This window comes from Pseudophryne corroboree, chromosome 1, assembly GCF_028390025.1.
Source record: "Pseudophryne corroboree isolate aPseCor3 chromosome 1, aPseCor3.hap2, whole genome shotgun sequence".
NCBI classification, from domain to species: Eukaryota; Metazoa; Chordata; class Amphibia; order Anura; family Myobatrachidae; genus Pseudophryne; species Pseudophryne corroboree.
Genome location: NC_086444.1, coordinates 408,605,170 through 408,749,348, shown reverse-complemented (window position 1 = coordinate 408,749,348; position 144,179 = coordinate 408,605,170). Strand labels below are relative to the sequence as shown.

The following is a 144,179-nucleotide window of genomic DNA, read 5'->3' as shown; positions in this document are numbered from 1 at the left end:
TATGGTAACACATTCTCACCGACTTGCTCAAATGTTCACGTGATATCTATTATTGTGCCAACTGTTAGTTGTCAGTTACGTTATGTGTCAACTTCATTGTTGTCCGTTATGTTATAATGTTATATGTAATTCTCCATTGTTCATCTTCTCTATCGCTCCTGTTCGGCTCAGTAAAAAACACTGAGGTACTATGGGAGTATGGAGGAAGGAGGAGAGTTACTAATTTAAATATTTAAATTGTGCCTATCCTGCTAACGCCCCGTCCATATCCCAGGAGTACTCCAGTGCCCCCTGTGGATTCAAAGAAAAGGATTTATCTGGTAAGTACCAAAATCCTATTTTTTGAGTATGAGTATGACTAGTTAGATAAGTGCCTATTGCATATGAGTCTGTATACATTTGCTGTTGTTTCTTTTGCATTGCGCCTGAATACGTTAAATCTGTTTAAACATGATCAGTAAAATGTTCTCTTACATAATTAAAAATGTGTTTGTAGTTGATGATGTGCTCATATTGCTAATGTATAACATGTGACTGACTGCTAGTGTGATTGCTGACTTTACTATATGTTTGTCAGTTGTGTTTTCTGATCCTCAATGCTGGTGCATGGGTAGGGTCAGATTGTATGTCACTGTAGAAGGTTTAAAGTTATTACAGTCACAAATTGTGTAGTACACTGTGAAAGTGCTGATTATTTATCATGTCTAAGAGCGGCAAAGGTGAGTAAGGTACACTCACAGCAACACCAACATTTATATTATGTTTGTCTTGCAAAACTGTATTATCCTCTCAGGATCTGGTTCAGGATGGTTTGTGTGCAAATTGTTTTAATTTTCAGCAAAATACAAGGCAGATCCCTGTACAATGTCAGGTACAGATGGAGCCACCTTGGGCTATGTTTGCACAGACCTTGTCCAGTATAGCTGAACGGATAATTCCTACAGCTTCTGTACCAGGAATGGGTTACACTATTAACCCTTACATGCAGCTTCCTACCTATGGTATATAATTTCCCTCAACAGCTTCTCAAATGAAACAAGCTGATAAACCAATGGTAAGTAAATCTTCACCTTCACAGGCTACACATGAGGATTCATTAAAAGATGAAAGCTCAATTAATTTTACTTCGGCATACGAAGAGGAGGATGAAGGTCTCAGCTCAGTGGATATAGCTGAGTTAATTAGAGCAATGAAAGCCATTCTATCCTTAGAGGATTCAGCAGAGCCTGTGTTAAAAACCAAGGCACCTGTGTTTAAACGTCCCAAAACAGTTAAGACTGAGTTTCCAGGGTAAGATCAGCTGACGGAAATCATGGTAGAGGCTTGGGCTATGCCCAATAAAAAATAAAAAATTCCAAAAAAATGCGATTCCAATAATCCTCTTCCAGCTGGGGATTGTTTGAAAAGAGAGGTGGCTCCTAAAGTAGATGCGCATGTGATTCGATTAGTGCAAAAATCTATATTACCTTTGCCGTCAACATCATTAAATGATGTCACGGATAGGAAGGTGGATGGGTTTCTAAAAACCATATTTTCCCTGTCCGGGACAGTAATAAGGCCAGCCATGGATTCAGCTTAGATAGCAAAGGCAGTGGCTGCCTGAGCTGAAACATTGGAGGGGGATTTTTCAGTAGCTTCCAGAGAGCAGAAATCCCATATAGCACATATAAAACAGGCTGCAATATTCTTGGAAGAAGCAGCATTAATAATAATAATAATAATAATAATAATATACTTTATTTAGTCATTAACAAAATCAGCAACGAAATGTCAATGAAAATACAATCAGAGCCTTACAATACCATAAGATAACAGTGAAGCTATGCCACATTTCGGAAACATTAGCACACAACCTGGTGATCATTTAACAGCCGAACAGCAGTTGGAAAAAAGCTGTTTGTCATACGATTTGTATGAGCGCGGACACTCCTGAACCGTTTTAATGATGGCAATCTTTCGAAGATCAAGCAATTTGGATGACTCTCATCAGTGAATATACTCCTAGCTTTCCTTAATACACTTCTAGTATAAGAATCCTTCATACTTGGCAGAGACACCCCAATGATCCTACTAGCAGTTTTAATCACCCGCTCAAAAGCTATTCGTTCCGCTACAGTGCAGTTTCCAAACCACACTATCATCCCGTACGTTAAAACACTCTCTACATTACTACAATAAAACCTAACTAAAGTGCTTGTGCTTAAACAAACAGCTCTAAGCCTCCTCAAAAAGAAAAGGCGTTGCTGCGCCTTTTTAATCAAAAAGAGACTGTTTAGATATGGGTACTATCGCCTCCAGTTTGGTTGCGTACGTGAAAAGCTGATTCAGAATCCAAGAAGGTTTTTGAATCTTTGCCTTTTTCTGGAAATATTCTTTTTGGTAAAGAATTGACAGATATTCTGGAGTCAGAAGCAGACTCCAAAAAGGTAAAGTTTCCTTCCACATACAACTACAAACCTAAAGCATCGGTTTTCCGGCCCTTTCGGTCTCAGGGAAAAGTTAAGGGAACAAGTGATTACAAGCCCCCAATACAACAAGTCTGGTAAGACTAAAAAGCATTGGGCTACCAGAGGACCGGTTGGGAAAACAGATAATAAGCCATCAGCCTGATGGTGCGGGCCTCCACCTGGGGGACCCCAGGGTAGGGGCGACTTCTTCAGTTTGCACAGATCTGGCAGCAGTCTACAACAAATGCCTGGGTGCAGGAAGCGGTATCTCTAGGTTATGCTTTTCCCTTCAAGAAGCATCCTCCTCAAAGGTTTTTCTGTACCAGCCCGTCTCGGGTAGAACAGTTAGCAGAATTTGCTATCCTTAAAGAATTAGCCTCATAGTCATAACTCTGGCGTATATGTTAGTGTGACAGGAAAGGCTCTGCCTCACCTCACCGCACATCGCTGGTTCACAGAGACTTTGGATAATGGGGAGTAACTATTCAGACAGATGTTCAGGATAAGATAAATAGCACAACACTTACTAAGAAGGATAGGCAATATGTAAAGGGAATTTGTGTTCCTGTATGAAGCTTCTTAACATTATTGGCTGTAATGCTTGGATACCATTGCTTTCTTGGCTAGGAAAATGGTATCTTCTAATGCATGGGTCTTAAACCTCAGCCCTCCAACTGCTGTGGAACTACACATCCCAGCATGCCCTGCCACAATTTTGCTATTAAGGCATGCTAAAGCTAAGGCAGGGGCATGCTGGGATGTGTAGCTACACAGCAGCTGGAGGGCCGAGGTTGAATGGGTTGGGGTATGTGGGCATACCGACGCTTGGATCCCGGCATGTAGATGCCCGGAGGGGTGGGGGCAAGTGCAACAAACCTCTTGCAGGCTTGCTGCGGGTTTGGTGGCAACCTGTGGTCGCCTCAGGTTCTATTCCCATTCTATGGGTGTCGTGGACACCCACGAGTGGGAATAGTCCAATCCTGACCATCGGGATTTTTGAGGGGGCATAATGTAGAGGGAGGTATTGTGACCGGCAGTCTCCTAACTACATCCAAGTTGAAGACTCATGCTCTAGTGGCAAGAAGAGCCCTCTGTCTACATCATACTTGCCTACTTTTGAAAAAGCATTTCAGGGAGATTGTGAAAGTAACACCTATTAGCGCGGGCGCATACTGCTAAATAGGAGAGGCGTGTCATGAAAATGACTTACATCCAAATGTAAATGAGCCCCAAAGTTAGTAAGATTTACTTGTTGAAGAAAAGACTCTTATATTTTGCAGGATTTGTTTGTGTATTGTGTCTTACAAGAGGTTCAATATATTGTAAGTGGCCATAGGGATCCATTGTGCCTTATAACCAATGCAGGGAAATGGCACTAAGGATCCCATTTGAATGTATGTATCTCTGATTTATTTCCCCCCCAAGAATGAGGGAGATTGATGGACTTTTCAGGGAGTGAGGGAGATTGCTGCTATTTCAGGGAGTCTCCTGCAGAATGAGGGAGGGTAGGCAACTATGGTCTACATCCTTGGACAGTTGATTAGTAGTCATCCAAATATTACTCAAATCTCTCATATGAAGTGGCTTTTTGCTTTGGAGAAGAATTACTCCTTGATACAAAAATATCATGGTAAAAGATTTAATGGATTGCCTCATGGATAGAGAAAGCCTTGTACATGATTGCCGCTTTAAAAAAAAAAGTCTGAATTCGTCCGGGAACACACAGCTCCGGCCAACTCTGACTTCATTACGTCCAGCCCAGAATCTGGGAACATCACAGTGATGATTGTCAGGATCAGTATGCCTCGCTGCTACCATCTGAATTTTACAATCTACAGATGTATTTTCCAACAAAAATCAGTGGTTTCTAGAGATTGTAGGAAACCCAGTAGTTTAGAGGAAATGTATTGTTACAGAATCTCAACAGACTTGGCAGAACTAGAAGATCTCTAAGACCATCTTTATAAAACTTTATACCAAGGCTATTGCCTCAGTTCCCTTAGATGAGAAGGGCACATTCTTGTATTGCTATTGTTTGTCAAGAAACCCTCAGAAGACAATCTCACTATTCTTGACCTGACAAGAATCAAAACAAGTTTTGCGTGGACTTTAAAGGACACTTTCATGTTCTTGTGACTATACAACAAAGAAAATTTGTATGGTTCGGGAGCCTTGGATGACACTTTCAGTACACTTGCCTGCCTTTAGAGCAGGCAACTTCTCAAGACCTTTCACAAAACTGCTACATTAATAGTGGAATTAAGAAAACCGGGTTTCAAGTTGTAGACCAGTTTGGATGACATGGTATTGGGAAAGATAGAACATCACAAGTGATGAAATTTTTTTGAGAAACATGGCTGCATTGTGAATCAGTCAAAAAGTAAACTCAGTCCTTCACAACAAATGAAATTTTAGTGAATAATGATAAATACATTCCAAAACAAAGTGACCTTGTCAGCATCAAGATGTTTGAATATTTAGTGTTTAGCATATCAAGTACAGACTCCCTGCAAACAAAGGTCTCAAACTGTTGGGAATGCTCTGTTCCTCAATAAGGGACGTCCCCAGGCCAAGATGATACATGCAAAATCTTTAGCTAGAACTCTTAACACTCGGGTCACAAGCAGAATTTATTTGATCAAAAGATCAAGTTATCAAGGAACACTAAGAACTAACTCTAGAATTACTCTGATAGATAATGCTAACTACAGACTTACAAGGTACATGATGGGGAGCCCCTCTCCTTGTGAGTAATACAAGTGGCAGAGCCTTTCTTGTCATACTAATGTTTGTGCCAGAGTTTTGACTGTATAAAGTATATGAAAAATAAAAAGAATATATTTGACATATTTTTTGATATATATTTTTTGCATTATTCTAATCATTTTTATAGCCAAAACTCTGGAGTAAAATGTCTTTGGCAGGTGAGGCAGTGCCTACCCTGCCTATCTTTTATTGCACATTTCTGATTAAAACTCACCAAATTTCCAGGAGTTTATACTGCTGCACCTGTGTATAATGCCCACATGTACCCTTTGGCTCATATATTGCATGTAAATCTGGCTCTGGTGCTAGCCAGTGCCTCCTGAGCCATTTAGCTCATCGCATGTCCCTGCAAGGGGCATGGTTAAGGGGGAAAAAAGAAATATGTATGCTAGAAATGATAGCAGTATGGAAAGCATTCCAACAGGGATGCAGTCACTATGTCAACACCACAATATCAGCAGTTATACTGTCAACATTGTTGATACATTTGCAGAATGTTGACATGTTCAAACTGTCGACATTCTGCTCAATGCTGGCATTAGTGATAGGCTGAGAGAGCAGAGCATTAGGGGCAATACACACAGTTGGGTGAACGCTATAAGTTCTCATCACTTGACCGCCGGTCCTAGAAAGCACTGCTGAAACCTCCGGAGACCTGCTAGCAAGTTAGTGATTACTGCACCACAGGACTGGTTTGTTGACATTGTAATCATGTTGACATTACAGCAGTGTCAACATGATGCCTGTCAACAAAATATACCAAATCCTTTCAACATGTTTGTTAGTAGTTGATGGAAAGTCATGACAGAATAGTCTCCGGCAATAGGGTTGTAGTGGCCATCATACATCATCAAGGGTGTGCCAGATGCAAAGAGATAATGGAAGATGTATCAAACATGTTATCTTGGTTAGAAAGAAACCTATAGTCACTTTCAGAATTCTGTGTTGCAGGCAAGGAGAATGTAGTGGCAGACTATTTTAGCCAAACGCAAGTAGATCTGCTGGAAATTGCCTCAAAAATAGGAAGTATTCCAGCTACAGTTTAAAAAAAAAAAAAAAAGGGGTCCTTCCTCAACAAAATCATATGGAAAAGGAGAAGATACACTCCCAATTCCATGGACGTTCCCTCCTTTCCATCTCATGTATTTATTTATTTCTTTAGTTACAGTTTCTTATATATCTCATCTCTCACATGCTGCAAAAAAATTGAGAAAAATAAATAAGTGATATCTAATCTTCCTTCTTTGCCCAGGTGTATGTGGTTCCTAGTAGCCTGGGCAATGCTATATGGGGAAAAAAATTACCTCTACTTAGTTGTCCAAATTTATTGCTCCAGGGTCCAATCCTTCATACAAACCGAGACATTTAGGGGTATATTCAATTTTGATGTCGGACTCAGATGGTCGAAAAGGGGGCCAAAACCTGTCGGATGTTGCCCCGTTTTCGACATCAACACGTGGATCGGCAGCTATTCCGCCGATCCACGTGCTTTTTGACAAGTCGAATTTATCGACTTGTCGAAAAATTTTGCAAAATATTGAATAGGTCGAATCTGGATTCGACCTTAAAAAGTCGAAAACTGCCGTCTTTTCGACAGACAGCAGTTTTCGACTTCAATTGAATATACTTCTTATTGGCTTTGATTTAAGAGGAACTGCTTAGAAACAAGTGTGTTGTAATGTATTACAGAGATTAGATACATTTTGTTTTGTTTTTTTCATTGTGTGAATCTAACTCAAATTACTATTCCTAAAAGCCTTGATTTTCTACAGGATGAATTTTGTGGGAGTCATGTCCCACCACAAGTTGTTTTGGTGTGGTATAGAAGATCTACAGTGTCTAGATCAGGCATGTCAAACTCAAAATCCCAACTGGGCTGAATAATCAAGGTCTAAGGGGTCTATTCAATTCATGTCGGATTCTCTCTGACGGAGAGGATCCAACAATGCAGTATTAAATTTGCGGGCAAATCCGACTGGCTTTGCTTGTTTTTGCCAATGCCAATCCGACTTTTTTTAAAGTCAGACTGACCACGTCAAAAACGGGACTAAAACCTGACGGATTTGGCCGCAAATCCAACAAAACATATGGATCCATGGCTAATCTACCGATCTACGTGTTTTCCGACAAGTCGGAAAAACGGCAGTAGCATTGAATAGGTCAAATCGTGATTCGACCTAAAAAAATCGGAAACTGACGTCTTTCCGACTAGACGGCAGTTCCGAATTCAGTTGAATAGACGATGTCTTGTGTGGGCCGCAAGAAAAAGAAAGAGTATTATATGCAAATTTTCAAAGTTTTTTTTAGAAAAACCAACAATAAAAGAGATGTCAAGTATCGTGAAGAAAATATTTACTTTAAAGCAGTGGTGCAAGTAGGAAAAATTTCTTAGTGGAACTGTGTGCATGCTCATTTGGCGCGCATGCAAAAAAATGTGTGTGTGATACACATATGGGGGCCAGATACAAATATGCCCTCAGTAGTGCAGTGCTAGATACACATATGCCACCAGAAGTGCAGCACCAGATACGCATATGCCCCCAATAGTGCCAGACACAAATATGCCCCTAAAAGTGCCAGATACACATATTCCCCTCACAGTGCCAGATATACATATGCCCCCACAGTGTCAGATACACATATGCCTCCACAGTGTCAGATACACATGCCCACACTGTGCCAGATATACATATGCTGCTGGAGCTTTGTTCCAGTAGATGTTACCACAGTGCTGATCTATAGTAGTTGCGACTGCAGAGGACCACAGAGCAATGACAGACAGCCGTATCACTGAGGACATGTCAGTGCCGCATCTGGCAGTCATTTCGTCTATAGCAGCCTGCAGGACAAACACATCTTGCAGGGTGACTAGCAGACAAGTGTGCAGCCCTGAACCCCAGGGAGTTCTCACCAGCAGGCAGTCTGGTGTTCACCTCTGACTTGTGGTACAGTAACAGGACATCTCAGTGAAGTGGGACTCAAATCCCTCCCCGTTAGATGTCAGCATCTGTTTTGCGTTCCACAGGTCTTCCTCTTTTTCGTTTGCCTTCAACTTTTCAAAGCATAGGGGTATATTTACTAACATTCGTAATTCTCCCGATTTGGTGGGAGAATAATCACGAATGACATCGAAAGTGTAAAACTGCAACTTTTTGAATTTATTACGACTAATTTACTAAGCTGCCGTATTCTGCATTTTCGAGTTTTCCGATGTCGATGTCATTCGTTTTTTTAGGCAGTGTTTTACGTGAGTGACTTGTAAAACACTGCCGACTTTAATACAATGAATCTCGGCCGGATCTGAGAGATCCGTGCTGGGCTTCATTGTGCACTTTGTTTAAAAAAAAAAAAAAGTTTAAATGTTAAAAAAAAATTGCGTGGGGTCCCCCCTCCTAAGGCAAACCAGCCTCGGGCTCTTTGAGCCGATCCTGGTTGCAGAAATATGGGGAAAAAATGGACAGGGGTTCCCCCATATTTAAGCAACCAGCATCGGGCTCTGCGCCTGGTCCTGGTTCCAAAAATACGGGGGACAAAAAGCGTAGGGGTCCCCCGTATTTTTAAAACCAGCACCGGGCTCCACTAGCTGGACAGATAATGCCACAGCCGGGGGTCACTTTTATACCGTGCCCTGCGGCCGTGGCATCAAATATCCAACTAGTCATCCCTGGCCGGGGTACCCTGGGGGAGTGGGGACCCCTTCAATCAAGGGGTCCCCCCCCCCCCCAGCCACCCAAGGGCCAGGGGTGAAGCCCGAGGCTGTCCCCCCCATCCAATGGGCTGCGGATGGGGGGCTGATAGCCTTTGTTGATAGTTATGAATATTGTTTTTAGTAGCAGTACTACAAGTCCCAGCAAGCCTCCCCCGCAAGCTGGTACTTGGAGAACCACAAGTACCAGCATGCGGCGGAAAAACGGGCCCGCTGGTACCTGTAGTACTACTACTAAAAAAATACCCAAAAAAAGACAATACACACACACCTTGAAAGTAAAGTTTTATTACATCCATCCACACAAACATACATACATACTTACCTTATGTTCACACGCAGGTCGGTCCTCTTGTCCAGTAGAATCCATGGGGTACCTGTTGAATAAATTATACTCACCAGATCCAGGGTACCAGGCTCCTCGGATAATCCTTTTGTAATCCACGTACTTGATTAAAAAAATAAAACGGAGACCCGAGCCACGCACTGAAAGGGGACCCATGTTTTCACATGGGTCCCCTTTCCCCGAATGCCAGAAACCCACTCTGACTGATGTCTAAGTGGGTTTCTTCAGCCAATCAGGGAGCGCCACGTTGTGGCACCCTCCTGATCGGCTGTGTGCTCCTGTACTGACTGACAGGCGGCACACGGCAGTGTTACAATGTAGCGCCTATGCGCTCCATTGTAACCAACGGTGGGAACTTTGTGGTCAGCGGTGAGGTCACTTTCGGTCAACCGCTGAGCAGAAAGTTCCCACCATTGGTTACAATGGAGCGCATAGGCGCTACATTGTAACACTGCCGTGTGCCGCCTGTCAGTCAGTACAGGAGCACACAGCCGATCAGGAGGGTGCCACAACGTGGCGCTCCCTGATTGGCTGAAGAAACCCACTTAGACATCAGTCAGAGTGGGTTTCTGGCATTCAGGGAAAGGGGACCCATGTGAAAACATGGGTCCCCTTTCAGTGCGTGGCTCGGGTCTCCGTTTTATTTTTTTAATCAAGTACGTGGATTACAAAAGGATTATCCGAGGAGCCTGGTACCCTGGATCTGGTGAGTATAATTTATTCAACAGGTACCCCATGGATTCTACTGGACAAGAGGACCGACCTGCGTGTGAACATAAGGTAAGTATGTATGTATGTTTGTGTGGATGGATGTAATAAAACTTTACTTTCAAGGTGTGTGTGTATTGTCTTTTTTTGGGTATTTTTTTAGTAGTAGTACTACAGGTACCAGCGGGCCCGTTTTTCCGCAGCATGCTGGTACTTGTGGTTCTCCAAGTACCAGCATGCGGGGGAGGCTTGCTGGGCCTTGTAGTACTGCTACTAAAAACAATATCTTACACTTTTACAAAAAGGCTATCAGCCCCCCATCCGCAGCCCATTGGATGGGGGGGACAGCCTCGGGCTTCACCCCTGGCCCATGGGTGGCTGGGGGGGGGACCCCTTGATTGAAGGGGTCCCCACTCCCCCAGGGTACCCTGGCCAGGGGTGACTAGTTGGATATTTGATGCCACGGCCGCAGGGCACTGTATAAAAGTGACCCCCGGCTGTGGCATTATCTGTCCAGCTAGTGGAGCCCGGTGCTGGTTTTAAAAATACGGGGTACCCCTACGCTTTTTGTCCCCCGTATTTTTGGAACCAGGACCAGGCGCAGAGCCCGATGCTGGTTGCTTAAATATGGGGGAACCCCTGTCATTTTTTTCCCCATATTTCTGCAACCAGGATCGGCTCAAAGAGCCCGAGGCTGGTTATGCTTAGGAGGGGGGACCCCACGCAATTTTTTTTCAACAAATTAACACTTTCCCACCCATTCCCACTGATATACATGCACGGATCTCATGGATCCGTGCATGCCTATCCAATCACGGCTCAAAAAAGCAGGTCTGTTTTTTTTTAGCACTTTTTTACGAGTTGTATTTTTTCACGGCAGTGTTTTTTTTTTTTTTGCTTTGCACTTCTTAGTAAATGACCGAGATTCATACTTAAACAGCCGCGTTTTGACCGATGGTGTATTCATTCGTATTTTTTTTGTTGGACTTGCAAAAAAATACGAATGGCCTCATCACTGCCGTGATTTCTGCTTAGTAAATTACCGAGATGACACTTTGAAGAAAAAACGGCATCTCGGTCAAAATCGGGACCTTAGTAAATATACCCCATTATGTCTTTCTCTAGGGATCTTTTTTTTTTTTGCGTGAGGTGTCCAAAGTAGGAAAGGTGCAGTCCTGTCATTTGTGTTATAAGGGAGAGATTTTAATATAATCCTGACCCCTGATAGATCAGGACCCAGACATGCCTTTCCGCAATGACACACCACAGATGCCTGACCAAGGCTGGTTTCTTTGATACTTGGAGGGCTTATAAGTCATAATACGACCTCCGGTTACTACACATTTTATTCACACCACCATGAATCCTATTCACAAATAGATATGCTTAAGGGCTGTAGTGTAGTATTGAATGTTCTGACAATGTTTGGTCAGATCACTGTATTGTAATTCCATGGCTGACCCTGTGTGCACACCCTGTGGTCACTCCTCTTGGATATTAAATAAGGGCCTCCTTCACAAGTTTAAGGATCTCCTCCGATCCTACATTCAGGAATACTTTGACCTCAATGTTGCCCCAGACGTCCAATTCTTTATGATCTGGGAAGATCACAAGGCTGTTGTACACGGAGCAGTGATTAAATATGCCATCCATGCTGCTTAGGGCCCTTGTGGACCCTGGGGGCCTGCCGACAAGGCATTTCCAGCGGACCATGGGCTTCACCGAAATTGTCCAAGTGGTTGGTTGACTGAGCTCCTCTGTGGTGTAACATGTGTAAGTGGCTCCTCTGTGGTGTAACATGAATCAGCGGCTCCTCTGTGGTGTAACGTGTATCAGTGGCTCCTCTGTGGTGTAACGTGTAAAAGCAGCTCATCTGTGGTGTAACGTGTGTAAGCGGCTCCTCTGTGGTGTAAAGTGTGTAAGCGGCTCCTCTGTGGTGTAACGTGTATCAGCGGCTCCTCTTTGTTGTAATGTGTATAAGCAGCTACTCGGTGGTGTAATGTGTATAAGTGGCTACTCTGTGGTGTGACGTGTATAAGCGGCTACTCTGTGGTGTAACGTGTATAAGCAGCTCTACTGTGCTGTGTAATGTGAATTGATACTGTTCTGTGGCCACGACCCTTCCCCGTGAAGCAGTGTCGGACTGGGGCATGAAGGGCCCACCGGGGGGATGCAGTTATAGGGGCCCATACTTAGGGGTGTGGCCAGCCTCAAAGGGTGTGTGGCCAGCCTCCACAGAGGCTTGAAACACACAAACGTTTAGTGCAGTGTAATGCAACATATCTACCATGTTTATTACAAGTGCACAGTCTGGAACCTGATCCCTAGAGGAAGGAGTGGGACCTCAGGCAGTGGGTCCTACCGGTGGTTTCCCTGGTACCCGTGTGGGCCAGTCCGACCCTGCCGTGAACCCACACCCCTATATATTTCACTAAGGGGCGCCAAAATATATATTCGTGTAAGGATGTGCCCTGTGGGCACATCCATGTTGCTGTCCCTAGCTGGGGGCAGCGCTGGGGCAGCTTGTCTGTCCCCAGCGCGGAGTGTGCGGCGGCGGGTGCCTGGTGCAGGGATCGGATGTTTCCCTGCACCAGGCTGTCGGCGGCGGAGAGCGGCGCGGCGGCGCTTTAAACTTGGCGCCGCTGGGGCCGCCAATGAGAAGCGCCGCCCGCGGCTTTTTGAATCCGGCGCCTCCAGCGAGCCAATCGCGGCTCGCGGGGCGCCGGCCAATCAGGAGCAGGCGCGGCGAGCCAATCGGCGCTCGCCGCGTCATAGGCCCCGCCCCCGGCGTCTGACGTCAGACGCCGGGCGGGAGCCTGGAGAAAAGGCCGCGCTGAAGAGCGGCGAGGTTCTGAAGGGACGGAGCGTGCGGAAGAGCGCGAAGAAAGAAGACGCCGCGCGGAGGAGAGGAGAAGAGCTCCGGTGGCCGCTGAAGAGGCCTGAAGACTCCAGCCCTCGGATAGAAGATGTCCAGCGGCAGCTGGACGCGGCGCGACGACGGCGGCGCCGCTGGCCAGGACGGGCCAGCGGCCGAAGATTAAAGAAGAGCGCCGGAGGGGTCACCAGGGGTGGGAAGCAAAGGGCTGCCGAAGCTCCCCCCTGGTGCCTCTCCCAGCGGGTCAGGTAGGCCCTTCTCAGGTGCCCCTGTACCCGCCCCTCCCTAGACCACCGGGTGTTCGGGCATTAGGCACGTGGGCAGAGTCAGGCCCTCTCGGCCTGTGGGCAATTAGTCGGGCCCTTCCGGCCCGTGGCGCATAGAGTCGGCAAGTCTGGGCCGAGGCCGCGTGTAGTCGGGGTGCCACTCGGCCCGCCGGTCCAGACCCGACCACTCTGTCATCCGGGGGTTCGGGCGTTAGGCCCGAGTCACCCTCCGCCCCACGGTAGGCGGGCACTAGGCCCGGGGGCACGTTCAGGCACTAGGCCTGTGGGAACATTAGAGGGCATTAGGCCCTAGTGCAATTTGGCCGACAGGGATATATATAAGGTGACCCTGGGCACAAGGCCCAGGTCACCCAACGGGCAGCGAGTTAGGCGGGCGCTAGGCCCGTGGGCGAAATCAGGCCTCCGGCCTGTGTGCAGCTAGGGGGGGCGCTAGGCCCAGTGAATTAGAGCCCCCGAGGTGAATACAGGTGGCCCTGGGCGCTAGGCCCAGGCCACCCCGAGGTATTTAGGAAGGCACAGGAGGTGGGTAGGCCGTGCGGTGCCCACCCCCTTCCAGCGGCAGGTAGGGATTTAAAGGGACAACACCGTGTGATATTGCATTCCGATATTGTGATGTATGTTGTTACCGTGCAGGGCAAAGTGACTGTGTTTGCATAGTTTTGTTGCACCACACCCACAGAGCTAGTTTGAGGGCTCTGCTGTTGTATTTAGTATAGGGTGTGACACTAGGGTAGAGTTTGGCCCTGCACGGCTGTTTCTCTTTGCCTCCTTACAGGGACCTGTAAGTGGAGAAGATCGGAGTGCAAGACTTGTGACGGTGAGTAGCATCCGTGTACGTTTGTCCCTTGTTTGTCCCCGAGCGCCGGAGTCGGGATTGCTCACGGACGTGAGAATCCTTTTCATCACACTACGTGCGAAAGCGCGAGTGTGTGAAATCTGGGTGGCTGAGGCTTTGTGCCGGTGATGACCATTCACCCAACCGGTGAAGGTCGCGGCCACCCCTGGGGTATCCCCTGTTCCAGTGGAAGAAGGGTCGATACCCCCTTTAATGTAAACCATTCTCTCCTCAGCTCGGTCGTCGGTCAGCTCCGAGAGGGAATCGCCGTGTCCGGATCCGAGTGAAGATTTCCAGGTCCGTTGAGGGTTCCGGTACCTGAAGGTGAGAGAGAGCGGCGCCTGGTGAGTACCGAGTCTACACCTGCACGGCAGCAGGCACCACACGCACCGCAGCCCCCGCACCTCTCACATTCGCATACCCAAAAAATTGTACATGCGGTAGAGAATATAGCTTGTAAGCTCCACTGGGGCAGGGACTGATGTGAATGGCCAAATGTTCTTTGTAAAGTGCTGCGGAATATGTGTGCGCTATAAAAATAACTGGTAATAAATAATAAAAATCCACTTGCTATAATCGACGGGGGGCAGATTGGGGAGCATACACTGACTGGGGGGCAGCATAATGGGCGGGGACCTGTCTGCTACAATTGGTGGGATGGCCACACAGATTTTTTTGAGGAAGGGGGGCCCTAAATCGGTGTCTTGCTTAGGGCCCCATGAGGTCTAAATCTGCCTCTGTCTGGGACACATATATTACTGCTCTAGGATTGTTGCCCTCTGCATCTCCCTGAAGGATATCATAGTGCAAACATAGAGGCATATTCAATTAGCTGCGAGGCTTACTGTGGGCTTGCTGCAGTGCCTGGGTCTATTCAATTACAGCCTGCAGGCTTCATTTAATGTGGGTTTCTGCTAACACCTTCCTGAGGTGCAAACATAAATCCACGGTAAATAGTGCTTTTTGCCTTTACCACAGCCCAGGGCCGGATTAAGCCTTGGGGGTGCATGGGGCACTTAAGACAGGGGGGCGTCTGTGGAAGGAGGGGGATGTATATTAGATGGTGCATGACTCCCATCCCAACATGTCCAATTTCAGGAGGGGCAAAATGCTCTTTACATGGACTTCCCCTTTAATATATAATTGGCGTCACCTATGTTGAAATATTTAATTGATAAGAAAGGTATTTCAACACAGGTGTTTGCAATCATAAATTAAGAAGGACGTCCAGGTAGAGAGCATTTTGTCCCTCCTGGAATGTGTCATGGTGGGAGGTATAGATTGTGTATATTAAATTTAAACCAATGGAGTATATTAGTTTTAAACTAATAGTTTAATAATGCCTGGGTACTGTTTATACAGTAACTCCACCTAATTGAAAGACAACTATTTTATACAATTTCTTGGAACAAAGACAACTTAAACAACCTTAAAATACACATAGAAAAATACAATAATTTATCTTGTCACATGCAAGAATAGCATCAGCCTCTGTACTACTTACATACTGGGACAGTACTCAGGAGGATTGTTTGTGTGTGTCTCTATCGCTAGACTCAAATGGTTTAGTTGCATAACAGTTTACACAGGACTGAGACACCCAGGCAGGGAGGAGGAGAAGCTGGGATCCCGTGTTACTTACAGCTCTCTCCGCCCTCCTATCTCTCCTCTGGTCATAAAGCTCCATCGGTAGTTCATGAAACATGATATTCCTGTGTCTTTGCCTGCACTGCATACTGTCCTGCTCGCATTCTGGATCTCGCATTAAGAGGGAAAGCTAGTGATATCAGTGTGCTCTGGCCAGAGGGGCCCCTGACAAAGGGGGGGCCGGGGTACAGTATGCCCTGCATCCCCCCCCCCCTTAATCTGGCTATGCCACAGCCGATCCGAGCAGGTTAACCCATAGCTCCTGGCATTTAACCCAGAACCTAGGGGTTTACGTGAATTAGCCGTAGGTTTATTGCAATGGGAAATGGGCTTAAAATTGAATAGATACGGGCATTAAAGCTTGAAACTATCCTCTCGCAGTAAGCCCTGCAGCTAATTAAATATGCCCCATAGAACACATTGTCTGCCTAGGGCATGAGCAATCTCACTTTATACAGATTCTCTCCTTCTTCAGGAGTTTGTGGAAAGACAACCTGGCAACAGTCCCTTATGACTGTTGCCAGTCCCTGTTAGGTCTTCTATCTAAGACTACACATCCTAGCTTCATGAAGGTGGGAGCTAAACACTGTAAAAAAAAGGAGAGGTGTTAGCTGAGGTGTGTGTTATGTTTGGAAACATTCTCAGTGTTAAGGCTTCTGCTGGGCTGAATATGATGTTATTGCTATTGGAGAGAGATACTGGTAGTCTATGTGGCCTGTTGAATGGTGATCATGCAAGAGCAGGGAAACCGGGCCTGAATTCTACCACCCTGGTAGAAGGGACAAAATGAGGCAAAGTAGCCAGGATGAAGGGACAAGAGAGCTAAAGTGACTGCAGTCCTTGGCCTGGTGCTGTGAAGGACAGAGTGTGGTAAATCTGCCTACCATTTCAGTAATCGGGTATTTCTAGCATTTGTGTACAATGGGTCCACCTGCTGCCGACGCGTTTCCACCCGAAATGGGTCTTTCGGGTGGAAACACATCAGCAACAGGTGGACCCGGTCACTGTGCGTGTTAGAACAGGGAGCTGACTTCAGGAGAGAAAAAGCGGGGAGATCGGCGATACAGCAGCACTTTGGGAATAGAAGGAGCTGAGACTGCAGGACAGCTAGCGGTGAATATGTTGGAGAGACCCCAGGTGAAGTAATTCCCGGTGGAGAGGGACATTGCATGTTATCTGTGTCCTTAAGGTCCGGTGAGCTCATTTCCCAGTTATATTACCAAAAAGCCGAGACTGTGCCGCATTGCTGTCTGCATGATTGAAAGCACCCTGCTAAGAAGGAATTTTTTATAACCTTTTTTTATATAATAAATCATTTTATTCAGATGAGATACTCTCTTGTGTCATATGGACTAGTACGAATCATAATTGATTACCGTGCTGTAATCTGTCTGTGTGGAGATATATTGCACGGAGTATAGGATGTAGAGTGTGGAGTGACAACAATATTTGTGGATATATCTATCTTTTGGAATACAGAATTGTGCCTTGTAGAGTGGCATTCATTAACTATATGGGAATAATGACATCCATATGATTTTATGAAACTAATTAAAACAGCACTGCAAATCCCCTTATTGTACTAAATTTGCACTCCTAATTTGTAAGCTACTCCTTTGTTTGGTATGTTTTTTTCTCTATGCTGTGTTTCAATAAATGTTACATTTTTACGCTATGAGAAGCAATTCTGTATTTTTTTTAGGTCAACAAACAGAGAGAACCTCTAATCCATACAGAGGCTAGAAGGAGGTAGTGACGATCATATATCTCATTTTCCGGTGCTGTGCATTTTGTCTAGTTTATTGGATCGTTTATCTGTTAATTTTTGTTTGTACCCACTAATTTGCGCCATGAGAAGTGGTCTATTTATATTTCTGAGATAATCAATAAACTAAATGTTTCTGTGGAGACACCTACTGGGACTATTCTTTTGAAGATAACGGTGGACCCATCTGTATTAAGGAAATGGAATTTGCATCATAAGGTCTCTGAGACAAAGTTCTTGGGTTGGTATAATTATCCCAACTGGGAACGCTTTTTCTGTATTTCTGTATGTTCTGTCTAATTGAGCACTGGTGATAACCGCTGAGAATTAAACTACACCCATTTCAGCCACAGGGAATCCCATCATTTTCTTCTTTAATTTGCTTCTTAAAGCCTGCCACTGTTTAAAAAAGAAAAGAAAATCTGTAGCATTGCTGCCTTATTAAAACACATCATCCTCCACTCTGGCACTCTGGACGAATATGTAAATACCGGGGAGCCCTCCATAGATGCAATAGAAAACTATTTTCCTGAACCTTTAGCGGGGTTCAGCTTGGAAAAGTAGAGGCGGCACTCAACTGATTTGTGGTAACAGTCTTGTATTAAATCACATCAGATATCAGAAACACAAACGTGCTAGATAAACAAGGTTACATCCCAGCATTATACACCTTGACAAAGGGGCGGGTAGGCCCCAAAACATTGGAGCTTGATGTAATTCTCTGTAATACACGTTAGTATGTAAGACCTGAGTGCCGCTGCTGTTTCCTTTCCCTGTACACATCGATCATCCCAGAGGGCACCGGAGCGCATTGTCCAGCACAAGGGAGTGCCAGTCCACAGACAGTTTCTTTATATATATATATATATATATATATATATATATATATTACATACGTTTTACCGGCGGACGGGATGCCGGCTGACAATATTCCGCCAGCGGCTCCCCGCCCACCAGAGTCCTGGCAGCGGTGTGAGCACTAAGAGTTCCCTTGAGGGCTCACTGCGCTCGCCACACTGTGGGCTTGGTGGCTCGCTGTGCTCGTTACAGGATCTGTTCCCACTCTATGGGTGTCATGGACACCCACGAGTGGGAATAGCCCTGGTACACGCGGAATTGTGGTTTGTGGCATTGTTAGCTGTCGGGATTTCGGCATCTGTATCCTGAACTCCGGGATCTTGACAGCCGGCATTTTAACTGCAACCCTCTAAATATATATATATATACTTTCTAATTTTGCACCACGAACAGAAACAAATTCACACAGACACATTGCAAAGTACTTGTAAATCTGGTGATCTGGTAATGAATGATTGTGTGGGAGACATAATGAAGAGCACAGGCATTGAAGAGGAAACACATGAATGATAATGTGAAAATATAAAAATATCATGGGGGGGCTGGGTGCTTAGAGACTAAAAAAAACGCTTAAGTCATATTAAGATAGGAGACGTGTTTGCAAGACAATAAAGAGGCATGGGGTTACATGCTTGGGTCCAGGAGCGTAGCCAGAACTTTGTGGGCCCCAAAGCAGCATTTTGAAGGGGCCCACGTCCAAATGCTTCTAGAGAGATACTTCTCTGCAGCAGTTGTTAATTTTATGCCCTATAATAGTGTCCTAGTTCATTTTCTGAACCATAGTAGAGCCTTATTTAATGTTATACCCCATAGTAGTCATACGCGCACGCAGGGGGGGTTTCCGAGTACCTGGAAACCCCCCCTGCCCGCCGATCCATTGGTGCTGCTGATTGATGAGTGAGGCTCTCAGGCAGGCTGTGCCTGTAGCACATCAGCCTTCTAACAATAAATGGGTCAGGGCTACCAGCTGTACAAAAGTACAGAGAGACAAGCGGGCTCCTCTCCTAGTTTACACTGTCCAGGCTGCCGCTGTATCAGCCGCGGCGCGTCTCTGCCTGTTATCCCCCTCCTCCCACGTGTCAGCCTGCCCCCCTCCTCCCGCATCTCTGCCTGTCTTCGTCCTCCCGTGTATCTGATATCCCACTGTGGCTGCCCATTGTTTTGCCTACCTGCGGGGACTGGGAGACATACAGAGCACTGCACACCCGGGGGGCTCGGCTTGTGTGACCATGGAGCTTCTTCCAGACCTGCGCCGGGACCTGCAAGTACTCGCTCTCTCTTCCCCCATGCCTCTTCCTCCCCCCTCTCTCTCTCTTTCCCAATGCCCCCCTCCCTCTCCCCATGCACCACCCCCTCTCTCTCTGCCTGGTAATGCTGCCTGTCTCACCATGCCTCCTCTCTCTACGCTTCTCCCTCTCCATGCCCTGTCACTCTACCAATGCCCCCTCTCTCCCTGTGCCTCTCTCTCCCTCCTCTCCATACCCCCCTCTTTATCTCCCCATGTCCCCCTTCTGTTTCTCCCGAAGCCCCCTCACCATGACTCTCTCCTCATGCTCGCCGCCTGCCTCTCCCTCCCTATGCTCTCCCTCTCTCTCTCCCCCATGCCCCACTCCCCTTCTCTCTCTCTCTCCCTCTGATTGTCTTCCCTGGCTCTGTATGTGTGCACAGTTGCACACACACACATGAGGGTTTATATATATGTATTCATATATCTATATATATCCAATGTTCAGTTCGGCACCCCACGTTCATATAGTAACTGTTACCTGCATGCCCTTGTCAGAATTATGCACAGTCCTAGTTATAAACACCCAGTGACGGGTGTATAGTCACGGCACGGCACTGCAGGTATTTAAAAAAAAATTGTTTCATTGTATGACGTTTCGGGGCTACACACTCCATGTCCTCAGAAGTGAAGTGTACCCCAAAACGTCATACAATGAAACAAGCTTCTTTTGAAAACCTACAGTGCTGTGACTATACACCCGTCACTGGGTGTTTATCACTAGGACTGTGTGTGTATATATATATATATATATATATATATATATATATATGTGATGTGCACCGGAAATTTTTCGGGTTTTGTGTTTTGGTTTTGGATTCGGTTCCGCGGCCGTGTTTTGGATTCGTACGCGTTTTGGCAAAACCTCCCTGAAATTTTTTTGTCGGATTCGGATGTGTTTTGGATTCGGGTGTTTTTTTACAAAAACCCATCAAAAAAAGCTTAAATCATAGAATTTGGGGGTCATTTTGATCCCATAGTATTATTAACCTCAATAACCATAATTTCCACTCATCTCCAGTCTATTCTGAACACCTCACACCTCACAATATTATTTTTAGTCCTAAAATTTGCACAGAGGTCGCTGTGTGACTAAGCTAAGCGACCCAAGTGGCCGACACAAACACCTGGCTCATCTAGGAGTGGCACTGCAGTGTCAGACAGGATGGCAGATTTAAAAAATAGTCCCCAAACAGCACATGATGCAAAGAAAAAAAGAGGTGCACCAAGGTCGCTGGATGGCTAAGCTAAGCGACCCAAGTGGCCGACACAAACACCTGGCCCATCTAGGAGTGGCACTGCAGTGTCAGACAGGGTGACACTTCAAAAAATAGTCCCCAAACAGCACATGATGCAAAGATAAATTAAAGAAAAAAGAGGTGCAAGGTGGAATTGTCCTTGGGCCCTCCCACCCACCCTTATGTTGTATAAACAGGACATGCACACTTTAACAAACCCATCATTTCAGCCACAGGGTCTGCCACACGACTGTGACTGAAATGACTGGTTGGTTTGGGCCCCCACCAAAAAAGAAGCAATCAATCTCTCCTTTCACAAACTGGCTCTACAGAAGCAAGATGTCCACCTTATCCTCATCCCCCGATTCCTCACTCCTTTCACTGTGTACATCCTCCTCCTCACAGATTATTAATTCGTCCCCACTGGAATCCACCATCTCAGGTCCCTGTGTACTTTCTGGAGGCAATTGCTGGTGAATGTCTCCACGGAGGAATTGATTATAATTAATTTTGATGAACATCATCTTCTCCACATTTTCTGGAAGTAACCTCGTACGCCGATTGCTGACAAGGTGAGCGGCTGCACTAAACACTCTTTCGGAGTACACACTGGAGGGGGGGCAACTTAGGTAAAATAAAGCCAGTTTGTGCAAGGGCCTCCAAATTGCCTCTTTTTCCTGCCAGTATACGTACGGACTGTCTGACGTGCCTACTTGGATGCGGTCACTCATTTAATCCTCCGCCATTCTTTCAATGGTGGGAGAATCATATGCAGTGACAGTAGACGACATGTCAGTAATCGTTGGCAGGTCCTTCAGTCCGGACCAGATGTCAGCACTCGCTCCAGACTGCCCTGCATCACCGCCAGCGGGTGGGCTCGGAATTCTTAGCCTTTTCCTCTCAGCCCCAGTTGCGGGAGAATGTGAAGGAGGAGCTGTTGATGGGTCACATTCCGCTTGACTTGACAAGTGTCTCACCAGCAGGTCTTTGCACCTCTGCAGACTTGTGTCTGCCGGAAAGAGAGATACAACGTAGGCTTTAAACCTAGGATCGAGCACGGTGGCCAAAATGTAGTGCTCTGATTTCAACAGATTGACCACCCATGAATCCTGGTTAAGCGAATGAAGGGCTCCATCCACAAGTCCCACATGCCTAGCGGAATCACTCCATTTTAGCTCCTCCTTCAATCTCTCCAGCTTCTTCTGCAAAAGCCTGATGAGGGGAATGACCTGACTCAGGCTGGCAGTGTCTGAACTGACTTCACGTGTGGCAAGTTCAAAGGGTTGCAGAACCTTGCACAACTTTGAAATCATTCTCCACTGTGCATGAGTCAGGTGCATTCCCCCTCCTTTGCCTATATTGTAGGCAGCTGTATAGGCTTGAATGGCCTTTTGCTGCTCCTCCATCCTCTGAAGCATATAGAGGGTTGAATTCTACCTCATTGCCACCTCTTGCTTCAGATGATGGCGGGGCAGGTTCAGGAGTGTTTGCTGGTGCTCCAGTCTTCGGCACGCGGTGGCTGAATGCCGAAAGTGGCCCGCAATTCTTCGGGCCACCGACAGCATCTCTTGCACGCCCCTGTAGTTTTTTAAATAATTCTGCACCACCAAATTCAATGTATGTGCAAAACATGGGACGTGCTGGAATTTGCCCACATGTAATGCACACACAATATTGGTGGCGTTGTCCGATGTCACAAATCCCCAGGAGAGTCCAATTGGGTTAAGCCATTCTGCGATGATGTTCCTCAGTTTCCGTAAGAGGTTGTCAGCTGTGTGCCTCTTATGGAAAGCGGTGATACAAAGCGTAGCCTGCCTAGGAACGAGTTGGCGTTTGCGAGATGCTGCTACTGGTGCCACCGCTGCTGTTCTTGCTGCGGGACGCAATACATCTATCCAGTGGGCTGTCACAGTCATATAGTCCTGAGTCTGCCCTGCTCCACTTGTCCACATGTCCGTGGTTAAGTGGACATTGGGTACAACTGCATTTTTTAGGACACTGGTGACTCTTTTTCTGAGGTCTGTGTACATTCTCGGTATCGCCTGCCTAGAGAAGTGGAACCTAGATGGTATTTGGTACCGGGGACACACTAACTCAATAAATTGTCTAATTCCCTGTGAATTAACGGTGGATACAGGACACACGTTTAACACCACCCAGACTGCCAAGGCCTGAGTTATCTGCTTTGCAGCAGGATGACTGCTGTGATATTTCATCTTCCTCGCAAAGGACTGTTGGACAGTCAATTGCTTACTGGAAGTAGTACAAGTGGTCTTCCGACTTCCCCTCTGGGATGACGATCGACTCCCAGCAGCAACAACAGCAGCGCCAGCAGCAGTAGGCGTTACACTCAAGGATGCATCGGAGGAATCCCAGGCAGGAGAGGACTCGTCAGACTTGCCAGTGACATGGCCTGCAGGACTATTGGCTTTCCTGTCTAAGGAGGAAATTGACACTGAGGGAGTTGGTGGTGTGGTTTGCAGGAGCATGGTTACAAGAGGAAGGGATTTAGTTGTCAGTGGACTGCTTCCGCTGTCACCCAAAGTTTTTGCACTTGTCAATGACTTCTGATGAATGCACTCCAGGTGACGTATAAGGGAGGATGTTCCTAGGTGGTTAACGTCCTTACCCCTACTTATTACAGCTTGACAAAGGCAACACACGGCTTGACACCTGTTGTCCGCATTTCTGTTAAAATAATTCCACACCGAAGAGGTGATTTTTTTTTGTAATTTGACCAGGCATGTCAATGGCCATATTCGTCCCACGGACAACAGGTGTCTCCCCGGGTGCCTGACTTAAACAAACCAGCTCACCATCAGAATCCTCCTTGTCAATTTCCTCCTCAGCACCGGCAACACCCATATCCTCATCCTGGTGTACTTCAACAGTGACATCTTCAATTTGACTATCAGGAACTGGACTGCGGGTGCTCCTTCCAGCACTTGCAGGGGGCGTGCAAATGGTGGAAGGCGCCACCTCTTCCCGTCCAGTGATGGGAAGGTCAGGCATTGCAACCGACACAATTGTACTCTCCTTGGGGATTTTTGATTTAGAAGAACGTACAGTTCTTTGCTGTGCTTTTGCCAGCTTAAGTCTTTTCATTTTTCTAGCGGGAGGATGAGTGCTTCCATCCTCATGTGAAGCTGAACCACTAGCCATGAACATAGGACAGGGCCTCAGCCGTTCCTTGCCACTCTGTGTCGTAAATGGCATATTGGCAAGTTTACGCTTCTCATCAGACGCTTTTAATTTGGATTTTTGGGTCATTTTACTGAACTTTTGTTTTTTGAATTTTACATGCTCTCTACTATGACATTGGGCATCGGCCTTGGCAGACGACGTTGATGGCATTTCATCGTCTCGGCCATGACTAGTGGCAGCAGCTTCAGCACGAGGTGGAAGTGGATCTTGATCTTTCCCTATTTTACCCTCCACATTTTTGTTCTCCATTTTTTAATGTGTGGAATTATATGCCACTAATATATATCAATAGCAATGGCCTACTGTACCGTACTGCTATATATATACTGGTGGTTAGCAAAATTCTGCACTGTCCTCCTACTATATACTGCGCACAACTAAAATGCAGCACAGGTATGGATGGATAGTATACTTGACGACAGAGAGGTAGAGCAGTGGACTACTGTACCGTACTGCTATATATATACTGGTGGTCAGCAAAATTCTGCACTGTCCTCCTACTATATACTGCGCACAACTAAAATGCAGCACAGGTATGGATGGATAGTATACTTGACGACACAGAGGTAGAGCAGTGGACTACTGTACCATACTGCTATATATATACTGGTGGTCAGCAAAATTCTGCACTGTCCTCCTACTATATACTGCGCACAACTGAAATGCAGCACAGGTGTGGATGGATAGTATACTTGACAACACAGAGGTAGAGCAATGGACTACTGTACCGTACTGCTATATATATATACTGGTGGTCACAGCAAAATTCTGCACTGTCCTCCTACTATATACTACAATGCAGCACAGATATGGAGCGTTTTTCAGGCAGAGAACGTAGATATTTTCAGCACACTGTACACAGATATTTGCAAGCACACTGAGCACAGATATTTGCAGCACACTGAGCACAGATATTTGCAGCACACTGAACACAGAAACTGAGAGAACGCAGATACGTCCTCTCGCTATCATCTCCAAAGCACGAGTGAAAATGGCGGCGACGCGCGGCTCCTTATATAGAATACGAATCTCGCGAGAATACGACAGCGGGATGATGACGTTCGGGCGCGCTCGGGTTAACCGAGCAAGGCGGGAAGATCCGAGGCTGCCTCGGAACCGTGTAAAATAGGTGAAGTTCGGGGGGGTTCGGATCCTGAGGAACCGAACCCGCTCATCACTAATATATATATATATATATATATATATATATATAAATATAACTTATCTGGAAACCCCCCTCTAAAAATCCTGCGTTAGCCACTGGTAGTGCCATAGTTTCTTTTATGAATCGTAGCAGTGCTTAAGTTCACCCTATGTCACATTTCAGAGCTGCCAGTACACATTATGCCGCACAGTACCCCCAATTCACATTATGATATATAGTGCCCTCGTTCATATTGTGCCTCATTACAGTGCCCTGGTTCATATTATATAACATTAAAATGCCCTCCGGTTCATTTTACACCACACTACAATGAGCAGGGGCATACCTAGATATATTGCAGGCCCCAAGGAAAAAGTTTGAAAGGACCCCTATGTACCACCCTGTGATGAAAAATGTATATAACACATGTATCTTTGACAGGGAAGGTGGTCCCTCTCAGCTCTGGGCCCCATAGCGGCTGCACTGCCTGCACCTATGGTAGCTACACCCTTGCTTTGGTCAGCAGATATAATAGGTGAGATGCAGCTAAATGCCATAGGACCCCTTCATGTGTAGGAGAGGAAGAATCTGGGTAGACAAAGAAGGCTAAATAAATGATCAGTACAGTATATAACCGTTTCTTTAAAGATGAGCTTGAGTAGGGTATTTCGTCTCACAGCAAATCTTTCCTAAAGAAAAATACTTTCCTACCATCAAATACAAATTGTGGGGGAGATGTATTAACCTGAAGAAGGCATAAGGAAGTGAAAAAGCAGTGATATGTGCAAGGTGATACACGCACAAGCCAATCGGCTCCAAGATGTAAATTAACAGTTAGAATCTGATTGGCTGGGGCCTTTATCACCTTGCACTTATCACTGGTTTATCACTTCCTTATGCCTTCTCCAAGTTAATACATCTGCCCCAATGTTCTGTTTGAGACAAGTGGGTATTGTATTGAATGGGTTAAAGGTAAAAGTTAAAAAAAAAAAAGTTACGTATAAATGCTGTGAGTTCTTTAGGCTGACTTTATTACTTCCTAGGGAAAATGGAACAGCGATTTTTAAGGCATCTCGTCATTGCTAGTGTCTTGGCCCAGCCAGCTGTTTACTTTGGCCTATCTCCAGTAGCTTTATAAACTTGTAGAGAATGTGAGGGGGCAAGATTGGGATTTCACATGAGCATTACCTGATGTTTGCTGGCTTTACCCATTTCTGTCTCAAAAAGTCTGCACATTGATTTCTCTGTTCTATTATATTGTATCAACTCACAAACTATTAACCATTATTTCAAGGTATTTAAGAACAATGCTAAGCAGCAAGTACATTTGTAGAATAATCAATTTCCCTTAAAAGATAATCATTCTTCATTATGTTGAAAGTAAAAACTATCAACTGAAGGAAGGAACATTTTACACCATTAATGGATGAGGTTTTTTTTAATCTCATCATTAATGTTATCATGGTATGTAATGCTACATTCTACCATTAGATAACTGATCACATCATTTACAGATTACACTTCATTAGTCTCTACATACCTTCACCTTTCCAGGTTTAAACATCCTACGCCAGCATTATCTGCAGAATAGCTCTTTGCTTATCATCTCCTGGTGATCATAATAATTTGTACACTAAGTGTATACCAAATAAATCATACTCAGGGTTTAATCTGATGAATTAAAGGTCTTGTAGTCCAGCATGGAGATTAGTTAAAGTAGATAATCAAACAAAGATAAAGATGTGGTCAATTTATGGACCTGAGTGGCATGGAGGAGCTGGGCAACTGTTTGAGAGGGATGTGGTCATGAGAGCACCCCTCGGGGTCCTGGCAGCCACCATGCCGATGCCAGAACCCCGAGTGCACAAAATGCCAGCAGTCGGAATGCCGACCCACAGGTTCTATTCGGGGTGGGAATAGAACCTGTGGCGAGCACAGCGAGCCTACAAGGGGTTTAATTGCGATTGCCCCCCCTGCCGGCATTTTGCTGCTGGGATCCCGGGGTCAGTATGCTGACCTCCGGGATCCCAAACGCTGGTCTCCCAGACCCAAACCGTTTGAGAAGCGAGCAGGCTGAAACTGGGATAATACTGGGAGGGAAGGAAATAAGATTCTGTAAATACAGAAGAAACATAAGATGAAATAGGTAGGTGACTCAGTAACACATATTGCACTGATGCAAGAAGGAAGGAGGATAGGATAAACAGGTTGTGGGAAAGGCTTGGAATATGCTAGAATCATTAGAAGCAGATATACACTGCTTAAATGTACTTTAAATATAATCTTTGGAATCCACTTAAAATATCAGGAGTCTACTAGTGATTTCAGTAGATCACAGAGTGACAGTGGGATTAGATAGCAGCCCTTCTTAAATTGGGCATATTGAGAGACAGGGGGGTATATTTACTAAGGTCCCGATTTTGACCGAGATGCCGTTTTTTCATCAAAGTGTCATCTCGGTAATTTACTAAGCAGAAATCACGGCAGTGATGAGGCCATTCGTATTTTTTTGCAAGTCCAACAAAAAAAATACAAATGAATACACCACAAGAAGTGCAAAGCAAAAAAAAAAAAACACTGCCGTGAAAAAATACAACTCGTAAAAAAGTGCTAAAAAAAACCAGACCTGCTTTTTTGAGCCGTGATTGGATAGGCATGCACGGATCCATGAGATCCGTGCATGTATATCAGTGGGAAGGGGTGGGAAAGTGTTAATTTGTTGAAAAAAAATTGCGTGGGGTCCCCCCTCCTAAGCATAACCAGCCTCGGGCTCTTTGAGCCGATCCTGGTTGCAGAAATATGGGGAAAAAAATGACAGGGGTTCCCCCATATTTAAGCAACCAGCATCGGGCTCTGCGCCTGGTCCTGGTTCCAAAAATACGGGGGACAAAAAGCGTAGAGGTCCCCCGTATTTTTAAAACCAGCACCGGGCTCCACTAGGTGGACAGATAATGCCACAGCCGGGGGTCACTTTTATACAGTGCCCTGCGGCCGTGGCATCAAATATCCAACTAGTCACCCCTGGCCGGGGTACCCTGGGGGAGTGGGGACCCCTTCAATCAAGGGGTCCCCCCCCCAGCCACCCAAGGGCCAGGGGTGAAGCCCGAGGCTGTCCCCCCCATCCAATGGGCTGCGGATGGGGGGCTGATAGCCTTTTTGTAAAAGTATAAGATATTGTTTTTAGTAGCAGTACTACAACTGTGAAAACATGGGTCCCCTTTCAGTGCGTGGCTCGGGTCTCCGTTTTATTTTTTTAATCAAGTACGTGGATTACAAAGGGATTATCCGAGGAGCCTGGTACCCTGGATCTGGTGAGTATAATTTATTCAACAGGTACCCCATGGATTCTACTGGAGAAGAGGACCGACCTGCGTGTGAACATAAGGTAAGTATGTATGTATGTTTGTGTGGATGGATGTAATAAAACTTTACTTTCAAGGTGTGTGTGTATTGTCTTTTTTTGGGTATTTTTTTAGTAGAAGTACTACAGGTACCAGCGGGCCCGTTTTTCCGCCGCATGCTGGTACTTGTGGTTCTCCAAGTACCAGCTTGCGGGGGAGGCTTGCTGGGACTTGTAGTACTGCTACTAAAAACAATATTCATAACTATCAACAAAGGCTATCAGTCCCCCATCCGCAGCCCATTGGATGGGGGGGACAGCCTCGGACTTCACCCCTGGCCTTGGGTGGCTGGGGGGGGGACCCCTTGATTGAAGGGGTCCCCACTCCCCCAGGGTACCCCGGCCAGGGGTGACTAGTTGGATATTTGATGCCACGGCCGCAGGGCACGGTATAAAAGTGACCCCCGGCTGTGGCATTATCTGTCCAGCTAGTGGAGCCCGGTGCTGGTTTTAAAAATACGGGGGACCCCTACGCTTTTTGTCCCCTGTATTTTTGGAACCAGGACCAGGCGCAGAGCCCGATGCTGGTTGCTTAAATATGGGGGAACCCCTGTCCATTTTTTTCCATATTTCTGCAACCAGGATCGGCTCAAAGAGCCCGAGGCTGGTTATGCTTAGGAGGGGGGACCCCACGCAATTTTTTTTAACATTTAAACTATTTTTTTTTTTTAAACAAAGTGCACAATGAAGCCCAGCACGGATCTCTCAGATCCGGCCGAGATTCATTGTATTAAAGTCGGCAGTGTTTTACAAGTCACTCACGTAAAACACTGCCTAAAAAAACGAATGACATCGACATCGGAAAACCCGAAAATGCAGAATACGGCAGATTAGTAAATTAGTCGTAATAAATTCAAAAAGTTGCAGTTTTACACTTTCGATGTCATTCGTGATTATTCTCCCACCAAATCGGGAGAATTACGAATGTTAGTAAATATACCCCCCGGAGTCAAAAACATTCTTCAGACATTTGCCAGTAAACATGTAGGCAGTTGTTCTATGTGATCACCAATAGCAGATGTGATGAGCAGGAAAAAAGGCTTAATTATGGGAACAAATCCTATGGGGCCTAGTGATGCCTGCTCCACCATTGACCACAACCCACACAAGCCATGCCATAGTTAAAAAAACTACTACACTAATTTTCAACAAGACCACATACCTTTCCCAGTAAGCCTGTCCATCTTTGATCACTGAAAAATGGGATCAGGATGGGACAGACTAATTTTTAAGACACAAAGAAGTACAGGTTAATGTACAGCATCCATAACTGACAGAATTCCACTTCCAGTGGGTCTCATGTTGTAAACACAGTTTAAATAACATGTGGAGGACACTGAGTTTTGAACAGGAACTGCAATTTAATGTTACACCTGTCACCCATGAGAAAGTCTCAGATAAAAATGAAACGCGTTGGATGAAAAGGGTGACTGACCAGTGTTTGCAGTGATTTTAAGTAAGAGTATAAGCTGTTAGTATTAAAATTTGCATTAAAAGAGTTGATAAACTGCACAATGATTGGCTGTGGGCCTTTTTGTCTCTGGTGTATTTGGATGAAGGATATCCCTACAGGTTTCAAGTCCACAGGCTAGGAGTGGGAGTGTGGAAACTGGAAATAGGATTCACTGAAGACAATGAAGAGTGAAGTACACTAAAGACCAGAGGATTTTATTCCGGTAAACCAATTTATAGAAAATTACACCTAATTTCTTAAATTATTATTGCCTTTGGTGATTGAAATTGCTACACTCTTGGTGCCCTTTTGGTATTTTGGCTTGTTTGTGATGTATAGAGAGGAGAGAGAGAGAGAGAGAGAGAGAGAGAGAGAGAGACAGAGGCAAGTATTCATATCCTTGGAGCCACTTTCTTCTTTTTTTGCACAATTATACAGTATAACTTATTCTGTTGCACATTTCTCCACCTTGGTTTGTGATTCCTGAAGGTCTCGTTTGTCTTCTGATGATTCCAGAGTGGAGAATATAATGTAAGAATTCATCAAACATCCACTGGAAAACCAGCCTTAAATTCTTCTAAACTGATGCATTGTACATAAACTTCTGCACAATACTACATCTTTCGCACTATTTAAATATTAGCATTAATTCAGCCCCATGACTGTGAAACACATAAAGCTATATTAATAAATATAGTAAGAAGTAGACTTGATAAACACGTTGAAGGCAAGGTAAAGGATATGCTCCATCTTCTGCTTTGTTACAGATCATCCACCCGCGTAATATATATATATATATATATATATATATATATATATATAGTTTCTCCCATATCTAAAATTCCAAGAAATACTGAATTTTTGGAGCGCAACTTCAATAGTGAAACATTTGATTTCTGATGGTTCAATGTACATGACATTTGTTTACTGCACACAATTAGTTACTTTATAAAATTACCTTCAGGCTGTGTGTATAAGGTGTGTATGAAAAATAATAAAATTTTGTGTATGTACACAAATTTCAGGTGTATAGAGTGTATATGAAGCATAAATGCATAAATACATTCTGGGTACCATCCTCAAGATAACTAATTATAGTATGCAGATATTCCAAAATACAGAAAAATCCGACATCCAAAATACTTCTGATTCCAAGAATTTTGGATATGGGAGACTCAATATATATATATATATATATATATATATATATATATAGAGAGAGAGAGAGAGAGAGCGAGAGAGAGAGAGAGAGAGAGAGATGAGTGGGGTGGCTTACCTTTTTTAATTTATAAAGCAAAAAGAGAAAAATCTTGCCATTCATAATAGGTTTTCGGGATATTCTGATTCGTCAACTAATGAACGATTTGATGGTACAAAAAACCCCCCAAAACATGAAATCTGTTTGTTTTTTTGCCCGGTTTTGTTCTATTACTGTTGTTCCAATTGTAAAATGAAATGGAATATGCTTCACTATCTAATAAACTGTTAATAAATAATAATAAATAAATCAATGAAGACCTAGTGACGTGACTATTGAGAAGTACAATGCTCCTAGCATGCACAGGTGGATGGAAACTAAAACTGACTTACAACAGAAAATGCACTGCCACCTTGCTCGTTCACAAATAAAACAGATCATATATTAAAAGGTTTATTTTGCATTGTTGATCTGCTCAAACAACTCAAGTTTATCCTCATTGTGTATACAGTTGTTTCTAGCTAAATACATGTTTGGAATCATATATCAAAAGTTTTCAGTCATTCCATACTAAGCAAACTCTTTCAGGGACTCCAAATTAGAGATACTATTTTAGAAACACTGCACAATTAACCCCATGGCTTCACATCAGTGGCTAATTACACGCAGCAGTATTTTATAATTATATAGAAGAGGAGAAGTTAATAAGTTAATGACCTGTTTTTCATTCAAAGAGGTTCAACAAGTAACACGTATGAATCAATACAATAAAAATAATGCCTACAATGAAAGATATTACTATATTACAGTACAGAAAAACATTTAACAAGTTCAGTTATAACCTTTCCATAATCAGAGTGATTACTCACTCGCAATATAAAGAGTAATTGGGGGAGATTCAATTGCTTTAACACATTCTGACGTGCCATTTCACCCATCACTTGGCGTTATGCAATTGTCACACCCAAATTGACAGGGTTTAGCCACATAATACATGTGCAAAAAGCCCAACTTTTTCCACATTTCTGCCCACCCAAAGAGGAGACGGCGAGCAGAAATAATTGGGCATCCATGGTATTCATGCCCAAGCAAAGCAAACAATTGAATCGCCCCCAATATCTCCAAAATACACTGATGGATCATGGGGAAGTTTAATTATGCCTAGTTTCCAGTATACAACGCTTTAAATGTTTGTCTGCATATATAAAATATATTGTGTACTGTGTAGCAATATATATCACTAACTATTTATTGATACATTTAAATGTATATCTAGAAAATGAAATATACATTTATGTCTATTTTTCTTTTTAACTAGGGGGGTAATTCAGACCTGATCACTGCTGTGCGTTTTCGCACAGTGAGCGATGAGATCCAAACTGCGCATGCGTATGCACCGCAATGCACAGGCGCGACAGATGGCTGCAAAGCGGATCGCCGGTCAGCGACGGGTTTGTGCGAAGGACCATTTGCGCCAGCGTTCACAAGGAGATTGACAGGAAGAGGGCATTTGTGGGTGTAAACTGACTGTTTTCAGGGAGTGTTTGGAAAAACGCAAAGATGTCAAATCTGGTTCCGAACAGGCTAATGTGATCGCAGCGGCTGAGTAAGTCCTGGGCTGCGCAGAGACTGCAAAAAATCAGTTTGTGCAGCTCTGCTACACATGCGTTCGCACACTTCGCAAAAATCGCTGCCCAGCGATCAGGTCTGAATTACCTCCCAGGTCACTAGAGCTGAACAGTGGGCTTGATACAGAGATGTATGATAATGCTACCACTGCTGCAAATGTGTGCACAAATACTATGCAAACATATGCCAATGCCACAGCCACTTGAAATTGTAGTGACACGCCCAATGGCGGCTGTATGCGTACAAGCGGTTGGGTACCCACAAATAAGGTTTCTGAGTATTCCTACGGTTGGGAAGCATGGCTGCAGGAAGTGAGATACCAGAGACACTGTTACTGCATATGGAATTGCAGTCACAGGCTGAGATACCCCCCAAAAACATGACATGCCTGCGTTATTGCCACCACTCCCAGATCCCTGCCATAAATGGTCCCAGACTCTGCGACTACCATTGCAAGATCATCACAGCACGTGCACAGTGTGACGAAGGGGTCTATTTACTAAGCCTTGGATAGAGACAGTGGACGGAGATAAGAAACAGCCAACCAGCTCCTAACTGCCATGTTACAGACTGTGGGGTAGATGTATTAACCTGGAGAAGGCATAAGGAAGTGATAAACCAGTGATAAAGCAGTGTTTAGTGCAAGGTGATAATGGACCAGCCAATCAGCTCCTAACTGTTAATTTACATATGGGAGCTGATTGGCTTGTGCGTTTATCACCTTGCATTTATCACTGGTTTATCACTTCCTTATGCCTTCTCCAGGTTAATACGTCTGCCCCTGTGTTTGAAAAATGACAGGAGCTGATTGGCTGGTACTTTATCCCTGTTCACATTATCTCCATACAAGGCTTAGTAAATAGACCCCCTTAGATACATACAACGACCAGCAATAACCCTTAACTGCAAAAACATCATGTTTGCGTACATATCTGAATCAGGCCCTGTGGTCGTATATACTCAGTAATCATTAGTTCACTATTGCTAACTAAATATATAACTAACTTTTGACCACTATAAAATTATAAAATATTTAATATTAATTATGACTATCTTGAATATTAACATGACTATATTGGTTTATTAACATATCTAGTTCAGCAACCATGGGTTGAATGGAATATAATCTACATAATAATTGTAGAAGGATTGTCCTGTCTCCTCAGTGCACATGCAGTGGAAGCCTGGGTGCGCATCCTAAATATTCCCACTTAGAGTGAGATGGGACAGAACTTGAAGAGGAGGACCAGCCACCAGGAACAAGGTAAGTATTGGAGCCGGGGGATGGGAGGTGGGGGGATGACAGCGGGAAGTGGGGTTGATTGGGGGTCAGAGCTGAACAACGGGGGAGAGATGAGACATAGCAATGAAGGAGGGGAGGGTCAGTCAGGACGGAGTGACAGGAGTCAGAATAGCAGAGAGGGGACGGTACCTGATAGAGTGGAGGATGGGATGGGGTGGAGACTGAAATAACCCAGCATATGGGTCCAATAAAGTAATACATTATTATTATATGGATGTGGAGTCAGATTTCATAGTACCTAAAATATGAGAATCTCTATATGAAGGATTGTTTATCTTTATCACTCATTTATGATCTCTCCGTGTAATAGATTATGTGCATCGGAGAATGCCTTATTCCAAAAACAGGTGAGGAATGAATTCAGGTAAGCACTGAGTGGAATGGTGTGCTCCTATGGAACAAATAGAATATGCTTTGAATCTGATACATAGCAAAAGCACCATACCAATACGCAGCATAGAAGATGCTGATATATAAATTAACTGAAAAGGGTGATGGCCATGCCATGATGGAGACATGTCCTTTTGTTGTAAAGAAGCACAAAGTTGAGTTTTATGATTTGTCTGAGGCACACATGTAATTGTACATCCATTTCAGTGGGAAGCGGTTTGCATTCTTAAGCTTATTCTCACTGAAAAGCAATGTCATCTTTGGAAATTATTACAAGTAAAATATCTGACACTTAATGCAATACTTCCCTTTTGTTACTTATTTTCCCAAGTTGCTCAATGTGAATCTGTATCAAATGAACAGCATCTGTCAGTAATGAGCTTTTATTAAATCAAGTGGTGGACAGTGCATACTTGATTCCTAACCTAGAGAACAGAGAGAACCTTGTGGCTGGAATAAAGGTTGGCACCCTTTGTAAAACTGTGACTTTTGGTAATGTAATTTACCCACATTTGTGTTATAGCTGTTAACTCTACCAGAAGGTCCAGGAGGTCCCGAATTTTTGGGAGCAATCGCAGACCCAACAGAGAGTATACCAGCATACTGGATCAGCCTACATCGCCAGTCAAGTGGGCGGTGTAGGGGTTGGATGATACCATGCCCCCTCACCTCCTACCCACTTCTGGGCCTGGAGGGCTTTACTAAAATAATCAGTAACTACAAATTTTGTGGATCTTTCAAAACTTGGCTGGAGGTCTAGTCTTAAGTAATAACAAACACATACTGAACTAGAATTATCATCACTACTTTATGTGACATTACAATGTCTGATTTCATTATTGTACCTTCTATGAGTCCATAAAGAAAGTATAGTGTCTCCGATGTAGAAACTGGATCTCTTTGGTTTTTGTTTTTGTTATAGAAATTAACAAATGTTTTTAAAAAATACAGTTATCATGCCTTCTAGTTATTGTTTTGCTGCTGTGCTTGAATGCTGCAGTTCCCAAAATCTCTTGATTGCTCATGAAAATGACACCTGTTTTCTGTTTGCTGTCTTGGTCAACTGCATAAAAATAATTACTGCAGCTACATATATAACCCTTTAATTTAGGTTGAGTTTGCATGTCTTTTTTAATAATACTGTCATACTGTATTAAACCCCGCATATTTCTGAGGCCTGCTGTGCTTCTTGACCCGCACAAGGACTGTTTTCTGTTTCACAGTTAGGGGACACAGGATTCGCCTCTTCCACATTTCCACCACGTTGCTCCTCAGTTGTTAGAACATCTGCTTCAGCAGGAACCTCCTGAGAATCGCCTGCAGGTTTACATTCCCCTGGTGGCTCACTGGGAGTCTCCTCCACTTTTTCACAGGGAGATTTCTCTTGGATTTTAATACTCTCTTGGGTTTTATCAGTGGTAGCCTCTTCCGTATTTTCTTTCTCAGATGGTTCACTGGTCTCTTTTGGTTCCTCTGGGATCTTTTGGTCTTCTTTGAAGCTAGCCCCTTTGGTAGGTGATTTAAGGTTTTGTGCAGCATTGAGGATATCAGCTTGAAGCTGCTTAGTCGAGTCCACAACCTCTTCTGCCTTTACATCTTGTGCTTTTTCTGGAATCTCATTAAAGGACCTTGGCCCTCCACATTTGTCATCATGGTTCACATACTCTTTCTGTGAGAAGGAGGAAGGGTAGTAGGCAGATGCTTTGTGTCTGTGACTCATAATCACTGCTGTACATACTATAAATATCAGCAGAATGACCAGTGAACCCACCACAATTATAAGTAACATATACTCTTTTAAAAACTGAGTTATACTCTCCAAAAGGTTAAACGAGGTGGCTGTGCCATTCACTTTTACAGTGTTCTCTGTTGTAAGCCCAACAAGCTCATGGCCCTGAGTAGGGGACGTTAAACTTGTGCCTTCTTCATCTCCGCTTCCATTCTCAAACTCAGGAGTGGTGTATCGAGCTAGGCACATGGGGCAAGTGAAGAATAGCAGAATACATAAGGTCACGAGGTATCCCATTCTTCTTCTCTAGTTTGCTTCTGTTAAAAAAAAAGAAGATCATTGATTGTTATAAACATCAATTATAGAAGATGCAACAAGATTTCCATTGAAAACATCATATAACTACTTTGCAAATACATACAATCTATTTCCCTTGTAAATATAAACAAAATGTATGCTTTTTTTCATTATTAAAATGTAAGGGAGTCACACTCCTCCATCCCCCTGCCGCATGCCTTGAACATCTCTGCTTTGCTTGCATACTGCCATCAGGCTTCCTCTGCACCTCATGTCATCTGTCTGTCGCCCCTCCCCACTAGATTGTTAGCTCTTCAGAGCAGGGCCCTCTTTCCTCTTGTTGTCAAAGCCCTCTTCTCGACACATTTCACTCACCGCTCTCTCCTACTCATCGACCATCTTTACCTGCTTTCTCTCCTACTGGTAAAGGCTCATCTCTATCTATGGCCGCCAGCCCCAAGTAGTACAATGATTACTCCCTCACTACTTACATCTAAGCTGTATTATGTTTTGAGAATTGTGGTGCTCTTTGTTACCTGTACTCTATTTTTGTAATTTATTTACTGTAATGCTAAGTTTTGTCTCCCTGTACTGTCCTTTGTACGGCGCTGCGAAACACTTGTGGCGCCCTATAAAAAAAATGTAATAATAATAATAATAATAATAATAATAATTAAGTGTTGCATTTATTTGCAAAACCAGTTCTCTAAAATATGTCTACAATGTGTTCAAAACAGATTAAAAGTAATCATGTTCAGTAGAAATTTTCTATTAAAATGTGTTCTTCTAAGAGTAGTGTCGCCTTGACACGTATCTATATCTACAGTTTTGATGTACGCATTAAGGAGAAACAGATTAATAGACTGTAAAATAAGAATGCGTCATATCATCCAGCATCTGAACTGTTCAGGTGCTAAAGGGTTAATTTAATTTTGTAAGTATGCCAAATGTAGAAATGACTTCTTAAAGTTTCCATATGTATTGAATATACTCAACTTAAAAAGGAGCACAGCTATTTACTACATAACAGCCCATAGGAATGGATGGTAGTCTATGCACCCCTGGAATGAAAGGGTTCAAGCAGGATTATTGTGAAATTCTATACTGCAGACTGGACTGAGCAATGAAGACTAGCAGAATGAATTTGTCTTAGATAAAATAATACAATTTTAACTATTGATAATACAGCATTAAAAAAAACGATACAGTAAAAAGGAGGACTGGTACATAACTACATAATTTACTGTTATGAATGAATGTACATTGAGTGGTATTTTGCAATAATTTATGTATGGTCCAAAGAATTTACAATAGTGAGGAAAAATAGTCCGGATGAGGAATGAAGTGCATTTAAGTAGCGAATCCCAGCTCCTGCCGTTGCAAACTTGAAGCAGAGAATGTAGCCCTGCCCCCTGCAGAAATGTTCTGTGCCTACCACATCTGGGCTCTGTCTGCCTCTTTGTTATATAGAGTCCCTAGAGAATCCAGATCCTAGGCTCACAGGTTAGGAAGGAGAAACTGTCCCACATCTGGAGGAAACAGTAATATAGGGGAGGTGGGACTAACTTTTTATTTATTTTTTGTGTAGGTTCACTGTTCTAGTCTGAAATTCAGCTTTCTGTAACTATCACTAAATAATATACAATAATTAGTTTAGTAATCTCTTGAATTTTTGTAGAATCAATCGCTTTTTCTAGGGTTTTTTAGAAATCATTATAGAACTTCTTATAACACCTACAAATAAATGCATACATTAAGAAAACAATGAATATATATGAGGTGTCTGTAATTTTCTCCCGCTCTTAACAGTTCCTCACAAAGTACAAATTTCACTGATAAACATCAGATATAATAAAATTAAGATCTATTTATGTATATGTAACTAAACGTAAAAAGTTTGATATGTTTTTCTAACACAGACAAAAATAAAGATTGAGATAAATATCACATAAATACCTATACATATGCACATGGGTATAGGAGATTTTTTATTTTTGCATCTAAGGATATAAAAGTTGCTTTAGTTGCACAGCAGAATAATAGTTTACTTACCAAATGCTTTTGAATTCCAGATCATAAGAAAAAAAAAATGCCTGGAAGCTACAAGCCAGCTGTGTCTTAAGACGCATACATAAAACACACTTAGTTAAATGTATACATACATATCCCTTCCCCTATATCCGTGTGATTTGTTATAGTCTTGGAGTCAGAGCAGAGAGTTTGATAACTTACTGTATGTCCCAGCCTTGCAATTTCCTGCAGTCTCTGCTGCTAAGATAGTCAGTCTCCCAACTCTGCCTAATGCACACTGTTTTCATTAAGAGAAAGAAAGAGGGGGGGCAAGCTCAGCCCTTATAAAAATCCCTCCTGCCTTTTCTACGCATCATTCTGTATCCTGAGGTGGGGAAGTTTAACCCCATCACTATCATGAAGGAGGGGGAACACACAAAACATTTATGTCTTCATTTTGTACAGAGTTCTAGTAGAGTCTCTTTGTATCCACTACTGACCTCCATTAACCATACCCTATATCAACGGTCCTATATACTGCTATATATATATATATATATATACAGTATATATATATATATATATATATATATATATATAGTATTAGATGTACGATAAATGTAAAAACACAATAAGGCCTTTTTGTGCATTGTGCAGATGAAAACATCTTTAATACATAGCCATTCCTTTTGTCTTAACTTAGCAATTGGATAAATTACTAGCTTAGAGCAAAATTATATAGGATGCATACACTAAGAGCAGGGAAGACAAACAGGAGATTATATTGGTATAATTGAAATCATTTTATATAGAATACAATTTACAGCACATGTACACAGTTTTACCAACTATGTAATGGCACATTTAAAAGGAAATAAGTCAGCTGTACGAAAGCATTTGAAAAACCTTTTGAAGATACTTAATACTTTATAGAAAGAGTACTTACCATCTGTGCGTCACATGTGGCATTTTCAAATGGTTTACTGCTCAAAACTTCATTGCTAAACTTTGGACTTGTGAGCTGGTATAATGGCTGAAATTCATAGTCACCATTTGCCACCATGTGTGTATCCAGCCAATCTGTACAATGCTAGCAACAGGTTGCTAAATATAAATAAAGTGGCCTAGTCAGCGATTATAGATCTGTTTCTGCACACCCTACCATGTCATTTCATAGCCCTTTCTCTACAAGCTGAAAGCAGGTTTTCCATGGAAAATATTTGGCTGGCTCTCTCTTCTAAGCCTGGGGAAAGTGCACATACAGCATTTCTCTTGAACCAAGACAAGCTGTTCTAGAGTTTATCTTTGTGTAAGTTGCAGTACAGTACCTTAAAAACCCATAGCTTTTTAGAAGATAAATAAAATTATTTAGTGTGTGGAGAATTTGGACCTTATTCAGTATGCATTGCTACTGCGATGCGATTGCATTGTCCCGACTTAATGGCCACTACACAAGAGCAGTGCTGGTTTTGCACGTGCGTGTTCCGTCAAATGCAATTGCATCACAGTGATGCAAATGCCTCTGCCTGATTGACTGGCAGAGGCTTTCATGGGACGGTTGGCGGCGGCAAAGCAGCATTGCAGGGATGTGGTGATGAAAATGTGGGTGGGTCCAGACCATTTTCTGGGCAGCCACATGACATCACAGCTGGGCAACAGGAAATATGGTGGCGGTGCACCTGCCTTTGCAGCCAAGGCTGTGCAGGCAGGGGTCAAACCTAGTTTCTGTGATTTAATTGCCATGTGATCGCAATTAGATTGTGATCGCGGTGCTGGGTAGCACTTAGCATGCTGGGCGGCATTACCCTGTGTTGGGCGGCCCCCAGCATGCAATCGTATGCAATTGCAGTTTTGCTAAAATGGCAAAACTGCAACTGAAGCTGAATAAGATCCTTTGGGCCAGATCCAGTATCAGTTGCAGTTTTGCTAAATTAGCAAAACTGCAACTGCTTGCGATCGCATGCTGGGGGCCGCCTAACACAGGGCATGGCCGCCCAGCATGTTTAATGCCGTCCAACGATGGAATTATGATCGCTTTGCCAAAAATCGCAGGTTTGTGGAAGCCCACCTGCATACGCAACCAGGCTACGTATGCAGGCACTCTGCTGGCATCTTTTGCTTCGCAGCAGCTGCATGTGACGTCAGGCAGCCGCCCTGAAAACGGTCTGTACACAAAAAGCTGTCAACACCCCCCCCCCCCTTTGATGGCCGTTGCTTTGAATCCTAGAGCGATCGCGTCCTTTTGCATGGATCCCTTACTGACTTAGGTCCTTTGTTCCAAATATCTCCTCTATAAAAGCCCAGATCTGTCACTCTGTGACTGTGTGGCTTACGCTGGGTGTAGCTAGGAGCTCTCACTGGGTAAGCAGCAGGTCTATCACACCCAGTCCACAGCTGATGGGGTGAGAAACGCCCTCCCACACAGGTTAAATCAAATGGGAGCAGAGCTTAAAGTGGTCCTGAAGAGGTGGTGGAACTCATTTTCCATGCCATCTACCCATCCCCCCCTCTCACACACACTCCCCTCACATTAAGTGAAGCCAGGGCCAGTGCTAGTGTTTTCAGCACCTCCCGGCAAACTATTAATTAGTGTAGTAATTCTTATAATATATAAAGGACATCGATCTCTCAAAGAAGCAGCATGATCACATTATAGTACCCCCAGTTCAAATTACACCGCATGTAGTGCCCCTGATTTATAGTACACCACATAGTAATGCCCCTTATTCAGGTTATGTCACTCAGTAGTGCCCTTTATCCATATTGAACTGCACACTCAGTAGTGCCCTTTATCCATATGCACGTTATGCCACACAGTAGTGCGCCTTATATGCAATGCCCACAGTAATGCCCCTTATACACAATTCCCACAGTAGTAGTGCCCCTTACACATAATGCTCTCAATAGTAGTGTCCTTTACACATAATGCCCACAGTAATGCCCCTTATGCATAGCTATAGTTCTGTCACTCCAGCAGCTCACTGCCTGTGTCACTCCAGCAGCTCCATGCCCTGTATCCCTTCAGCAGCTTCCCCACCACTCTTGTCCCTCCAGCCACCTCTCATCTTGTCTTCAAGATGTACAGAGCCTGTTCCTCTTCACTTCAGCAGTGGTGACAGCACAATATCACACACACCTTGCCGGATAAGAAAGCCACTGGGACCTGAGGAGGGGATGAATGCTGTCCAACAGACACCACATGTGAGAGTACTAGGAGGGGTGGGCTGTAGATGGAGGAGGACCATGGAGCCACCAGGACCAGAGGAAGGAGGAGGTGGCTGCAGCTCATCAGTAACACTAGCGCCACCTGCATAATCTACTGATGTAGGTGATGGGGCAGGTTTTTCAGTTGGAATTACTGTGCAGGGCAATGGTGGTGGTGGAACTAATTCCCCCTACCATTACAGGTGATGGAACTCAGTTCCACCTTGTTCCCCCTCACTTTAACCCCTGAATGGGAGGCTATGCCCTTTGGCTGATGTGTGTTCCCAGAGCAGGAGTCACAATGGGGCTGATGGAGCTGCAGCTCCAGGTCCACACCCCAAAATAGGCCCACTGCATCTGCAGCAACATACCCTCCAGCAGTTTACAACCAAAAATCGGTACAAATTCTAAAAGGAGGCGGGGCCACGGGTAATGTGGCTTGGCCACGCCCCTTTTCCTATACTTTCAATGGAAGTTTGGAGAGCCAAAAATCAGTACAGACCATAAAAAAAAGGTACTGTACCTGCCAAAAAAGTACAGCTGGCGGGTATGGCACTGCATCTGCAGCAAGTCTCTGCGCTGTAGATAGGGGGGAGAATCCTTTTACTGCAGCGTCCTATGTCCTGCTGCCAGTCCGGCATCAACAATCTCCACTCCCTAGCCGCGGTGCAGGTGGAACAATAGCTGCTGTGGCCACCGGCATAGATGTGTATGTAAGCGGCGCAGTGGAAGGCTTTCATAGCCCTCCCTGTGCCGCATACTCTCTGAGCCCCGCAGCCTCCTCTGCATGTGAAGTCACAGAAGTGCCTCCCCACCACAGCCGTGCCCAGATCCCAAGAGGCCCTGACTCCGTAACACAGCACCTGGCCTGCTGGTCTGGAAGCCCCGAGATGGCTAATGTAACAGAGTGGGTGATATTGCAGAGGGTAATGTCTGGACGATGAATCAATGTAAAAGGTGACAGTGCTGTGCAGTGGATGTGCAGCAAAGCACTCTCACCTTTTACATTGATTCAGCGAGTCAGTTCAACCAGCCAGTCAATATTGTTAGCGCTGGTGTCCCAACACGTCACATTACAGGGAAGTAGACGCATTAAATAAACTACAGCTCCCAGCAGCCATTAGCGCCGGAGCATTCCGGCGCTAAGGCTTGCTGGGAGCTGTAGTTTATTGAGTGCATCTTCTTCCCTGTAATGCGACACGTTGGGACACCGACACTAACAATAGTGACTGGCTGGTAGAACTGACTCGCTGAATCAATGTAAAAGGTGAGAGTGCTATGCTGCACATCCACTGCACTGCAAAGCACTGTCACAGCTGCTGTGCGAGTCTCTGGGAGAGCCACTGCCAAAGGGAGGACAACAGCTTAGCTTCTTCCAGGAGGAGAAGCATTACCCACCCCTCCCCCACTTGCAGTACGTCCGGGCCCCATCTGCCGCACCCCCACACCCACCCTCCACCACCTGCGGTGGCTCCGGACCCCTTCCCCCACCCGCAGCACCCCCGTAACCGCTCCTCCCCGACCCATGGTGGTTACGGACCCCACCTGCGGCACCCACACCCACCCCTCCCCACCCTCGGCACTACTGTACCAGCCCCTCCCCTACCCGCTGCACCCCCATAACCGCCCCTCCCCCACCTGCAGCACCCCTGTAACCGCCCCTCCCCCACCCGCAGCACCCCCGGACCCCCTACCCCATCCGCGTCTCCCCCGCACCCACCACTCCCCCAACCACAGCACCTACTAGGTTATTCATCAGGCCCTGCGTGCGCTATTCACGCTGTTGCAAGGGGCTACGACCCCTTAACCATCGCACGCCCTTTGTCCGTGCAATATTTAACCACTCACACAATTATAATTGGAGGTAATACTCCACATAATACAAATATTGCATGCCACAAGGGCGTGTACGGGTTAAGGGGGCGTAGCCCCTTACGACGGTGTGAAGAGCGCCTGTAGGGAGTGATGAATCACCTAGTTGATTATAATAGTAGTAGTGAGTGGAAAGTGAGGCATTTTTAGTAAGAGAAATAAAAGCAGATAAGAATCATATATGTCAACAGGTGAGTACCAGCTACATTGTGCATTTTCTTGAGGCTAGGGAAATTTGGGTTAAAGTATAGTTACAAAAGTGCTTGACAATCAAAATGTTTTTCACTGGCTGTATGTCACTTGGCTATGGGCTGTCGAAGTAAAAAATATTACATAGAGAGAACATACAAACTCCACACATTATGAGTCGCTATGCTTTGGAATACGTGCAGCGAGCACAGCAATATATGGTAACATACGCACTCACACAGACATGCCACAAAGATATATTCAACACATATATCATACCACACATAAATGAAACATATCAAGCACTAGATATTATAAGGTTTTAAATTATATAATGGAGTATAACATCATGTATGTGTATTGTTGGAGCAGAGCAAGATGGACATGTCGTTCTTGGTGTCAAAGTAATCAGATTAATGAGTGGATTGATTTGATACCAGTGGTTAGATTGTAGTACATTGCAATGAGTAGTTATGATCAAATGTAGGAATATAAAGCCACAATTCTAGTGAACAAAAGAACATTCCAAAAGACAGCATGTGTGGCCAGGAAACCAGAGGCCAGCCCCTATGATGTCATTGTCAAGGCTGGACGTTGCTTGCATATGAACTGACCAATGACTCATCATGAATGAGAAAGTTCCCTCCCCTGGACCAATAACAGGAGACCTATACTCCCCCAACATACACAGTGTATAGCTGATCCCACACACAAGGGTTCCTGTTGTTTTGCTGGGTGCTGATCGAGATGCTGCTTTTGCTGTTCTGTGCAGCTGCTGTTGAGGCTGATCCAGAGATGGAGCATAGAGTGCATTGAGGGAGATGGTAATTGTATGCTGGCCGTGTCTGTAATGGATTAGTTTGTAACAACTGCTTCCTGTGTAAATGGTAACCATGTAACTATATATATACTGTACATGTGATATATTGTATATATATCCTTTTAATATCAAATATATACATCAGTGAGCTTTGGAACAAACAAATGTGTGCGTGCACTTGTTTTCTCTTAAGAATGTAGTGTTTGCAATGTACAGTGCACTTTTATCATATATGGTAATAAGATGCGCCTTGTGTTATATTAACTTATATTAACTTATATTAGCGCTGCTATTTTAGATATTTATTAGAAATTAAATCTGACTCTTACAGGGCCATACTGTCAAAACATAATAATCAGTGCATCTTAGTGCTGGGCCATACATAGCGGTCAAGTGGGCCCATTGGCCAGGAGCATAGGTGTGCGCAGGGGGGGTGCCTGGTGCGCACAGGCACCCCCTAATGTCTGGCACCCCGATCTCACATGCCTGATACAGCGATCGCCGAGCAAGCTGATTACTGTCCCCTCTGCGCTGCACCCTGCAGGACTGCATTACTGACCGGATGCCTGGGTTAATAAAGGGTGTCACTGCCACCGGCTTTCAAACTCCCGGCTCCATCTCCATGTATAAAAACAGCGTGATGTGATGTGATTACGTCCTGCTGCTCGCACGCCCACCCGCCACACCCGCCACATGCCCACCTCTCTCCTTCTATGCTATGCCAACGCCAGCCACTGATGAGGATCAGCATGCAGCCAGCGTTCCTCTTAGGAAGACAAATTCAATACTGGCAGGCGGTCGGCAGCAACATTGACACGTCACTCATTTTTCCAACAGCAGCAGTACTAGTCTGCGACTGTCAGTGTCAGTGAGTGACTGACTTTTAAGTAAGCTGCTGCAGCTTGCAGGGGAAAGAGAGGGGGAGCCAGACCAGGCTGAGGAGGAGCAGTGTAATTGCAGTGAGTGCCATCAGGGGTGTTTGTTTGGTGCACACCACAACATCTAACAATGCATCTGTTTTATTAGGATTGGTACAAGGGTGGATATTTTATATTGCTTTGACCGTCAATAGGTGGTGCTAGACACGCCCAAAAGGCGGTGCTAAACACACCCCTCCGATGGTGCACCCCCTAATAAAATGTGCTGCGCACGCCTATGGCCAGGAGGGGGGTTCTGTATGCACACGGATCCTGTTCTGTGGGATCCCGCAGAACAGGATCCAGCCAGTGACACACGGATTTCAGTGCGGCACAGCCGCACTGTGTGAACACATACATTAAAATGTATGTGTTCACTATGAAATCCCGCCGTCCTGTCATCCGGCCCGACTGGTGGTGATGGGACTGCCGCACATGTGTGGGCACCTGCATAAGCTGCATGTGCAGTCTCCTTGCGGCCAAGTAGGTCCCGTTGTGTGGCTGTAGCCTAATACTTGTGGCTTACGGTCATTAGGTCGACAAGACTTAGGTCGACAGTCATTAGGTCCACCACTATTGGTCGGCATGCACTAGGTCGACGTGGTCATTAGGTCGACATAAACAAGGTCGACGTGAAAAGAGCTCGACATGAGTTTTTCACATTTATTTAAATTTTTTAAAACTTTTTCATACTTTACGATCCACGTGGACTACAATTGGTAACGGCAACCTGTGCCGAGTGCAGCGGCAGCAGAGCAAGACACCTTGCCCGAAGCATGGCGAGCGAAGCGAGCCATGTGAGGGGACACGGTGCATTAATTGGGGTTCCCAGTCACTTTACGAAGAAAACGACACCAAAAAAGTAAAAAACCCCTCATATCGACCCTTTTCATGTTGACCTTGTTAATGTCGACCTAATGACCATGTCGACCTAGTCACCCTGTCGTCCAAGTGCATGTCGACCAATAGTGGTCGACCTAATGACTGTCGACCTAAATCTTGTCGACCTAATGACCCATACCCAATACTTGTACCCAGTCTGATCTTTGGCTTCCCTTATGTTTCTAGCGGCTTTTCTCCTGCCTGGCTGCAGCTACAGGGCTCTTCATGAAGCTATGTCTAATTCAACTGTCTTGCCTCCCCTGTTCAGTGTATATGACCTCGTTGAAAGTATGTTCATAAATCTCTGTCATCATCATTACCATTGCTTCATCAACCAGTGTAATATGGTTACAGAAAATTAAAATAGAGTAGGAGCAAGTCTGATAGGCATCAAAAGACGGTTTTCCATCCTGTTGTATTCTCTGTGGGATTTCCAGGCATCCTTCTTACTACAGATAAGCGACTGAACATCAGATAAAAAGGGGAGTTTGTTCTTGGGAAAAAAAGAGAGAGGAAATTGTATATCACATATTTACTTCTTCCCAGAGAGCAAATCTCTGCTAATATCGCAATTATCTTGTGAATAAGACCCTTGTGTCTCACTTCCTAGTAATGATTCTCTTGGTTTCAAGTGTTGCAACATGGAGGGACAGTCACTTATGTTAAAATATGCATACATATACTTTACATTCTGTATCAGCGCAATCAGATTGGTGACACGTATCCCAGATAAGGCCTCCAAAGCTTTTTTGGCCCCCAAGCTTTCCAGAAAGTTCCAGGGATTCTGTTGGCTGACACAATTGTTTTATAATACTTAGCGACTAATACTAAATTATAACAGATATGTGCCTCTGGGCCTGATTCAGATGTGGTTGGAGTTGCTATCACTGCTGCTTTTTTGGAAGCCTGATGTGTCTATTACATCAGGCGCCTACTTAGGCAGTAGTGATCTGACCTACATCCTAGGAAACAGCTATGCTGGCCGGCTGCCGCGAGCGGAGTTTAGCTGCCCGTCGCTGGGCAATGACGCGCAGGCGCAGACCCGACCCATTTGCACCGCTGCGATAACCAGCAGCGTGCGAACAGGTCAGAATGACCCCCATAGTGTCTAGGGGATGGTCATACTTTAAATGCTGACTGGAATGGATTTTAGAGTTGCTATTTGAATATGCAGCTGCTTTTTTGGAAGCCTGATGATGTCATCTCCAAGCACCGGGAAACACTGCAGAGCGGGACTCCGGAGCGTCTCGCCGGGGGCAAGCACAGCAATCTGGAAGCTGCTGTGTTGCCCCCTTCCTCTGACGCTTCCAGGCTCCAGACATGGCGCTGCTATCTGCATAGACAGCATGTGCCATGTCCCCAGCCGCTGCATGGCAACCAGTACGGCGCTGCTGTCTGCATAGAGAGCGTGTGCCGTGACCCCCAGCCTCCTGACTGCATGCCGGACACTGCGGTACGGGAGGTTTGCCATGCTGTAAATGGGTGCCGGGTCGGCTGACCCGGCTTACCCATTTACACCGCCTCCTACCCCGGGTCTTACCCGTGTCCAACCCTGCGTATGTGCCTGGTTGGATTTCCGGGAAAGTGGACCCAGGGTTTAGGAGAAGGACCCTTTTACACCACCTGCAGTCCCGGGATTTTGCGCGCTCCCGTGCAAAATCCCGGGATATTTCAGGTGGTATAAGAGGGAGATAAGTCAGAAACGGAGAATTTGTTTCCTGGTCAGGTTCACATTGTGCCTATGTGTTCCCATGTATAATAGTGTATTTACAGCAATGTGCAGATGTTAAAATACAGTAATACCACCCTATTATACAGTGGAGATTTATTGCACTATTGGATCATTAATCCCTCCTTCCCTTCCCAACCCACGGGTGGTGGCACAGCTAGTCAGCAGTGATACTGGTCTGTAAAAAAACATAAAATAAAAAGGAAAATTAAAACACTGCCTTCAATTTATAAATGAAATGCAGAAGCCTTACCTGCGCACATTTGCAATAATATGATAACACATCCTAAACTATGAGAGTTCTCATGTTACAATGTATAAGCAACATAGAATTATAGCTTATTTATAGTTCATGTAGTTCTAATATAGTCACCTACAGTGTGTATCTAGCTGTAGGGAGGGGCTCGCCTCTTCTCACAGCTCTCATTGGCTTTCAGACTTGCAGACACAGCCTCACTTCTGTCCCCCCCACAGGACTATCTTCTCCTGTCAGCACTTACTGGGGGATGGGGAAGAGGGGTGATGGGGACAGAGATGAGAGAGAGAGAGAGAGAGAGAGAGAGAGAGAGAGAGAGAAGGAAGGAAGAAGGAAGAAGAAGAAGGAGGAGGAAGAAGAAGAATAAGGAGGACGAAGAAGAAGAAGAAAAAGAAGGAGGAAGAAGGAAGAAGAAGAAGAAGAAGGAGGAAGAAGGAAGAAGACGAAGAAGGAGGAGGAGGAAGAAGAAGGAGGAGGAAGAAGGAAAAGAAGAAGAAGAAGAAGAAGAAGAAGAAGAAGAAGAAGAGAGACAGGGGGCCTCTATAATGCTGTTATGTTGATTTTTTTATGGTTTTGGATAATTTCCTTTGTCTAGCAAATTGACGGCCATGTCATGTGGCATCAGAAAGTCCCTGCCTGCTACACATCTACAGGTCACACCGCACGGGTGTAAAAATAATGTTTGATCAGTCTTCTCCATAAGGAAATACTTCTTGGTCAAAAGCTGCATATTATGGGGCTAATTCAGGTTGGATTACAGTGCACCTACCTCTGAATCATCAGCCTATGCTTTCCACAAGGAAACTTTGGGCATACCGTACTCTCTTTCTGCCTCTTCCCCGTTGATAAAATGGTTTAAATGGCATGAATTTGTCACTGATGGTGAGGGTGCCACGATTCTGCTTGGGAGTCCATGACCCCTCTTTTAGGTACTTCTAATGTTTAGTTTGTGCCTTACATACTAGTTTTCCTTGTATTTCCTACTTTGTGCCTTCAATTGTCACTGTGAACAGTATTTCTCCTGTGATTTTTTTATTCCCTCCCTTCCTCTCCTTTTTCCTTTCTGTATCCACTGATCACCCTTTTTCATTCAGAGGAGGTTATAAGCCCATTTGAGGTCAGTCTTGGAGAAAATCATTGCCCATCTAATTTAATCAAAGAAGGATACGATAAGAAGGGGTGGACTTTTGTTTTTTCCTACTGTGATCTGATTCAGATCCCTATTCATGTTACATGGGCATAACTCCCGTTCTTCTTATGTTTGGACAAACCAAATATCTTATAGAGTTTACTTTCTCGATAGAGCAATCAAAGCTCCAATGTTTAAGTAATGTATCAGCAAATGTATCAGCAAACTTCTAGCAAAATATATCAGAAAAATGGCATTATTGTACTGGCACAATTTGCAAAAAATTAGTTAGCTAACCATATACTGTTGTCTTAATACAATGTTGTCCCCATTTCACAATTTCCCTCTACACAATCTTGTAATTGATAGCTGTTTATGAGACAGATAGACTCTCATTATCCAAGGAACCAACCTCCAATTTTATCATAGGAGTATCAAAAATAATACAAAGATCTACCTGTTGTTGTTCATTGGTAACATTGGTATTGTCGATTTCTGTGCTGGTGTAAAAGCCATAGAATTCCCTGTATATTAACCATTATGTATAGAGGTGTAGCAGGTACTTTATGGGCCCCATAGCAACATTTTGATGGGGCCCGAGTCCCAATGCTTCTAAAGAGACCACTCTCCGCAGCAGTTGTTCATTTTGTGCCCCAAAATAGTGACCTAGTTCATTTTCTGAACCATAGTAGAGCTTAATATTATGCCCCATAGTAGTGCCCTAGTTTATTTTATGAACCATGGTAGTGTCCTTGTTCACATTATTGCACATTGTAGGGCTTGCCAGTACACATTATGCAACACTGTACACTCAATTCACATATGACATAGTGTCCACAGTTCATATTATGCCACATTACAGGGCCTCTACTTAATGTTATGCCACATTACAGCGCCTCCAGTTTATATTATGCCACACTATAGCGCCTCCACTTCATGTTTTGCCACATTACAATTCCCCATTTCATATTATGTAACAGTATAATGCCCTCCAATTCATTTTATACCACATTACAATAATCAGGTCAAGGGACATAACTAGATATATTGTAGGCCCCATTGCAGAAGTTTGTAAGGTTTCTTATGTACCACACAGTGGTGAAAATGAATATAACAAATGTAACTATGACAGGAAAGGTGGGCCCCTATCTCAGCTCTGAGCCCCATAGCAACTGCACTTCCTGCACCTATGGTAGCTACGCCCTTGATTATGTACATATGTCATCTATTCTATGAAAAAAAATAGGAATCTTGAATTTTATGTATAAGGAAATACCTACGGACCTGTGAGTGCATCCTCAGACATAAGTAGGAACTTCCTTTTCCCGACTTCAATGGATATGTTTACACTGAAATTCTCAGCTGTACAGCCAGATGCCAAAGGTACATCTCCTCTGTTTCTCTTCATCTCTCAAATGGATAGCCACAATACACTGTCTATCCAATATTCCACCTTTTCAGAGAGCCCAGTGTGCTCACTGGTACTCAGTTGCTCTCAAGACATTTGTAGAATGTAGTACACATTTACATTAAGCTGGTAATATATGAGACAAGATAGCAAATACTAAACAATCACAATGCATCAATGACTGATATGACATGAAATGGCAGCTCATGCTTACACTGTAACTGCAGGCAGAAAGGTTAAACACGCATAGGTCAAAACATGTGCACAGCAGAGCAACACCAACAATAGACTGAACAATATAACCGACAACATGTGAATGCCCTTAATCACTTTATAAAGCACCTGGAACCCATCACAGAACCTCCCTCAGCCCTACAATCTAACTCTGATTGACATACACCTGAACTGGGAGGGACATCATGCTATTTGGTCAGCAAAGTAATGGAATTACTGAGACTATTATTGTTTATTGCTCTGACCCTGAGACTGCTCATTAAAATTAGGTTTTCTAATTCCACCCTGTCCAGCTTCTATTTATAAGTATTCTTAAGATTAAGCATCAAATATGTACTCAAGATGTTTCCCCTGACCCAACATTCACCCGTTGCTGGGTGCTGAGAGAATACTGATAGGTGTGAAAAAACCACTGACTAGGGGCAGTCAAATACTTCCTTGTCACTAGATGCTATACTTCCCAGCATGCTCAAGGAGTCGGCAAATCACATCAGAGCCCCCCAGTTGCAGATTCCTGGGAGGTGCAGCCATTGACAATGATCAGGAACTGCTCAGTCTTGCCAACCAGAACCAAAGTAAGCAAAGAAGCTCTGTAGGTCAGTCAGCTTAACCTGCCAGGGCGTATAAGAGCTGCTGGAAGTATGAGTTCTGCTGTGGTGCTGCAGAGAGAGGAAAAATCAGAGAGGACAGTTCCATTACCAGGAGACAATGGCCCTCATTCCGAGTTGTTCGCTCGCTAGCTGCTTTTAGCAGCCGTGCAAACGCTAAGCCGCCGCCCTCTGGGAGTGTATCTTAGCTTAGCAGAAGTGCGAACGAAAGGACCGCAGCGCTGCTACAAAAAAAGATTGTGCAGTTTCTGAGCAGCTCCAGACCTACTCCTACCTTGCGATCACCTCAGACTATTTAGTTCCTGTTTTGACGTCACAAACACGCCCTGCGTTCGGCCAGCCACGCCTATGTTTCCCCAGCCACTCCTGCGTTTTTATCTGGCACGCCTGTGTTTTTTCATACACTCCCCGAAAACGGTCAGTTACCACCCAGAAACACCCACTTTCTGTCAATCACTCTGCGGCCAGCAGTGCGACTGAAAAGCGTCTCTATAGCTTGTGTAAAACTGCATCGGCTTTTGTGAAAGTACGTCGCGCGTGCGCATTGAGCCGCATACGCATGCGCAGAAGTGCCGAGTTTTAGCCTGATCGCTGCGCTGCGAACGAAAGCAGCTAGCGATCAACTCGGAATGAGGGCCCATAGGCGATAAACAAGGCTAGAAAACTGTGAGAACAAGCTGCTGTCTTTTTCCAACTCAGAACATGGGTTCATGCCCATGATTAAAATTTTCAAATTCCATCACTTTTCCACTTCATTGTGCTGCCTTAGAGAATTTAATAATTTTAGAGTGTGGTCTAAATTTGAATACTGCCCACATTAAGCCCACACCATGAGTGAGTGATTATATGAACAGAATCAGGATCCCTGGCCTGTTTTCTACCAGATCATCTTTTGCAATCTGAGGTCCCTGGGGCCTCTTGCCACCAGTCGTAGCTGATCCACCATATATTGAGCAGCTACATGTCTAATTGCTGCAGGTTGGAAGAACCCATAGCTGCCCCCTTCATGCAGGCCGTCTTCAACAGAATTCGGCACATAAATAAAATTAAATACATGTCAATCATTATCTGTAATACATTTTCTTAAACTTAAAAAAAATAAAAATAAAAAGTCAGACATTTAACTTGGAGCTACTGACAATACTTTGTCAGTTGATGCTGAGTCTTCATTTAAATATCATATTGCGGGATCGGGATGCCAGTCTAAAAGGGGTCTCATGGTGGGTCGCACTAGGGAAGGACCTGTGTACAATTCACGGGTGCGACCTACGTTTGCAGTGTAAAGTGGCATAATACCCCTTTCAGACCATCAAAATAACCCAGGTTATTGAGGTGCAGTGTGAAATCACCACTAAAAAATATCCCGGGTCGAAGGACCCAGCATTTCAACCTTGGTCACAACCAGGGTTGTACTCGGCTCTGACCCGGGTCTCAGTGCAGTGGGAGCGGTCTCTACCGCAGTTGTCTAACCTGGGACTCAGCAAACGCAGCATATTAGATGTTCCTGTATCTCCCTTGACGATGTTAGCAGCCAGGGCCAAGGGCACACAGGTAGCACACTGCAGACATCAGCAGAGGCAGTATTCCTGCAGTTAACGGGTTAATAGTATACCACTACAGCCATGTCCAATTGGAGTGATGAAGAAGTGAGGGAGCTGAATCAAACAGCAGTAAGCACAGACTCATGAACCCAGAGTTACACACTGGTAACCTGTCAGTCATGATTGCTGTAGTGGTGTGAGCAGTCCCAACCTCTCCCTTTTGTTCCCTTTTGTAACCTCATCTTTGTGAGCCTGAAAAAAAGTTAATTTTTAATGACGTCCATAGCGATGTACAGGGCTGACCGGGGTCCAGTGTAAAAGGGGCCGACCCAGGAATAACTCGGTACGAAGTGCAATGTGAAAGGAGTCTGACCCGGGTCGTTGCTGGGTTGGACCCATGTTCAAAATCATGGGTAGGACCAAGGTTTGAGCTGAAATTGAACACACCGCAGGTTGACTGAGGCACTTGGCATGCCATGGCTTGCATACTGTAGGCACCATGGGAAAAGGAATATCAGACCTGCATTGCTTATCACTCATTTAACATTTATATTTTTCTTACATTTTATTTTATGTATTCAATCAATCCTTTATTTTCTGAAAATACGTTATCAATGCTGACTAATGTAAATGCTATTTTAGAACAATTATAACAATAAAAGGAACACTACTATACATCGGGAGCAGAAGGTGTAACTATAGTGGCAGAAGCCCATGACATGGCTTTGTGAACAGTCTTCAATGGCCCAGAAAAAAAAATATTTTATTATTTAGGCAGCAATTATTTATAATAGTGATTGATGAATACAGAAATATCCACAAAATTCAGCCCTGATTTCAGGTTGTTAAAGATGTAATTAATGAGTTTCAGTGTTGGTTATTGGACCAGATCTTGGTGGTAGTAACTTTATCGATGCCGTTTGGATGGCAGGAAATTAGTTTTAGAACTTGCTATGAGGACCCAGACAAGATTCTACATGCTTTACGATTAGAAGGGCCCCAAAAATCATTCTCTTTTCTGGGGCAACCCATAGGATGTGGGCAGTAAATAACAGTAATAAATTGAGGGGGCGTGGCTGAGCTGCCGAAGGAGGCAGACGTGCAGCTCAGGAGCTCCTGCACACTAATTTACAGAAAGTATATGGCCCTTGTTGTCATCCATCCCCATCCTATATACACCCCCACTACCCTCCAGCTTGCTTAGGTCACACTGGGGGAGCGCTGCGGAATCGGGGAGGGCTTTTAAGCGCTTCTGTGGGTTGCGGCCCTCTCCCCAGATTGAAGCCGGGGGCCTGGAGTAAGCACGGGTCCCGACCTGGACTCCCGGAGCCGCGCCGGACTGGTCACGGCACTTTGGTCTGCCCTGCAATGCTCCCGGGGCCCTGTGCATAGGCTACTGGACTCCTGCCTCCATCTGGCTGCCCTTGAGGACACCCTGCAACCCGAGACGCCGATGTCCGGGGCCCCGGGCGGCAGGGATCAGCGAGAGTGCGGCCGCCATCTTGCCGCGGCTTCCCCTGGGGCCTGAGACGGACGATACAGAACGCCTGTCCCAGCGCCCGGCGCCGGTGCTCTCTCCTCCATAACCGCGGCTTTCGGCTGACGGGGCACCCACGGCGGGTCATCAGTAAGGTGTAACGAGGGCTGGCTGCTGGTCCCGGAGCTGAGGGGATTACACCTGTGCTGTGCTGCCGCTCAATACCACAACCCTCTGGCTTCCCTGCAGCTCTCCCTCATATCAGAGTACAGTCACAACCTCTGTGGCCCCCCTTGCCCCCAGTAACCGCGGCGCTGATACCCCAGGGCAGTATAAGCTTTGTGACCCCCCTTCATAGGGTAAAAGTGATTGCTCCGGCCCCCGTCTTGTACTACAGCCCGGTTAACCACAGTGGGGGTGCAGGAGGTAAGAAATACCCTCCCCACCTGCTTGCTATCTTACGGCCGCACGAGTGCCCGGACGGGACGCGGTTTGTCGCTGCTCGTGACCCCCCACCGCTGATACGGACCGTTGGCGGGCCCGTGATTGCCTCCATTGGCGACTCCTTGTGGCCATTTTATAATTGCCATATGCACCTTGTCCGCCCGTGCCCCGGGACACTGAGGCACCTCACTCCACCTCACCGTGATTCTCTACTAATGGTGGCCCGTGCTCTGGGAGGCGCTTCATGGCGCTCCCGATGCCTGCCCTAGACTAGCCTATCCTGCGGTCACCTTGCGCTAGAGGGTCAGCTACTGTCCTAGCCGAGGCCTCTCTTGAGATTACTTTCCGGATACATCTGAGATTTCCTACGCGGAGTTGATACTCTCGATATCTACTTTAGTGCCTTTCCCGCTCTATTATATCACAAAAAAAACGCAAATCGAATGCTGCTAATAAACCCAGCATCCTCCGTGCATGGGAGAAAGCCGGATCTACTTCTCGTAACTCATCGACTGCAGACCGAATGTCCGATTCGGAGGATGCTTCATCGTCAAGAGCTCACCTTACCACCCAAGACGTCGTCTCTATTGTCACCAAAACTATTCAAACCGAAATGAGGTCAGCGCTTGCAGAATTTAGAAAGGATCTGACCGACTTGGGCACCCATACAGATTCGTTGGAACGTAAGATGGATGAGGTGTGCCAGTGCCAGTACCAGGCCGTGCTTGAACAGGAGTTAATTGACCTCCGCACTGATGTCGACGTGCATGAGGACCACCTGGAGGATTTGGACAACCGGAACAGGAGAAATAATATCAGGATCCGTAACATGCCCGAGAGTGTTACCTTGGAAGCCCTCCCAGGTTTTTTAGAAGGCCTGTTTCTGAATTTACTCCCCGGTACTCCGAAAGACCTGTTCCTTCTAGATAGAGCGCATAGGGCGCTCCGTCCTCGGCCTCCCCCGTCACAACCACCCCGAGATGTCATCCTCCGATTCCACTATTATAAGACTAAGGAAAAGATTATGTCGGCCGCGCGGGAACTCCAATCTGTGGATTACTCTGGCACTCAACTTCAAATTTATCAAGACCTAGCTCCCTCTACGCTTAAAAAACGTAGAGACCTTGCTGTGATTACCAGAGTCCTCCGTACTAATTCTATTAAATATAAATGGGGATTCCCTTTTCAGCTCCAAGTAACCAAAGATGGGTCCCATCACTCCATTAAAACCCCTGCTCAAGGCTACGACCTCCTCAAGACTCTTGGCATTTTTGATACTCTACCTGGCGAGCTTAGGAATCAACTTACTCCCACGTCTCTGTCGAGGCCTGCAGCACCGACTCCTGATTGGTCTACTAAATAACACAGCACTCTGATGTCTGCAGTGATAAAGCTGACTATCTTTACAGGAATGAAAGCTATACCTTAAACACACCTTAAATACACTTTAAACCTTTACAGTAATGCAATGCAATGATATTACACTTTAAACTTTATGCAGCAATGCAGTGTGATGCTATTACACTTTAAACCTTATGCAGCAATGCAGTGTGATGCTATTACACTTTAAACCTTATGCAGGGCAATGAGGACACGACACCAATTGTGATTTTACCGCTGGGTTCCGACACCACAGTGGATTATTTCTGAAAGGGGGTTTACAATACAAATTATACACTACAATACAAAACAATATAACAGAATAATGGCTACAGTCAATGTACATACGTGAGTGGATTCGCTTGCGCTACCCGGTCCGGTCCTCCGCCATCTGATAGATAGCGTTGTGAGCCTTCTGTCTGATTAAGCCTGCTGCAGGCTCTCTTTATTCACTTCATCCAAAACATAACACAATGGATACTGTAATCTCTTTGTCCATTGGACACAGGGATGGTCATTTACAGTACAGGAGAGGTCATAGGTCTGTTTGAATAGGTGGGCGATGTCTATTTTCACTACTCTTGTGGGTGGTCTCCTCTGGATTCCCGTCGCATACATAATGTACAGTAAATACAGTTTATATCTATATTCTGCTCCTGCACATAACTATCCACAGGAACATGCGATCTTCCTCAAACCAACACCGGAATGTTTCCCTTAAAATACCCTACAGCTGGATACCAAACACCACCTTGTAACCTTGTTCTGTCCCCTCCTATCCTGTAAAGGTGAATCCCTTTGTTCTGTTACCATTTAAACAGCTATAATTTTCTGATGTGGGGCAGGGAGGCTATGTGTACATTGTGCACTATTTGGATTAAATATGTAATGTGATCTGGTGGCCCTCCATGCGTACACAAGCTCTTCCGTAAATACCCATACCACGCGCCGATGCGCAGGACCGCGGGAGCGACCATACGCAAAGTGCGTACATGTGCACGCACTGCAGAACAAGTGCACGCGCAGTGGGCATGTGTGTGCAGTTTATACATGCTGTGTGTTCTGCAGTATTTTTCGACTTTGACAGTCCACCCTTTGGCAGTCACCAATAACTGCCACTATCTAATCACTAAACAGAAAAATATCAATACAATATCTACAGACGATTGGATGGTCGGAGGAGAGTTGTAGGCAGGAAATGTATGACCTAGTGGGATAGTAAAAAGCATGTATGTATGAATCCATGTCTGAGGGGCATGTATCATCGTTCCGTATATGTTCTAGATAAGCTTCGAGGTATTGCGAAGTATACATTAAATCCTTCTCATCCCGTATTAAGGGTCTGTAAGTGGGCCAACAAACACTACCGAGCTCTTTTTGGCTTCTTGATCCAACAAATGGGGTGCACATTTAGTTGATGATACATGGAGGGGGAACATATGTGAGTGCTAGTATATGTGGGTATCATCTGTCGACTATGTGTGTCATTAACTGAAGGTTGTAGAGATGAAGATAAGACACATATCTAAACTACATTCACATAACATTTTCATAAACATTCTTGGGTAGGGCTGATGTCTTTTCCGGATGGGTGTATCTGGGCAGAGGGGGAGACAAAGGAAAAACGGGTAAAAGAAACAAGCCATGGAATTCATTTGCAATCCTTATCATAACACTGTCTCTATGGATGGGTCGCAAATTAAATCTGCTGCTATAACAATGCCCTCGCTCCTTAGACTCATCAAATTTGTGCCGTGCTTGCGCCGCGTCAGAATTCAAACACACCTAAATATCAAGCCAATAATTATGACGACTCCCAGGATACAAAGGAGAAACTTCCCTACACTCATAATAACATTTTGAGCCCACTCTCCTAATCCTGAGAACCAATTTCGTGGGTTCAACCATGAGACCCAGCCGGTCAGCTCATTACCCACAGCCGTCAGGGTAAGGTTGTGTCTCCTCCGGAACTCCCACTTCAACTGCAAGATATCGTCCATCTTGTGATCGATGATCTCGGTTGGGTCATCAGTGCTGTTTGTAATATACGTGCAGCACTTCACACCATATTGAGTTGCCAAAGTGACACAGTACCCACCCGTCACGGCTGTGATATAATTAAGGACCATCCTGTGCTGGATCAGTTCCGTCTTGTAAGCTTGTAACTCCCTTCCTGTATACCTGAAGGTGTCGTTGTACATCTCAGTGATATTATCTATCAAGTTCGCTGGCGCATGGATATACCTATAATTTATAATTCCTCTGGCAGTACGGGTGATGTCTAATGCGAGAAGGAATTGAATACCGGTGGATTCGTGGATCAAATCAGAGGCTACGTGCTCTGTCCTCTCTATGAGGTGTCTCTTGACGATGTGTTCATAGTGAGTATGAGTATAAGGAGCCTGAGCACTGCGGTGAACCTCTTTCATCTTATCATGGGTTATGGTCATGACCTCTGGCAACACTCTTCCAATATAACAGAATCCTTCTGAGTTCGGGGCAAGCCACTTATACGCCTTCCTCCCACATATGAAATAGGCATCATCGGGGAGAACATAAGGGACAGAATATGACATTACCATATTACAAACTTTCCAAGTGAAAAACCCAATCCCTAGTTCTCCCATCTGCTCAGTACAAGTATCAGGCTGGATGATATGAGCACAGTACCCTGGTGATACTTCTCCAACCCACATGGTCTTGCTTCCTCGAGTATACCTATACCGGAAATACCTTCCACTGTTGGCTATTTGGCGTACAAGTTCAGAGTCTATGGGTATCCTATCAGCTCTATGCGAAAAGGCCATGGTCTGGTTATTCCATGTCACTTCCCAATTTCCTGGTTTTCGGTAATTGGAAATGTTGAAACACACTAAGGATCTATCTACATGATACTGGTGGAGCTTCAAACTAGGGGGCCTAGAAATATTAAATTTCTTGTCCACCGGTCTCCCACCCCGTAATTCAAGTACCTCATCTATTGCTAAAGGGTACGGTACTAATCCTGACTTGCTCTGACCTTGAGGTACTTGTGAGCACACCCAGCATTCTGTCTGGTTTAAGACCTTACCCACTAGTGAGTGGTAATCACTCAATGGATGACGGTCCATGTCGATATTAAGGCTGGACTGACATCTCTGGATGCACCCATCCTCGACTATGTTCTCACAATTCCTACAAATGCAATTTTCCTCAGCCAATAACCCTTCACAGTGCCTCTGAGCTCCCTGACTACCAGATCGTTTTCTGATACTCGCCTTTGCTCGAGTGATGTGTTGCTCTTGGAATTCTACAAATCCATCCTTGCCATCAGAACCCATTCCAGATCCCTTCTCGACCTCTCTGGGACCCTCACCGAAACAGACTGTCCTGGCCAACAACAGGATTAACAGGAAAACCCGGAACGCAGTCTCTTGGGGTAAGTCCATCTTGTTAAAGGAAGAGAAGGGAAACAAGAAGGGGGAGAAAGGGAAGGAGAGATGGAGGGTAGTGGGAGATGGAAAAAATAGTTAAAAAAAAGAAAAACTGGTGCGACAACCGCCTCTGGTCTTGTTGTTCTCCGCGCTCAGGTGCCGTCTCAACAGTCCTGCCTCTCAACCTTCCCGGAACAGACACTCCAGTGATACGATGTTCTCTACACTCTGCTCTTTGTCACGGGTTCTCCCCGGGTCAGCGACCTTTCTGTAGGGAACATAAATCTTGCATTTCAATGTGTTTAACTGTTGTGTATTATCAGTTGTGTGAAGTAAACCATCTGTGGAAAGTGAAAAGAGAGGGGAAATAATAAAAAGAAAATTTGTCAGATTTGCGTTCACCGTCAGGCTGTCACACCATCATGTATATCGGTATCTATGCACAGTCTCCCTTCACCAGTATTCCCATTCTCCACCCTTTGTGCATGACCAGGCACACTGATACTGGTGTCTCTATGCTAGTGAGATATACTGGATTTAGGCAGAGCTCTGAAAGACCGAGTAGGCATGTGGCGTTTGAACTATAATCCTGTCAGTGAACGTAAGAAATGAAGAGGAAACTTTGAAGACAAATCACAGAGTTTAGTAACAGGTAAGTTTGTAAAGGCAAAGAAGATTTTACAAAGTTTGACATCTGGATTGGGCACTACGGGGAATGATTCCCTAATCGGTCTGTTCCCCTTAAAAAAAAAAAAATGATGTGTGTTATATCTCTACTGGGACTATCCCAGCCATCAATCCAGTGTCTTGTCCCTTCTAAGTTCATAGGGAACCCGGTATCCTTGAGATAATTTCCTCTACCTATGATGGACATGCATCTAAAACAGTGGAATGCAATATTAGTCTTCGTGGGTATTTAACATATTTTGTGCTTCCTGGGTGGGAGCACTCTATATGTATACCATCTCTAACAAAACTCCTGTTAAATTACTTAGAGGTCACTTCTGCTAGAGAGAGAAGCAGAAGTTTAGAGGCCTCCTCCTAATCTTAGTAAGTTCTGTCAAAAGGGTAAAGTTGCATTTATTCTGTTCTTCCCATTAACCGAATCTGTGTTTTTCTATACTGTATCGTGATTCTTTACTATATGTCCCTTGATCCCGTCTATGTGTTTAATAACGTGGCTTGTTTATTCTGTTTAGGGGTCTATATTGGCTATGTGCTGTACTACTCTTACAATCTCTAGCAAAATGTCCTTTATTTTTACAAATGTAACATATTCTCGGTCTTTTGTTACTACTAGGGTTTTGGGGCTTGGGCTGATGACACTTTGGTGTAAGAGCCTGCATACTTTCAATCCTCAGCATCTACTCTTGTTGTTTTCTACGCCTAACAATATTTTTGTGGTGTACAATTGCGCACTCTCTAAGGCAAGCTACTGTGACCCCTCTCCAATTAGGCAAAGATGTTTGTACTCTGTCCCTCACTGTCTTATCGAGTCCGTCCATTAGCACAGACACAGCTACCTTCCTGTATTCGTATTGTTCCCTGTATCTGATACCCCCATGTATCTATCCATTATTTGCAGGGCCCGATGGAAATATTCAGATGTCATTTCATTTTCCCTCTGTTTTATGGAGAAAATTCTTCTCCACTAAGTGGGGAAACACAACTCTAGTTGCCTATTAATTTGTTCTATATTTTCCTGATTGTTTCTGTCAGTCATAGGACTATCCGACTCTAGCCTACAATCAGTGGTAAATTTTTGGGTGTCAATATTAGGGGGTAGGCATGCTTTCAAAAATGTCCATCAATGTTGGTTTGTCGGTTCATACGCATTACCCAGATCTCTGATAAATTTCTGACATCTGGCTAAATGCTTCCGAGGGTCAGGGAATTCTGAAATGATTGATCGCAGCTCATCTCTGGGCCACGGGCAATACATTACATTATTCCTGGTGAGGACTACTTTCTGACTATCGGTTCCCCCATTGGGAGTTACTATTTCCAAGACAGGGTGTAATCCTACCGTTCCGTTCCTAATCTGTTTACTGTGTGGTGTTGTTGTTTCTGTGCAATGAACTGTCTCATACTTACCGGTAGCTGTGACCTCACCAGTTCTTTCATTGGGGAATACTCAGTGGTGCAAGTGGGCGGGTACGGGTGGGTACGGCGTACCCGTAAGAATTTAGCCGTGGGTACGCCGTACCCACACCGACGGGCCGCCGCTCCTCTTCCTTCCCTCCCTCCCCCACGCCGCACCGCCGCACACGCCTCTGATGTGAGGGCAGGAGAGTGCAGCCTGCGCCTCTCGTTCCCCTCAGTCTCCGGTGGGTGTTTCAGTTTACTTCAGCGCCGATCCGTGAGCCAATCAGAGCTCGCACCCGCGAGCTCTGATTGGCTCACGGATCGGCGCTGAAGTAAACTGAAACACCCACCGGAGACTGAGGGGAACGAGAGGCGCAGGCTGCACTCTCCTTCCCTCACATGACAGACAGGAGGACAGCGACGGCAGCGGTGAGTAGGGGAGGGGGGCATGTTATACCTGGCACTGGGGGGGCATGTATACCTGGCACTGGGGGCATATCTGGCACAGGGGGGCATATATACCTGGCACTGGGGGCATATCTGGCACAGGGGGGCATATATACCTGGCACTGGGGGATATCTGGCACAGGGGGGCATGTATACCTGGCACTGGGGGCATATCTGGCACAGGGGGGCATATATACCTGGCACTGGGGGCATATCTGGCACAGGGGGGCATATATACCTGGCACTGGGGGATATCTGACACAGGGGGGCATGTATACCTGGCACTGGGGGATATCTGGCACTGGGGGCATATCTAGCACAGGGGGGCATATATACCTGGCACTGGGGGATATCTGGCACAGGGGGGCATGTATACCTGGCACTGGAGGATATCTGGCACTGGGGGCATATCTGGCACTGTAGGGGCATTTCTGTATCTGGCACGGGGGGCAATGTATATCTGACACAGTGGGGGCATTTGTGTATCTAGCACTGTGGGGCAATGTGTATCTGACACTGTGAGGCAATGTATGGCACTCTGGGGGCATTTCTGTATCTGGCACTGTGGGGCAATGTGTATCTGGCACTGTGGGGCAATGTGCATCTGGCACTGTGGGGCAATGTGCATCTGGCACTGTGGGGCAATGTGTATCTGGCACTCTGGGGACATTTGTGTATCTGGCACTGTGGGGCAATGTGTATCTGGCACTGTGGGGCAATGTGTATCTGGCACTCTGGGGACATTTGTGTATCTGGCACTGTGGGGCAATGTGCATCTGGCACTGTGGGGCAATGTGTATCTGGCACTGTGAGGCAATGTGTATCTGACACTCTGGGGACATTTGTGTATCTGGCACTCTGGGGACATTTGTGTATCTGGCACTGTGGGGCAATGTGTATCTGGCACTGTGGGGTTATATGTATCTGGCACTGTGGGGCAATGTATATCTATCACTGTGGTGCAACGTGTATCTGACACTATTGGGGTCATACGTGTATCTGCCCCTCCCCCATATGTGTATCACGCCCCCATTTTCATTGGCCACGCCCCACGTGGCATTTGGCCACACCCATTTTTTTGCGCGCGCGCCTGGGGGGGCATGTATACCTGGCACTGGGGGCATATCTGGCACAGGGGGGCATATATACCTGGCACTGGGGGCATATCTGGCACAGGGGGGCATATATACCTGGCACTGGGGGATATCTGGCACAGGGGGGCATGTATACCTGGCACTGGGGGCATATCTGGCACAGGGGGGCATATATACCTGGCACTGGGGGCATATCTGGCACAGGGGGGCATATATACCTGGCACTGGGGGATATCTGACACAGGGGGGCATGTATACCTGGCACTGGGGGATATCTGGCACTGGGGGCATATCTAGCACAGGGGGGCATATATACCTGGCACTGGGGGATATCTGGCACAGGGGGGCATTTATACCTGGCACTGGAGGATATCTGGCACTGGGGGCATATCTGGCACTGTAGGGGCATTTCTGTATCTGGCACGGGGGGCAATGTATATCTGACACAGTGGGGGCATTTGTGTATCTAGCACTGTGGGGCAATGTGTATCTGACACTGTGAGGCAATGTATGGCACTCTGGGGGCATTTCTGTATCTGGCACTGTGGGGCAATGTGTATCTGGCACTGTGGGGCAATGTGCATCTGGCACTGTGGGGCAATGTGCATCTGGCACTGTGGGGCAATGTGTATCTGGCACTTTGGGGACATTTGTGTATCTGGCACTGTGGGGCAATGTGTATCTGGCACTGTGGGGCAATGTGTATCTGGCACTCTGGGGACATTTGTGTATCTGGCACTGTGGGGCAATGTGCATCTGGCACTGTGGGGCAATGTGTATCTGGCACTGTGAGGCAATGTGTATCTGACACTCTGGGGACATTTGTGTATCTGGCACTCTGGGGACATTTGTGTATCTGGCACTGTGGGGCAATGTGTATCTGGCACTGTGGGGTTATATGTATCTGGCACTGTGGGGCAATGTATATCTATCACTGTGGTGCAACGTGTATCTGACACTATTGGGGTCATACGTGTATCTGCCCCTCCCCCATATGTGTATCACGCCCCCATTTTCATTGGCCACGCCCCACGTGGCATTTGGCCACACCCATTTTTTTGCGCGCGCGCCTGGGGGGGCATGTATACCTGGCACTGGGGGCATATCTGGCACAGGGGGGCATATATACCTGGCACTGGGGGCATATCTGGCACAGGGGGGCATATATACCTGGCACTGGGGGATATCTGGCACAGGGGGGCATGTATACCTGGCACTGGGGGCATATCTGGCACAGGGGGGCATATATACCTGGCACTGGGGGCATATCTGGCACAGGGGGGCATATATACCTGGCACTGGGGGATATCTGACACAGGGGGGCATGTATACCTGGCACTGGGGGATATCTGGCACTGGGGGCATATCTAGCACAGGGGGGCATATATACCTGGCACTGGGGGATATCTGGCACAGGGGGGCATTTATACCTGGCACTGGAGGATATCTGGCACTGGGGGCATATCTGGCACTGTAGGGGCATTTCTGTATCTGGCACGGGGGGCAATGTATATCTGACACAGTGGGGGCATTTGTGTATCTAGCACTGTGGGGCAATGTGTATCTGACACTGTGAGGCAATGTATGGCACTCTGGGGGCATTTCTGTATCTGGCACTGTGGGGCAATGTGTATCTGGCACTGTGGGGCAATGTGCATCTGGCACTGTGGGGCAATGTGCATCTGGCACTGTGGGGCAATGTGTATCTGGCACTCTGGGGACATTTGTGTATCTGGCACTGTGGGGCAATGTGTATCTGGCACTGTGGGGCAATGTGTATCTGGCACTCTGGGGACATTTGTGTATCTGGCACTGTGGGGCAATGTGCATCTGGCACTGTGGGGCAATGTGTATCTGGCACTGTGAGGCAATGTGTATCTGACACTCTGGGGACATTTGTGTATCTGGCACTCTGGGGACATTTGTGTATCTGGCACTGTGGGGCAATGTGTATCTGGCACTGTGGGGTTATATGTATCTGGCACTGTGGGGCAATGTATATCTATCACTGTGGTGCAACGTGTATCTGACACTATTGGGGTCATACGTGTATCTGCCCCTCCCCCATATGTGTATCACGCCCCCATTTTCATTGGCCACGCCCCATGTGGCATTTGGCCACACCCATTTTTTTGCGCGCGCGCCTGGGGGGGCATGTATACCTGGCACTGGGGGCATATCTGGCACAGGGGGGCATATATACCTGGCACTGGGGGCATATCTGGCACAGGGGGGCATATATACCTGGCACTGGGGGATATCTGGCACAGGGGGGCATGTATACCTGGCACTGGGGGCATATCTGGCACAGGGGGGCATATATACCTGGCACTGGGGGCATATCTGGCACAGGGGGGCATATATACCTGGCACTGGGGGATATCTGACACAGGGGGGCATGTATACCTGGCACTGGGGGATATCTGGCACTGGGGGCATATCTAGCACAGGGGGGCATATATACCTGGCACTGGGGGATATCTGGCACAGGGGGGCATGTATACCTGGCACTGGAGGATATCTGGCACTGGGGGCATATCTGGCACTGTAGGGGCATTTCTGTATCTGGCACGGGGGGCAATGTATATCTGACACAGTGGGGGCATTTGTGTATCTAGCACTGTGGGGCAATGTGTATCTGACACTGTGAGGCAATGTATGGCACTCTGGGGGCATTTCTGTATCTGGCACTGTGGGGCAATGTGTATCTGGCACTGTGGGGCAATGTGCATCTGGCACTGTGGGGCAATGTGCATCTGGCACTGTGGGGCAATGTGTATCTGGCACTCTGGGGACATTTGTGTATCTGGCACTGTGGGGCAATGTGTATCTGGCACTGTGGGGCAATGTGTATCTGGCACTCTGGGGACATTTGTGTATCTGGCACTGTGGGGCAATGTGCATCTGGCACTGTGGGGCAATGTGTATCTGGCACTGTGAGGCAATGTGTATCTGACACTCTGGGGACATTTGTGTATCTGGCACTCTGGGGACATTTGTGTATCTGGCACTGTGGGGCAATGTGTATCTGGCACTGTGGGGTTATATGTATCTGGCACTGTGGGGCAATGTATATCTATCACTGTGGTGCAACGTGTATCTGACACTATTGGGGTCATACGTGTATCTGCCCCTCCCCCATATGTGTATCACGCCCCCATTTTCATTGGCCACGCCCCATGTGGCATTTGGCCACACCCATTTTTTTGCGCGCGCGCCTGGGGGGGCATGTATACCTGGCACTGGGGGCATATCTGGCACAGGGGGGCATATATACCTGGCACTGGGGGCATATCTGGCACAGGGGGGCATATATACCTGGCACTGGGGGATATCTGGCACAGGGGGGCATGTATACCTGGCACTGGGGGCATATCTGGCACAGGGGGGCATATATACCTGGCACTGGGGGCATATCTGGCACAGGGGGGCATATATACCTGGCACTGGGGGATATCTGACACAGGGGGGCATGTATACCTGGCACTGGGGGATATCTGGCACTGGGGGCATATCTAGCACAGGGGGGCATATATACCTGGCACTGGGGGATATCTGGCACAGGGGGGCATGTATACCTGGCACTGGAGGATATCTGGCACTGGGGGCATATCTGGCACTGTAGGGGCATTTCTGTATCTGGCACGGGGGGCAATGTATATCTGACACAGTGGGGGCATTTGTGTATCTAGCACTGTGGGGCAATGTGTATCTGACACTGTGAGGCAATGTATGGCACTCTGGGGGCATTTCTGTATCTGGCACTGTGGGGCAATGTGTATCTGGCACTGTGGGGCAATGTGCATCTGGCACTGTGGGGCAATGTGCATCTGGCACTGTGGGGCAATGTGTATCTGGCACTCTGGGGACATTTGTGTATCTGGCACTGTGGGGCAATGTGTATCTGGCACTGTGGGGCAATGTGTATCTGGCACTCTGGGGACATTTGTGTATCTGGCACTGTGGGGCAATGTGCATCTGGCACTGTGGGGCAATGTGTATCTGGCACTGTGAGGCAATGTGTATCTGACACTCTGGGGACATTTGTGTATCTGGCACTCTGGGGACATTTGTGTATCTGGCACTGTGGGGCAATGTGTATCTGGCACTGTGGGGTTATATGTATCTGGCACTGTGGGGCAATGTATATCTATCACTGTGGTGCAACGTGTATCTGACACTATTGGGGTCATACGTGTATCTGCCCCTCCCCCATATGTGTATCACGCCCCCATTTTCATTGGCCACGCCCCACGTGGCATTTGGCCACACCCATTTTTTTGCGCGCGCGCCTGGGGGGGCATGTATACCTGGCACTGGGGGCATATCTGGCACAGGGGGGCATATATACCTGGCACTGGGGGCATATCTGGCACAGGGGGGCATATATACCTGGCACTGGGGGATATCTGGCACAGGGGGGCATGTATACCTGGCACTGGGGGCATATCTGGCACAGGGGGGCATATATACCTGGCACTGGGGGCATATCTGGCACAGGGGGGCATATATACCTGGCACTGGGGGATATCTGACACAGGGGGGCATGTATACCTGGCACTGGGGGATATCTGGCACTGGGGGCATATCTAGCACAGGGGGGCATATATACCTGGCACTGGGGGATATCTGGCACAGGGGGGCATTTATACCTGGCACTGGAGGATATCTGGCACTGGGGGCATATCTGGCACTGTAGGGGCATTTCTGTATCTGGCACGGGGGGCAATGTATATCTGACACAGTGGGGGCATTTGTGTATCTAGCACTGTGGGGCAATGTGTATCTGACACTGTGAGGCAATGTATGGCACTCTGGGGGCATTTCTGTATCTGGCACTGTGGGGCAATGTGTATCTGGCACTGTGGGGCAATGTGCATCTGGCACTGTGGGGCAATGTGCATCTGGCACTGTGGGGCAATGTGTATCTGGCACTCTGGGGACATTTGTGTATCTGGCACTGTGGGGCAATGTGTATCTGGCACTGTGGGGCAATGTGTATCTGGCACTCTGGGGACATTTGTGTATCTGGCACTGTGGGGCAATGTGCATCTGGCACTGTGGGGCAATGTGTATCTGGCACTGTGAGGCAATGTGTATCTGACACTCTGGGGACATTTGTGTATCTGGCACTCTGGGGACATTTGTGTATCTGGCACTGTGGGGCAATGTGTATCTGGCACTGTGGGGTTATATGTATCTGGCACTGTGGGGCAATGTATATCTATCACTGTGGTGCAACGTGTATCTGACACTATTGGGGTCATACGTGTATCTGCCCCTCCCCCATATGTGTATCACGCCCCCATTTTCATTGGCCACGCCCCATGTGGCATTTGGCCACACCCATTTTTTTGCGCGCGCGCCTGGGGGGGCATGTATACCTGGCACTGGGGGCATATCTGGCACAGGGGGGCATATATACCTGGCACTGGGGGCATATCTGGCACAGGGGGGCATATATACCTGGCACTGGGGGATATCTGGCACAGGGGGGCATGTATACCTGGCACTGGGGGCATATCTGGCACAGGGGGGCATATATACCTGGCACTGGGGGCATATCTGGCACAGGGGGGCATATATACCTGGCACTGGGGGATATCTGACACAGGGGGGCATGTATACCTGGCACTGGGGGATATCTGGCACTGGGGGCATATCTAGCACAGGGGGGCATATATACCTGGCACTGGGGGATATCTGGCACAGGGGGGCATGTATACCTGGCACTGGAGGATATCTGGCACTGGGGGCATATCTGGCACTGTAGGGGCATTTCTGTATCTGGCACGGGGGGCAATGTATATCTGACACAGTGGGGGCATTTGTGTATCTAGCACTGTGGGGCAATGTGTATCTGACACTGTGAGGCAATGTATGGCACTCTGGGGGCATTTCTGTATCTGGCACTGTGGGGCAATGTGTATCTGGCACTGTGGGGCAATGTGCATCTGGCACTGTGGGGCAATGTGCATCTGGCACTGTGGGGCAATGTGTATCTGGCACTCTGGGGACATTTGTGTATCTGGCACTGTGGGGCAATGTGTATCTGGCACTGTGGGGCAATGTGTATCTGGCACTCTGGGGACATTTGTGTATCTGGCACTGTGGGGCAATGTGCATCTGGCACTGTGGGGCAATGTGTATCTGGCACTGTGAGGCAATGTGTATCTGACACTCTGGGGACATTTGTGTATCTGGCACTCTGGGGACATTTGTGTATCTGGCACTGTGGGGCAATGTGTATCTGGCACTGTGGGGTTATATGTATCTGGCACTGTGGGGCAATGTATATCTATCACTGTGGTGCAACGTGTATCTGACACTATTGGGGTCATACGTGTATCTGCCCCTCCCCCATATGTGTATCACGCCCCCATTTTCATTGGCCACGCCCCACGTGGCATTTGGCCACACCCATTTTTTTGCGCGCGCGCCTGGGGGGGCATGTATACCTGGCACTGGGGGCATATCTGGCACAGGGGGGCATATATACCTGGCACTGGGGGCATATCTGGCACAGGGGGGCATATATACCTGGCACTGGGGGATATCTGGCACAGGGGGGCATGTATACCTGGCACTGGGGGCATATCTGGCACAGGGGGGCATATATACCTGGCACTGGGGGCATATCTGGCACAGGGGGGCATATATACCTGGCACTGGGGGATATCTGACACAGGGGGGCATGTATACCTGGCACTGGGGGATATCTGGCACTGGGGGCATATCTAGCACAGGGGGGCATATATACCTGGCACTGGGGGATATCTGGCACAGGGGGGCATTTATACCTGGCACTGGAGGATATCTGGCACTGGGGGCATATCTGGCACTGTAGGGGCATTTCTGTATCTGGCACGGGGGGCAATGTATATCTGACACAGTGGGGGCATTTGTGTATCTAGCACTGTGGGGCAATGTGTATCTGACACTGTGAGGCAATGTATGGCACTCTGGGGGCATTTCTGTATCTGGCACTGTGGGGCAATGTGTATCTGGCACTGTGGGGCAATGTGCATCTGGCACTGTGGGGCAATGTGCATCTGGCACTGTGGGGCAATGTGTATCTGGCACTCTGGGGACATTTGTGTATCTGGCACTGTGGGGCAATGTGTATCTGGCACTGTGGGGCAATGTGTATCTGGCACTCTGGGGACATTTGTGTATCTGGCACTGTGGGGCAATGTGCATCTGGCACTGTGGGGCAATGTGTATCTGGCACTGTGAGGCAATGTGTATCTGACACTCTGGGGACATTTGTGTATCTGGCACTCTGGGGACATTTGTGTATCTGGCACTGTGGGGCAATGTGTATCTGGCACTGTGGGGTTATATGTATCTGGCACTGTGGGGCAATGTATATCTATCACTGTGGTGCAACGTGTATCTGACACTATTGGGGTCATACGTGTATCTGCCCCTCCCCCATATGTGTATCACGCCCCCATTTTCATTGGCCACGCCCCATGTGGCATTTGGCCACACCCATTTTTTTGCGCGCGCGCCTTTGGCGCGCGCACACAGTACCCGTAAGACATTTTTTCTACTTGCACCACTGGGAATACTGTTACTGATCTACCTGGTTGGACAGGTCCCACCTGAGTTTCCTGCAACATGACTGCTTGGAGGAGAGCTGCGATTTGGCTGAATCCTTCATCTCCCTGTGACCAGGGCCGGTGCAAGGTTTCTCGGCACCCTAGGCAAAACTTCTGCCTTCTGCCCCTTCCCCCGGGTAGTCTTCTGGTTGCCGAATGTCGGGATCCCGGCGCACAGTATACCGGCGCTGGAATCCCGACACCCGGCCTACCGACACATATTCTCCCTCGTGGGGGTCCACGACCCCCCTGGAGGGAGAATAAATAGCATGGCGCGCTTAGTGCGCCACCGTGCCTGCAGCGCGGCGAGCGCAGCGAGCCCGCAAGGGGCTCATTGCGCTCGCCACGCTGTCGGTATGCCAGCGGTTGGGCTCCCGGCGCCGGTATGCTGGTCGCTGGGAGCCCAGCCGCCGGCATACCATACTACACCCCCTTCCCCCTACCCACCCTTCAGATGAAAGGCATGCTGCTCTCACCCCCTCCCCCCTACTCTGGTAAATGTCCCCCCAAAATCTGTGTGCATGCTACTGCTCATCCCCCCAGACTGTGTGCATGCCTGCTCCTTATCTCCTCCCCCCACCCCCTCACCACACCGCTGCTCTCGCCCTCTTTCCTTATCAATGCAGAGAATGCACTGTGCAGCCACCTTACCTGCAGGCTGCAGTGCAGAGTTGAAACTGAGTAGTCTGTGAAAGAGCCTGGAATGAAGAGCAGTGCTGCATGTCTCCCCCAGCCAGGACTCCAGGAGCTGTCAAAGTTACTGCCTGTGCCGGGTGGAGCTGGAGCTGGAGGCTGCAATACGGGAGCTTAGCAGTCACGGCTACTGTAAGATACGCATTCTGGGGGATTGCAGTGGCTGAGAAAGGTAGGACTATGCTACCTTTTTTAGGCAGCTGTAGCAGGCCGCCCCCTCAGGTCCCGGCGCCCCTAGGCAGCTGCCTAAAGCTGCCTAGTGGAAGCTCCGGCCCTGCCTGTGACCTAAAACCTTGGAGAGACTTCAAAACAGGATACATTTTGCAAAAGTTAGGGTTAATACTAGAGATGAGCGGGTTCGGTTTCTCTGAATCCGAACCCGCCAGAACTTCATGTTTTTTTTCACGGGTCCGAGCGACTCGGATCTTCCCGCCTTGCTCGGTTAACCCGAGCGCGCCCGAACGTCATCATGACGCTGTCGGATTCTCGCGAGGCTCGGATTCTATCGCGAGACTCGGATTCTATATAAGGAGCCGCGCGTCGCCGCCATTTTCACACGTGCATTGAGATTGATAGGGAGAGGACGTGGCTGGCGTCCTCTCCATTTAGATTATAAGAGACTGAGAGAGATTTACTGGAGCTGACTAGGAGGAGTACTGTTACTGTAGAAGTGTAGAGACTGAGTGGAGAGAGTTTACTAGTGAGGACAGTGCAGTTTACTTTATAATCCGTTCTCTGCCTGAAAAAAGCGATACACAGCACACAGTGACTCAGTCACATACCATATCTGTGTGCACTGCTCAGGCCAGTGTGCTGCATCATCTATTATCTATATATAATATTATATATATCTGTCTGACTGCTCAGCTCACACAGCTTATAATTGTGGGGGAGACTGGGGAGCACTACTGCAGTGCCAGTTATAGGTTATAGCAGGAGCCAGGAGTACATAATATATTATATAGTGAGTGACCACCAGACACACAGTGCAGTTTATTTAATATATCCGTTCTCTGCCTGAAAAAAGCGATACACACAGTGACTCAGTCAGTCACATACCATATCTGTGTGCACTGCTCAGGCTCAGGCCAGTGTGCTGCATCATCTATTATCTATATATAATATTATATATATCTGTCTGACTGCTCAGCTCACACAGCTTATAATTGTGGGGGAGACTGGGGAGCACTACTGCAGTGCCAGTTATAGGTTATAGCAGGAGCCAGGAGTACATAATATATTATATAGTGAGTGACCACCAGACACACAGTGCAGTTTATTTAATATATCCGTTCTCTGCCTGAAAAAAGCGATACACACAGTGACTCAGTCAGTCACATACCATATCTGTGTGCACTGCTCAGGCTCAGGCCAGTGTGCTGCATCATCTATTATCTATATATAATATTATATATATCTGTCTGACTGCTCAGCTCACACAGCTTATAATTGTGGGGGAGACTGGGGAGCACTACTGCAGTGCCAGTTATAGGTTATAGCAGGAGCCAGGAGTACATAATATATTATATAGTGAGTGACCACCAGACACACAGTGCAGTTTATTTAATATATCCGTTCTCTGCCTGAAAAAAGCGATACACACAGTGACTCAGTCAGTCACATACCATATCTGTGTGCACTGCTCAGGCTCAGGCCAGTGTGCTGCATCATCTATATATATTATATATCTGTCTGACTGCTCAGCTCACACAGCTTATAATTGTGGGGGAGACTGGGGAGCACTACTGCAGTGCCAGTTATAGGTTATAGCAGGAGCCAGGAGTACATATTATATTAAAATTAAACAGTGCACACTTTTGCTGCAGGAGTGCCACTGCCAGTGTGACTGGCCAGTGACCTGACCACACTGACCACCAGTATAGTTAGTAGTATACTTATATTGTGATTGCCTGAAAAAGTTAAACACTCGTCGTGTGACTTCACTTGTGTGTTTTTTTTTTTTTTATTCTATAAAAATAAAACTCATTCTGCTGACAGACAGTGTCCAGCAGGTCCGTCATTATATAATATATAATATATACCTGTCCGGCTGCAGTAGTGATATATATATATTTTTTATATCATTTATCATCCAGTCGCAGCAGACACAGTACGGTAGTTCACGGCTGTGGCTACCTCTGTGTCTCTGCACTCGGCAGGCAGTCCGTCCATAATTGTAATACCACCTAACCGTGGATTTTTTTCATTCTTCTTTATACATACATAGTTACATAGACATCTTCTCTTTATCAACCAGTCTATATTAGCTGCAGACACAGTACAGTACGGTAGTTCACGGCTGTGGCTACCTCTGTGTCTGCACTCGGCAGGCAGTCCGTCCATAATTGTATACCACCTAACCGTGGTTTTTTTTCATTCTTCTTTATACATACATAGTTACATAGACATCTTCTCTTTATCAACCAGTCTATATTAGCTGCAGACACAGTACAGTACGGTAGTTCACGGCTGTGGCTACCTCTGTGTCTGCACTCGGCAGGCAGTCCGTCCATAATTGTATACCACCTAACCGTGGATTTTTTTCAGTCTTCTTTATACATACATAGTTACATAGACATCTTCTCTTTATCAACCAGTCTATATTAGCTGCAGACACAGTACAGTACGGTAGTTCACGGCTGTGGCTACCTCTGTGTCTGCAGTCGGCAGGCAGTCCATAATTGTATACTAGTATCCATCTCCATTGTTTACCTGAGGTGCCTTTTAGTTGTGCCTATTAAAATATGGAGAACAAAAATGTTGAGGTTCCAAAATTAGGGAAAGATCAAGATCCACTTCCACCTCGTGCTGAAGCTGCTGCCACTAGTCATGGCCGAGACGATGAAATGCCAGCAACGTCGTCTGCCAAGGCCGATGCCCAATGTCATAGTACAGAGCATGTCAAATCCAAAACACCAAATATCAGAAAAAAAAGGACTCCAAAACCTAAAATAAAATTGTCGGAGGAGAAGCGTAAACTTGCCAATATGCCATTTACCACACGGAGTGGCAAGGAACGGCTGAGGCCCTGGCCTATGTTCATGGCTAGTGGTTCAGCTTCACATGAGGATGGAAGCACTCAGCCTCTCGCTAGAAAAATGAAAAGACTCAAGCTGGCAAAAGCAGCACAGCAAAGAACTGTGCATTCTTCGAAATCCCAAATCCACAAAGAGAGTCCAATTGTGTCGGTTGCGATGCCTGACCTTCCCAACACTGGACGTGAAGAGCATGCGCCTTCCACCATTTGCACGCCCCCTGCAAGTGCTGGAAGGAGCACCCGCAGTCCAGTTCCTGATAGTCAGATTGAAGATGTCAGTGTTGAAGTACACCAGGATGAGGAGGATATGGGTGTTGCTGGCGCTGGGGAGGAAATTGACCAGGAGGATTCTGATGGTGAGGTGGTTTGTTTAAGTCAGGCACCCGGGGAGACACCTGTTGTCCGTGGGAGGAATATGGCCGTTGACATGCCAGGTGAAAATACCAAAAAAATCAGCTCTTCGGTGTGGAGGTATTTCACCAGAAATGCGGACAACAGGTGTCAAGCCGTGTGTTCCCTTTGTCAAGCTGTAATAAGTAGGGGTAAGGACGTTAACCACCTCGGAACATCCTCCCTTATACGTCACCTGCAGCGCATTCATAATAAGTCAGTGACAAGTTCAAAAACTTTGGGTGACAGCAGAAGCAGTCCACTGACCAGTAAATCCCTTCCTCTTGTAACCAAGCTCACGCAAACCACCCCACCAACTCCCTCAGTGTCAATTTCCTCCTTCCCCAGGAATGCCAATAGTCCTGCAGGCCATGTCACTGGCAATTCTGACGAGTCCTCTCCTGCCTGGGATTCCTCCGATGCATCCTTGCGTGTAACGCCTACTGCTGCTGGCGCTGCTGTTGTTGCCGCTGGGAGTCGATGGTCATCCCAGAGGGGAAGTCGTAAGCCCACTTGTACTACTTCCAGTAAGCAATTGACTGTTCAACAGTCCTTTGCGAGGAAGATGAAATATCACAGCAGTCATCCTACTGCAAAGCGGATAACTGAGGCCTTGACAACTATGTTGGTGTTAGACGTGCGTCCGGTATCCGCCGTTAGTTCACAGGGAACTAGACAATTTATTGAGGCAGTGTGCCCCCGTTACCAAATACCATCTAGGTTCCACTTCTCTAGGCAGGCGATACCGAGAATGTACACGGACGTCAGAAAAAGACTCACCAGTGTCCTAAAAAATGCAGTTGTACCCAATGTCCACTTAACCACGGACATGTGGACAAGTGGAGCAGGGCAGGGTCAGGACTATATGACTGTGACAGCCCACTGGGTAGATGTATGGACTCCCGCCGCAAGAACAGCAGCGGCGGCACCAGTAGCAGCATCTCGCAAACGCCAACTCTTTCCTAGGCAGGCTACGCTTTGTATCACCGCTTTCCAGAATACGCACACAGCTGAAAACCTCTTACGGCAACTGAGGAAGATCATCGCGGAATGGCTTACCCCAATTGGACTCTCCTGTGGATTTGTGGCATCGGACAACGCCAGCAATATTGTGTGTGCATTAAATATGGGCAAATTCCAGCACGTCCCATGTTTTGCACATACCTTGAATTTGGTGGTGCAGAATTTTTAAAAAAACGACAGGGGCGTGCAAGAGATGCTGTCGGTGGCCAGAAGAATTGCGGGACACTTTCGGCGTACAGGCACCACGTACAGAAGACTGGAGCACCACCAAAAACTACTGAACCTGCCCTGCCATCATCTGAAGCAAGAAGTGGTAACGAGGTGGAATTCAACCCTCTATATGCTTCAGAGGTTGGAGGAGCAGCAAAAGGCCATTCAAGCCTATACAATTGAGCACGATATAGGAGGTGGAATGCACCTGTCTCAAGTGCAGTGGAGAATGATTTCAATGTTGTGCAAGGTTCTGATGCCCTTTGAACTTGCCACACGTGAAGTCAGTTCAGACACTGCCAGCCTGAGTCAGGTCATTCCCCTCATCAGGCTTTTGCAGAAGAAGCTGGAGGCATTGAAGAAGGAGCTAAAAGGGAGCGATTCCGCTAGGCATGTGGGACTTGTGGATGCAGCCCTTAATTCGCTTAACAAGGATTCACGGGTGGTCAATCTGTTGAAATCAGAGCACTACATTTTGGCCACCGTGCTCGATCCTAGATTTAAAGCCTACCTTGGATCTCTCTTTCCGGCAGACACAAGTCTGCTGGGGTTGAAAGACCTGCTGGTGACAAAATTGTCAAGTCAAGCGGAACGCGACCTGTCAACATCTCCTCCTTCACATTCTCCCGCAACTGGGGGTGCGAGGAAAAGGCTCAGAATTCCGAGCCCACCCGCTGGCGGTGATGCAGGGCAGTCTGGAGCGACTGCTGATGCTGACATCTGGTCCGGACTGAAGGACCTGACAACGATTATGGACATGTCGTCTACTGTCACTGCATATGATTCTCTCAACATTGATAGAATGGTGGAGGATTATATGAGTGACCGCATCCAAGTAGGCACGTCACACAGTCCGTACTTATACTGGCAGGAAAAAGAGGCAATTTGGAGGCCCTTGCACAAACTGGCTTTATTCTACCTAAGTTGCCCTCCCACAAGTGTGTACTCCGAAAGAGTGTTTAGTGCCGCCGCTCACCTTGTCAGCAATCGGCGTACGAGGTTACATCCAGAAAATGTGGAGAAGATGATGTTCATTAAAATGAATTATAATCAATTCCTCCGCGGAGACATTGACCAGCAGCAATTGCCTCCACAAAGTACACAGGGAGCTGAGATGGTGGATTCCAGTGGGGACGAATTGATAATCTGTGAGGAGGGGGATGTACACGGTGATATATCGGAGGGTGAAGATGAGGTGGACATCTTGCCTCTGTAGAGCCAGTTTGTGCAAGGAGAGATTAATTGCTTCTTTTTTGGGGGGGGTCCAAACCAACCCGTCATATCAGTCACAGTCGTGTGGCAGACCCTGTCACTGAAATGATGGGTTGGTTAAAGTGTGCATGTCCTGTTTTGTTTATACAACATAAGGGTGGGTGGGAGGGCCCAAGGACAATTCCATCTTGCACCTCTTTTTTCTTTTCTTTTTCTTTGCATCATGTGCTGATTGGGGAGGGTTTTTTGGAAGGGACATCCTGCGTGACACTGCAGTGCCACTCCTAGATGGGCCCGGTGTTTGTGTCGGCCACTAGGGTCGCTAATCTTACTCACACAGTCAGCTACCTCATTGCGCCTCTTTTTTTCTTTGCGTCATGTGCTGTTTGGGGAGGGTTTTTTGGAAGGGACATCCTGCGTGACACTGCAGTGCCACTCCTAGATGGGCCCGGTGTTTGTGTCGGCCACTAGGGTCGCTAATCTTACTCACACAGCTACCTCATTGCGCCTCTTTTTTTCTTTGCGTCATGTGCTGTTTGGGGAGGGTTTTTTGGAAGGGACATCCTGCGTGACACTGCAGTGCCACTCCTAGATGGGCCCGGTGTTTGTGTCGGCCACTAGGGTCGCTAATCTTACTCACACAGCTACCTCATTGCGCCTCTTTTTTTCTTTGCGTCATGTGCTGTTTGGGGAGGTTTTTTTGGAAGGGCCATCCTGCGTGACACTGCAGTGCCACTCCTAGATGGGCCCGGTGTTTGTGTCGGCCACTAGGGTCGCTAATCTTACTCACACAGCTACCTCATTGCGCCTCTTTTTTTCTTTGCGTCATGTGCTGTTTGGGGAGGGTTTTTTGGAAGGGACATCCTGCGTGACACTGCAGTGCCACTCCTAGATGGGCCCGGTGTTTGTGTCGGCCACTCGGGTCGCTTATCTTACTCACACAGCGACCTCGGTGCAAATTTTAGGACTAAAAATAATATTGTGAGGTGTGAGGTATTCAGAATAGACTGAAAATGAGTGTAAATTATGGTTTTTGAGGTTAATAATACTTTGGGATCAAAATGACCCCCAAATTCTATGATTTAAGCTGTTTTTTAGTGTTTTTTGAAAAAAACACCCGAATCCAAAACACACCCGAATCCGACAAAAAAAATTCGGTGAGGTTTTGCCAAAACGCGTTCGAACCCAAAACACGGCCGCGGAACCGAACCCAAAACCAAAACACAAAACCCGAAAAATTTCAGGCGCTCATCTCTAAATTGCTCTTTCATATTACTATCATTTACGGATGTATCATTGACTGTAGCCTTCTGTTCCCCTTCGACCTGTGTCGACAATGGTGTGTTTGTGTTCTCATTCCCGCTAGGTTTGGAATCTGCTGCATATGTTAATTTCCCTTGCATATCGCCCTCTTGCTGCCATAAGTTTAAACAATCTGTATGTCTAATCCTTTGTTTTCTGTATTTTATTAGACATATCCTACTCCTTAAATTCTGCAATACCTCTGGTTCAAAACTGCCTACCTTAGGGAATGGTTCCCTATCTCCCGCAGTCATACGTTCCCATTCATTGCACAAAACTTCTGTGTGTGGTCCATACTTCTCACACATTATGTACCTCGCTGACCCCCTGGTCCGCGGTATGTCAACCTGAACCCTGGTTGAACGTCCATTACTTGAGCAACTGGCCCCCATATTTTTGCAGGTATTGTCCTTTCGGCTAATCCCACAAAAAAAACTAAATACTCAATATAAGGCAACGGTGAAAGTTCTCTGAGCGCTCTTCACCCGCTCACCGCGCACGTTGGCCAGTACTATCATATACTGTCGATAGCGAAGGCAATGTACCCAACTTAGGGCCCTATGTAACCTCTATTTACTGGAAGTATCTGGGAATAACTTACCCTTTCCAGTAAATATAAGTTGTTGGAGATTTCCTGAGAGAGACCAGCGACAACTCCCTAAACCTTTATTATACACAAATCACGCTTGCGTATGCCATATATAGCGGTAATGATACCACGATTTTATGCAAAGCTCGTAAAAAGGGTATCACGTTGCGCTAAATATTGCACCCACGAACGCGCGGTCCAATCGCACAGCGTATAGGTACTTGTTACTTATCCTCCGTACGACCACTGGAATTGATTTTCAGGCTGCGAAACCTCAGCCGGAGCGTATATAAAAAAAAACTAAATGGGTAAACCTTCGCTAACCCCCTGGGCTGCGGTACTCTAAACCTCGCTGACCTCCTGGGTCGCGGTACTCTGCTACCTTGCTCCTTTGCACTTCAATCTATATTAACGTGAGTCAGCTATCTCATGCCACCAAGTCTCCACTCACTTGGTGTACCACTCGACGGGATCCCAAATTCCCTGGGTCCACAAAACCTTTATTTCTCTGACGTCCTAGTGGATGCTGGGGACTCCGTAAGGATCATGGGGGATAGACGGCTCCGCAGGAGACTGGGCACACTAAAAGAAAGATTTGGTACTACCTGGTGTGCACTGGCTCCTCCCTCTATGCCCCTCCTCCAGACCTCAGTTAGATTTCTGTGCCCGGCCGAGCTGGATGCACACTAGGGGCTCTCCTGAGCTCCTAGAAAGAAAGTATATATTAGGTTTTTTATTTTACAGTGAGACCTGCTGGCAACAGGCTCACTGCAACGAGGGACTAAGGGGAGAAGAAGCGAACCTACCTGCTTGCAGCTAGCTTGGGCTTCTTAGGCTACTGGACACCATTAGCTCCAGAGGGATCGACCGCAGGACCCGTCCTTGGTGTTCGTTCCCGGAGCCGCGCCGCCGTCCCCCTTACAGAGCCAGAAGCAAGAAGATGGTCTGGAAAATCGGCGGCAGAAGACTTCAGTCTTCACCAAGGTAGCGCACAGCACTGCAGCTGTGCGCCATTGCTCCTCATACACACTTCACACTCCGGTCACTGAGGGTGCAGGGCGCTGGGGGGGGGGGCGCCCTGAGCAGCAATAATATCACCTTGGCTGGCAAAATAACCACAATATATAGCCCCAGAGGCTATATATGTGGTAATTACCCCTGCCAGAATACAGAAAAAAGCGGGTGAAAAGTCAGCCGAAAAAGGGGCGGAGCCTTCTCCCTCAGCACACTGGCGCCATTTTCCCTCACAGTTCCGCTGGAAGGAAGCTCCCTGACTCTCCCCTGCAGTCTACACTACAGAAAAGGGTAAAAAAGAGAGGGGGGGCACAGATTTGAGGCGCAATAAATATTACAGCAGCTATAGGGGACATAATTCAGTTAGTCCCTGCATTATATAGCGCTCTGGTGTGTGCTGGCATACTCTCTCTCTGTCTCCCCAAAGGGCTTTTGTGGGGTCCTGTCTCCTTTAAGAGCATTCCCTGTGTGTGTGCGGTGTGTCGGTACGGCTGTGTCGACATGTTTGATGAGGAGACTTATGTGGAGGCGGAGCAGATGCCTACAAATGTGATGTCACCCCCTGCGGGGCAGACACCTGAGTGGATGGACTTATGGAAGGAATTACGTGCAAGTGTCGACTCCTTACATAAAAAATTTGACGACATGCCAAATGCGGGACAGCCGGCTTCTCAGCTCGTGCCTGCCCAGGCAATTCAAAGGCCATCAGGGGCTCTAAAACGCCCACTACCTCAGATGGCAGACACAGATGTCGACACGGATACTGATACCAGTGTCGACGACGATGAGTCAAATTTAATGTCCACTAGGGCCATTCGTGGCATGATTGAGGCAATGAAAGAGGTTTTACAGCTTTCTGATATAAACCCAGGTACCTCAAAGAAGGGTATTATGTTTGGGGAGAAAAAACTACAAATAGTTTTTCCCCCATCTGAAGAATTAAATGAAGTGTGTGAAGAAGCGTGGGCTTTCCCTGATAAGAAATTGGTGATCTAAAAAAAAAAAAAAAATTACTAATGGCGTTCCCTTTCTCGCCAGAGGATAGGTCACGTTGGGAAACTCCCCCTAGGGTGGATAAAGCGCTCACACGTTTGTCTAAAAAGGTGGCACTACCGTCTCCGGATACGGCCGCCCTAAAGGAACCTGCTGATAGAAAGCAGGAGGCTATCCTAAAGTCTATATATACACACACTGGTGTTATACTGGGACCAGCTATTGCTTCAGCGTGGATGTGCAGTGCTGCTGCTGCTTGGTCAGATTCCCTGTCGGAAAATATTGATACCCTGGACAGGGACACTATATTGCTAACCGTAGAGCATATAAAAGACTCAGTCTTGTACTAGTGATGAGCGGGTTCGGTTCCTCGGAATCCGAACCCGCCCGAACTTCAGGTTTTTTTACACGGGGCGAGCGACTCGGATCTTCCCGCCTTGCTCGGTTAACCCGAGCGCGCCCGAACGTCATCATCCCGCTGTCGGATTCTCGCGAGGCTCGGATTCTATCGCGAGACTCGGATTCTATATAAGGAGCCGCGCGTCGCCGCCATTTTCACACGTGCATTGAGATTGATAGGGAGAGGACGTGGCTGGCGTCCTCTCCGTTTAGACTAGAGTACTAGAGCGAGACACAAATTTTGGGGAGCATATTATTAGGAGGAGTACTACTTGCTGCTGATAGTGTGACCAGTGACCACCAGTTTAATTAATCCGTTCTCTGCCTGAAAAAAAACGATACACAGTGTGACACAGTCACATACCATATCTGTGCTCAGCCCAGTGTGCTGCATCATATGTAATACTGTATATCATTATCTGACTGTGCTGAGTGCTCACTGCTCACACAGCTTAATTGTGGGGGAGACTGGGGAGCAGTTATAGCAGGAGTACATATTTTAAGTACAGTGCACACTTTTGCTGCCAGAGTGCCACTGCCAGTGTGACTGACCAGTGACCACTGACCACCAGTATTGTGATTGTCTGCTGACCACCAGTATATTGTGATTGTCTGCCTGAAAAAGTTAAACACTCGTCGTGTGGTGTTTTTATAAACGCATTCTGCAGACAGTGTCCAGCAGGTCCGTCATTACATAATATATACCTGTCCGGCTGCAGTACTAGTGTGATATATATATATATTTTAATTTTATCTCATTATCATCCAGTCTATATTAGCAGCAGACACAGTACGGTAGTCCACGGCTGTAGCTACCTCTGTGTCGGCAGTCGCTCGTCCATCCATAATTGTATACCACCTACCTGTGGTTTTTTTTTTCTATCTTCTTGATACTAGTAGCTTACTTTAGGAGTCTGCAGTGCTGACAGACAGTGTCCAGCAGGTCCGTCATTACATAATATATACCTGTCCGGCTGCAGTACTAGTGTGATATATATATATATTTTAATTTTATCTCATTATCATCCAGTCTATATTAGCAGCAGACACAGTACGGTAGTCCACGGCTGTAGCTACCTCTGTGTCGGCAGTCGCTCGTCCATCCATAATTGTATACCACCTACCCGTGGTTTTTTTTTCTTTCTATCTTCTTGATACTAGTAGCTTACTTTAGGAGTCTGCAGTGCTGAGTCTGACAGACAGTGTCCAGCAGGTCCGTCATTACATAATATATACCTGTCCGGCTGCAGTACTAGTGTGATATATATATATTTTAATTTTATCTCATTATCATCCAGTCTATATTAGCAGCAGACACAGTACGGTAGTCCACGGCTGTAGCTACCTCTGTGTCGGCAGTCGCTCGTCCATCCATAATTGTATACCACCTACCCGTGGTTTTTTTTTTTCTATCTTCTTGATACTAGTAGCTTACTTTAGGAGTCTGCAGTGCTGACAGACAGTGTCCAGCAGGTCCGTCATTACATAATATATACCTGTCCGGCTGCAGTACTAGTGTGATATATATATATATTTAAATTTTATCTCATTATCATCCAGTCTATATTAGCAGCAGACACAGTACGGTAGTCCACAGCTGTAGCTACCTCTGTGTCGGCAGTCGCTCGTCATCCATAAGTATACTAGTATCCATCCATCTCCATTGTTTACCTGAGGTGCCTTTTAGTTGTGCCTATTAAAATATGGAGAACAAAAATGTTGAGGTTCCAAAAATAGGGAAAGATCAAGATCGACTTCCACCTCGTGCTGAAGCTGCTGCCACTAGTCATGGCCGAGACGATGAAATGCCAGCAACGTCGTCTGCCAAGGCCGATGCCCAATGTCATAGTACAGAGCATGTCAAATCCAAAACACCAAATATCAGTAAAAAAAGGACTAAAAAATCTAAAATAAAATTGTCGGAGGAGAAGCGTAAACTTGCCAATATGCCATTTACCACACGGAGTGGCAAGGAACGGCTGAGGCCCTGGCCTATGTTCATGGCTAGTGGTTCAGCTTCACATGAGGATGGAAGCACTCAGCCTCTCGCTAGAAAAATGAAAAGACTCAAGCTGGCAAAAGCACAGCAAAGAACTGTGCGTTCTTCGAAATCCCAAATCCACAAGGAGAGTCCAATTGTGTCGGTTGCGATGCCTGACCTTCCCAACACTGGACGTGAAGAGCATGCACCTTCCACCATTTGCACGCCCCCTGCAAGTGCTGGAAGGAGCACCCGCAGTCCAGTTCCTGATAGTCAGATTGAAGATGTCAGTGTTGAAGTACACCAGGATGAGGAGGATATGGGTGTTGCTGGCGCTGGGGAGGAAATTGACCAGGAGGATTCTGATGGTGAGGTGGTTTGTTTAAGTCAGGCACCCGGGGAGACACCTGTTGTCCGTGGGAGGAATATGGCCATTGACATGCCTGGTGAAAATACCAAAAAAATCAGCTCTTCGGTGTGGAAGTATTTCAACAGAAATGCGGACAACATTTGTCAAGCCGTGTGTTGCCTTTGTCAAGCTGTAATAAGTAGGGGTAAGGACGTTAACCACCTCAGAACATCCTCCCTTATACGTCACCTGCAGCGCATTCATAATAAGTCAGTGACAAGTTCAAAAACTTTGGGCGACAGCGGAAGCAGTCCACTGACCAGTAAATCCCTTCCTCTTGTAACCAAGCTCACGCAAACCACCCCACCAACTCCCTCAGTGTCAATTTCCTCCTTCCCCAGGAATGCCAATAGTCCTGCAGGCCATGTCACTGGCAATTCTGACGAGTCCTCTCCTGCCTGGGATTCCTCCGATGCATCCTTGCGTGTAACGCCTACTGCTGCTGGCGCTGCTGTTGTTGCTGCTGGGAGTCGATGGTCATCCCAGAGGGGAAGTCGTAAGACCACTTTTACTACTTCCACCAAGCAATTGACTGTCCAACAGTCCTTTGCGAGGAAGATGAAATATCACAGCAGTCATCCTGCTGCAAAGCGGATAACTGAGGCCTTGGCATCCTGGGTGGTGAGAAACGTGGTTCCGGTATCCATCATTACTGCAGAGGCAACTAGAGACTTGTTGGAGGTACTGTGTCCCCGGTACCAAATACCATCTAGGTTCCATTTCTCTAGGCAGGCGATACCGAAAATGTACACAGACCTCAGAAAAAGAGTCACCAGTGTCCTAAAAAATGCAGCTGTACCCAATGTCCACTTAACCACGGACATGTGGACAAGTGGAGCAGGGCAGGGTCAGGACTATATGACTGTGACAGCCCACTGGGTAGATGTATGGACTCCCGCCGCAAGAACAGCAGCGGCGGCACCAGTAGCAGCATCTCGCAGACGCCAACTCTTTCCTAGGCAGGCTACGCTTTGTATCACCGGTTTCCAGAATACGCACACAGCTGAAAACCTCTTACGGCAACTGAGGAAGATCATCGCGGAATGGCTTACCCCAATTGGACTCTCCTGTGGATTTGTGGCATCGGACAACGCCAGCAATATTGTGTGTGCATTAAATATGGGCAAATTCCAGCACGTCCCATGTTTTGCACATACCTTGAATTTGGTGGTGCAGAATTATTTAAAAAACGAGAGGGGCGTGCAAGAGATGCTGTCGGTGGCCAGAAGAATTGCGGGACACTTTCGGCGTACAGGCACCACGTACAGAAGACTGGAGCACCACCAAAAACGCCTGAACCTGCCCTGCCATCATCTGAAGCAAGAAGTGGTAACGAGGTGGAATTCAACCCTATATATGCTTCAGAGGTTGGAGGAGCAGCAAAAGGCCATTCAAGCCTATACAATTGAGCACGATATAGGAGGTGGAATGCACCTGTCTCAAGCGCAGTGGAGAATGATTTCAACGTTGTGCAAGGTTCTGCTGCCCTTTGAACTTGCCACACGTGAAGTCAGTTCAGACACTGCCAGCCTGAGTCAGGTCATTCCCCTCATCAGGCTTTTGCAGAAGAAGCTGGAGACATTGAAGGAGGAGCTAACACAGAGCGATTCCGCTAGGCATGTGGGACTTGTGGATGGAGCCCTTAATTCGCTTAACCAGGATTCACGGGTGGTCAATCTGTTGAAATCAGAGCACTACATTTTGGCCACCGTGCTCGATCCTAGATTTAAAACCTACCTTGGATCTCTCTTTCCGGCAGACACAAGTCTGCTGGGGTTCAAAGACCTGCTGGTGAGAAAATTGTCAAGTCAAGCGGAACGCGACCTGTCAACATCTCCTCCTTCACATTCTCCCGCAACTGGGGGTGCGAGGAAAAGGCTCAGAATTCCGAGCCCACCCGCTGGCGGTGATGCAGGGCAGTCTGGAGCGACTGCTGATGCTGACATCTGGTCCGGACTGAAGGACCTGCCAACGATTACGGACATGTCGTCTACTGGCACTGCATATGATTCTCTCCCCATTGAAAGAATGGTGGAGGATTATATGAGTGACCGCATCCAAGTAGGCACGTCAGACAGTCCGTACTTATACTGGCAGGAAAAAGAGGCAATTTGGAGGCCCTTGCACAAACTGGCTTTATTCTACCTAAGTTGCCCTTCCACAAGTGTGTACTCCGAAAGAGTGTTTAGTGCCGCCGCTCACCTTGTCAGCAATCGGCGTACGAGGTTACTTCCAGAAAATGTGGAGAAGATGATGTTCATTAAAATGAATTATAATCAATTCCTCCGTGGAGACATTGACCAGCAGCAATTGCCTCCACAAAGTACACAGGGAGCTGAGATGGTGGATTCCAGTGGGGACGAATTGATAATCTGTGAGGAGGGGGATGTACACGGTGATATATCGGAGGATGATGATGAGGTGGACATCTTGCCTCTGTAGAGCCAGTTTGTGCAAGGAGAGATTAATTGCTTCTTTTTTGGTGGGGGTCCAAACCAACCCGTCATTTCAGTCACAGTCGTGTGGCAGACCCTGTCACTGAAATGATGGGTTGGTTAAAGTGTGCATGTCCTGTTTATACAACATAAGGGTGGGTGGGAGGGCCCAAGGACAATTCCATCTTGCACCTCTTTTTTCTTTAATTTTTCTTTGCGTCATGTGCTGTTTGGGGAGTATTTTTTTGAAGGGCCATCCTGCGTGACACTGCAGTGCCACTCCTAGATGGGCCAGGTGTTTGTGTCGGCCACTAGGGTCGCTTATCTTACTCACACAGCTACCTCATTGCGCCTCTTTTTTTCTTTGCGTCATGTGCTGTTTGGGGAGTGTTTTTTGGAAGGGCCATCCTGCGTGACACTGCAGTGCCACTCCTAGATGGGCCAGGTGTTTGTGTCGGCTACTAGGGTCGCTTAGCTTACTCACACAGCTACCTCATTGCGCCTCTTTTTTTATTTGCGTCTTGTGCTGTTTGGGGAGTGTTTTTTGGAAGGGCCATCCTGCGTGACACTGCAGTGCCACTCCTAGATGGGCCAGGTGTTTGTGTCGGCCACTAGGGTCGCTTAGCTTACTCACACAGCTACCTCATTGCGCCTCTTTTTTTCTTTGCGTCATGTGCTGTTTGGGGAGTGTTTTTTGGAAGGGCCATCCTGCGTGACACTGCAGTGCCACTCCTAGATGGGCCAGGTGTTTGTGTCGGCCACTAGGGTCGCTTAGCTTAGTCATCCAGCGACCTCGGTGCAAATTTTAGGACTAAAAATAATATTGTGAGGTGTGAGGTGTTCAGAATAGACTGAAAATGAGTGGAAATTATGGTTTTTGAGGTTAATAATACTTTGGGATCAAAATGACCCCCAAATTCTATGATTTAAGCTTTTTTTTAGGGTTTTTTGAAAAAAACACCCGAATCCAAAACACACCCGAATCCGACAAAAAAAATTCGGTGAGGTTTTGCCAAAACGCGGTCGAACCCAAAACACGGCCGCGGAACCGAACCCAAAACCAAAACACAAAACCCGAAAAATTTCAAGTGCACATCTCTATCTTGTACATGAGAGATGCACAGAGGGAGATCTGCCGGCTGGCATCTAGAATAAGTGCATTGTCCATTTCTGCTAGGAGAGGCTTATGGACTCGGCAGTGGACAGGGGATGCAGATTCTAAAAGGCACATGGAAGTTTTGCCTTATAAGGGTGAGGAGTTATTCGGGGATGGTCTCTCAGACCTTGTTTCCACAGCGACAGCTGGAAAGTCAGCATTTTTACCCCATGTCCCCTCACAGCCTAAGAAAGCGCCGTACTATCAGGTACAGTCCTTTCGACCCCAGAAAAACAGGCGGGGAAAAGGCGGGTCCTTTCTGTCTAGAGGCAGAGGAAGGGGAAAAAAGCTGCACCACGCAGCAGGTTCCCAGGAACAAAAGTCCTCCCCCGCTTCTTCCAAATCCGCCGCATGACGGTGGGGCTCCACAGGCGGAGCCAGGTACGGTGGGGGGCCGCCTCAAAAATTTCAGCGATCAGTGGGTTCGCTCACGCGTGGATCCCTGGATCCTTCAAGTAGTATCTCAGGGGTACAAGCTGGAATTCGAGGCGCCTCCCCCCCGCCGTTTCCTCAAATCGGCCTTACCGACAACTCCCTCGGGCAGGGAGGCTGTACTAGAGGCAATTCACAAGCTGTATTACCAGCAGGTGATAGTCAAGGTACCCCTACTTCAACAAGGACGGGGTTACTATTCCACACTGTTTGTGGTACCGAAACCGGACGGTTCGGTGAGACCCATTTTAAATTTGAAATCCTTGAACACATACATAAAAAAGTTCAAGTTCAAGATGGAATCGCTCAGGGCGGTTATTGCAAGCCTGGACGAGGGGGATTACATGGTATCCCTGGACATCAAGGATGCTTACCTGCATGTCCCAATTTACCTTCCTCACCAGGAGTACCTAAGATTTGTGGTACAGGATTGCCATTACCAATTCCAGACACTACCGTTTGGACTGTCCACGGCACCGAGGGTGTTTACCAAGGTAATGGCAGAAATGATGATACTCCTTCGAAAAAAGGGAGTTTTAATTATCCCGTACTTGGACGATCTCCTAATAAAGGCGAGGTCCAGGGAGCAGTTACTGGTCGGAGTAGCACTATCTCGGGAAGTGCTACAACAGCATGGCTGGATTCTAAACATTCCAAAGTCACAACTGGTTCCTTCCACACGCTTACTGTTCCTGGGGATGATTCTGGACACAGAACAGAAAAAAGTGTTTCTCCCGCAGGAGAAAGCCAAGGAGCTGTCATCTCTAGTCAGAGACCTCCTAAAACCAAAACGGGTATCGGTGCATCACTGCACACGAGTCCTGGGAAAAATGGTGGCTTCGTACGAAGCAATTCCATTCGGCAGGTTCCATGCAAGGACCTTCCAGTGGGACCTCTTGGACAAGTGGTCGGGATCGCATCTTCAGATGCATCAACTGATAACTCTGTCTCCAAGGACCAGGGTGTCTCTACTGTGGTGGCTGCAGAGTGCTCATCTTCTAGTGGGCCGCAGATTCGGCATACAGGACTGGGTCCTGGTGACCACGGATGCCAGCCTTCGGGGCTGGGGCGCAGTCACGCAGGGAAGAAATTTCCAGGGACTTTGGTCAAGTCAGGAGTCGTCCCTGCACATAAACATTCTGGAACTGAGGGCCATTTACAATGCCCTAAGTCAGGCAAGGCTCCTGCTTCAAAACCAGCCGGTTCTGATCCAATCAGACAACATCACGGCAGTCGCCCATGTAAACCGACAGGGCGGCACAAGAAGCAGGGTGGCCATGGCAGAAGCCACAAAGATTCTCCGATGGGCGGAAAATCACGTACTAGCACTGTCAGCAGTGTTCATTCCGGGAGTGGACAACTGGGAAGCAGACTTCCTCAGCAGACACGACCTACACCCGGGAGAGTGGGGACTTCATCCAGAAGTCTTCCTACTGTTGGTAAACCGCTGGGAAAGGCCACAGGTGGACATGATGGCGTCCCGCCTCAACAAGAAGCTAAAGAGATATTGCGCCAGGTCAAGGGACCCTCAGGCGATAGCTGTGGACGCTCTAGTGACACCGTGGGTGTACCAGTCGGTCTATGTGTTCCCTCCTCTGCCCCTCATACCAAAGGTACTGAGAATAATAAGAAGGCGAGGAGTAAGAACGATACTCGTGGTTCCGGATTGGCCAAGAAGAGCTTGGTACCCGGAACTTCAAGAAATGTTATCAGAGGACCCATGGCCTCTACCGCTCAGACAGGATCTGCTACAGCAGGGGCCCTGTCTGTTCCAAGACTTACCGCGGCTGCGTTTGACGGCATGGCGGTTGAATTCCGGATCCTAAAGGAAAAGGGCATTCCGGAGGAAGTCATTCCTACGCTGATAAAAGCTAGGAAAGAAGTAACCGCAAACCATTATCACCGCATTTGGCGAAAATATGTTGCGTGGTGTGAGGCCAGGAAGGCCCCTACAGAGGAATTTCAGCTGGGTCGTTTTCTGCACTTCCTACAGTCAGGAGTGACTATGGGCCTAAAATTGGGTTCCATTAAGGTCCAGATTTCGGCTCTGTCGATTTTCTTCCAGAAAGAACTGGCTTCACTGCCTGAAGTTCAGACTTTTGTAAAGGGAGTGCTTCATATTCAGCCCCCTTTTGTGCCTCCTGTGGCACCTTGGGATCTCAATGTGGTGTTGAATTTCCTAAAATCACATTGGTTTGAACCACTTAAAACCGTGGATCTCAAATATCTCACGTGGAAAGTGGTCATGTTATTGGCCTTTGCTTCGGCCAGGCGTGTGTCAGAACTGGCGGCTTTGTCGTGTAAAAGCCCTTATCTGATTTTCCATATGGATAGGGCAGAATTGAGGACTCGTCCCCAGTTTCTCCCTAAGGTGGTATCAGCTTTTCACTTGAACCAACCTATTGTGGTGCCTGCGGCTACTAAGGACTTGGAGGATTCCAAGTTACTGGACGTAGTCAGGGCCTTGAAAATTTATGTTTCCAGGACGGCTGGAGTCAGGAAAACTGACTCGCTTTTTATCCTGTATGCACCCAACAAAATAGGTGCTCCTGCTTCTAAGCAGACTATTGCTCGCTGGATTTGTAGCACAATTCAGCTGGCGCATTCTGCGGCTGGATTGCCGCATCCTAAATCAGTGAAAGCCCATTCCACGAGGAAGGTGGGCTCATCTTGGGCGGCTGCCCGAGGGGTCTCGGATTTACAACTTTGCCGAGCTGCTACTTGGTCAGGGGCAAACACGTTTGCTAAATTCTACAAATTTGATACCCAGGAGGACCTTGAGTTCTCTCATTCGGTGCTGCAGAGTCATCCGCACTCTCCCGCCCGTTTGGGAGCTTTGGTATAATCCCCATGGTCCTTACGGAGTCCCCAGCATCCACTAGGACGTCAGAGAAAATAAGAATTTACTCACCGGTAATTCTATTTCTCGTAGTCCGTAGTGGATGCTGGGCGCCCATCCCAAGTGCGGATTGTCTGCAATACTTGTATATAGTTATTGCCTAACTAAAGGGTTATTGTTGAGCCATCTGTTGAGAGGCTCAGTTGTATTTCATACTGTTAACTGGGTTAAATATCACGAGTTATACGGTGTGATTGGTGTGGCTGGTATGAGTCTTACCCGGGATTCAAAATCCTTCCATATTGTGTCGGCTCTTCTGGGCACGGTATCCTAACTGAGGTCTGGAGGAGGGGCATAGAGGGAGGAGCCAGTGCACACCAGGTAGTACTAAATCTTTCTTTTAGTGTGCCCAGTCTCCTGCGGAGCCGTCTATCCCCCATGGTCCTTACGGAGTCCCCAGCATCCACTACGGACTACGAGAAATAGAATTACCGGTGAGTAAATTCTTATTTATGTTTGCTCACTCACGTTCGTTCACTCAAATACACTTTGGTTTTTGCTGTACAGAAAATTATCTTTCATTCAGATAAACAGCCTTAGTACCAGAGGCAATGCAGTAAAAAAGGTTTTATTTAAACTAAATCTTGGAAAACCGAGCAATTTGTGCTAATGTAGCGTGGCTACTGTCCCGCCCCTAAACTAAACAATGCTATTGTGTAATTTGTACTTAGCGGTCGTACCCTTACGCACGTTGCGTAAACACGCGACCGTGTGTATGTCTTTACGTTTCGTACGCAGTCCCGTACTTTGTCCGAGACACGTGTACAAAAACCGTACGTCCGCAATAGTACAAATCCCACACTTCTATAAATGTAAGCGATATTACCTATAATCGCTCACTTAACACAACACAGTGTCTTTCTGTATAAACCTTTTTAACTAGGCCAGACTGTGTTTGTGTTTTACGTTTACTTCCTTAAAATACTGTTATTTCAAATTCACCTATATATTTACCTATATAGCAACAAATGTATCCTATTTCACACAGATCTATAATGACTCTAGCAATAATCAATAATTTAAATGATATGATTCAGATTGGATAGCTATCTTGCAGAACATACACTGATATAAATATACACATAATTATAATAATTATATATATACCATTCACTGGTCTCCTGAGACTCTTTTAACCATTCAGTGCTTCTAATTTGCATATGAATGCTACGTGCTTTTGGCTGTCTGTAAAAGTGTTTTTTTCCACTGCTAAGAAAAAGCAGTTACACAGGTTAATTTGCATTTCAATGGCTATCTTATAGCAAGCAGATTCTAACTAAATCCTAGAGGTAAAGGAAAAAAAAAACTTTGTTTATATCTGTGTGTTGTTCTTACATCAAGTATTCATCTTACTATTAACTTTCACTAGGCCCAGCTGAAACTATTTGTGATTGACTATGGCATGGGTTAAATAAATTCATTGGTAACTCATAAATGGTGATTGATGTGACCAGGGAGAGCTGATTATTCTTGAGCAGACTGAAAATCAGCCATTTAGAAAAAAATGACCTTCCCAAAATGGCCGCTGCTCCTCCCCCTTCCACATCCATGAGGGTTACACAAAATGGTGGACAGGCCATGTGGTTAGTCCAAAATGGAGGACAGACCATGCGGCTTCCTTTGTCACAAAGAAATCACACATCATACAAGCACCTGAAGTTATTTTAGGCCTGAGTTAAAAAAAAACACTATATCAAGGTTATGCAACAACTTTTAAATATACTTTTAAACCTACTTAAACAGATAAACAATCCAATCTGAATCAAACACAATATGACTTATTTGAACCTTGTTTTGCAACAATAAAAATACATTTTAGCATCTTAAATATTATGAGAAACGCATTGTCCCTTGAATTTCATACCAGCGGCTTACTGATACCACAAAATGACATTAACGTGGATGTTATTTTCATCAGCTTCTCAATGCGTCCATTGGAGCTGGTCAATTACAGCCGCGTTTGTAATGTACAGTGCATCATTAAGAACGTGATATCCCGTGAGAGCCCCCAATTGATAAAGCTGACTATCTTTGCAGGAATGAAAGCTATACCTTAAACACACCTTAAATACACTTTAAACCTTTACAGTAATGCAATGCAATGATATTACACTTTAAACCTTATGCAGCAATGCAGTGTGATGCTATTACACTTTAAACCTTATGCAGCAATGCAGTGTGATGCTATTACACTTTAAACCTTATGCAGGGCAATGAGGACACGACACCAATTGTGATTTTACCGCTGGGTTCCGACACCACAGTGGATTATTTCTGAAAGGGGGTTTACAATACAAATTATACACTACAATACAAAACAATATAACAGAATAATGGCTACAGTCAATGTACATACGTGAGTGGATTCGTTTGCGCTACCCGGTCCGGTCCTCCGCCATCTGATAGATAGCGTTGTGAGCCTTCTGTTTGACTAAGCCTGCTGCAGGCTCTCTTTATTCACTTCATCCAAAACATAACACAATGGATACTGTAATCTCTTTGTCCATTGGACACAGGGATGGTCATTTACAGTACAGGAGAGGTCATAGGTCTGTTTGAATAGGTGGGCGATGTCTATTTTCACTACTTTTGTGGGTGGTCTCCTCTGGATTCACGCCGCATACATAATGTACAGTAAATACAGTTTATATCTATATTCTGCTCTTGCACATAACTATCCACAGGAACATGCGATCTTCCTCAAACCAACACTGGAATGTTTCCCTTAAAATACCCTACAGCTGGATACCAAACACCACCTTGTAACTTTGTTCTGTCCCCTCCTATCCTGTAAAGGTGAATCCCTTTGTTCTGTTACCATTTAAACAGCTATAATTTTCTGATGTGGTGCAGGGAGGCTATGTGACCATTGTGCACTATTTGGATTAAATATGTAATGTGTTCTGGTGGCCCTCCATGCGTACACAAACTCTGCCGTAAATACCCATACCACGCGCCGATGCGCAGGACCGCGGGAGCGACCATACGCAAAGTGCGTACATGTGCACGCACTGCAGAACAAGTGCACACGCAGTGGGCATGTGTGTGCAGTTTATACGTGCTGTGTGTTCTGCAGTATTTTTCGACTTTGACAGCAGATACGTAACTATGTTTTGCTGATTACTGGACAGTTGCCCACCCTCCCCACTGTTCCCCCCCCCCCCCCTTTATTTTTATTTTTTTTATTTTATCTCACTTTACACACATTGCTCGTGTTGTTTTACGGACTGTTAGATTTATGGGACTTATGGGTGATGGTCCTGCCTGGACCCATTTGGAAAATGTCTACCGTGCCTTGAATTGGTAAGGCTAATATTGAACTCAATAGCATGGGGCCGCCTCAGGGTTTATATTCGACATTGTTGCTACTCCTAACCCACTTCCCGTTGTTACATATTACAGTCATTCACTAAATGTTATTATGTGACATTGTTTGCTCTCCCAAAAAGGTCCCCCCCCCCTTTTTTTTTTTCCTCTTCGCATCTAGTTGCTGTCGCTGTAGTCATTTAGTTATATATTTGCCTAGTTAAGTCAGGAAGTCAAATTGCTCTTTTTATGTTATGACCTGTTTATATCTATGCCCTCGCGCTTGACCGCAGGATGTCTTAGTACTTGTTATACACGTTCTGGTTTTCTATTTACTGTTCTCTTATATTGACGCTACCCCCCACACTGAAGGGCTGCCTGATTGGCACTACCCCTTCCTCTTGTAGGCCCTACCCGCTTCTAGGCATGGGCCTGTTCTTTGAGTTCCCTCTTGCTCATATTCTTTTCTATTCCTTTCTGTCCTTTCACACTTCCTATGGTTGGCCACATCAATGGTTGTTCACTATACTGCACATGGGTAATTATTACCCTCCATGACCTTGAAATTGTTATCTATGAATGTCAATGGTCTTAATTCCCCGACAAAGCGTTCCATGGCGTTCCATTTTTTTGCCAGGCACAAGCCAGATATAATCTTTCTTCAAGAGACTCATTTTAAGTTCCCCCACCCTTCCTTAAACAGTAAAGAATACCCCCACACCTTTCACTCTACTATGTCAGCCAAGCGCAGGGGTACTACTATACTGCTCCACTGGGATATCCCCATAGTCATTCATGATTCTTATCACGACGACAATGGTAGATTTATAATCCTCTCAGGTACCCTCAATCAACAGCCTATCACATTGGCGTCCGTAAATGCCCCAAACATGCAGCAGGGTTCTTTTTTTGGGACCTTCTCTGACCAGCTTTCTAAATTCCCAAATTCCAAAATTATAATTGCTGGGGATTGTAATATTACCCTTGACCCTCACTTTGATAGGTCTCACCCAGGCACGGGGACGTCCTCTCACACAAAGCTGTCTAAGCTTTTACGGAACTGTATCTCCTCTCACAACTTGTATGATAGCTGGAGGACTTTGTATCCTTCCACCAGAGACTACACGCACTAATCACCCCCGCACGACCTCTACACCCGCATCGACTACATCTTTGTTGACCATGACTCCACTCAGAGCCTCCGCGGGCACAAATAATCCCCACTACTTGGTCAGACCACTACGCCCTTATCTTGGACATTACTATCCCTCATACACTTTCGTCCCCTCGGACATGGCGTTTACAGGAGTCTCTTCTTCTTAAACCCTCTAACATTGTTGACATTAACGCCATGATTCAGACCTACTTTACTGATAATAGCTCTCCTGATATTTACCCTGCGGTATTATGGGAGGCTCATGAGGCCACGTTACGTGGCCTCCTCATTAATCTTGCCTCAGCTCATGAAAAGATATAGACTAAACGTATTTGTGACTTGGAAACAGAACTAACTTCCCTAACCCTTCTCCACCAGCGTTTCCCGAAAAAGCGACTTTATACTAAGATCCTTTCACTTAAGGGACAGTTGTCACAAATCCTCAAAAAAAAAATGGTTAACTCACTTTTATGGATCCACCAGAAATTTTATGAAAAATCAGATAGGGCTGACACTTTGTTGGCTTGCCGCCTCCGGGCAAAAAGGACACAAAACCGCATACTTGCCTTGAAATGCTCTGACGAATCCGTGACTTGTGACCCCAAAGTTATGGCCTCGCAATTTCACGATTATTATGAATCACTCTACAACTTACCTCCACCTGCTAATATTGATCCTCCTCACATTCCCAACATTCAACATTACCTCACCACCTGTCGCTTACCAAAACTTTCTGCTTCAGACCTAGAAACACTTAACGCCCCTATCTCCAACGAGGAAATTCAGGTCACGATAACTCAGTTGCGCCGCTCGTCAGCCCCAGGTCCCGATGGCTATACTGCCATCTATTACAAAAAAATTGTGCAATCTCTTCTCCCCATGCTTCACTCGTTATTCAACTCTTTACTGGAACTGGGCTCCCTGGATGCAGCCACCACCAGGGCTAACATTATCGTTATACCCAAACCTGACGAGACCCGCTTGAAATGAAAAATTATAGACCCATTTCATTGTTAAATACAGACCTTAAGTTGTTCGCTAAAATTCTTGCGAATAGATTAGCCCCATTCCTGCCGGTTTTTAGTACATCCGGATCAAGTCAGTTTTATTCCTAATCGACAAGCAACGGACAATACTCGCCGACTTATCAATCTTAATCACCTCTCTCAGTGGGAGTCCCTTCCGACCCTGGTGGTGGCTTTGGATGCAGAAAAAGCCTTTGATAGAGTAGCATGGCCCTTTATTCAACAAACCCTGAAAAAATAAGATTTTACTTACCGATAAATCTATTTCTCGTAGTCCGTAGTGGATGCTGGGGACTCCGTCAGGACCATGGGGGAATAGCGGCTCCGCAGGAGACAGGGCACAAAAGTAAAAGCTTTAGGATCAGGTGGTGTGCACTGGCTCCTCCCCCTATGACCCTCCTCCAAGCCTCAGTTAGGATACTGTGCCCGGACGAGCGTACACAATAAGGAAGGATTTTGAATCCCGGGTAAGACTCATACCAGCCACACCAATCACACTGTACAACCTGTGATCTGAACCCAGTTAACAGCATGATAACAGCGGAGCCTCTGAAAAGAGGGCTCACAACAATAATAAACAACCCGATTTTTGTAACAATAACTATGTACAAGTATTGCAGACAATCCGCACTTGGGATGGGCGCCCAGCATCCACTACGGACTACGAGAAATAGATTTATCGGTAAGTAAAATCTTATTTTCTCTGACGTCCTAGTGGATGCTGGGGACTCCGTCAGGACCATGGGGATTATACCAAAGCTCCCAAACGGGCGGGAGAGTGCGGATGACTCTGCAGCACCGAATGAGAGAACTCCAGGTCCTCTTTAGCCAGGCTATCAAATTTGTAGAATTTTACAAACGTGTTCTCCCCCGACCACGTAGCTGCTCGGCAGAGTTGTAATGCCGAGACCCCTCGGGCAGCCGCCCAGGATGAGCCCACCTTCCTTGTGGAATGGGCCTTGACAGATTTAGGCTGTGGCAGGCCTGCCACAGAATGTGCAAGTTGAAATGTGCTACAAATCCAACGAGCAATCGTCTGCTTAGAAGCAAGAGCACCCAGTTTGTTGGGTGCATACAGGATAACAGCGAGTCAGTTTTCCTGACTCCAGCCGTCCTGGAAACCTATATTTTCAGGGCCCTGACAACATCTAGCAACTTGGAGTCCTCCAAGTCCCTAGTAGCCGCAGGTACCACAATAAGCTGGTTCAGGTGAAACGCTGACACCACCTTAGGAAGAAACTGGGGACGAGTCCGCAGCTCTGCCCTGTCCGAATGGACAATCAGATATGGCTTTTGTGAGACAAAGCCGCCAATTCTGACACTCGCCTGGCCGAGGCCAGGGCCAACAGCATGGTCACTTTTCATGTGAGATATTTCAAATCCACAGATTTGAGCGGTTTAAAATGTGATTTGAGGAATCCCAGAACTACGTTGAGATCCCACAGTGCCACTGGAGGCACAAAAAGGGGGTTGTATATGCAATACTCCCTTGACAAACTTCTGGACTTCAGGAACTGAAGCCAATTCTTTCTGGAAGAAAATTGACAGGGCCGAAATTTGAACCTTAATGGACCCCAATTTGAGGCCCATAGACACTCCTGTTTGCAGGAAATGCAGGAATCGACCGAGTTGAAATTTCTTCGTGGGGCCTTCCTGGCCTCACACCACGCAACATATTTTCGCCACATGTGGTGATAATGTTTTGCGGTCACCTCCTTCCTGGCTTTGACCAGGGTAGGAATGACCTCTTCCGGAATGCCTTTTTCCCTTAGGATCTGGCGTTCCACCGCCATGCCGTCAAACGCAGCCGCGGTAAGTCTTGGAACAGACCTGGTACTTGCTGAAGCAAGTCCCTTCTTAGCGGCAGAGGCCATGAGTCCTCTGTGAGCATTTCTTGAAGTTCCGGGTGCCACGTCCTTCTTGGCCAATCCGGAGCCACGAGTATAGTTCTTACTCCTCTACGTCTTATAATTCTCAGTACCTTGGTTATGAGAAGCAGAGGAGGGAACACATACACCGACTGGTACACCCACGGTGTTACCAGAACGTCCACAGATATTGCTTGAGGGTCTCTTGACCTGGCGCAATACCTGTCCAGTTTTTTGTTCAGGCGGGACGCCATCATGTCCACCTTTGGTCTTTCCCAACGGTTCACAATCATGTGGAATACTTCCCGATGAAGTCCCCACTCTCCCGGGTGGAGGTCGTGCCTGCTGAGGAAGTCTGCTTCCCAGTTGTCCACTCCCGGAATGAACACTGCTGACAGTGCTATCACATGATTTTTCGCCCAGCGAAGAATCCTTGCAGTTTCTGCCATTGCCCTCCTGCTTCTTGTGCCGCCCTGTCTGTTTACGTGGGCGACTGCCGTGATGTTGTCCCACTGGATCAATACCGGCTGACCTTGAAGCAGAGGTCTTGCTAAGCTTAGAACATTGTAAATTGCCCTTAGCTCCAGTATATTTATGTGGAGAGAAGTCTCCAGACTTGATCACACTCCCTGGAAATTTTTTCCCTGTGTGACTGCTCCCCAGCCTCTCAGGCTGGCATCCGTGGTCACCAGGACCCAGTCCTGAATGCCGAATCTGCGGCCCTTTAGTAGATGAGCACTCTGCAGCCACCGCAGAAGAAACACCCTTGTCCTTGGAGACAGGGTTATCCGCTGATGCATCTGAAGATGCGATCCGGACCATTTTTCCAGCAGATCCCACTGAAAAGTTCTTGCGTGAAATCTACCGAATGGAATCGCTTCGTAAGAAGCCACCATTTTTCCCAGGACCCTTGTGCAATGATGCACTGACACTTTTCCTGGTTTTAGGAGGTTCCTGACTAGCTCGGATAACTCCCTGGCTTTCTTCTCCGGGAGAAACACCTTTTTCTGGACTGTGTCCAGAATCATCCCTAGGAACAGCAGACGTGTCGTCGGAAACAGCTGCGGTTTTGGAATATTTAGAATCCACCCGTGCTGTCGTAGAACTACTTGAGATAGTGCTACTCCGACCTCCAACTGTTCTCTGGACCTTGCCCCTATCAGGAGATCGTCCATTTTCTTTGAAGAAGAATCATCATTTCGGCCATTACCTTGGTAAGGACCCGGGGTGCCGTGGACAATCCAACCGGCAGCGTCTGAAACTGATAGTGACAGTTCTGTACCACGAACCTGAGGTACCCTAGGTGAGAAGGGCAAATTGGGACATGGAGGTAAGCATCCCTGATGTCCCGGGACACCATATAGTCCCCTTCTTCCTGGTTCGCTATCACTGCTCTGAGTGACTCCATCTTGATTTGAACCTTTGTATGTAAGTGTTCAACTATTTCAGATTTAGAATAGGTCTCACCGAGCCGTCTGGCTTCAGTACCACAATATAGTGTGGAATAATACCCCTTTCCTTGTTGTAGGAGGGGTACTTTGATTATCACCTGCTGGGAATACAGCTTGTGAATTGTTTCCACTACTGCCTCCCTGTCGGAGGGAGACGTTGGTAAAGCAGACTTCAGGAACCTGCGAGGGGGAGACGTCTCGAATCTCCAATCTGTACCCCTGGGATACTACTTGTAGGATCCAGGGGTCCACTTGCGAGTGAGCCCACTGCGTGCTGAAACTCTTGAGACGACCCCCCCCCACCGCACCCGAGTCCGCTTGTACGGCCCCAGCGTCATGCTGAGGACTTGGCAGAAGCGGTGGAGGGCTTCTGTTTCTGGGAATGGGCTGCCTGCTGCAGTCTTCTTCCCTTTCCTCTATCCCATGGCAGATATGACTGGCCTTTTGCCCGCTTGCCCTTATGGGGACGAAAGGACTGAGGCTGAAAAGACGTTGTCTTTTTCTCCTTTATACGGCAATACTTCCATGTGCCGTTTGGAATCTGCATCACCTGACCACTGTCGTGTCCATAAACAACTTCTGGCAGATATGGACATTGCACTTACTCTTGATGCCAGAGTGCAAATATCCCTCTGTGCATCTCGCATATATAGAAATGCATCCTTTAAATGCTCTATAGTCAATAAAATACTGTCCCTGTCAAGGGTATCAATATTTTCAGTCAGGGAATCCGACCAAGCCACCCCAGCGCTGCACATCCAGGCTGAGGCGATCGCTGGTCGCAGTATAACACCAGTATGTGTGTATATACTTTTTAGGATATTTTCCAGCCTCCTATCAGCTGGCTCCTTGAGGGCGGCCCTATCTGGAGACGGTACCGCCACTTGTTTTGATAAGCGTGTGAGCGCCTTATCCACCCTAAGGGGTGTTTCCCAACGCGCCCTAACTTCTGGCGGGAAAGGGTATACCGCCAATAATTTTCTATCGGGGGAAACCCACGCATCATCACACACTTCATTTAATTTATCTGATTCAGGAAAAACTACAGGTAGTTTTTTCACACTCCACATAATACCCTTTTTTGTGGTACTTGTAGTATCAGAAATATGTAACACCTCCTTTATTGCCCTTAACAAGTAACGTGTGGCCCTAAAGGAAAATACGTTTGTTTCTTCACCGTCGACACTGGAGTCAGTGTCCGTGTCTGTGTCGACCGACTGAGGTAAAAGGACGTTTTAACGCCCCTGACGGTGTTTGAGACGCCTGGACAGGTACTAATTGGTTTGCCGGCCGTCTCATGTCGTCAACCGACCTTGCAGCGTGTTGACATTATCACGTAATTCCTTAAATAAGCCATCCATTCCGGTGTCGACTCCCTAGAGAGTGACATCACCATTACAGGCAATTGCTCCGCCTCCTCACCAACATCGTCCTCATACATGTCGACACACACGTACCGACACACAGCACACACACAGGGAATGCTCTGATAGAGGACAGGACCCCACTAGCCCTTTGGGGAGACAGAGGGAGAGTTTGCCAGCACACACCAAAAACGCTATAATTATACAGGGACAACCTTTATATAATAAGATTTTACTTACCGATAAATCTATTTCTCGGAGTCCGTAGTGGATGCTGGGGTTCCTGAAAGGACCATGGGGAATAGCGGCTCCGCAGGAGACAGGGCACAAAAAGTAAAGCTTTTTCAGATCAGGTGGTGTGCACTGGCTCCTCCCCCTATGACCCTCCTCCAGACTCCAGTTAGGTACTGTGCCCGGACGAGCGTACACAATAAGGGAGGATTTTGAATCCCGGGTAAGACTCATACCAGCCACACCAATCACACCGTACAACCTGTGATCTAAACCCAGTTAACAGTATGATAACAGCGGAGCCTCTGAAAGATGGCTTCCTTCAACAATAACCCGAATTAGTTAACAATAACTATGTACAATTTATGCAGATAATCCGCACTTGGGATGGGCGCCCAGCATCCACTACGGACTCCGAGAAATAGATTTATCGGTAAGTAAAATCTTATTTTCTCTATCGTCCTAGTGGATGCTGGGGTTCCTGAAAGGACCATGGGGATTATACCAAAGCTCCCAAACGGGCGGGAGAGTGCGGATGACTCTGCAGCACCGAATGAGAGAACTCCAGGTCCTCCTTAGCCAGAGTATCAAATTTGTAAAATTTTACAAACGTGTTCTCCCCTGACCACGTAGCTGCTCGGCAAAGTTGTAATGCCGAGACCCCTCGGGCAGCCGCCCAAGATGAGCCCACCTTCCTTGTGGAGTGGGCCTTTACAGATTTAGGCTGTGGCAGGCCTGCCACAGAATGTGCAAGTTGGATTGTGCTACAGATCCAACGAGCAATCGTCTGCTTAGACGCAGGAGCACCCATCTTGTTGGGTGCATACAATATAAACAACGAGTCAGATTTTCTGACTCCAGCTGTCCTTGCAATATATATTTTTAATGCTCTGACAACGTCCAGTAACTTGGAGTCCTCCAAGTCACTTGTAGCCGCAGGCACTACAATAGGCTGGTTCAGATGAAATGCTGACACCACCTTAGGGAGAAAATGCGGACGAGTCCGCAGTTCTGCCCTGTCCGAATGGAAAATCAGATATGGGCTTTTGTAAGATAAAGCTGCCAATTCTGATACTCTCCTGGCAGAAGCCAGGGCTAGAAGCATGGTCACTTTCCAAGTGAGATATTTCAAATCCACCTTATTTAGTGGTTCAAACCAATGAGATTTTAGAAAGTCCAAAACCACATTGAGATCCCACGGTGCCACTGGAGGCACCACAGGAGGCTGTATATGCAGCACTCCCTTAACAAAGGTCTGGACTTCAGGGACTGAAGCCAATTCTTTTTGAAAGAAAATCGACAGGGCCGAAATTTGAACCTTAATAGATCCCAATTTGAGACCCATAGACAATCCTGATTGCAGGAAATGTAGGAATCGACCCAGTTGAAATTCCTCCGTCGGAGCACTCCGATCTTCGCACCACGCAACATATTTTCGCCAAATTCGGTGATAATGTTGCACGGTTACTTCCTTCCTTGCTTTAATCAAAGTAGGAATGACTTCTTCCGGCATGCCTTTTTCCTTTAGGATCCGGCGTTCAACCGCCATGCCGTCAAACGCAGCCGCGGTAAGTCTTGAAACAGACAGGGACCCTGCTGAAGCAAGTCCCTCCTTAGAGGTAGAGGCCACGGATCTTCCGTGATCATCTCTTGAAGTTCCGGGTACCAAGTCCTTCTTGGCCAATCCGGAACCACTAGTATCGTTCTTACGCCTCTTTGCCGTATAATTCTCAATACTTTTGGTATGAGAGGCAGAGGAGGAAACACATACACCGACTGGTACACCCAAGGCGTTACCAGCGCGTCCACAGCTATTGCCTGCGGATCTCTTGACCTGGCGCAATACCTGTCCAGTTTTTTGTTGAGGCGAGACGCCATCATGTCCACCATTGGTCTTTCCCAACGGGTTACCAGCATGTGGAAGACTTCTGGATGAAGTCCCCACTCTCCCGGGTGAAGATCGTGTCTGCTGAGGAAGTCTGCTTCCCAGTTGTCCACTCCCGGGATGAACACTGCTGACAGTGCTATCACATGATTCTCTGCCCAGCGAAGAATCCTTGCAGCTTCTGCCATTGCACTCCTGCTTCTTGTGCCGCCCTGTCTGTTCACATGGGCGACTGCCGTGATGTTGTCCGACTGGATCAACACCGGTTTTCCCTGAAGCAGAGGTTCTGCCTGGCTTAGAGCATTGTATATTGCTCTTAGTTCCAGAATGTTTATGTGAAGAGACGTTTCCAGGCTCGTCCATACTCCCTGGAAGTTTCTTCCTTGTGTGACTGCTCCCCAGCCTCTCAGGCTGGCGTCCGTGGTCACCAGGATCCAATCCTGTATGCCGAATCTGCGGCCCTCCAATAGATGAGGACTCTGCAACCACCACAGAAGAGACACCCTTGTCCTTGGAGACAGGGTTATCCGTAGGTGCATCTGAAGATGCGACCCTGACCATTTGTCCAACAGATCCCTTTGGAAAATTCTTGCGTGGAATCTGCCGAATGGAATTGCTTCGTAAGAAGCCACCATTTTTCCCAGGACTCTTGTGCATTGATGTACAGACACCTTTCCTGGTTTTAGGAGGTTCCTGACAAGGTCGGATAACTCCTTGGCTTTTTCCTCCGGGAGAAAAACCTTTTTCTGAACCGTGTCCAGAATCATCCCTAGGAACAGCAGACGAGTTGTCGGCATTAACTGGGATTTTGGAATATTCAGAATCCACCCGTGCTGTTTTAGCACTTCTTGAGACAGTGCTAATCCCATCTCTAGCTGTTCTCTGGACCTCGCCCTTATTAGGAGATCGTCCAAGTATGGGATAATTAATATGCCTTTTCTTCGAAGAAGAATCATCATCTCGGCCATTACCTTTGTAAAGATCCGAGGTGCCGTGGACAATCCGAACGGCAGCGTCTGAAACTGATAGTGACAGTTTTGTACAACGAACCTGAGGTACCCCTGGTGTGAGGGGTAAATTGGAACGTGGAGATACGCATCCTTGATGTCCAAGGATACCATAAAGTCCCCCTCTTCCAGGTTCGCTATCACTGCACTGAGTGACTCCATCTTGAACTTGAACTTCTTTATGTACAGGTTCAAGGACTTCAGATTTAGAATAGGCCTTACCGAGCCATCCGGCTTCGGTACCACAAAAAGAGTGGAATAATACCCCTTCCCTTGTTGTAGAAGAGGTACCTTGACTATCACCTGCTGAGAGTACAGCTTGTGAATGGCTTCCAAAACCGTCTCCCTTTCGGAGGGGGACGTTGGTAAAGCAGACTTCAGGAAACGGCGAGGTGGATCTGTCTCTAATTCCAACCTGTACCCTTGAGATATTATCTGCAGGATCCAGGGATCTACCTGCGAGTGAGCCCACTGCGCGCTGTAATTTTTGAGACGACCGCCCACCGTCCCCGAGTCCGCTTGAGAAGCCCCAGCGTCATGCTGAGGCTTTTGTAGAAGCCGGGGAGGGCTTCTGTTCCTGGGAAGGAGCTGCGTGTTGCTGTCTCTTCCCTCGACCTCTGCCTCGTGGCAGATATGAATAGCCCTTTGCTCTCTTATTTTTAAAGGAACGAAAGGGCTGCGGTTGAAAAGTCGGTGCCTTTTTCTGTTGGGGAGTGACTTGAGGTAGAAAGGTGGATTTCCCGGCTGTAGCCGTGGCCACCAAATCTGATAGACCGACTCCAAATAACTCCTCCCCTTTATACGGCAAAACTTCCATATGCCGTTTTGAATCCGCATCGCCTGTCCACTGTCGCGTCCATAAAGCTCTTCTGGCCGAAATGGACATAGCACTTACCCGTGATGCCAGTGTGCAGATATCCCTCTGTGCATCACGCATATAAAGAAATGCATCCTTTATTTGTTCTAACGACAGTAAAATATTGTCCCTGTCCAGGGTATCAATATTTTCAATCAGGGACTCTGACCAAACTACCCCAGCACTGCCCATCCAGGCAGTCGCTACAGCTGGTCGTAGTATAACACCTGCATGTGTGTATATACTTTTTTGGATATTTTCCATCCGCCTATCTGATGGATCTTTAAGTGCGGCCGTCTCAGGAGAGGGTAACGCCACTTGTTTAGATAAGCGTGTTAGCGCCTTGTCCACCCTAGGAGGTGTTTCCCAGCGCTCCCTAACCTCTGGCGGGAAAGGGTATAATGCCAATAATTTCTTTGAAATTATCAGCTTTTTATCAGGGGCAACCCACGCTTCATTACACACGTCATTTAATTCTTCTGATTCAGGAAAAACTATAGGTAGTTTTTTCATACCCCACATAATACCCTGTTTAGTGGTACCTGTAGTATCAGCTAAATGTAACGCCTCCTTCATTGCCAAAATCATATAACGTGTGGCCCTACTGGAAAATACGGTTGAATCGTCACCGTCACCACTGGAGTCAGTGCCTGCGTCTGGGTCTGTGTCGACCGACTGAGGCAAAGGGCGTTTCACAGCCCCTGACGGTGTTTGAGTCGCCTGGACAGGCACTAATTGATTGTCCGGCCGCCTCATGTCGTCAAACGACTGCTTTAGCGTGTTGACACTATCCCGTAGTTCCATAAATAAAGGCATCCATTCTGGTGTCGACTCCCTAGGGGGTGACATCCTCATATTTGGCAATTGCTCCGCCTCCACACCAATATCGTCCTCATACATGTCGACACACACGTACCGACACACAGCAGACACACAGGGAATGCTCCTAACGAAGACAGGACCCACTAGCCCTTTGGGGAGACAGAGGGAGAGTTTGCCAGCACACACCAAAAGCGCTATATATATATCAGGGATAGCCTTATAATAAGTGCTCCCTTATAGCTGCTTTGTTATATCAAAATATCGCCATAAATTTGCCCCCCCCTCTCTGTTTTACCCTGTTTCTGTAGTGCAGTGCAGGGGAGAGACCTGGGAGCCGTCCTGACCAGCGGAGCTGTGAGAGGAAATGGCGCCGTGTGCTGAGGAGATAGGCCCCGCCCCTTTTCTGGCGGGCTCGTCTCCCGCTATTTAGAAAAATCAGGCAGGGGTTAAATATCTCCATATAGCCTCTAGGGGCTATATGTGAGGTATTTTTAGCCTTTATAGGTATTCATTTGCCTCCCAGGGCGCCCCCCTCCCAGCGCCCTGCACCCTCAGTGACTGCCGTGTGAAGTGTGCTGAGAGGAAAATGGCGCACAGCTGCAGTGCTGTGCGCTACCTTTAGAAGACTGCAGGAGTCTTCAGCCGCCGATTCTGGACCTCTTCTGACTTCAGCATCTGCAAGGGGGCCGGCGGCGCGGCTCCGGTGACCATCCAGGCTGTACCTGTGATCGTCCCTCTGGAGCTTGATGTCCAGTAGCCAAGAAGCCAATCCATCCTGCACGCAGGTGAGTTGACTCCTTCTCCCCTCAGTCCCTCGCTGCAGTGATCCTGTTGCCAGCAGGAATCACTGTAAAATAAAAAACCTAGCTAAACTTTGTCTAAGCAGCTCTTTAGGAGAGCCACCTAGATTGCACCCTTCTCGGCCGGGCACAAAAATCTAACTGGAGTCTGGAGGAGGGTCATAGGGGGAGGAGCCAGTGCACACCACCTGATCTGAAAAAGCTTTACTTTTTGTGCCCTGTCTCCTGCGGAGCCGCTATTCCCCATGGTCCTTTCAGGAACCCCAGCATCCACTAGGACGATAGAGAAAAGTGTTTTTCCCTTATAGCATTTTAATATATATAGTCATATCGCCAAATAAGTGCCCCCCCTCTCTGTTTTAACCCTGTTTCTGTAGTGCAGTGCTGGGGAGAGCCTGGGAGCCTTCCCACCAGCATTTCTGTGAGGGAAAATGGCGCTGTGTGCTGAGGAGAATAGGCCCCGCCCCCTTTTCGGCGGGCTTCTTCTCCCGTTTTTCTGAGACCTGGCAGGGGTTAAATACATCCATATAGTCCCCAGGGGCTATATGTGATGTATTTTTAGCCAGAATAAGGTACTATCATTGCTGCCCAGGGCGCCCCCCCCAGCGCCCTGCACCCTCAGTGACCGCTGCTATGAAGTGTGCTGACAACAATGGCGCACAGCTGCAGTGCTGTGTGCTACCTTATGAAGACTGAAAAGTCTTCTGCCGCCGGTTTCTGGACCTCTTCACTTTTCGGCATCTGCAAGGGGGTCGGCGGCGCGGCTCCGGGACGAACCCCAGGGTGAGACCTGTGTTCCGACTCCCTCTGGAGCTAATGGTGTCCAGTAGCCTAAGAAGCCAATCCATCCTGCACGCAGGTGAGTTCACTTTTCTCCCCTAAGTCCCTCGATGCAGTGAGCCTGTTGCCAGCAGGACTCACTGAAAATAAAAAACCTAACAAAACTTTTACTCTAAGCAGCTCTTTAGGAGAGCCACCTAGATTGCACCCTTCTCGGCCGGGCACAAAAATCTAACTGAGGCTTGGAGGAGGGTCATAGGGGGAGGAGCCAGTGCACACCACCTGATCCTAAAGCTTTTACTTTTGTGCCCTGTCTCCTGCGGAGCCGCTATTCCCCCATGGTCCTGACGGAGTCCCCAGCATCCACTAGGACGTCAGAGAAATATGGGCATGCATGGTGCTTTTTATAATGCCGTCACCTCACTTTATCACAACCCTTCTGCTTCCATTCTCGTCAACGGTCTTTCTTCCCCGTCTCTTTCTATTAGAAACGGCACCCGGCAGGGCTGCCCACTTTCCCCACTGCTATTTGCTCTTCTGATGGAACCTTTGGCGGCCAAAATCAGACTGAACACTAACATCTTGGGCAATGCAGTGGGGAACCATGAATTCAAGATAGCGTTGTATGCGAACGACGTCATTCTCACTTTAACTGACCCACTCATATCTTTACAACATCTGTTTGAGGAGATTCAAACTTATAGTCGTCTGTCTAATTACAAACTCAACATTGATAAAACAGAGATCCTGGATATACACGTGACTCCCCGGGATCTACGCCTCCTACAGTCTTCTTACCCGTTTAAATGGCAACACACTAAACTTAAGTATCTAGGTATCTACCTAACTAAGTCTCACGCGTCACTATACGCAGACAATTTTCCGGGTCTATTCGCGTCTATACGTACCGATCTCGTTGGATGGAACAAATTCTATATCTCTTGGCTCGGGCGCATAGCTGCTATCAAAATGAACATACTTCCGCGATTGCTATATCTTTGGCAGACCCTCCCTATCCGCATACCGACTTAAATATTGAAGAATCTGCAAAGAGATCTGTCTATCTTCATCTGGGCTGTAAAGAAACCCAGAGTCAAGATACGATTACTCCAACAACATCGTAACTCAGGGGGCCTTGGTATGCCGGATTTGATTAATTATTACCGTGCTACACACTTAGCCTCCTGTGCTCTTTGGCACTCACCTCCTGAACAGAGGTTATGGACGCTTCTGGAAGCTCATGTTATAAATATGTATTCTCCTTCAACCCTGTTATGGTGCGCGCCTCGCTCCCGCCCGGCCTCGTCTCTCTTGTTGCCGACGATGCGTTTTACATTATCGGTCTGGGATCAATGCACCCGCTATTATCGTCTTCGTTCCTATAATCCATTACTAACTCCTCTTTGGAACAATACCAAGTTCCCCCCAGGTACTAACCACCTTGCTTTTAAATATTGGACTTCTCACAACGTCCTTTTCCTGATTGATCTGGCACCCCTTTCTTCATTTCCCTTGTTTACTGATCTGCAATCATGCTTCTCTCTTCCCCACTCAACTTTCTATCAATTCCTGCAAATTCGTCACTTTTATTCTACTCTATGTAAAACTGCTCATCCAATACCCAAAACTACATTTGAATCTTTATGTTGTGGTCAACGCTCTACCAAAGGTTTGTTGTCCGCTATTTACCAAATCTTACTCTCACACAATTCCCCTGCGAAAGAGGCTCATGAAATAGCGTGGGAACGAGATATAGGGGAGACGTTGACTGTCGAGGAATGGGCTGACATCAGACAGGAAATTGCTAAGAGCTCCTTGTCGGTTCGTATCAAAGAAAATTCGTATAAAATCTATTACCGATGGTACCTTGTGCTGTCTAGACTTCAGGCTATTTACCCTTCCTGGTCTGATAGATGTTGGAGACTTTGTGGGCAGAGGGGAACCATGCTGCATGTTTGGTGGTCCTGTGGGATTGCCAGCCGCTACTGGCGTCAAATTCATAAACTAATACTAGAAATCACCGGTGTGGTTATTCCTGACTCACCATTTTACTCTCTACTTTTGCGCCCGGTTCCGGACACGTCGAGCCATCTACTAAAACTAATTAAGCACATTTTAAATACGGCCAAATGCCAAATTGCAGCAAATTGGAAATCCACCTCTCCCCCTACTCTTCCCGCCACTATTAATGTTATATGGACCACATACAAGCTGGAACGCATCACCGCTGCCCTTCATGACACATCAGTCACTTTTATATGCACTTGGACGCCATGGACAACGCACTTTAATGCTGAATCGCCATTGACAACCATCTGATCCACTATCTATATAGATGACAGAATTCGATCTTGTGACCAACCTTGTCTGGCCGACGCTCTCGCCCTCCCTCCCCCCTTTTTTTTTTCTTCTTGTTCTTACTTCCTCTTTTCTCTTTTCTTGTTTTGTTCTTTCTATAACTGTATTGTAGTTTCAATTTATCTTTCTTTGATATTTGATGAATAGGATCACTACGACCTGTGCTGTTATTATGTCTTTCTATTGCCTCAGTTTTATGCACCTTCCGTGTTGATCCACAAATATTGTCTAATGTTTATGCATCTGTTTTTCTTAATGCAAAAACCAATAAAACTTACTTTAAAAAAAAAAAAAAAAGAGTAATAAATTACGCTCATGTGGGAAATGTCTGAGGACTATTATTAGTGATTCGCAATGGTTTTAGGCACCGGCGAGCCTACACAAGCTGCTGGCCGTTGGAGCTGGATATCTGGGTCAAGGAAGTCTGCATCCGACATGCAGACCATGGACCCTTCACGCCTTTTCAAGAACAGTCCTGGGTGCCACCCACCGCTCTGCCCCCCAAACGCTGCTGTCAATCATACTGCAGCTAACAAGGGGCTGTGAACGATATCGCAAGATCCTATCTGCACATGCACAGAATGGGTCTTGCATCTACGCAGACTCCAAACATTATTTTTGTATGCAAACCATTGGGTTTATATCCAAATATGAATTACAGATGTGCCAACCTTCAGCTTACAAGCTAATCGCCAATATCTGTTGAGGTCCCTTAATTTCTAGCCGCAATGTAGCCCCCATAGGCTTCTATGGAGTCTGCCTTGTAGCTGAATTTACCAAGCTCCAGAATACTAAGCATTTCAGAGCTTGACCCTGATAGCTAATGCCTTCTGAAGATGGTGCAAGCTTATAATAGTTTATGGGCTTCTCTAAAGGGAATTTATTCTAACAAGGGTCATCCGGATCCCTCTCTATGACCCCTCAGTGATACATGCACTGACTGACTGGTGCACATGAGCAGTAAGCCAACAGAAGCTGAACCAGGAAGCAGAGTGATAGTGTAGGCCAGGCCTGGCCAACCTATGGCTCTCCAGCTGTTGTGAAACTACACATCCCAGAATGCTCTGCAACAGTTTTAGCATTTTCTAATAACAAAAGTGTAGCAGGGCATGCCGGGACTTGTAGTTTCACAACATCAGGAGAGCCACAGGTAGGCCAGGCCAGGCAATCACTCTGCTTCCAGCTGTTCACTGGGAAGGGCTCTTAGCTAACATGAGATGAATGGTAAATTCCCGTTAAAATATTCCTTTTTTTTTTTTAACACAGTGGGAATTTACACACAAAATATTTATCACATCTGCAGAAAAAATGTGGATTGTGATATATATGCTCCTAACACAGTTCTCTTGACTACCTGTTACTGGTTTGTTTGCCAGTTTGCTATAGAGGTGAACACAGATTTGTGGGTGAGATCTTTTTATAGCTCAAACTACTGTTAAAAATGTACATCACACGTCTCGTGCAGAGATGTAGCTAGGCGCCATGGGGCCCAAGGCAAGGGTACATTTTGGCGCCCCCCTCCCCTGTACTAAATTGGGGGCTTAGCCAACATGTAGTGGCATGTTACATTTGAAAAGAAACCATATATAAAAATTCTAAATTGGTGACAGGGCCTTCCTTTGGGTGCCCTCCATGTTTAGGGACAGTGTGTGCCAGAGGCTTGCAACAACAATATAGGGGCATGGCAGTATGGACGATGTAAAGGTTAACATTGCTGTCTCACAGAACTAAGGTCATGGTTTTGATTCTCACCATGGCCCTAACGACGTGGAGTTTGTATATTTTCCCTGTACTTGCGTGGGACTGATGTGAATGGCGGAATATACTCTGTAAATGTATATAAATAAATAATAAATAATTACTTCATTGGGAAGGTGCGTGGCCACAGAATAGTACCAATTAACATTACACCGCACAGTAGTGTCCATTATTCACATTACACCACACAGTAGAGCCCCTTATATACGTTACACTATGGTTGATCCCCTTATACACATTACACCATGGTAGAGCCGCTATGGAAGTAGCTGTATTTTACTATTTACTTGTTTAATTCAAATAAATTAAAAACGCTATATATGCACCTACTAATCTGACCTCACTACCCCCAATACCTCAATGACAATAAAGCCCCAAAGACCTGAACCCCCCAGACGCTCAATGAAAATAGTGCACCAAAATTGCTCCCCCCCCCCCCCCCCCCCTCCCGACTTTAATAATCCCCCAATGCTTAAGTAAATATAATACACTGGAACTGCCATCATCAATGTAGAGATCCAGTCGGGGCAGAGACAGGGGTGCTACAGCAGCTGGAGCAGAGAGAAGCACCTGAAGTAGAGACATGTGCTGCAGCTTCCAGGAAAGAAAGATCTGCTGCAGCAAGGCAGAGAGTGGTGGGTCTTAATTCAATTGCATGAGAGTTTCCAAGCGGCAAAGTTAAAATATCACGCAAAGTCTTTGGAACATTATTGCACAAGGTTACAGCTCAAAACTCGCTCCTAAATAGATCTCCTACCTTACTGTTCTGACTTGTAGAGAAATGATGCTATATATTCACCTGTCACTCACAGACAACTTCTTTTCTTGTACATAGCATTTTTAACATCTATTCACTACATGGGAACCTCAGTCTAAAAACTACTACTCCTTTATTTGAGCAGTCTCAGAGTGACGCCCAAAGCTGCAGACCCTTCATTTTCTCAAACAGTCAGACTTTAATCTGTGCAAGAGCAAATTGCTAGAATCTGTGGTCTGGGACGCGATTCAATGACAACCTGTGGCAGGAGGAGCTAGGATTTCAAAGTACTGTCCTTATTTTATCCAGGAAAATTACAGAGCAGAGAACAGGCAACACAATCTGCTCAGTGTCAAAATAATGAGCTATGCAATGCCACAAGTTACACAGGCAACATAATATATACTGAGGGTAAATGCAGTCTGTATTGCTGAGGTATGTACAGATATAGACACTGTAAATATCTGTCATTTCTTAAACCATTCACTGCTGGAGAAGTCAGCAATAAACTGAGAATAGGCGGAATGTGAGGTTTACTATTCATGGGCAATAGTATGCACACTATTTTAAAAGCACAGCTTTAATGACTACACTGTGCCCCACTAATCATAACCTACAGTAGTTTCAGGTGCCTCTGTAAACTTGCTTCTGACAAAGCCTTTTTCACTCAGAATGGCTAACACATGGAACACTTTACATAGCAAAATATTCTACATCTGTGTACCAGAAAAGTTGTATTTGGACTCCGCATGTGCTCTATATTTAAGCTCCCCAAAGTTAATATGTGAACCAGACAGGCAAGTTACAGCACCCTTAACATTGTTGAGTTAGATAAGGCTCCATGCTTCAATAGTACGCATCCTTTTAAACGTGATTGGTATGTTTTATAAGAGTAATGATAATTATAACTGGCTTGCTTTGCCAGACCTTGTCCCGTCTCTTATGCAGACCGGAGGCCTCTGAGCAGAATGCAGCCACTGTAATTGCATTTCAGTGTGTTCAGCACAAAATGAACCATTAAAATGACTTCCCTGTTTCTTTGTCTCAAGGGAATTTCTCCTCTGCTCTTGATGTCTCTGTGCAGTTTAAATAATAACAATTTCCTGGCTAGCTTTGAAATGCAGATACTCAGAATCTGAGAGTCACCACACTGCCATATCTAGACTGTTACTCACCCACATGGTTTTTCTTACTAACAGAGCGTTCTTACTGCCAAATGAAAAGCATCTCAAACGTTTCAGGCAAATACATTGTATTTGTAAAAAGGTGTACATCAGCGTAAGTAACAATGACTAACTGAAGAGTAAATATGCCTAGACAGCAAGTCGTTAGCAGCATTTCACTTAACAACAGAATATTAGATTTTGAATAAGAATAACATGGAATTATTTATACATGGGATGGCACATGTGTAAGAGGGTGACACTGCGGTGTAGTCCCTGCTGCCAGACAGGTGTAGACTCACTACTCACCAGGTACCGCACTCTCTCACCTTCAGGTCACGGAACGTTCAACGGACCTGGAAATCTTCAGTTGGACCCGGACACGGCGATCCCCTCTCGGAGCCGACGACGGACGAACTGGGGAGAAAGTAAACCAACTTAAGGGGGGGGGGTTATCAACCCTTCTTCCACCGGAAAAGGGGATACCCCAGGGGTGGCGGCGACCTTCACCGGTTGGGTGTAAGGTCATCACCAGCACAAAGCCTCAGCCACCCAATTCTCACACACTCGCACTCTTGCGCATAGTGTGATAAAGGGGTTCTCACGTCCGTGAGCAAACCCCTAATCCGGCGCTCGGGGACAGACGGACACAGATGTTACTCACCGTTGTCAGTCTTGCACTGCGATCTTCCTCTCCACTTACAGGTCCCTGTAAAGAGGTAACCAAACAACAGCCGTGCAGGGCCTAACTCTATCCTGATGTAACACCACTACACTAACTATAACGGCAGAGTCCTCAAACTAGCTCAGTGTGTGTGGTGCGACAAAACTAAAAACAAACTATCAGCAAACATGGCCCTGCACGGAAACAACACACATCACAAAAACAGTGCAAGTAGCTACCACGGTGCTGTCCCTTTGAGTACCTAACTGCTTTAGATTACAGGGGAGTGGGCGCCGTACAGCCTACCCACTTCCCTTTGCCTAGTTGGGCCTAGTGCCCCCTATCTGCACACAGGCCAGAGGCCTGTCTTTTTCCCATGGGCCTAGCGCCCGCCTACCGTGGGGCCGGGTGGAGTGACCTGGGCCTAGTGCCCAGATCACTTTTATAGAGTGGGGCTCAGGCTTACAAGCCTGCCTACTTTGGGCACGTTGGGGTGGCCTGGGCCTAGCGCCCAGTACCAACCTTATTCACCTGGGGGAGGGGCACTTATTAACTGGGCCTATTGCCCTCCTACTGTCCCCACAGGCCTATTTCCTGTACTTGCCCACAGGCCTGATGCCCGCCTACCTTGCGCCACAGGCCTGTGGCCTGACTGTCCCCACGGGCCTAATGCCCGATCCCTGGTGGTCTAGGGAGGAGAGAAGGGTGACAGGGGGCACCTTACAAGGGCCTATCTGATGGTGGAGAAGGCTGCAGTGGGGAACTTCACAGCTCCATTGCTTCCCACCACTGCAGTGCTTCTCAGGCCTGAATGGGCTCTTCTGCCGCTGGCCCAGTCCACCGCTGGACATCTTCTCTGGCGCCGCTCGCATCTTCAGGCCTCTTCCACGGCCTCAGGAACTCTCTCCGTGGCGTCCTCTTCTTCCTGGTGCCGCCCGACTCTTCAGCGCTCTTCCGCGCGGACTCTTCTGTCTTCGGCTCCCGCCCGGCGTCTGACGTCAGAAGCCGAGGTCTATGATGCGTTGAGCGCCGATTGGCTCGCCGCGCCCGCCCGTGATTGGCCTGCACCCCGCGAGCCGTGATTGGCTCGCGGACGGCGCCGGATTTGAATTCCCACGGGCGGTGCTTCTCTTTGGCGGCCAAATTGGTGCCAAGTTTAAAGTGCCGCCGCCATGGCGCTGCCCTACGCCGCTGCCAGTCTGGTGCAGGGAAATGTCTGATCCCTGCACCGGACACCCGCCGCTGCAGTTCTGATGTGCCCTGTGATACAGGGCACATCTCTACACATGCATAGTGCAATGTCAAGACAAAAACATGCACAGATGACTAGAACACCACTTCTACACTGAGTAGAAGAAGCATACTTACCCAATGTACAGGGACGTCCAGGAGACTCCCATATTTTTGAGAAGTCCCACAGACTCCCGGTACAGTAAGGCTTTCTCCCACTTTTTACCCACTTCCTAGTGAAATAGGTAGGGTGGGACTATTAATTTGCACCACCATAGCCCTTCCTACTCAGGGGCTGTAGTGTAATGTAGCAATCCATGGCATTGCATTGTGGGGGCAGAGCCAAGGCTCCAGTGCTGTGTGTGTGTTTGACCTGTTAATGCAAGGTCATCCATGATCAGACTCAGAGGCTCCCTACACTGTCTTGGTAAGTAGTAGGAGTACTCTTACAGCTACCACGCAGTATCTCCAGGGTCCGTAATAAGCAATATTGCGCCTTGAGAAATCCACGTTGTGCTGCTGGAGGTAGAGCGGACAATGTAAACTTTGTGGACAGATAGGTGAGGAGCTAAATTGCAGTGTAAAAGTATCACACCTCTATCTCTATCACAATATAGCAAACTTACTTTTCGTCACAGGATATTTTCCATATCAGAGAGCTATTCTGGACTCCCAGGAGACTTGATCCACCCCCAACATCTGAGAATTGAGTTATAATGACCCCGGCCCCTTTTGGCACAAACTGCAATATTGAGTTGCAGGGGCCGCGCTGAATATACGGTATGTGATATGTAGCTCCCAACACCACCACCTATCTGGACAAAAGTATGCAATATGGTTAATAGGAGGTTATAAAGTTTTCCTCTTATTATGTATGTGTCCCGCTGCAATGTTTGCAATGTAAAGTTACTGATAATGGGTAGGATGACAGTGGGTAAGGATGAGTGGCACAAGCACTATTCAAGTTTCCACTTTGTTGAACAATATATGCCCTTTATAGGATGAGTTCAATCCAAGGGGTCTATTCATGAAGCAGTGGAAAAAGTGGAGAAGTGTGACACACTGGAGAAGATGCCCATGGCAACCAATCAGCTGCTACGTATAATTTTATAGAAAGTACTTGATAAATGTTACTTAAAAGCTGATTGGTTGCCATGGACAACTTCACTACTGGCTTACTTCTTCACTGTTTTCACTGCTTCATGATTAGACCCCCAAGCATATAGTCCTAACAAAGCTGTTAAAATTTAGGTACTGTTGCCGTATATAAGAAGATTAAAATTTGCTCTTTAAAGCACATAATATATTGAATTCAGCAACTTCCAGTATTCAAACAGATATACATGACAATTTGCACGGCTGACATTATTAGACTATGGGAGTGTACTAGAGATGAGCGGGTTCGGTTCCTCGGAATCCGAACCCGCCCGAACTTCATTTTTTTTTACACGGGTCCGAGCGACTCGGATCTTCCCGCCTTGCTCGGTTAACCCGAGCGCGCCCGAACGTCATCATCCCGCTGTCGGATTCTCGCGAGGCTCGGATTCTATCGCGAGACTCGGATTCTATATAAGGAGCCGCGCGTCGCCGCCATTTTCACACGTGCATTGAGATTCATAGGGAGAGGACGTGGCTGGCGTCCTCTCCGTTTATAGAGGAGAGAGTGAGACAGTAGAGAGAGACACAGTAGTAATTTTGGGGAGCATTAGGAGGAGTACTAGACTAGTTACTTGCTGAAGTGATAGATAGTGTGACTGTATTATCTGACTTGTGGGGGAGACACTGACAGTGGGGAGCAGTTAGAGTCTGAGAGCAGGACTCAGGAGTACATATAACGTACAGTGCACACTTTTGCTGCCAGAGTGCCACACTGCCATTGTGACCACACTGACCACCAGTATAATATATATTGTGATTGTCTGCTTAGGAGTACTACTTGCAAGTTGCTGATAGTGTGACCAGTGACCTGACCACCAGTTTAATAATCACCACTAGTTTAATATATATATATATATATATATATAATTGTATATAATATATATATAATATTGTATACCACCTACCCGTGGTTTTTTTTCTTCTTCTTTATACATACTACTATAGTAGCTTACTGTAGCAGTCTGCGGTGCTGCTGAGCTGACAGTGTCCAGCAGGTCCGTCATCAGTCATTACATAATAAATATATCTACCTGTCCGGCTGCAGTACTAGTGTGATATAATATATATTGATTTCATCTCATTATCATCCAGTCTATATTAGCAGCAGACACAGTACGGTAGTCCACGGCTGTAGCTACCTCTGTGTCGGCAGTCACTCGTCCATCCATAATTGTATACCACCTACCCGTGGTTTTTTTTTCTTTCTTCTTTATACATACTACTATAGTAGCTTACTGTAGCAGTCTGCGGTGCTGCTGAGCTGACAGTGTCCAGCAGGTCCGTCATCAGTCATTACATAATAAATATATCTACCTGTCCGGCTGCAGTACTAGTGTGATATAATATATATTGATTTCATCTCATTATCATCCAGTCTATATTAGCAGCAAACACAGTATGGTAGTCCACGGCTGTAGCTACCTCTGTGTCGGCAGTCGCTCGTCCATCCATAATTGTATACCACCTACCCGTGGTTTTTTTTTTCTTTCTTCTTTATACATACTACTATAGTAGCTTACTGTAGCAGTCTGCGGTGCTGCTGAGCTGACAGTGTCCAGCAGGTCCGTCATCAGTCATTACATAATAAATATATCTACCTGTCCGGCTGCAGTACTAGTGTGATATAATATATATTGATTTCATCTCATTATCATCCAGTCTATATTAGCAGCAGACACAGTACGGTAGTCCACGGCTGTAGCTACCTCTGTGTCGGCAGTCGCTCGTCCATCCATAATTGTATACCACCTACCCGTGGTTTTTTTTTTTCTTTCTTCTTTATACATACTACTATAGTAGCTTACTGAAGCAGTCTGCGGTGCTGCTGAGCTGACAGTGTCCAGCAGGTCCGTCATCAGTCATTACATAATAAATATATCTACCTGTCCGGCTGCAGTACTAGTGTGATATAATATATATTGATTTCATCTCATTATCATCCAGTCTATATTAGCAGCAGACACAGTACGGTAGTCCACGGCTGTAGCTACCTCTGTGTCGGCAGTCGCTCGTCCATCCATAATTGTATACCACCTACCCGTGGTTTTTTTTTTTCTTTCTTCTTTATACATACTACTATAGTAGCTTACTGTAGCAGTCTGCGGTGCTGCTGAGCTGACAGTGTCCAGCAGGTCCGTCATCAGTCATTACATAATAAATATATCTACCTGTCCGGCTGCAGTACTAGTGTGATATAATATATATTGATTTCATCTCATTATCATCCAGTCTATATTAGCAGCAGACACAGTACGGTAGTCCACGGCTGTAGCTACCTCTGTGTCGGCAGTCGCTCGTCCATCCATAATTGTATACCACCTACCCGTGGTTTTTTTTTCTTTCTTCTTTATACATACTACTATAGTAGCTTACTGTAGCAGTCTGCGGTGCTGCTGAGCTGACAGTGTCCAGCAGGTCCGTCATCAGTCATTACATAATAAATATATCTACCTGTCCGGCTGCAGTACTAGTGTGATATAATATATATTGATTTCATCTCATTATCATCCAGTCTATATTAGCAGCAGACACAGTACGGTAGTCCACGGCTGTAGCTACCTCTGTGTCGGCAGTCGCTGGTCCATCCATAAGTATACTAGTATCCATCCATCTCCATTGTTTACCTGAGGTGCCTTTTAGTTATGCCTATTAAAATATGGAGAACAAAAATGTTGAGGTTCCAAAATTAGGGAAAGATCAAGATCCACTTCCACCTCGTGCTGAAGCTGCTGCCACTAGTCATGGCCGAGACGATGAAATGCCAGCAACGTCGTCTGCCAAGGCCGATGCCCAATGTCATAGTACAGAGCATGTAAAATCCAAAACACCAAATATCAGTAAAAAAAGGACTCCAAAATCTAAAATAAAATTGTCGGAGGAGAAGCGTAAACTTGCCAATATGCCATTTACCACACGGAGTGGCAAGGAACGGCTGAGGCCCTGGCCTATGTTCATGGCTAGTGGTTCAGCTTCACATGAGGATGGAAGCACTCAGCCTCTCGCTAGAAAAATGAAAAGACTCAAGCTGGCAAAAGCACCGCAAAGAACTGTGCGTTCTTCGAAATTCCAAATCCACAAGGAGAGTCCAATTGTGTCGGTTGCGATGCCTGACCTTCCCAACACTGGACGTGAAGAGCATGCGCCTTCCACCATTTGCACGCCCCCTGCAAGTGCTGGAAGGAGCACCCGCAGTCCAGTTCCTGATAGTCAGATTGAAGATGTCAGTGTTGAAGTACACCAGGATGAGGAGGATATGGGTGTTGCTGGCGCTGGGGAGGAAATTGACAAGGAGGATTCTGATGGTGAGGTGGTTTGTTTAAGTCAGGCACACGGGGAGACACCTGTTGTCCGTGGGAGGAATAGGGCCGTTGACATGCCTGGTGAAAATACCAAAAAAATCAGCTCTTCGGTGTGGAAGTATTTCACCAGAAATGCGGACAACATTTGTCAAGCCATGTGTTGCCTTTGTCAAGCTGTAATAAGTAGGGGTAAGGACGTTAACCACCTCGGAACATCCTCCCCTATACGTCACCTGCAGCGCATTCATAATAAGTCAGTGACAAGTTCAAAAACTTTGGGCGACAGCGGAAGCAGTCCACTGACCAGTAAATCCCTTCCTCTTGTAACCAAGCTCACGCAAACCACCCCACCAACTCCCTCAGTGTCAATTTCCTCCTTCCCCAGGAATGCCAATAGTCCTGCAGGCCATGTCACTGGCAATTCTGACGAGTCCTCTCCTGCCTGGGATTCCTCCGATGCATCCTTGCGTGTAACGCCTACTGCTGCTGGCGCTGCTGTTGTTGCTGCTGGGAGTCGATGGTCATCCCAGAGGGGAAGTCGTAAGCCCACTTTTACTACTTCCACCAAGCAATTGACTGTCCAACAGTACTTTGCGAGGAAGATGAAATATCACAGCAGTCATCCTGTTGCAAAGCGGATAACTGAGGCCTTGACAACTATGTTGGTGTTAGACGTGCGTCCGGTATCCGCCGTTAGTTCACAGGGAACTAGACAATTTCTTGAGGACTTAGGACTATATGACTGTGACAGCCCACTGGGTAGATGTATGGACTCCCGCCGCAAGAACAGCAGCGGCGGCACCAGTAGCAGCATCTCGCAAACGCCAACTCTTTCCTAGGCAGGCTACGCTTTGTATCACCGGTTTCCAGAATACGCACACAGCTGAAAACCTCTTACGGCAACTGAGGAAGATCATCGCGGAATGGCTTACCCCAATTGGACTCTCCTGTGGATTTGTGGCATCGGACAACACCAGCAATATTGTGTGTGCATTAAATATGGGCAAATTCCAGCACGTCCCATGTTTTGCACATACCTTGAATTTGGTGGTGCAGAATTTTTAAAAAACCGACAGGGGCGTGCAAGAGATGCTGTCGGTGGCCAGAAGAATTGCGGGACACTTTCGGCGTACAGGCACCACGTACAGAAGACTGGAGCACCACCAAAAACGCCTGAACCTGCCCTGCCATCATCTGAAGCAAGAAGTGGTAACGAGGTGGAATTCAACCCTATATATGCTTCAGAGGTTGGAGGAGCAGCAAAAGGCCATTCAAGCCTATACAATTGAGCACGATATAGGAGGTGGAATGTACCTGTCTCAAGCGCAGTGGAGAATGATTTCAACGTTGTGCAAGGTTCTGCAACCTTTTGAACTTGCCACACGTGAAGTCAGTTCAGACACTGCCAGCCTGAGTCAGGTCATTCCCCTCATCAGGCTTTTGCAGAAGAAGCTGGAGGCATTGAAGGAGGAGCTAAAAGGGAGCGATTCCGCTAGGCATGTGGGACTTGTGGATGGAGCCCTTAATTCGCTTAACAAGGATTCACTGGTGGTCAATCTGTTGAAATCAGAGCACTACATTTTGGCCACCGTGCTCGATCCTAGATTTAAAACCTACCTTGGATCTCTCTTTCCGGCAGACACAAGTCTGCTGGGGTTCAAAGACCTGCTGGTGACAAAATTGTCAAGTCAAGCGGAACGCGACCTGTCAACATCTCCTCCTTCACATTCTCCCGCAACTGGGGGTGCGAGGAAAAGGCTCAGAATTCCGAGCCCACCCGCTGGCGGTGATGCAGGGCAGTCTGGAGCGACTGCTGATGCTGACATCTGGTCCGGACTGAAGGACCTGACAACGATTACGGACATGTCGTCTACTGTCACTGCATATGATTCTCTCCCCATTGAAAGAATGGTGGAGGATTATATGAGTGACCGCATCCAAGTAGGCACGTCAGACAGTCCGTACTTATACTGGCAGGAAAAAGAGGCAATTTGGAGGCCCTTGCACAAACTGGCTTTATTCTACCTAAGTTGCCCTCCCACAAGTGTGTACTCCGAAAGAGTGTTTAGTGCCGCCGCTCACCTTGTCAGCAATCGGCGTACGAGGTTACTTCCAGAAAATGTGGAGAAGATGATGTTCATTAAAATGAATTATAATCAATTCCTCCGTGGAGACATTGACCAGCAGCAATTGCCTCCACAAAGTACACAGGGAGCTGAGATGATGGATTCCAGTGGGGACGAATTGATAATCTGTGAGGAGCGGGATGTACACGGTGATATATCGGAGGATGATGATGAGGTGGACATCTTGCCTCTGTAGAGCCAGTTTGTGCAAGGAGAGATTAATTGCTTCTTATTCGGTGGGGGTCCAAACCAACCCGTCATTTCAGTCACAGTCGTGTGGCAGACCCTGTCACTGAAATGATGGGTTGGTTAAAGTGTGCATGTCCTGTTTATACAACATAAGGGTGGGTGGGAGGGCCCAAGGACAATTCCATCTTGCACCTCTTTTTTCTTTCATTTTTATTTGCGTCATGTGCTATTTGGGGAGTGTTTTTTGGAAGGGCCATCCTGCGTGACACTGCAGTGCCACTCCTAGATGGGCCAGGTGTTTGTGTCGGCCACTAGGGTCGCTTATCTTACTCACACAGCTACCTCATTGCGCCTCTTTTTTTCTTTGCGTCATGTGCTGTTTGGGGAGTGTTTTTTGGAAGGGCCATCCTGCGTGACACTGCAGTGCCACTCCTAGATGGGCCAGGTGTTTGTGTCGGCCACTAGGGTCGCTTATCTTACTCACACAGCTACCTCATTGCGCCTCTTTTTTTCTTTGCGTCATGTGCTGTTTGGGGAGTGTTTTTTGGAAGGGCCATCCTGCGTGACACTGCAGTGCCACTCCTAGATGGGCCAGGTGTTTGTGTCGGCCACTAGGGTCGCTTATCTTACTCACACAGCTACCTCATTGCGCCTCTTTTTTTCTTTGCGTCATGTGCTGTTTGGGGAGTGTTTTTTGGAAGGGCCATCCTGCGTGACACTGCAGTGCCACTCCTAGATGGGCCAGGTGTTTGTGTCGGCCACTAGGGTCGCTTATCTTACTCACACAGCTACCTCATTGCGCCTCTTTTTTTCTTTGCGTCATGTGCTGTTTGGGGAGTGTTTTTTGGAAGGGCCATCCTGCGTGACACTGCAGTGCCACTCCTAGATGGGCCAGGTGTTTGTGTCGGCCACTAGGGTCGCTTATCTTACTCACACAGCTACCTCATTGCGCCTCTTTTTTTCTTTGCGTCATGTGCTGTTTGGGGAGTGTTTTTTGGAAGGGCCATCCTGCGTGACACTGCAGTGCCACTCCTAGATGGGCCAGGTGTTTGTGTCGGCCACTAGGGTCGCTTAGCTTAGTCATCCAGCGACCTCGGTGCAAATTTTAGGACTAAAAATAATATTGTGAGGTGTGAGGTATTCAGAATAGACTGAAAATGAGTGGAAATTATGGTTTTTGAGGTTAATAATACTTTGGGATCAAAATGACCCCCAAATTCTATGATTTAAGCTGCTTTTTAGGGTTTTTTGAAAAAAACACCCGAATCCAAAACACACCCGAATCCGACAAAAAAAATTCGGTGAGGTTTTGCCAAAACGCGGTCGAACCCAAAACACGGCCGCGGAACCGAACCCAAAACCAAAACACAAAACCCGAAAAATTTCAAGTGCACATCTCTAGAGTGTACACATGGTGAGATTCGGGCTATGCCCGATTCTCACTATGCGACAGGGGCCGAGTCAGCACATAGTCAGTATTGCAAGCACATAATGAGTGTGCTTGCGATACTGGCTATGTGCGATTTTGGCTAAGTGTCAATTTTCACTACCTCTTCTATAGAGATAGTCAAAATTGACTTGCCTGCACAGTCTATCTTTTCTTTCGATGCCGACCGCGCGTGACCGCGCGTGACCGCGCATCGGCATCGAATCGGGATCGCAAGGTGACTGTCACCTTGCGATCTTCACTAACTTTTATTCTGATTCTGACTATATAGTCAGAATCAGAAGAAAAAATCTCACCGTGTGTACACACCCTAAGTTTCATTAGTCAGTATGATCTTTGGATGATGATTACATAGCAATATTTTTTGGTGTTTATGTTTTACTTAACTACTTCCTGTCATTCGTCCACAAGAGGGTTAAGTCAGCACCAAATGGTACAGAAATGTACAAAAAAGGACTTTAAACAGATTGTACTCTCCCTCCTCATCTGTATTTAAACCACAGAGTTTTGAAGTGGATAAAAATAGCAGTAGAGGAATGCATGACGGTTTGGGATGGAGGCTGTGAAGTTACTGCTGTCTGTAATTTCAGGGACTTTGAACTCACTGCCTGTCATTTGTTTAAAGCAAGACTGTTGTGTTGCTGGGCCCTCTGGAACAGTAAGTGTTAACTGCATCTGTGCACAGAGCTGACAACATCAGTCACAAAAACTGCATCATCTAATGGAAATTATGTCCTGCTAGACTGGAAGAAAAGACAAATGATGAGTTTAACAAACTTGCCCTAAGCCATTCAGCAACTTATAAGAGATGCATCTTGCAGATAAAAAACTAGCTGTTCCATAAGACTTAGGGCTCATTCATACCTGTCCAGTCAGTTGCGTTTTACATCTGCACATAATGTCTAAAATGTATATAAGAATAGTATAAATGTAACCCTACTTCTCTGTTGGCGTGCCTCCACCCAAGCATATACACCCCGGCTCGCTTGGGAAAAGCCGTCCCTTAATAGGATATTGGGTGTCACTAGTTAAACTCTTAGATGATGACAGAGGTTACAGACAATAATAGGACATTAAGACAATAATATGATAAGTAATGTAAACATCTCACCTTAGTAATCCCGTACATTCATCTGTTTCTTGTCGTAGATTACAGAACTCCCTCAACAAGAATTTCTGTATGGCCAATACCAACTTTAACAGGTAAGTAACTTTATTTTACTAAAACTCAATATCTTTCCACAGAGCCCTCAATATATAAGTGTTACCAATTTAACAAACTTACATGACTATAACCCAATCTCCTATATATTTGCCTTGTCTGTGCCTGGCCCTCTAACGCTGGGCGGAGTCACATCGGTGGGCGGAGTCACAGAGCCCACCCACATGTGCAGCAAGTCTCTGTGCAGAGTGTTAGGTCCTGCTGCCTGTCCGCCATCAGCAACTCGGACTCCCCGGCCGCCGCACCAGGGGCACAACACTGCCGCCGACATACACACTTACGAGGGACGGGTGGTGCAGGAGAAGCCTTTCGTAGCCCTCCCTGACCCGCGCACACAGACCCGGCGCCTCCTCCACGCACGGTGACAGGGGGGTCAGAGTGGTCCCGGGGGTGAAGTATACAGTTTTACAATTGCCGTCCGCCGCCAGAGTGCGTGATACTGTGGAGGGAGATATCTCTGGACGCTACACCAATTTCACAGGTAAGAGAGCACTGCTGTGAGTGTCGGGGGCAAACTGGGAGCCAGGAGAGAGCTCTGCCACCCCGGTCCCACCCTTCTGGTGTCCACCCCCTCCACAACTTAACATGCTCTTTGTCAGCTTCCTCTCTGGGGACTCCCCTCCCTACCACCCCATGTCTCTGTATCCCCACCCTACCGCCCCGCGTCTCTCTGTCCCCTCCCTACCGCCCTGCGTCTCTCTGTCCCCTCCCTACCGCCCTGCGTCTCTGTATTCCCGCCCCACGTCTCTATATCCCCTCCCTACCGCCCCGCTTCTCTCTGTCCCCTCCCTACCGCCCTGCGTCTCTGTATTCCCGCCTGCGTCTCTGTATCCCCTCCCTACTGCCCTGCATCTCTGTATCCCCTCCCTACCGCCCCGCGTCTCTCTATCCCCTCCCTACCGCCCTGCGTCTCTGTATTCCCGCCCTGCGTCTCTGTATTCTCGCCCTGCGTCTCTGTATTCCCGCCCTGCGTCTCTGCATTACCGCCCTGCGTCTCTGTATCCCCTCCCTACCGCCCTGCGTCTCTGTATTCCCGCCCTGCGTCTCTGCATTCCCGCCCTGCGTCTCTGCATTACCACCCTGCGTCTCTGCATTACCACCCTGCGTCTCTGTATCCCCTCCCTACCACCCTGCGTCTCTGTATCCCCTCCCTACCACCCTGCGTCTCTGTATCCCCTCCCTACCGCCCTGCGTCTCTGTATCCCCGCCCTACCGCCCTGTGTCTCTGTATCCACTCCCTACCGCCCTGTGTCTCTGTATCCCCTGCCTGCCGCCCCACATCTATGTATCCCCTCCCTACCGCCCTGCGTCTCTGTATTACCTCCCTGCATCTCTGTATCCCCTCCCTACCGCCCTGTGTCTCTGTATCCACTCCCTACTGCCCTTTGTCTCTGTATCCACTCCCTACCGGCCTGCGTCTCTGTATCCCCTTCCTACCGCCCTGCATCTCTGTATTCCCGCCCTGCATCTCTGTATCCCCTCCCTACCATCCTGTGTCTCTGCATCCCCTCCCTACCGCCCTGCGCCTCTGTATTCCCGCCCTGCGTCTCTGTATTCCCGCCCTGCGTCTCTGCATTCCCGCCCTGGGTCTCTGTATCCCCTCCCTACCACCCTGCGTCTCTGTATTCCCGCCCTGCGTCTCTGTATTCCCGCCCTGCCTCTCTGCATTACCACCCTGCGTCTCTGTATCCCCTCCCTACCACCCTGCGTCTCTCTATCCCCCCCCTACCGCCCTGCGTCTCTCTATCCCCTCCCTACCGCCCTGCGTCTCTCTATCCCCTCCCTACCGCCCTGCGTCTCTGTATTCCCGCCCTGCATCTCTGTATCCCCTCCCTACCGCCCTGCGTTTCTGTATCCCCTCCCTACCAATCCGCGTCTCTCTGTCCCTTCCCTACCGCCCTGCGTCTCTGTATCCCCTCACTACCGCCCTGCGTCTCTGTATCCCCTCCCTACCACCCTGTGTCTCTGTATCCCCTCCCTACCGCCCCGCGTCTTTGTATGCCCTCCCTACCGCCCCATATCACAGTATTCCCTCCCTTCTGCCCTGCGTCTCTGTATCCCCTCCCTACCGCCCTGCGTCTCTGTATCCCCTCCCTACCGCCCAGCGTCTCTGTATCCCCTCCCTACCGCCTGCCTCTCTCTGTCCCCTCCCTACCGCCCCGCCTCTCTCTGTCCCCTCCTTACCGCCTCTCTCTGTCCCCTCCCTACCGCCCAGCGTCTCTGTATCCCCTCCCTACCGCCCCTCTGTATCCCCTCCCTACCGCCCAACGTCTCTGTATCCCCTCCCTACCGCCCCACATCTCTGTGTCCCCTCCTTACCCCCCTGTGCCCATACAGGGTCCATACCACCAGCTCATGGATACCCCCCTGACAAACCCTCACCAGGAGGACAGGAGACGTAACCCCCTGTGGTGCCCCCCGTAGTTACCGGTATATCGGTGATGCTCCGCTCTGCCACCTCCTCCCTATCCCTCACACAGCAAGCGCAGGGCGCAAGCCCAGCACCGAGCACATGACCGCGCTGCCCATGGCCATTGGCCCTGGGAGCAGCGCCAGGCTCCGCACCCTCCTCCTACTGCACCTGAGGGGGCGCGCACATAGCAGAGGGAACTGGTGCACCTGTGGCCGCGTGGAGGGCTCGCGTGTGCAACATGTCCACATCACTACACCTGAAGGATGGTACGGTGTAGAGAGAGGACACAGCTGCCCCTGTTCCGCATTGTAGCAGCACTCCTGTGTGTCTGATGACACCATATACTTCTTCATGCGGGTATTTCTATATCACATACATCCTTATCCGTGTCCTATATATTGTTACACATACAATCACATAGTTATAGGTCCCGCACCCCCCCCCCACCTGCATCCACCCCCCCCCTCCACCCGCAGCATCTACAGACTCCCTGCCTCATCATCGTGCCCTGCAGCCACTCTTCACGCCATCGCAAGGGACTACTCCCCCCTCACCATCGGAAGCCCTTTCGTCGTGCAATATTTAACCACTAACAAACCTAGGAAGGCAGGTAATACTCCATATAATACAAATATTAAACCCCAGCAAAGCGGCCTGGGGTTAAGGGGCGTAGCCCCTTTCGACGGTGTGAAGAGCGCCCGTAGGGCGCGATGAAGCACCTAGTGTTACAGTAATAGTGCATGCATTACAAAAAAGTTTATACCACCACAGCCGATACGACTATGGACCCGGGATTTAATAATACCCTTATACCTCCTGCGCAGTACACACTCTACCTATCCTAAGTAATCACTGTAAAAATAGTTCAGTTTATGTGGCCACAACGTCTGTGGTTATTTCTACAAATGATACGGAAATTATAGCAGTAGGTTATGTAGGTTATAATCCCATATTGTTGCAGTTGTTGTAAAGGCCGGAGTTGTTTAATATAAGAAACTTCCTCAGAGTCAGCAATATCTGAATATGACGGCTGGCATATTTTGAAAACTATCTGTAATCCTGACTTCACTTACTCTGGGCGCAGCGATATTTCCCTGGCTCCACTCTGATGTCTCAGTATCACTTGTCTTTTACTGGATACTTGTCTGTCTTTACTGTGAAGAATTTAATCTATGTGAGAGTTGATTTGGCTGTTTCAACAGGGTATTAGCTGAGCTATTTATGGACAGACAATTAATGCCTTGATGATACAAATGTGCTTAACTTCAACAGAATCACTTTCCAATGCTTTATATGTGGAACAGTCAGGTAGCCTAGGACGGTCCCGTGCAATGTACTATACACCATATAATCCTTGAAAAGTTAATATTAGTCACAATGTATTCATAACAGGATGCCCCTGTCTTAAAGTGATCCCACTGTCTTTTGCGGTGGAGACACTGTAGTCATTTAGGCTGAAATGGCTACTCTATCATTAATGGGAGTCTATACCACTGTACCAAGTGGGAACTGCTGGCGGTTTATAAGTAGTTACTCCCTTCCGCTGCCGACTGGATCCCTAGACTACTTGAAACCATCAGTGTAGTGTTAATCATGCAATCACTTGGCTTAGAAATCAGAACAGTCTTAGCTATTACTCTGAAGTAATGAATGAATGGATTTCTTTAGTCCTTTAGTTATCTTTCCACTGATGGTCTGACTAAGGTAGGTCTCTTTCTATTCTGCACTGATACAGTATATTGACAGCTGACCTTTGGTGGATGGTTAGTATATGGTAAAAGGAGCCTTTAATAGTGACTTTATTTCTACCTTGGTATAGGATCAGCCCCACTAACATTACCGTCCACCTTTCCTATTATACAGGGGTCAACTCTGCCTCCCTGATTACACCAGCTGAGACTGTCAGTTGCTGTTACTCCTATGTCTCTGCTTCTCACTCTGTAGATAGGAGCGCTGTGCAGCAGTCACTCACGCAACAGGCTTATCCCCTAGGCGGGTCTTATTTGACTCGTCCCTGTCCCAGACAATATGACAGACTGGTGTATAGGCTCCCCGTCACTCACGGCCTTGTTACCTCCTCCTTCCGCATCACTGTGACTCACAAGAGGGCGGCCACCGGCTCTCAGCTACAATCTGCTCCTCTCTCTGCTCTCTCCAGGAGCTCGGTACAATAGATGGCGTCTCTGCTTGGCAGTGAATGGTAAGTTCCCCGCTTCTCCTGTATCGTCTGCTCTGGGTTATTTCACAGTTTCGGAGCTCACCGATCCTTTCCTCCGCTTGTCATCACCATCACTGCCTGCTTACACCTCCTCCGTTTTTTCCGCTGCATACACACCAACTGTCTCTCCCCGCTCCCTCAACCGTTTTTTCTGATTCTCCTCATGAAATCCCCTGCCACTCAGCGTGAGGGGCTCCAGAACTTTCCATCCCCATTCACCATCAATGTTATTAAACATATGTGTACATATACAAACATTTATGTACATTCTACAACATTTGTTAGAATGGTGATCATTACTATATATATATATATATATATATATCTCTACCACTAATTGGTTTGAGTTTCTTATTGAATATTTAACACTCTATGAATAACACATATATATATATATATACATCTTCATACCAATACAAGACCCTGAGTGCCGCAGTCTTTTTTCCTGACTATATATATATATATATATATGTGTGTTTATAATTGTCTTCTCTCATTTGCTCTCAACTGTGTGACCCCATATAACCCATCCTTGTGAGGGGCTACATAAATGTTCTTTTATGCTTTCTAGCTTGTTCCTAACAATCTGTGCACCAAATCACAGGCATAAAAGCATTGAAGTTGCAACTATCACAAGAACAAAATGCATGCACATCTTCACCAGTAAAATATGTGCCCTGTATGTGCCAGGCATATCTCACACACAATTAGGACGAGGTGTTTATAATTTGTTTTATTTTATAAATATTCCTTCGCTATTAAACTTAACTAAAACTTAAAAACGTTTATAATACAGCATGTACAATTATCAAACTTGTCTACGAGAGAGAAAAAAAGGATACAACAAGCATAACAAACTGAATATATGCATAGGCAAATTAAAAAAACACTTGTCAGCAATGAATTTGCAACCAGCCAATCATAAACAGTTTGCTAGCCCTGACAAACTCAAACTTCAGAGGAAAAGTTACTGGATTTAATAGGCCGGTCCTAATGCAGTGCGAGACAGCGGGAGTTCCGAGATTTCTGGCTGAACTCGTATGTTTTTTTTAAGGCATCAATCATTTACTAGTTTTGCCTTGTAATGATTGCTGCTTTAAAAATACTATACGAGTTCGGCTGGAATCTCAAATCTCTGGCCGTCTCGCACTGCATTACATCCGGCCTTATCAATAGTAGATATCCACATGCTTTAAATGAATGTGTATTGGGATGCCGGCGTACGGAATCCCGCTGGCCAGCATGCTGGTACCAGGATCACGGCTGCAGAATGCCGGTGGGGGCGAGAATATCAAGCCCCTTGTGGGCTCGCTATGCTTGCCTCGCTGCGAGCTCGGTGACGGTCGCCACTGGTTCTATTCCCACTCTATGAGTGTCTTGGACTTGGCATGACTTTGAGGGGGTGGGATGTAGGGGGAGGTAATGTGACATAACTACATCCCATTTAAATTTATATATTTATCTTTATTCTTTTTTTAAAATAATTTTTGCTTTTTATAGCCTCAAGAGTAAAGAGATAATTTTCTTTCTGTTAAATGCAATACAATGTTTAATTTAATTTGTTGTTTGTATTGTTCCTGTTCATGCTTCCCACTTAGAATATATCGGCACTGGCTGTGTATGGGGTCCCAGCGCAGGCAGAACAAAGACAGCTGGGAGATGTGTCCTGCTGGGGACACATCTCTGATCGGGTCCTGGCGCCAGGGCAGATGCGATCACAGTTTAAACTTGGCGCTGTCCGCAAGCCAGTCATGGACCAGTGGCCAATGAAAAGAAGCAGAGGCCTTTTGAATTTGGCAGCCTCTAAATTCCCACTTTGAGCACATATTATAAATATGTACACACACTCCTGTTATATCTTGTTATATACAACAGGTTGAGTATCCCATATCCAAATATTCCAAAATACGGAATATTCCGAAATACAGAATTTTTTGAGTGAGAGCGAGATAGTGAAACCTTTGTTATCTGATGACTCAATATACACAAACTTTGTTTAATACACAAAGTTATTAAAAATATTGTATTAAATGACCTTCAGGCTGTGTGCATAAGGTGTATATGAAACAAATGAATTGTGTGAATGTAGACACACTTTGTTTAATGCACAAAGTTATAAAAAATATTGGCTAAAATGACCTTCAGGCTGTGTGTATAAGGTGTATATGAAACATAAATGCATTCTGTGCTTAGATTTGGGTCCCATCGCCATGATATCTCATTATGGTATGCAATTATTCCAAAATACGGAAAAATCCGATATCCAAAATACCTCTGGTCCCAAGCATTTTGGATAAGGGATACTCAACCTGTATATACTTTTGTCCTCCAGCAGACCCTCTTAATTGATGCCTTATCATTTTTGCTAAACTGAAAATTGTCCCTTATCGTGATATTTTTCCTTTTTTTATTGTAGCATGTCCATAAGTCAAGCATACACTGATTAAATGAGGAAAGCAAAATACAATTGAATGAAATAAGTACATTGCAGATAGGAAGACAACATGGCATGACATATGATACACACATGCTGAAATAAATTGAAAAAAATAAAATAAAATGCACTCAGGAAGGATAACACATTATGAAGCAAACATAATAGATACATGGCCATGAGGAAAAAGTAATTATAATATATTAGTAAAAAAAGGGGTGATACCAAAGAATTTCAAAAGGCACGACGGGGTCAGAGGTACCATGCAAGTAGGCATTCAAGGAGGTAGTACAATGGTGGGTCATCCGCACAACACTGATCCTGAGTGGACAGGCTCTACCACATATGCCCTAGTCCATGGGTATTCAACCAGCAGCCCTCCAGCTGCTGTGGAACTACACATCCCAGGATGCCCTGCCACAGTTTTTCTATTAAGGCATGCTAAAACTGAGCAAGGGCATGCTGGTATGTGTAGTTCCACAGCAGCTGGAGGGCCACACATTGAAGACCCATGCCCTAGACCAGTGGTTCTCAAACTGTGTGCCGAGGCACCCTGGAGTGCCTCAGTGCACTTACAGGGGTGCCCTAGGTTGATGGTCCAGGACAAATTCATATTATTTGTGGTCAATGTAATATATTCAAAACCAGTGCTAGTGGCTGTCAATAATAAAATATGTGGACAAACAGAAGCAAAATCTTGTTTCCTCACCATATAACTGAGCCTAAGGATGACATATAAATATAAACACAATTTGATTAAAAAAAAGTTTGGGAACTTTCCCTAGACTGAAGATGCAAAAAAAGTCAGATCGTACTCACACACATGAGAATGTTTTTCTAGCTGAAAAATCAATTTATCTCAGTTCATTCAAGAGACCAGTGACTTATCTGAGTGCAATTGACTTCAGTTGTGGTTCATCATTGTGTTCCTAAAATCAGGGGTGTGCTGTGGGGAGTGGGGGTTGGAGGGCCATGAAAATGAGTGCATACATTTATTAAAATAGGGGTGCTGAGACAGGGATTATGAGAAAGCCCTGTCCTGGCGACATCTTAATAAAAACTACCAACAGCCCCTGTTTGAATGGCTAAAACTATTTTTTCTCTCAGGGTTGACCTTAGTAGCACAGTTTCAGGCACTTAGGATAACTTGCAGGTAGCACTGCAGAGTGTAACGAACACAGGATGGCACATAGGTAGCAGAATGCAAGGAGCTCAGGATAGCACATTGGTATCAGAATATAAGGAACTCAGGATTGCACATGTAAAGTAGAATGCCAGGAACTTGAAGAGCACACAGTGGAAGAGCACCAGGAATTTAAGATTGTAGTCGGATATCAGTGGTTGGAGGACACAGTATAGTACCAGTGACACACAATAGCACACAGATAGCAAAGTGCAATGAACTAAATATAGCATATGAAAGCATGTGTTAGGAACTCATGGTTGCAAGCAGTTAGTAGGCTGGTAGTAGTGCCGAAGTACACACATGTAGCATGGTGTCAGGTGCTCAGGATAGCAGTATCCGAAGGGCAGGAATTCATGAGCAAGATCAAGACCAAATCATAGGAAATGCAGCAGTGTGACAGCATAGGACAGGGGTGGGCAATTATTTCAGATGGGGGGCCGCTTAACACTTCCAGCGAATATTCGAGGGCCACACACAAAATACTCAAAAAGAGATCCCTTTTTACACATTACGGCAGACAGCATGCCCTTTTTACACATTACGGCAGACAGCGTCCCCCTTTTAACACATTATGGCAGACAGCGTCCCCTTTTTACACATTACGACAGATAGCGCCCCTTTTTACACATTACAGCAGACAGCGCCCCCGTTTTTACACATTACGGCAGACAGCGCCCCCGTTTTTACACACTACGGCAGACAGCGCCCCCGTTTTTACACATTATGGCAGACAGCGTGCCCTTTTTACACATTACAGCAGACTGCGCCCCCGTTTTTACACACTACGGCAGACAGCGCCCCCGTTTTTACACATTACGGCAGACAGCGCCCCCGTTTTTACACATTACGGCAGACAGCGCCCCTGTTTTTACACATTACGGCAGACAGCGTCCCCTTTTTACACATTACGGCAGACAGCGCCCCCATTTTTATACATTACGGCAGACAGCGCCCTCGTTTTTACACATTACGGCATACAGCGTCCCCTTTTTACACATTACGGCAGACAGCGCCCCCATTTTTACACATTACGGCAGACAGTCCCAACCCCCCTTTCCCCCCCCTCCCCTAAACCCATATTGCAGTTTTTAACTCCCCTCCCTCCCCACTCCTAAACCTATATGGCAGCTTAAGCAGTGATCCAGGGGCTGGCTGGACAGGGGGTTTACCTGTTTGTCACAGTGGCAGACAATCCCCGCTGTCCGATGAGCCGCGCTGCTGCCGGCCGGAGTCACTGCTGATGTGGCCTCTCCTGCTCCCGCTCGCTGCCCGCCGCTTCTCCTCACTGGCCGCCGCTTCCTCTCCTCACTGGCCGCCGCTTCTCGGCCGCCGCTCCAGCTCACTGCAGTGCCCGCCCCCGTGCCACCCAGCGCATGATAACAGAGGAAATCCCGGTCAGCTGACCCTGTGACGTGACCGGGATTTCCTCAGCGGCGCCGCGTCTGAGAGCAGTGCAATGACAAGCGGCATGTTGGGCCGCTTGTCATTGCACTCTGGTGGGGCATAGCGGGCCAGGCAGGATCGGTCCGCGGCCCGCATCCGGCCCGAGGGCCGCCTGTTGCCCACCCCTAGCATAGGATCAACAATGATCTAGCCATGACAATAGGAAGAACCAGTTTTAAAATCCCAGTAACAGGTACAATTTCTGAGGAATACAGCAATATTGATTAACTCATGCACTGTTAAAACATCAGAAATCCTAATACAACAGATTCTACAAAGTCCACCGTCAGCAGGGACCAGTGCTTCAAGCCTTGATGATACTGTTATCTACCACTCCTATAGAATGCTCTGGATGCTAGTGAACCAGCCTACTTCCAATCTCTTAATTCCACTCAAGGTTGTAAACTCAAGTTCATCTTTATTCTCAATCCTTGTACCCCAAACATTCCGACTGCCATCATTGCCCACATCTTGCTTTGAACTCCAAGGACAAGGTTGATAATATCTGACACGTAATGGTATACTTTTCCCTGAGCAACAAACTGCTCAATTGCTTTCCCACACCCTCCGGCACGTCCTCGTCAGTTCATCCATGAAAAAGGAAGTGTGGGGATTGACCCCAATACCAGCTACACTGGCAATGATGATTGCACCTTCCCTATCACTCTCTGCGATCACTGCTTTGCAAAAAGGTCAAGAGAATTTGATCTAAGTTACCTAACCTGTACAAATTCTTTATTGGCTGTCACTCCTACCAATTTTTGTACAAGCAAAGCTGGGATGTTGTTTCTCTACTAGTTATTTAAATGCTTAGTTTTATTTGTCTGTAAATCGTCCAATATATTGCCTGATGTGTATCCAACCAATGTGTCCACAATGCTGGCCTGGATGGAGCAATGTGGTTCAGGTGAGTCTTACAGAGACATTGGCAGTAACGGAGTATGCCTATGAGTTCTAGATTCTTGCAACAAATACTGACACAACAAGTCACTACTCACCTCCTTTTAGAGAGGGCTGACTCATTGATCCACTCATTGCCAGGGCCACACACATTGAAATAAAATGGATTTGTGTATAATCCTAAATTGCGTCTTTCTGCTGTAATCATCGGGATGTGTGCACAATGCGGCTGGGACATATCTACAGACATGAAAACACCCACTGCTTGAATCCAATGCCACAACAGCATTCACCTCTGAATCAGGCTCAGTACATCTTGTGCCTGATGCAAAATGGAACACAAACCATCCTACATTGCATGCACAGAAATAAATATGTATATCAGGGGCGTATTAAGAGAGAAGAGGACCAGTCACCATCCAGGCCCCCTCCTACCTAGCAGGCAGCGGCAGTGACTCTGAGCACTAGGTGGTGCACAGGTCTCCAGAAAAATGGTGCAGAACCTGCCGCACCATTTCCCATAGATCTGTGCACCAATTATTACTCCGAGTCACTGTTACTGCTGCGTGACTCTAGAGAGGTAAGTATTTAAAAAAAATGGGTGCAGGGTATGCGGTGTGGGCCTCCCTGGAACCAGGGGCCCAAGTGCACCACACACACTGCACCCATTATAGACAGATTTGCCTGTGTGCCCATCTACAATCCATATGCGTTATTTGCTAATCATGATCATCATGTGGATACAAGTGCTGCAGGCTATTCTTGTTGCAAATGATACGCCTGATAACCTGCATAGTTACTCTTACAATCAACCCACTGTTCTGTTGACACACCCACACTGAGCTGCATGAAGACACACCAACACATACCCACACTGAGCTACATGAAGACACACCAACACATACCCACACTGAGCTGCATGAAGACACACCAACACATACCCACACTGAGCTACATGAAGACACACCAACACATACCCACACTGAGCTACATGAAGACAAACCAACACATACCCACACTGAGCTACATGAAGACACACCAACACATACCCACACTGAGCTACATGAAGACACACCAACACATACCCACACTGAGCTGCATGAAGACACACCAACACATACCCACACTGAGCTACATGAAGACACACCAACACATACCCACACTGAGCTGCATGAAGACACACCAACACATACCCACACTGAGCTACATGAAGACACACCAACACATACCCACACTGAGCTACATGAAGACAAACCAACACATACCCACACTGAGCTGCATGAAGACACACCAACACATACCCACACTGAGCTACATGAAGACACACCAACACATACCCACACTGAGCTACATGAAGACACACCAACACATACCCACACTGAGCTGCATGAAGACACACCAACACATACCCACACTGAGCTGCATGAAGACACACCAACACATACCCACACTGAGCTACATGAAGACACACCAACACATACCCACACTGAGCTGCATGAAGACACACCAACACATACCCACACTGAGCTACATGAAGACACACCAACACATACCCACACTGAGCTACATGAAGACACACCAACACATACCCACACTGAGCTACATGAAGACACACCAACACATACCCACACTGAGCTACATGAAGACACACCAACACATACCCACACTGAGCTGCATGAAGACACACCAACACATACCCACACTGAGCTGCATGAAGGCACACCAACACATACCCACACTGAGCTACATGAAGACACACCAACACATACCCACACTGAGCTACATGAAGACACACCAACACATACCCACACTGAGCTACATGAAGACACACCAACACATACCCACACTGAGCTACATGAAGACACACCAACACATACCCACACTGAGCTACATGAAGACACACCAACACATACCCACACTGAGCTACATGAAGACACACCAACACATACCCACACTGAGCTACATGAAGACACACCAACACATACCCACACTGAGCTACATGAAGACACACCAACACATACCCACACTGAGCTACATGAAGACACACCAACACATACCCACACTGAGCTACATGAAGACACACCAACACATACCCACACTGAGCTACATGAAGACACACCAACACATACCCACACTGAGCTACATGAAGACACACCAACACAAACCCACACTGAGCTACATGAGGGCACTTCCTCAGTTACAAGTATAAATAACTTGTGTGTACATTGAAATGTGTATGTCTCTGCATGGCCCGTACTTGGGTGTGCTCAGCTCCAGAGCTTGCGCATTGAGCAAACATGCAAGATAGGAGCCGCAAACAGGTGTAGTTTCAACTTTGCATCAGCCCCATATCTTTTCCACATACCATAGAGATGCATTTTCTTCTTGTTGTTGTTAAGAATTCCCAAGAGACAGAACTATATTCTGCTAACATATATCAAAGGTAAAAATAAGAATAGGATCCTCTGCTGCCACTTGAAAAAGGTCTCTAGTTCCTCCATTAAAACTCAAAGGTTGTACATTTAAGTTGGACCACTTCTAAGGCAGTGACATTACCACATAGCTCTAACGCTTACAACTATTTTGTGTTGTGTATCCCACCCAACTAGCTTGGAACTTAGCCCTGCCTGTGGTCGATGCCTAATTAGAAGCATATATGCATATATCTGTAATTAAGTTCAGACAACTGCCTGATTTGAAATAACTGTCCCCTCCTTTTACAACCCTTTCTCTGCTGAAGACCACTGTTACAAGGTTGTCTGGCAGGGTAGGTGTTAATGCCACTACTGCCAAAAGTGTGATTTCTGAAGCATTGCTCAGACCACAAAGCATGCTGGGAGTCCTCTGGCACCAGATAGGGCTTAGCCGTTGTTGTTCCGAGTTGTTGGCAGGGAGACAACATGTAAATACATCCTTAGTAGGCTTTAAATTGGCTAACAAGCTTTACTGGACAGTGTGTGGTGGATTTATAACTTCCAATCACTACAGTAAAAACTTCAAGTACAAAACACACACACGTAGTAGTATTACATTCAATTTATTTTCAAAATGTAATTCACTAATTTTTATATTTTCTAACTGTGCCAGTTATTTTTATGATTTAATAAAAAATATATTTAAATCTGAGAATTTGTTTCAATGAAAATATCCCAACACTGGGATTCCTAGTGGACTCTTGTCCTCGTTTCTACTGTTTAGCGTTGCTAGTCAGGTTGGGATGAACTTTGAGGCAGAGAGCTTGCAGGTTGCTGACCCTCAGACTAGCACAGGATGAGAATAGTGAGGGAAGTAGATCCAGTCAAATAGTAGAAGGTATACTGGTACAGAATAAGGGCCAGATTTATCAAGTATTGGAGAGTGATAAATTGCACAATGATAACACACCAACCAACCAGCTCCTAACTGCCATGTTACAGGCTGTGTTTGAAAAATGACAGTTAGGAGCTGATTGGTTCGTACTTTATCATTGTGCAATTTATCACTCCCCAAGGTTAGATAAATCTGGGCCTAAGCATTGTATATCAAGCAAATGTTTTTGTTTTTTTTCCAATATATATTTTATTGAGGTTCAAAACAAACATTAATATACAATATAAAAAAGTAAGACATAGCCGTATGCAAAAGAATAAAAGTATGCCGTCAAACATATATGATACAGAGAGGGCATGGTCTTGAATAATACCTCAAATTTTCCATTTTCCATCATAGAATATAGAATTTAGAAAACAGACCATTGTAAAATATAGTAATAAATAGAAGAAACCGATAATAGGTCTGATTCAATAATAAAAATGTAAACATTTAAACATATAAAGGCGTTTACCCTCGTGGGGAATGCTAAACATAAACAGTAAACAAATATAGAGAAGAATACCTGCCAAAGCCAGGGGACCACCAATCCATCCATGGAGAAATCATCAGAACAAGATAAAATATAAAAAACAGAGTTCTAAGAAGAATCAAGGAGGGTATATAGGAAGTCAAAAGGAGAGGGAAGAAAGAAGGAGGAGACAGAGGGTATTAGAAGCTTATGGGAGGGAGATGGGAGGTCTATTATCTAAAAGTTGATAACAGTACCATGTGGTACAATGAAAGCTTTGTTGGATAGCCAATTTTGTGGGAGTGGGCAACCTATGGATAAACCTTCCCCAGCATTGAAACAACGCAGGTGTCAGGACCTCTTTATTAAGAGACGTTTCCGGCCAGTTCATTGTGAATAGGAAAAGTAACCGAGAGGTTGCCACGGGTAGAGTGGAAGGAGTGTCATGAATCCATTGCTGGAGTATGGATTTTCTTCCTACGGCTGAAAGAAGCACTACTAGTTTTTTATCTTGAGAAGGAATGTTTGGTTGATCAAGGAGATGTCCAAAGAGGGTCCAAGAGGCAGTACAATGAAAGCGTATACCTAGATCAGAAGCACCATATGTCTGTAGTTCACTCCAAAATGTTTGTATGTGGGGGCAGTGCCAAAAGCAGTGCATAATATCAGCTATTGATGCAGAACACTTAATGCATTTCGCCGAATCAGAAAAGCCCACTAAATGACTTCTTTTTGGAGATATGTAAGCCCTGTGTAAAATCTTGTATGACATTTCCTGGTAGATACTTGCCGGGATAAGCTTCAGAGATGTAGCAAAACTGTCCACCACAGTTTCAGGGGACATAGAAGGAATTTGAGAGGACCACTTTTGTAGTTGAACCAGGTCAGAAGTGGGTATGATTTCTGTGCATATTCGGGCATAGATGGTCGAGATAGAATTTGTGCCAGAGTGTAAAAGTGTATCTAAAGGGTTAAGAAAGTCCGGCTTATGCAGGTGTGACAGAACAGACTGTAGGTAGTGTGAAGCCTGGAAATAGTAGAATTCATGAAGGGGGCTAATGTTATATTTGTCTACTGCTTCAGCAAAGGTAAGTGGCTTTTTCATAGAGTTGAGAAGATTGTAAACATGTGTAATCCCTACCGAGCACCAGATATTGAAGGGAAAAGAGGCCCGCCCATTTTGAAAATCCAAATTACCGGTAAGAGGGAGAAATAATGAGTGAGAGTAGTGTAGATTTAATGACTTCCTAGACAGTCTCCATGCCTTGATAGTTGATGTCAGAAGTAGATTATCAAGGAGAGGCAATTTCAGATTAGTGTTACTGGCATGTAGGATATAGCTAAGGGATAGGGGGGCACAAAGCTGGGAATCTAATGATGAATTAGTAAAAATGCTTGTGTCCCTAAGCCAGTCCATAGCAAAGCGGAGGAGACATGCCCTATTGTATTGCTCTATGTCCGGCAGATTCAGTCCTCCACTCTGTACTGTCTGAGATAGTTTAAGAAAGCTTATTCTGGGCCGCCTATTGGACCATATGAACTTAGAGATGCATGAGTTGAGGAGGGATAAATCAGATTTTGTGAGCAGGATAGGGAACATCTGGAAGACAGAGAGCAGTTTTGGGAAACTTGCCATTTTAACAAGATTACAGCGACCTAGAAGGTTAAGTGGTAAATAATGCCAGAGACCAAATTCAGTCTGAATTTTAGTGAGGATAGGGTGAACATTGTAGGAGCAGAGGAGGGTGGGATGAGAAGGTAATAAAACACCAAGATAAGTGATGTGAGTAGAAGCCCATCGGAACGGAAAAGGGTGTCCCATCCCAGAGTGGCTTGGCGAAATATGGCTAGAGCCTCCGATATATCATAAATGATGGAAAATCCAGCAAAAGAAGAGAAGCGTGCTATAGCGTCATGGAGCGCTAGAACAGACTGCTTAGGGTTAGCAGTGAGAAGGAGAATGTCATCAGCAAAATGCTATGATTTTCACTTCTTTAGTGCCTATTTTTATACCCTGAAAATCCTTGCCTAGTCCCCTTTCCAAGAATAAAGGTGGTTGAGGAGATATTATTAACTATCACCTGCGCAGTAGGGTTGGTATAGAGGGAGTTAACAAGGCCACAGAATTTCTCCCCAAAATGTTGATGGTGTAAAACTCTATCAAGGTGAGGCCAGGCAATCTTATCAAAGGCCTTTTCAGCGTCAAGGTTAATGAAAAACAAAAGGATTGGAAACCGCACTGGTGTAGTAAGTGTATGTGTGAAATGATAAACTATCTGTAATTAGCTGATAATAGAATTCAAGGTATAAATCCTCATTCAGGGAAGCAGACACTTAAGGTAATACACTCCTTATTTTTATGTGTCAAAAAGACTGCCCATCAGCGGTGCTCCCACGAGTCAAAAATATATTGTAAACACAGAAACAAGAGAAGAAAGGAGACTCTTTTTGGGAAGCACTCTTATACAGATAATAATGTATGGCTGATTGCCACAATAACTAACTAAAATTCAATACTTTAATGATTTTCGTTAAAAAAATTAATTACTGAGGAGTTCAATAAGCGCCAATATCTGTTTAAATAGTGACATTGCGAAAATATGAAGAAAATATTTGTAATTAATAAGGTACAAATACCTAATGTAAGCCGAGATGGGTAGCTTTGTGATTTTGTGAAATAAAAAACACCAGCTATGGGACAACCTGTGGTCAAAAATATGTTTATTCAATATATATATATATGACCATCATTTGAAGACTGCTGTATATCCCAACTGGGAATTGAATCCTAGCAGGTAGTTAAATCATAGGTCATGACCGATAAGTGAATCAATGCTCTATTCCAGTGACAGAAAGGGTAGCAAATACTTGCAGTACCAGGGTGTTCCTTGGTGGTCTCCCAGCCAAGTACTTGAACCGGCCCTCCACTGCTTGGCTTCCAAGATCAGATGAGATTGGGCATCTCCAGTGGGGTATGACCGCAGACCTTATGCTTACCCTTGTCACACTGTGTCCTTAATTGGGCACAGGTAAGAGCCAATTTGTGATATTGTGTAGACCACAGGTGTCTAAGTAGCTGATGAAAAAGAATAAGGAGTTATTTCTCAAGGATATAAACAAAGACACAAAAATCAGATACCCATCTAGATATTTACGGTAGAGGTGGTCGCAAATACAAGTAGAAAAACACACCTATTCTGCACAGATAATTAAGAATGTCTATAACGTCTACTTCTAGATTAAGCAGTAAAGGAGGCCTCCAAATTTGGACTCCAAGACCTCAAAATAGATGTATCCCACATATACTCAGGATTATGCAGTAAGGTATATCAAATTAGTGATATTCCAGCTCCAATGCCCCACCATAATTAACCTTCAAGCAGCGGGGAAACAGCACAACAGAATTTATGCCACATATATCATCAATTGAGTGTTTTTTAGAAGAGCACGGAATTCTGCATAACACACATTAAGAATATATTCATGTGTTTGATAGAATCCTAAATTGGATGCATCACACAAACACTAATGGATTATGCAGTGGGATATATCTTGAACAGTAATATCTCTGACTCTAATGCCCCACCATGAATCACCTTCAGGTAGCGGGGGAACAACACGAACAGTAAGTGTACCATATATATAATCAATTGGGTGTTTTCAAAAAAAGAGAGCATGGATTTGTGCATTACATGTAGAAAAAACATTCATGTATTTAATAAGCTCCAAGAATGGTCGATGCCTCTGCATCTATGATTTTGGTAGCTAATGAGCATTTATTGACTTACTGTTGTTTTTTTATCTGTTGCTCATGCAAATAATGAGGTATTCTCTGTGCCTTCTGGGTATGAATTTATCATGCACAGAGAAAAGAAGAAAAAGTGCTTGAGTCAGAATATTACCTAATCCGGTTATGCAATAGTTTTGTGGTGTCCTACTTGTATAAAGAAGAAATTAAGGGAGAACCTTGTGGAAGGTGCTGGCCGCGTCTGCCCGCGTGTTGCCTGCTGCTGTACTCCGGCCGCACTGTTCTTCCTGTTAGGCTGGTTCCCGTAGCGACGAACTCTGCCGTGGTCGGCTAGTTGCGGTCACGTGTGCGCATCACGTGACCGTGAGGTTATTGCCTCTCTTACCTTCTGCCTGACGTACGTTTCGCAATATTGCTTGGTCACAGGGCGTCCTGTGACCAAGCAATATTGCGAAACGTACGTCAGGCAGAAGGTAAGAGAGGCAATAACCTCACGGTCACGTGATGCGCACACGTGACCGCAACTAGCCGACCACGGCAGAGTTCGTCGCTACGGGAACCAGCCTAACAGGAAGAACAGTGCGGCCGGAGTACAGCAGCAGGCAACACGCGGGCAGACGCGGCCAGCACCTTCCACAAGGTTCTCCCTTAATTTCTTCTTTATACAA

At 46.5% G+C, this 144,179-nt stretch overlaps 1 protein-coding gene and 1 pseudogene across 3 annotated transcripts; both read right to left on the bottom strand.

The window, feature by feature from the left end:
• Positions 1-31,602: 31,602 nt before the first annotated feature.
• On the bottom strand, positions 31,603-130,089 carry TMEM119 (transmembrane protein 119). Of its 3 annotated transcripts, none has more exons than XM_063913275.1 (2): positions 129,837-130,089; positions 31,603-36,530 (listed from the first exon to the last, which is right to left on the bottom strand). In XM_063913275.1, the coding sequence occupies exon 2, from the start codon at positions 36,508-36,510 to the stop codon at positions 35,638-35,640; it is 873 nt and encodes a 290-aa protein (XP_063769345.1). In that variant the 5' UTR covers positions 36,511-36,530; positions 129,837-130,089; the 3' UTR covers positions 31,603-35,637. The 3 variants fall into 3 exon arrangements, with proteins under 3 accessions (XP_063769345.1, XP_063769343.1, XP_063769344.1); XM_063913273.1 differs by lacking the exon at positions 129,837-130,089 and adding an exon at positions 38,743-38,827; XM_063913274.1 differs by lacking the exon at positions 129,837-130,089 and adding an exon at positions 38,563-38,734.
• A 12,539-nt stretch (positions 130,090-142,628) lies between these two features.
• LOC134947276 (5S ribosomal RNA) lies at positions 142,629-142,749 on the bottom strand (annotated as a pseudogene).
• Positions 142,750-144,179: the final 1,430 nt, after the last annotated feature.

What these genes read in the sequence shown, in the direction of transcription:
- TMEM119 (XM_063913275.1), bottom strand. Translation starts at nt 36,510, where the DNA reads ATGGGATACCTCGTGACCTTATGTATTCTGCTATTCTTCACTTGCCCC.